This window comes from Cibotium barometz, chromosome 14 (assembly GCF_041138505.1).
Source record: "Cibotium barometz isolate CiBa-2024 chromosome 14, ASM4113850v1, whole genome shotgun sequence".
NCBI lineage: Eukaryota > Viridiplantae > Streptophyta > Polypodiopsida > Cyatheales > Cibotiaceae > Cibotium > Cibotium barometz.
In genome coordinates, this window is record NC_141059.1 from 43,768,366 (window position 1) to 43,912,544 (window position 144,179).

General features: G+C 42.9%; 1 protein-coding gene across 1 annotated transcript; it reads right to left on the bottom strand.

The window, feature by feature from the left end:
* Nucleotides 1-27,997: 27,997 nt before the first annotated feature.
* LOC147632052 (uncharacterized) lies at nt 27,998-106,558 on the bottom strand. The gene is made up of 9 exons (XM_086808632.1): nt 106,372-106,558; nt 106,230-106,304; nt 92,068-92,154; nt 69,526-69,582; nt 69,320-69,416; nt 29,506-29,574; nt 28,596-28,671; nt 28,398-28,488; nt 27,998-28,246 (listed from the first exon to the last, which is right to left on the bottom strand). The coding sequence occupies exons 1-9, from the start codon at nt 106,450-106,452 to the stop codon at nt 28,127-28,129; spliced, it is 753 nt and encodes a 250-aa protein (XP_086664758.1). The 5' UTR covers nt 106,453-106,558; the 3' UTR covers nt 27,998-28,126.
* Nucleotides 106,559-144,179: the final 37,621 nt, after the last annotated feature.

Consider the following 144,179-nt stretch of genomic DNA (forward strand, 5'->3'; position numbering starts at 1 on the left):
TATGGTATGGTAAGCTCGAGAGGGTTGTTGTGGTAGACCGTCTGCAAAACAGGGAAGTAGAGTGAAGGTATGCTGGAATTCAAAAGATATAAAGTATATAAATTCAAGCATGTTAGACCACAATGGATATTGCTATGAGAACTTAGTTTAAGGGTCACATGAATGAGCTAGTGTAGCAAATTAACAGAAGTTTAAAATTATTGAAAGTAAATCAAGAGTTAGCAAGGTGTCAAAGGTTAATCAAGGTTTATAACTGGCCTAAGTTAAGGAAAATAACCAAGCTTAATAAATAAACAAATGACCACACTGTGTCTACTCTAAGAATAAGTTAATACCACGAGCCTAGGGACACAAGAAACATCAGAGTTACAGGAGCCTTTTGCCTTTTTTTTTAAATGCACGTGCCAATTTTTACACACAATGGCGACCTTTCTAAGGCAAAACTAACATCGATCTTGGTACCATGTTTAACACAAGGCATTATCCAGGAATCTATTAGCTCACTTTAGGCAAGGCTACCCCCTACCAACCAAGGCATCGGTCTGGAGTAGAATACTCCTCGCCTACCAAGTATCAATAAGGCGATAGGCCAACATTAAAGCACATCATAGACTTGTATTGCCATTTATTGTAGGCTTTTTTTAAAAAAAATCTAGTTCTTTTGATCTTCGCTCCTGAACTATAATTTGTCTTGCATCCTTTCGACAAAGGGGTAAAAGCTATGTCCTAGAGGTCAACACACACATGGCCAGGTGTCAAACATTAAGATGGTTTGACCCTAGACCTAAGACAATCGTATTCCAAGGTTAACTAAAGACTGCATGCATTCTCAAGAATATATCCAATAAGGTTAAACTCATTAATGATTCACACTAGCACGTCAGGCAACTTCAAAAACTAAGTAGTATATTGACAATTTCCATGTGGTCATGCATTATAGTTCATGCAATTAATTGAACAGTAAAAAATTAAAGAGAGTGGGCATGGAAGAATTACACCTGAAATTGGAGATCTCCTTGATTTGACAAGACAGCTTGCAATTTGATGTAGATATATTTTGATGAACGTTGCGGCAGTCTCAGGACTTGAAAGCGAACCCACCTCAAACTTTTTAACCTGTACAATCAACTAACAAGCACTATACCTCGAGAGGCACATCAGTGTGAAAAATTAAAGACTCATTTAAGGAATCCAAACTAGAAAAAACTTGAAAACACTAACCTACCTACCAGTCACCACACTACTACTGAGGATACGGTAAGAGGATGTTGTAGAGTCCTGGCTCTAGCCCTAAGGCTAAGCCTCTATCCGCATCATCCAAATAAATAAAGTCAACCTCAATAGTGCCATGAGTTTCATCCGTCCATTCATCATTGTCAGATATTTCCTTTTCATTTTCCCATCCACATAAACTCATCAAGAATGTAACCATGCGAGGATAGTCATCTTGTGGAAAAGGAAAGCATTGGGCTACGGAGTAGGGGTCAGTCATGGTCAATAGGCGAACTAGCCATTCTAATTCCTCAACATTTTCCTCTCTGGCTAGTACATCTATATGATCCCATTCAGTTTCAATTACAGGATAGCACATGTGAAATATCTGAGAAAGGTACAGATGATACCTCTCACCAAAGGTGGGAGTGGATGAAGTGTATGATGATCGTGCATCTGCCATATCTGCAAACACAGATATAGCATCAGTAGGTTTATGAGACAGGTCAATCTAGTTCTTGATTGTATATGGATATTTCTCCTCTTTTTGTGCTCTTGCTCTTTTTACTATTTTTTGTTTTTCTTTTCTTTGTTTTTTTTTAAATTTTATTTTTTATGTATGAAGCTATATATATACATCCCCTTGAATTTGGCAATTTCATGGTCAGGGGAGAAGGTTAAGGAGGAAGCATTAGAATGTCGAGCGTTAGTACATGCTCCCCCTTTCCTTGGGTAGATCATATTATTTGCAATGATGTTGCAGCCTCTTGGAACCAATTTGTCTAGCGGGTCATAGGTTGTGATGTGGACAGATAGCTTTTTATGACCCTTGTGGCCACATCCAATTGCAGAGATGGTAGTGTACGCTCCCATTGACGAATGGAGGAAATGGTTTCCGACGATACTATTACAAGGGGAGATGTAGACTCATCGGTTTTTTGTTGGGTGTTGACAAGAGTAGGTGTAGAGCATGTAGAAACTTCTATATGAGTGTGTGCCTGGCATGAGGAGCTAGAAGCTTCATGTGGCTCCCCCCTTCCTGAGCTAGGTGGTAATGATCGATATCGTTTGGGAATCCAAACTAACTCTGGAAGAAGTGGTGCGGAGCACTCTGTTACCTTTCCCTTACCACGGTCTTGAATTGTCATTGGGGTGGCAACAATTGGTTTGCAAGGTTTTACAGGTGATGTAGAGGGATTCAGCTTATGTTTAGAGACCCAAATCTGGTCATTCCCCTCGTAGTACCCTTGGGCTACTAATAAATTTTTAGGGATCCATCGTAATGTTACATTGCCCTTTCTCGAGTGGGTAGCTGTTTTCTTCCTACGAGGCTTCTTGTCTGTACGAGATTGAGCAGGGGAAGTAGCTGTTAACGAAGCTTTTGGGACCCATTTGTATATACGCTTTGGCATAGTAAGCGGAGCTTTAGAGACCACACTGCCTGTTTCCACTCTTGGCATTGAAGCGTTAGAGGGGTGGCAAAAATCAAAGATGGTTTTGCCACTGGACTTTGTGATTTTTCATTATCTAGCATTTGAGTTGATGACTTAGGTGCGAGATTTTGAGCGGTCAGACTGAGTGTTAGTTCTTGCGTTGTGACTCGTCTGGTTGCCCAATCAATATTGCACTTGGTGGCCATCATCCATTTGCACCCTAAGTTTACAGTCCCTTCCATGGTACCAACAGGCATAACCAAAAAGCTTTGAATTATGGTCCCCTTGTCATAAGCAACCGGAGTGTGCAGAATTCCTGAGACAGGGGTTTTCTTCTTGTTGATTCCTTGAACTTGGATAGCGCTCTTGGATAAAGGTGGTTTTCCAAGTTGACACCACACGCCATATGATAGCAAATTGTGTTGAGCTCCTGTATCCAACAATGCATTATACAGCACCTCCCCGTAAGGACTCTGTAACTCAATTGGGTATCTTAGAGGCGGGTCAGATTCCAGTGCATCCTCCTCTGCTTCCTCCAAAAATACTTGCGTAATTCCCAAGTTGGCTTCTCGTTGTCGCCTAGCACGCTGTTGACATTCTTTGGCTTCGACTCTCGCTTGTATCTTTTTAAGCTCAGCTTGTTCTTTAGCTGCCTTCTTTTGATGGATTGATGTAACTCCTCTTGGCTCAGGGGGTCATAGTATCTTTTAAATTTACTCCCATTAAGGAATCCAATGGTTTCAACTCCGTCGAGAGTCTCCACTCTGATGGTACCTTGCGGGGTAATTTCACATACTCTATACGGTCCCTTACCAGCATATTTGAGCTTCTTCTTTTCGTTACGCACTCCATACATCAGGACTTTATCCCCAACCTTGATGTCCTTGTCCTTGAGGTGGTGATCAAACCATTTTTTCCTTCTATCCTTCTCCACAAGGGCATTGTACACAGCCAATTGTCTTTCTTCGTTTAGCCGCTCAAGGATATACAGACGCTCTGCTAAGGGATTACCATCCCAACCCTCTTGAGTAGCAACACGAAGACTAGGAATGATAAATTCCCACGGCATGAGTGCTTCTTGGCCATATACCATTTTGAATGGTGTGCAATTAATAGCCACTTTGTACGCAGTACGATAGGCCCATAAAGCTGTCGTAAGCTTTAGATCCCAATCCGTGCGATGAGCTTCAACTGTCTTTGTCAAAATAGAGATTAAAGTCTTGTTTGTACTCTCGGCTTGGCCATTCGCTTGCGGATAGTAAGGAGTAGATTTACGATGGGATATCATGAAATTTGTTGTGAGCTCCTTAATCACTTCATTTATAAAATGTGTACCATTGTCGCTCACAAGTTCAAAAGGACAACCGAAGCGCGTGATTATATTTTCAAAGAGGAACTTGGCTGTTGTCCTTGCATCTACCTTATGTGTCGCCTTCGCTTTAGCCCATTTGGTCATATAGTTAGTGGCCACAATAATATAGCGAGATTGTGTGTTAAGGGCCGCTGGGCTAATTGGACCTACAAAGTCTAAACCCCACGTTTCAAATGGTTGGTTTACTTTGATCGGATGTAGGGGCATCTGCTGATCTTTCCACTGGGGTTTCTTGTATCTTTGGCATTCATCGCAACCCTTCACAAAGAGTGATGCATCTTGGAACATAGTGGGCCACCAATACCCTGATTGTAAGATCTTTCGCGCAGTTAAGTCTCCTGAGAAGTGACCACCGGCTACACCCATATGTGCCTCTTGCAAAATGTATAGATACTCATCCTCTCGGGCACAACGCCTAAGAACGTCATCCTTTCCTCTTTTATAAAGAGTCCCTGCTATCAGGCAATAGGGTTCGCATTCTTTGATCAGCTTTCGAGCTAGATCTTTACGAAGCTCCTTGGGTGGAAAGCCATTAACCAAAAAGTTAACAATCTTCTCACTCCATTCAGGCATTGTCTCCACCATGAACAGGGAAGTGTCAAGTAAGTCATCATCAACCCCCGTAGGAGCCTCACCATTAGGTATGCAAGACAAATGATCAGCCATAACATGTTTTTTGCCAGGTATCACAACAACAGTGAAATCAAACTCAAGAAGAATCAATAGCCATCGTGTGATTCTTCCTATGGAGCATGGTTTGTTTACCAGATACAACAATGCTTGATGATCCACATAGAAAACAAACTTGGTGGCAAGGAGGTAATAACAAAATTTCCTTACTACATATATCATTGCCAACCCTTCTCACTCCGTAGTGGTGTAGTTCATCTCAGCATCGTTCAACTGGCGACTGGCAAAGCTAATGGGGTAGTCTAGTTTGTGTTCTCCAGGTTGAGTTAACACACACCCAATAGCAAAATTTGATGCATCAATATGCACATGGAAGAGTAAATCCCAGTTAGGCATTCTCAAGATTGGAGCACTCGCCAAGGCCTTCTTTAATAGCTCATAGACACGGTCACATTCTTCGGTCCAAATAAACTCGATGAGAAGCTTATACAATGGTCGAGCTATCTCGGCGAAGAATAGAATAAATCTTCGATAATAACCAACGTGGCCCATAAAGCGTTGGACTCCCTTATAGTTGGTGGGTGGGGGTAATTCCAGAATGACCTTGATTTTACTCTCGTCAGTGGAAATCCCATTTTTGGACACTATATGCCCTAAGATAACTCCGTGTTTAACCCAGAATTGGCATTTGAAAGGATTCAATGAGATGCGATATAATCTACACCTTTCAAATATTTTTCATAAACACATCAAGTGCTCGTCCCAAGAGGAATGAACACAAAGATCATCTAAGAAAGCTTCACAGAAGTCCCTTAGATATTCCTTAAAGGCCGTGTTTATCACAATCGTTGGAATGTTGCAAGTGCATTGGTCAAGCCAAAAGCCATGACGCGAAAGGCAAACACTCCAAACTCCGTGATAAATGCTGTTTTAGCTTGGTCCTCGACTGCAATTGTGATCTGATTGTAACCCGAGTACCCATCTAAAAAGCTATATGCCTCCTTACCTGCCACTCTTTCAAGCACATGTTCAGAATATGGCAAGGGGGGGTAATGATCCCTTCTGGTGGCTGCATTAACCTTTTTGAGATCAACGCACACTCTGAGTTTCCCATTCTTCTTTGGTACGATGACTATCGGAGAAACCCATTCTGAGTGCTCAATAGGGTATATGAATCCACATTTTACAAGCTTTTCAATTTCCTCTTGTACAATCTTTGCGTACTTAGGATTCATTGGGTAGGGACGTTGCTGGACTGGTTTAGCAGTGCTGAGGCAGTGCTAATCATTGGAATCGTGTGTTGCACCACCGAGGGTGGAACACCCTTCATATCATGATATGTCCAAGCAAATATGTCCTTGAATTCTTTAAGAAGCTTTGTAAGTGCAGCTTCTTCCGCCTTGGTGAGGTCTTAAGCAATAAAAATTGGTTTAGACTCCTCACCCGAATCTGCTAAGTCTATCTCCTTAACTACCGCAGGGCCATCGTAGACACCGCTACTCCCATTGGTAGGCATTCGTTGGGCTTTTGTGTAGACCACTTTGCGTTCCCTGTGGTGAATGATTTGAAATGCTCGGGTGCGGGGTGTAAGTCTACTAGTTCTTGTTGGGCCAGGCTTTTTTCTTTGAATTCCGTTTCCTTTTGCTGCTAAGCTAACTCTTGGTTTTGTCGCCTCCTTGCAGTACGACTTAGTTTTGGCTTCTCATCAATTTCTAATTGGGCGACGTCATGAGGTTGCGGAATACACCACATGACACTTTGGAGGTATTGTCCCCAATTATCCGCTAACTTCCGATGAGCATCAATGGCTCCTACATAACTGAGCCATTCTGCAGTGGATCTTTCCTTGTTTATTGCAGTGCGTACATTGGCTCGATAGCGTTGACGCTTATGTCTCGTTTTCTTCTTACCAAGTTTTTGATTTTTGTTTCTATCAGATTCGGACTCACTTGGTCGATCTTCACTTTCGGATGAACTGCAGGAGGTCACTGTCCTAGGCCTTGAGCACCCTGCTTCCACATTTGGGTGAATATTTGATTCATCCCCCCCCATCAGGCTCAGAGGTAGTTTCTTCTTGAGATTCATACTCAGAGTTGCATTGGTCAGAGTCTTCGCTACTTTCAGTGCCAGTGGAGTTTGCCACTTTCTCGCCATCAGGAGTCAAGTGCATAACACCTATCATGTTCATTGGCACTAACAGTGGCATATCTTGCCTCTCAGGTGTTACCCAGCTTGTGCCTCTATTCCCCCATGTGTCTATGGTTGCTGCTAGGTGTACCCAATCCACGTTATCTGACTCAGTCATACCCAGTAGAACATCCATATAAGGAGAATCTTTCCCATCATCCGTCTCTTTTTTGCATGTATAGCAATACCTTAATGGGGCGGAGTGAATAGTGGTATCCGATCGATTATCAATGATAACCTTGCTTCCTAAAGGATGTGCACGACTATTCTCAAGATCAACTCGAATGATAGAGTCCTGGAATTGTAGGTAGACATGGTTTTTCGACCAGTCATGTACCATTTGTGCTTCCCTCATGAAAGGACGTCCTAAGATCATTTGATATGACATAGGATGCTTGGAGAAATCCATTACAATGAAGGTATGTTTTACCTTGTATCCCAGGACCTTGATCTTAAGGTCCCTTAACATTCCAATAGGTTTAGCAATAGTTCCGTTTGCCATTTTAACCACTATGTTTGTGACTTCGAGGTGAGGTCTTCCCATAGATTCCCAACAGTTTTTAGTCACAATGCTCACTCCAGCACCACCATCAAGGATTCCCTTTAGAGTTAATCCCTTGGTAGTAATGGGGAGGGTGGCATTAGATTCGTCACCTTCAAAGTATTGTCCCAACTTGTTCACAGGTATTTCCACGACCGAGTTTTCATCTATGTTGGGTTGTAGATCCCAATGTTCCTCCTCATCTTGAAGCGTGTCGGCTCTATCCATATTTGCAAATTGTGGTAGCCCCGCCTTTAGTTCTCCATTGAGAAATGCCCGAAGAGCTAAGAATAGCTCAGGATCTCCGTATAATTTGGATATGATCGTGGTTCTGATCTCAGAGGACATGAAATCCATTAGCTTGGACACATTCAACGGTACTTTTCGAGACATCGTCCCTTGACTAGGGACTGGTGAAGATGGAATCACTTCCTCTTCGATGGGGTCAGGCATTCCCTCACTAAACATTCTTTCCAGCAAAAAGGGTGTTTGTCCACTTCCTGATGTCCTATCCTCACTTTCTTCCCGAATGATAATGGGTATAGCTAACGGTTTATGATTCTTGTGAGGCTGAACTTGCGTAGGAAACACGGTGTCTGGAATTTTAGCATAAAAGCATTAAAAAGCCACTTCTTTGGCCTTTAATTTGACAGGCATAGAATTTACTTTTTGATTTGAGAATTGCTTCATGAGAAGCATCATTTGAATATAGAATAGGTCATAGGAATGACCATTCTTTGGGGGGAGAGAGATATGCTTAAAAAAATATTTTAATTTAAGCATAAATTTAAACTTTATGTGTTTAGTTACTAAAATTCATTAGAGAGCTTCAATTGCATTAAAGAGCCATTCAATTGAATACTTCTCAAGCTTGAGAGGGATTGAGAAGTGAGAAACATTTAGAGATTAAGAAAAAGACCATAAAATCACACTTTACCTCTTGTTTTGCTTGATTCTTTAGTAATTAGAGAGGCCCCCAACCAATCAATTGGTTTAGTATGTTGATGAAGACTCCAAAGAAGGTTGAAGAGAGAGAGAAGCTCCAATCTCTCCAAATTATAGAGGATTTTTTTAGAGGATTTTAGTATGATACTAGCATGGTATAGTTCACATATGAGAATACAAAAGAATGAGGGTCTATTTATAGGTGAGGGAGGCCTCTAACCAAGTCCAACTAGATTCTAGAATTTTTGAGGTTCAGTTTGGCTGAATTTGGACAAGATTTAGTTTGGCTCCCTTTTGATTTGGTTTGATCCAGGAGAGAGGAGAGATAAAAATATCACAATATTTTTGAGTTAAAAACTCCACCACATGTGTGAAAAAGGTGCCTCCTTAAAGTGCCCGCTTCTCCATACCAAGGTGTCAAAAATGTATCATTATATCCAAAATATCTTATTTTTTTAGTAATATTCATAGTTTTTTACTAATAAACCTTGTACTCAGTCAACTCTTCATCTTATGTGGGCATTTACTCATTTTTGGGTATTTTTCTTTTATAATTGGATTTATCTCCTCCCCACACTTGGATTGTTCCTATTGGCCCATAGGAACCTTAATTGGATCATAATCCACCAAAAATTTCTGAAAATCTAGACCCTTAGGCTAAGGTCCTTTATAAACATTTTCAATTAATTCCAATTGCACATTGGAAAGTTCTTTTTGAATTTTTGTTTTAGGGAAAACCATTTTAGACACTAGGAGGATTTTTATATCCAAAAATATCTCAATTTTGGGTACCTCCCTCCTCTAGACATTTTCTCTCTCCAGGCCAAAACAGGGTAAAATAGAATCTTTCTTTTATTTCAAAGAGCGGAATAATTATAAGATCAGAAGGGGAGGTTCTTACACCTGTACACCTTGAAAGCTTTTGTATCTGGCACACATTTGTTCATTCTAATCTAGTGATTTTGTACCTCAAGCTTCTCTATCTTGTGTGTGTGTGTGTGTGTGTATTATTATAACCCAACCCTAATTCCAACAATAACTTAAGAAAATGAATAAGTGAATATTTATATACATGTAGTATCTTATGCCAATCATGTGTCTTGAGGTCATATAATTGTACCTCCTTTCTTTTTGGTCTTTGTGAAGGCACCCTTCAATGAATGCATTACTCACGTTTTGGTGTACAAAAAGAGAAAATGAATAAGTGAATATTTATATACCTGTAATATCTTATGCCAATCATGTGTCTTGAGGCCATATAATTGTACCTCCTTTCTTTTTGGTCTTTGTGAAGGCACCCTTCAATGAATGCATTACTCACGTTTTGGTGTACAAAAAGAGGCAATCACACTTTTCACCTTATTGTGCTCCTTCTTGGTTAATATCCATGGTGCCTTTGGTAGGGCCATGTTGCCACTCTCACTTTCAATTGGCCATGCACTTTAAAGGCGTCCAATGTTTTGTAAGTCATCCCTTGCACCCTTTGTATCTCTTTTACCAATTAAATGGTCCCAAATATTTGTTGCCACATTCTTGAAGATATGCATGGGATCTAATATTTGTTGCCACATTCTTGAAGATATGCATGGGATCTAATAGATGATTGATCTTCATGTCACACTAATATGGAAGTCAAAAGAAGATTGAGTATCCAGACATCCCATCAGGTGGTGGGTTGGGGGCGCTTCTCCATGCCTCAAACCAATCTCTACCTCTCATCAGAAGTGGTGAGACCTCATGTGGCACATACTTGGGATGCGAAGGAGGGAGAAATTGATGATGTTTGTCAAACGCCACCTTCTTAAGTGTAAAGGGTCTTTTCGAAAGAAGTTATGGTCCTCAAATTGGACATGCATGATGTCCGAAGGTTGCCAAACCTATCTTAAAATTGAGATGATTGAGAGGTAAAGATATAAACTTAAACTTTAAAGTTATCCGGTTCAAGTAGGTACCTAAGCACTCTGAGAACCCAGGATAGTCATGCATCGTCCAAAGAAAAACTACTTTCACCTCCACCTCACGCCTATTTAATAGCCTTGAAACGTCATGTACTTTGATACCTTGCCATAGTGTATTAAGATCCTCAATCAAAGGATCGAGGTACATATCCATGTTTGCCATAGTGTATTAAGCTCCTCAATCAAAGGATCGAGGTACACATCCATGTTTGCCACCTTATACTTGTTTGGTACAAGGAGAGAAAGCATGATCTGACCTTTCTTGATTGCCATCCATGGAGGAAGATTGTAATTCACCAATAAAATAGGCTAAGTAGACCATGATGTGGACTTGAAGCCCAATGGGTTAACACCATCCATGCCCAAGCTAAGACGTAAGTGACATGGCTCATCTTTACACTCTGGCCATTGATGCTCCAAAATTTGCATGCCAATGAATCAACTACGATCCTCATGATGCCACTGGTTGAGCGATGAGTAGCATGCCATGTCATGAGTTTTGCAATCCCCTACATTTGAACATGTTGGATGCGAGGAATGGTAGCGAGTGAAGTGTATCAAAACCTTCTAGGGAACTTTATCTCCTTTGCAAATCATCCCTATGGTGGCTCTCCCCACATTGTAGACATTGTGTTGCATCTTTATTAACCCCTCTAAATAGCATGCAATCATTGGGACATGTGTGTATTTTTGTGTAATCCATACCGAGCATAGAGAGCATTTTACAACACTCATCTTGTGAGATGTGAATGGATGTGATAAGATGTAAATAGGATGCGATAAGATGTGAATGGATGTGATAAGATGTAAATGGGATGCGATAGGATGTGAATGGATGTGAATGGATGTAAATAGGATGTGATAAGATGTGATGTAATGAGAATGGATGTGGATGAGAATGATAAGATGAGAATGAGATGAGAGGATATGTGAAAGGGTGATATGGGAAGTACATGGATGTGGATGTGGATGTGGATGTGGATGTGGATGTGAAAGAATGGATGTGGATGTGTATGTGAAAGAATGGATGTAGTTATATATATGAAAGAATGGATGTGGATGTGTATGTGAAAGAATGGATGTAGTTATATATATGAAAGAAGGGATGTGCATGTGTATGCGAAAGAATGGATGTGGATGTGTATGTGAAAGAATGGATGTGGATGTGGATGAGAATGATAAGATGAGAATGAGATGAGAGGATATGTGAAAGGGTGATATGGGAAGTACATGGATGTGGATGTGGATGTGGATGTCGATGTGTATGTGAAAGAATGGATGTGGATGTGTATGTGTATGTGAAAGAATGGATGTAGTTATATATATGAAAGAAGGGATGTGCATGTGTATGCGAAAGAATGGATGTGGATGTGTATGTGAAAGAATGGATGTGGTTATGTATGTGAAAGAATGGATGTGCATGTGTATGCGAAAGAATGGATGTGGATGTGTATGTGAAAGAATGGATGTGGTTATGTATGTGAAAGAAGGGATGTGCATGTGTATGCGAAAGAATGGATGTGGATGTGTATGTGAAATAATGGATGTGGATGAGTATGTGAAAGAATGGATGTGGATATGTATGTGAAAGAATGGATGTGGATATGTATGTGAAAGAAGGGATGTGTATATGTATACGAAAGAATGGATGTGGATGTGTATGTGAAAGAATGTGATGTGATGTGTATGTGAAAGAATGTGATGTGATGTAAAGGGATGTGGATGTGTATGTGAAAGAATGGATGTGATGTGACATGAATACATCTGGATGTGAAGTGATAGATATGAATGTATGGATAGATGTGGGTAGTCGTACATATGAACGATTGGATGGATGTGGATGAATAAGATGAGATGTGTATGAATGAGACATGATGTGGATAGATGTGATGTGATGTAATGTGGATAGAATGTATGTGAGGGGATGGTGATGAGAATGAATGTGATGGATATGAATGAATGTGATGTGATGGATGTAAATGAATGTGATGGACGTGAATAGATGTGATGTGATGCGAATAGGGAAGTGAATGAATGAGATGTGATGTTATGTGAATCGGGATGTGAATGAATGAGATGTGATGTTATGTATGTGAATGAATGAGATGTGATGTCATGTGAATCGAGATGTGAATGAATAATATGGGATGTGAATGGATGAGAGGTGATGTGATGTGAATCGGGTTGTGAATGAATGAGCTGTGATGTGAAATGGATGTGATGAGATGTGATGTAAATCTTCTGTATATATTTAGACTGTAGCATAACAATGCCATCATTGCGTTGCATAAACTGAATCCCCAAATAGTAATGCAAGGGCCCCAAATCTGACATCTCAAACGATGACTGCAAATCAACCTTAAAGGCCGAAATTTGATCTATATCGGGTCCCGTGAGCAGCATGTCATCAACGTATAAAACGATGACCAAAAATGTGTCCTTACTCCTCTTCACATAGAGAGGGTACTCTCTATTGGACTATTGCAAAAATCATTTTCAACCAAGTATGCATGAATCTTCTTATACCATGCTCTAGGAGCTTGCTTAAGGCCATAAGGAGCCTTTTTCAACCTGCATACTTTAGACTCTTCCCTTTCACATCAAAACCAGGAGGCTGCAATACATACACCTCCTCGTGTAAATCACCATTCAAGAATGCAGTCTTAATGTCCAACTGATGTACATTCCACCCATGATGTGCTGCCAAAGGAATGAGACACCTAATGTAGTCATATGAGATGTGGGTACAAAGGTCTCATCATAATCAATGCCCTTTTGCTACTGGGCATACCCCTTTGCAAACAAGTCTGGCCTTGTAGGCGATCAATGCTACCATTTGCTTTGCGTTTTAACTTGTAAACCCACTTAGTGAGATAGATCTGTCAAATACCAGGTGTCATTCTTGAGTATAGAGTTATACTCATCCTGCATAGCATGCATCCAATGATCATCATCCTGTGCTTCCTTAAAGAAAATAGGTTCCTCCTCATTACATAAAGTAGAAATGAGAACATGATCCACATGAGTAATCTCATGCTGAGAACCTACACGAGTTTTATTAGGTAAAGGAGTTGCCAACTTGCTATCCCTCAATGTTTGCACAAGCCATTTTGGCATACACCTAGATTCTTCTATGGCTTCTCTCTCATCCACTACATCCTCAATAATTGCCTCATCACTTGGACCTACAAAGGCTGAATTTCAACACTTGGTTGAGCATTCAATTGGACCTACAAAGGCTGATTTTGGACCTTTTGTAGGCTGATTTTGGACCTACAAAGGCTGAATTTCAACACTTGGTTGAACATTCAATTGCTCTACATATGGCTTCCCTCCATTAAACAAAGGTAGGAGCGAATCAAACATGTCTTGTGAGTATACATTCTGTTGTTTTTTTATGAAAGCATGGGCTGAACTGAGTTTTCGATAAAAACAACATCTCTACTTACCAAAATCCACTTTGAGGCCGGATGGTAGAGTCTATATTCTTTGCTTTCTGACCTGTATCCCACAAATATGCATTTAACTGCCTTATAATCAAGCTTACTGCATTGTTGCTCAAGCACAAGAGCATAAGCAAGATAACCAAAAACATGTAAAAAATGAGCCACATAAGACTTCCTGCCATGCCAAGCTTCATAAGGAGTTTTAGACTACAATGCCTTGGTAGGGCATTTGTTCAACACATAGTTTGCGCACATAGTTGCCTCTAACCAAAAACCATGAGGTAAATCTTGGGCTTTCACCATACATCTCGTGCCATCTCCATGAGAGACCTGTTCTTCCTCTTAGCCACACCATTTTAATGAGGTGTGTATGGCACTGTACATTGATGCCTTATGTCCTTTTCAACCATATATGCATGAAATTCCTTGGACATATACTCCCCCCCTCGATCTAAATGAAGGGTGCCAACTTTACATTCACATGCATTTCCAGCCATGGATACAAACTGCCTAAAGCATATAAAAACCTCTTACTTCTGCTTTAATGGGTACACCCAACTATATCTGATATATGAAGTAATCATCAATCAAAGTGACGAAGTAGAGATATTCCCCCCAATAGATGGTGTCCTCATAGGACCACATACATCACTATGTATAAGCTATAACTTCTTAACAGCTCTCACATATCAATCCTTTGGAAATGATGTCCGATGCATTTTACGAAGAATACACCCCACATACATGTCTAGCAAGGGTCTCAAGAATTGGTAACTCAAACACCATATCATACCTTTGAAGGCATAACAAACTGCCATAATTCAAATGGCCAAATCGTGTATGCCATAATTTTACATCACTCATAGCACGAATCGTAGAGACTGAGCTAGCATCATGCTGTAACTTCTCAAATACATCCATATTGTATAGGCCATGAAATAAGGTACCTGAGGCAATGTTAGAATAACCATCATTTCGATCCTGAACTCTGAATCTATCATCCACCACAAATTTCACCATCAACAAGCTTGACAAGGCTAAGGCTGAAACTGACAACAAGTTCTTCTTAATGCTTGGCATATATAAAACTTTAGAAAGAGTAAATGTGCCCCCATTTGTAGCAGTGGACCACAACTCTACCAACTCCTTTGATAGGATATGAGGAACCATTTGCACATGTGATGGTTTCTGCACTTGCGACATATTCCAGAGATGAGAATAATTTTTTTTGTGAAGTAATTTGCTTACTAGGACCACTGTCAAAGTACCAAGCATCCGATTCTACCACTGACATGCATACATCATAAACAGAAGGGTCATAACTGCAATGTACAATCCATGCCCAATCATGCAAAACTTGCAGATCCCTTCTTCTCTGCACTTGCTTGATTGCATTAGCCCACAGCCATGCTCGATTCTTTCTTTTTCTCCTTCTCTACTTTTCTTGCACTCATTTAGTACCCTGGTTTCCTGCAATAGTAACACTTTTCCTTCTTTTTAGGCTTATCACCTTCTTTCTCTGCATCCTTACTTGAGGATTCTAATTTTGGCTTATAGCCACCATGGACAAAGCTTTACCTTTACCTTTCTGACTGGCAACAAAAGCTTGGTCACACCAACTCACATCACAAATTTGTTTTGCCTAGATTGCTCTTCTTTCAAGAGTACTAAAACTATCTCATCAAATGTAAGGGCATTTGGATTTTCCTTCATCATGAGTCTAAGGGTGGAGGCAAAACTCTAATAAAAATCTAACAATGCACTGAGAAGTATGGGCACCAATGTACCATCAGGATATATCTCATCCACACTAGCGAGCTGCTCCTTAAAATCTTTGATCTTGGTCAAGAACCTATCGATATTGAGTCTCCCTCATTCATGTGCTCAGAATCCAACTGTTTGCGCAAATATGCAACACGTGCTTCATTGCGCACCTGGTATAATGAAACAAGTGTATCCCATGCATGTTTTAAAGTATTACATGACCGAATATGATGAATAATGCTTCTCTTCACAGAAAGTGCAAGCAATGCATGTGCCTGTGCATCTCTTCCATCCCATCTCGTTTGAGCAATAGTGGGAGGTACTAGTGGTTTATGTGGAGGAGCCACATCTATATCAAGTTCTACTTCAAACGTACCTAGAACACCTGGTTGCACTGGTAGTTGTGAAACGTAACAAGTTTCACTACCACTGACCACATTCCAAAGGCCTTTAGCAATCAGTACATGCCTCATCATAGAGGACCACAATGGGTAGTTAGTCCCATCAAGTTTGTCCTCAGCAGTAGTAGCAGCAGACATGTTAAATGCATCACTACTGCTAGCCATGACTGTCTACCAAATGAAAAATCTTTCAACACACTGCAAGTCTCAGTATTCACTAAATACAACCCCGGATGGCCAACTGACTAAATCACCTGCAAAGTGTATGAAAAATAACACAAAGTAGAGAATAGAGTGTTACTTAGTGAAAGTATGATGGTCGATGTTGTTGAATACACCGTAGATGCTGTTGCACACCAAATCTTTGCCGCTGCAAAGCCCAAACACCCAAAATCGAGCAAAACCAATCCAAAATGATGCCTCTCCAGAACGTCTGCAGAAACCTTGCAGTGCCCGAATCGCACCACGAACCTCAAAAATCTTGTATACTTTATATACATCACACTACAATATATACCTTCTTCTCCTAAGAGGATATCTCAATCGGAGACATAAAAATAGGATCGTGATGAGAAGAGGGAGGCAGGCTACTAGATCAAGTGTCAAGGAAGCTAGCCCTGATACCAATTATTGGAATTAGGGTTAGGGTTGCAAAAATACACACACACAAGATAGAGAAGCTTGAGAGCACACAAAGTGACTAGATTAGAATGAACAAATATGTGCCAGATACAAAAGATAAGTGCACACCCCAAAATGAGTAGATAAGAGGGTGTACATACGCACGGGCAAAAAAACCTCCTAGTGAGGGAAAAAGTGCCCCGACCTAAGTGTGTTCACACACATCACTACCATATAATGCTACATTTATGGTATATAATTTGTAGGCTCGTATACTAACTTTCATTTTTTTCTATACATAGTTTATTCTTCCAATTTCTATAGTTGATTGTGGAGACAAGAAGGTGAGAGAGGCTATTTACAAAATGGGAAGCTTGGTGAGGTATGAATCTTCTCTTCAATTCACTAGCTAAGTTATATTGCATATTTGGTATTCTCATGCGCTCACAAAATATGTATTGGTAAATAGTACGCATGATTGCTATGTATATAGGTATATATCCTTAAAGGAGATAGATCCTACATCCATTGAGATGGCTCGTCTAAATGTTATTGAGGCAGTGTGTATGATCGAGGACAACTTTCCTAGAACAATTCTCACTAGGCAATTGCATCTTGGTGCATTTAGTTGATGAAGTGGCATTGTGTGGTGTTGTTCATGTGTACGATGGATGTTTTTCCTTGAAAGGTTCATGAAAACCTTAAAGGACTTTGTGAGGCAAAGATCAAGGCCAGAAGCAAGCATAGTAGAGGGATGGTCGATGCAAGAGTCTCTTATGTATATCTCAAAACATCTATCTTGCATAGATCCTTCCATGCCATGATTGTGGAGCAATGAGGAGGATGACCGACTAATCACTAATGTGCCTCAGGGAAAAGGAAGGCAAAAAAGACTAGATGAAGAAATATGCCACAAGGTGAATACATTGTACATTCTAAATAGTCCCATCATGGAGAAGTGGATTGGGAGATACAAGGATGCAATCAATAGACAAAAGGATGAGAGAAGAGCTTTCATAAGAGCAAATAGATGCTTGCTATTCCCGCTCAGCTTGGAACCACTACCAAACGTGATCAATATAGAATGGCTTTGTATAGCAATATCGATGGCATTGCAAAATGGAGAGATGATCACAAGAGCATGAGTATGCAAGAGGATGTGACCCTCAGGTAAGTACATTCTTCATCTCTGTGTCTCATGTATATACCTTGTGTAATGCACTATAATACTAAATGTCATGCTTTTGTTTAATGTTAGTACAAACTATATAATGCAATATGGAGTGTGTGGATTCTAAAAGAAACACATTTGATTATGGTGGTGTGATGGAAACTTTTGACCAAGAAATTCAAGCTAGTAGACATGATACCAATGTTATAGGTGACAATCTTGAGTATGGTGGAACTACTGCTGAGATGAAGATATTATTGAGGTTGGATTTAGAGCATTTAGTCTATTTATCTTTGATGTCAAATGGTTCAAGGTGATATATAGCTCGGTTCTCAAGCAACTGTGAAGAAACATCCAAATGGGTACTTTCAAATTGATTCCACCAAGTTTTGGAATGATGAGAATGATACTTTTGTACTACCTCAACACTGTCAATAGGCTAGTAGCCCAACCAATCCCAAATTAAATCTTGATGTGGTATAATAAAACTGTAACCCCTTTGCTTTGTGATATTAGGTTGTGTTTCACGCCGATCAAATTGATACAAAGTGGTATTTTATACAAGTTTCCCCTCGTTCAAGACATATCTTTCAAGATCAAGATGTGGAGGTCAAATCTCTCGATGAGGTGCAAGTACTACCTCAAATCGGCTCATTGGAAGAAGACGATGAATAAAACATTTTGGAGGGGGCCAATCAAGAGCATGAGGAGCATTAATCCAAAGAAGATGGTGAGTCACCTATCAATCATGACAATGCTTCATTGGATCATGATGGTGATATTGATATGGAACCCCATCTTTTCATTAAGCTTCCATTAGATATAGACATTGATGAGCAACACATATGGGTTTATTACAAGATGGGATAAATTCATGATCTTGACATTGTTTCGCTTCTCAAAAGTTTTCAACTATCTTTTTTTTTTGCTTGAAAAGGGTTCTCATGAATGTTTTTTTAAAACTATAAATCATTTTCTGTGTGTATGTGACATGTATAACTTAAATTCAGCATCCAACAACTCTCTGGAATTTTATGCAACAAAAATAGCAACGTAATCTTGCTACTATTTTTGCTGCACAGCAGCAAAAAAAATAGTATAGCAACGAAATTTCATTGCTATAGGCGCTGCTCACATTAGTAGCAAAAAAGCTCTACTATAAGCGCTACTGAAAAGTAAAATTTTACTCCCATAAGTGCTACACACAACAACGAAATTTCGTTATTGGGCAGCGCTATTTCGCTATGGGGAAGCGAGTGGAATTCTCGACATCCCAATAAAATAAACGTTGCTATTCCCCCAATGTGTTGTAGTGTTACTAGCTAGTACCATGGTGGTAGATTACCCAAGGTGAGTTAACATAAATCCCACTACTTACCTATATAGAGCAAGTCTAGGCAAGAATATGATTCAACACCTATACTATTTTGAGAGATCATCATTCTCTCTACCGCAATTCCTACCCTTTTCATCCTTTATACAACTTGTAACCCTCTCATTTAGACAAGACAACCATGTTTACTATGATAGTCCGGCCAACCATCTTTCTACCTTACCTAGTACCGTTGGTGGGTTAAAATAAATCCCATAAAAGGTCAGTTTTTCATTTCGATTTTTAAAGGTTTTGTATGTGCTAAATATATTTATAACAAGAATATGTAATCCTTTTATAGTATTACATTGGTAAAGATTTAATAAAGTCTTGACTTATGGTATCAACACTATGTGGAGTAATAATTAAGACTCTCAACACATTTTTTTCTAATGAAGTTTTGTTTCGCCTAGCAAGTGAATAAAAAGGTCATGACTTTTTCACATGGTGTCAAAATAAAGCCATCCATCCAAATGAAGTCATCCATCCAATCTAACTGTTTACAAAACATCACATTGGCATTGTTAGATATATATTTTTAGAGAGTGAATAAACATATCATAGTATATTAGTAACATGGTTAGATATATATTTTTAAAGAGTGAATAAACATATCATAATATATTAGTAACATGGTTAGATATACATTTTTAAAGAGTGAATAAACATATCATAGTATATTAGTAACATGATTAGTTGTACTACTAGAGTATCATAAGAGCTTCTATAGTCAAAAGAACTCATGTCCCATATCATTTCAATGTCCATTATTAGAGAGAAGTTAAAAAATATTCAATCTAACAAGGCCATGATTGGTCTAAGAAATGGGGGATACAATCTCAAGTGCTGGAAATCATGCTCAAACCTTAATCGGCCCATTTAGAAATGAATAGGATCCACAACACCTCATCCCAATGCAAAAGAGATATTTAGCATGTTGTCTCATCATGCCCTGAAACCAACTCTTCTTCCATGTTATCTTTCATTTACTCTCATTTAGAACATACAACCATGTTTAATATAATAGACCGTCCAACCATCTTCTACCTTACCTAGTACCGTGGTAGATTACCCAACGTGAGTTAATATAAATCCCACTACTTATCTATTCTTCCATGTTATCTTTCATTTACTCTCATTTAGAATATACAACCATGTTTAATATGATAGACCTTCCAACCATCTTTCTACCTTACCTAGTACCGCAGTAGATTACCCAAGGTGAGTTAATATAAATCCCACTACTTACCTATATAAAGCAAGTCTAGGCAAGAATATGATTCACCACCTACTAATTTGAGAGGTCATTGTTCTCTCTACTTCAACTCCTACTCCTTTACATCATTTATACAACTTGTAACACTCTCATTTAGAATATACAACCATGTTTAATATGATAGTCTAGCCAACCATATTTCTACCTTACCTAGTACCGTTGTAAGTTACCCTAGGTGAGTTAAAATAAATCCCACTACTTACCTATAGAGCAATTCTAGACAAGAATATGCTTCTACACCTACTAATTTGAGAGCATTGTTCTCTCTACCTCGATTGCTTCCCCTTTTCATCCTCTCACTTTCTAGCACCATGATCCAATCCAAATGCAATTTCAAAGCCCCCAAAACATTAAAACAAGAAGAAGATAATCTGATCTAGCCATTACTTCAACTTCTATAAGCTCTAGGGCTCAAGGACCTCTTAAGCTTAAAGTTTGGCAACCAATATCTTAAACCTTTCATCATTTGAAGAATTCACCACATAAAGTCTTGAGCTAAGTGGCTTGAGCCTTACATCACTATCTACATTAAAAGATATCAATATATCCTTAAAATATACCAAATTTATGTTTAGGTCACTTAATGAATTATCTTAGGAGATAGAAAAAGAATGGAGGTCTCCTCAATTAGTCCCACAACTTTTAAGTAGACACAAAGTTTAGATGACATTGTCTTGAAAGATATCCCTTACCCACATGGCCAATCTACCACTAAAGGATCTTTTTATTGTGAGCAACTACAAAAGTAATGCCTAATTCACGTCTCCTAAGTAGGCTTGCATCTTCTACATAATCTAGATGTCATGGCTCTAATTTATAACTTCCTTGTATGATCCGTTAGCCTAGTCGTCGTAATTGTCACACTAATTTGTTACACTAACCAAAATGGCATTTTTCTCTAACTAGCCCATATTATAACCCTACAGTACATGTTGTAACATGGAAGGTCCTTTTAGACTAATAAAATTCTTCAGCCATAGTCCCCCATAGAAGTTAACATTGAGAGGGAGCATGGAACTTTGTTTGAAAATCTCATTAAGCTATCCTTGTCAAATGTAGATAGCCCAAAATATAAGTTCCATCTTAAAGATCTTCTAAATTCCCTTATCATACATTCTCATGTACATTGCTTTAGATCTTTCAAAGCCAATAGAGGGAACTAAAATATGAGTCAATTTCATGGGTAAGAGCTCTTTACTACTTTAGAGGAAAAAATCCCTCAATTACTCTAGAGGATCAAATCATTTTAAGAAATGGTAGAAAAGATGCTCTTTTCAAGTCTCAAGCACATGCATAGAGAAATCCATATTCTTATTAATCATAGGGGTTAGGAAAAAAAGAACTTAATTTGAGCGGAGATCTTTTCCCACTTTCCCTTAGCCACAAGTCTAGTCTAATATGTGAGCATCTCTAGCAACTTATAATGCAAAAAAGCTGCATCCCAAAGCCTACCATTTGCATGATCCAAAATGTAACGACCATCATCTACCTAGGAAAAAGAGACTTTTTAATTCAAGTGGGATAATGGACTATTCTCCAATTTATTCCTCCACACAACGGCTATACTAAGACCTTGGGTTAAGTGACTAACCTTCCAAGGAACATAAGGAAGATAGTCTTGCGTATAAGATAAGAGAATAGAATTGATGATTAGTACCTTCAAACAAAAAAAAGGAGGAGGAAGTAATTCTATTTTCTCACTTTCATCTAAATCCTTTTCCCATATCAAATTTTAAGCATCCTTGGTATAAATACCCACCCACAAGATGTCTAAACATTATTGCTCTATTCAACACTTTAGCAGTCCCACTTATGAACATCAAGTGCATCGTGTGTGTGTGTGTGTGTGTGTGTGTGTGTGTGTGTGTGTGTGTGTGTGTGTGGAGGACAAGATATATATATATATATATATATATATATATATTTACACATATGTATGTCTATATGAATGATATGTGTATGTGTGTGTGTGTGTGTGTGTGTCTCTGTATATATATATATATTTATATATATATATATATATACACACACACACACACACACACACACACTTACATACATATATATACATACATGCATACATATGTATATCATACATACACACACACGTGTGTGTACACATACGTACATACATATATGTAAATATATGTATATACATACATACATACATACATGTGTGTGTGTGTGTGTGTACATATATATATATATATATACACACACACACACACACACACACACACACACACACACACACACACACACACATATATACACATATATGTAAACATATGGTCCGATTGAAAATTGGGAATTTCAAACATCAAATTTTCTACGTCACAAATATAGTGTATATGGCCTGTCCTCCCACATTTGAACATGTAGATAGTATGATCATAAAATGCTAAACTTTCTTCTTTTAACTCCAATTACATCCCCCCTTTGCACGCTAGAAAAACATGTACTGGTGATCTTAACTTGATTTGTTGAGTAATTTTTACATGTAATTTCTATTTTAAATAGTTATTGCATGTTTTGAAGGTATGCAAAAAGAGTAGTTTTTTTGTAGCACATCTTTATCAAAAAAATTATTTATTTATACTTGATTAAATGACGTAAGGATAGTTAATTATGAGGACAATGTGGCCGTATAGTCAAACTTCTTTTTTAATGGTTAGAAATTCTAAGATCTTTAGAAGACATTTTTGTGTAATTATGCGATAATTTTGTGAGATATTAGTGCTAAATCATGGTGAATCTATGAAACAAAAATTAATTTAATTTGATTAAGAAAAAAATCATTTATTTCATGTGAAAATATCTCTACTTGAGTAGTTTCTCCCCTTCCAAGCCTAAACCCAAGCCTAACTAGGCTTGGGTTATAACCTAGGTTGCGTAATGTACCAAGCTTAGGTGGAGGCCCCTAAGGTGGCCATACATGTACCCACGAGTCTGACATGTCACCTACAGAGGGCATGCATTCCATGTCAATGTTGTACTATCTCAATGTGCCACTTCATTATGCTGCCTCATCCATTGATGACATAGTGTGCCACCTCATCATTGATGACATGGCATGTCACCTCATTTAATGCCATGTTACATGCATTCACACATCATCAAGGAGGTAGAGTTGCCACCTCACTCTAATTGTCACATCATTAGTCCATGTCATCAAAACATCCACAATATGGACGTATCACATCATCTTTGAGTTGGTTCCATATGTCACACACGTGTATGCCAAGTCAGCAATCTACCTTGCCACATCATTAACTCGAGTTAATATGTCATCATCATCTCATGCATGGGTGCATACATTCATAGTTTCGCGTGCATATAAAACATATATATATCATTTATATTGTGACACGTTTCCCAAGCTTCTATTTCTTTTTTATAGATCTCAATACCATGTAGTATAGACATTTTTCTAGACTATCATTGCATCATTGGCATTCTAGATCCTATTGATGCATCATTGACATTCTAGATCCTCAAAATACTTTTGCAATGGTTTCACTATAAGATAATAAAAAGCAAGTGAACTACTTAAAAATACTTTTGCAATGGTTGCACTATAAGCTAACAAAAAGCAAGTGACTTATTACTTATTGTAATTTACTCACATCAAATATGTACATGAGATGGACAAAATGGATGGATTTGCAGGAGTGTGGTTGTTAAAGGAATCTCATTTGACCATATCACGGATCCCCAAGATATCCACTTTGTCTATTTTTTGAAGAGTTTTTTTGTGAGTAATTTGTCTTGTTTTGGTTAGCCCATCCTCATTTTATATGTGATCTCTCACTTTATATTTTTTAAGAGTCAACCCATCCTATTTTTTGGGTTTGGAGTAAGTTTACTTTATACATTAGATCCTGACTTTGTAATCTTAACACTTTATCTTTTATAAGTCCTTCACCTTAAACATATACATCACGCTTATGTGAAAAACACTATTGTCTATAAGGAGGATGAAAATTTTACAAAGAATAGTTAAATCTAATTCAAAATGATCCAAAATTATCTAAGTTTTGGTATGTTTTAAATGGATTTCTCACTAAACCCATTAAAAACAATCTCAACTAAGCATGGATGAGTTGGCTTTATTAGTAGGCTTGTGCATACTCTTAAGAATGAAAATCTTTAAGGAGGTGTGAGAAAACAACACTAAATTAAGTTATGATTTACACATTTGGGTACAAGTATCAAAAGAAAAAAACCCTTCCAAGCACCATTTTGAGGTATTCTAAATAATTTCAAATTGGGATCATATCGGAGCACCCTTAGTATAAGAAAAATATGTAATGGGCCAAGATCTTAATTTCCATGGATTGTTTTCTCAAAAGCACAATTACGTTAAGAAAAATGGTTAAAACAATCAAAATTAGTACCAAATTAAACTTAAGTTTCTATAAAAGAAGTTAAATAATGTTATATGTATTACAATGGAAAATTTTGTTTTGTGCTTTGAAATAAGAGACCCTTATTTTAGGAAGGACCTTAAAACATTGTCACACAAGTGAGCCAAATGATTTTTAAGGCCCCTCACTCCTAGATGTTTTATGTGCTTAAAAAGTGAGTTAATTCTGAAGGTGAATGCATCTCAAATTAGTAATTTGGGCAAGCTAGCAACCAAAGGGATTCAATGTAGCGGAATACCAACAATGTTCTTTTAATAAAAACCGTCCCATATAGTCTTGTTTTTTTAAATCCATTTTAATGGCTTTCAAAAGAATTTAGTTTCAAAAAAACATCTCTCTGCAACTATAGTATCTCCCAAGGAAATTATTTTTAGATAAATACACTTAATAGGAGATAACAGTTGAAAAACAAAAACCAACTGCCACCCAAAAAAATTTGCAAAAAATAATTTCCATTGGCCATCATTTAGAGGCTTTCTCCAAGCTATAATTGTTGAATTTTTCTTTAAAACCACATTAAATAAATTTTAATACACACTACAAATATAATACAAACTTTTCTTTATATGTTTTGAATCCATCATCATGTAAAGACATTTATTTACATACTTCTCCTCAACGACAAAGTTATATGATGTTTTTACTATTTTTTTTAAATTGTTAAATTTGTTCGTTCACAGTATTTTTTTCCCAAGTTTTTTACCATATGTAGACTCATGCTAGCCAAGTATACCCGAGTAGTTTCATGAAAATTTGAGTTCATTTGTATTTTTTTATTTTTTTCAAAGTGTGTAATATGCCTTGAGCTTCTTTTTTTAGACACTTTCATGGCTCAAATTACAAGACTATTGCTAATTTATATTTGTGGTACATGTGTTAGTCACAAGCCTTAGGTCAAGTTTTCATATGAAGACACGTGTATAAACTTTTTGAAACAAATTTAAGTATCTAGAAGATAGTATCAACCAATACATAGGGTTGGCTTATTTCTTTAGAGTTCATTGAAAAAGTAACATTGTTAATAGTTCTATAAACAAGTACAAAGCCTGCTTATAAAAACTGAGTGCATTGTATGATGATGAAGTGCAATATACTTGTGTAAAATTAGATATCTTTTTCAACCTAGAATGTGATTTTCAAAAGTAACATATCCTTGGGAAGATCATGTTTGTGATTTTTTCTCTTCTAATAATGGTTATCCATATACCATCATGTTCATGCATATAATAAGAAATGAGTGACATTAGTCTAAGAAATTAACATAATAACAAGAAAATAGTAACATTAATGTGAGAAATTAACTTGAGCTTAGTCATTTACAAAATGTTTGATGGATTAAATGGACACCAAAAAAAAAATGTTCATGCATAAAATAAGAAAAGGGTGAAATTATTGTCAAAAGAGTAACACTATTGTGAAAAAAATAACATAAACGTAGTAATTCATAGAATGTTGTAGATTGGATGGACAAGGAGAACATTGTCATGATACATGGCTCTTACACCACACCTCCAAATGCTTCTCAATTGCATAATGGAGCAAACTTTCTCCAAAAAAATTTGACATTGGTTCTTCCCTTCTTATTTTTAAGCAAGCAATTGAAACACTTGTAGTTCAATGTGCATCAAATTAAGAATCCATTTTGTACCAAAGTGGAGTCGCCAAGCTCCTAATTAAAGCCATCAAAAGACTATGTTGATATTTTTGACACTACTATATCCTTGAGGTGATGATCGATCCTCATGAATTCTGAATTTTAGAAATATTTGAAAATTTTTACTAGGAAAAATTAAACAAACTTTTTTTTAAAGGATTTTTGAAATTTATATACAATATTTGGGGGTCGAAGACTTAGTATAGGCCACTCAACGAGTGTCCCCATGGCCATGTTCAAAAATTTGATGCCCCAATTACTGGGCAATAAATGAGTATTATGAGTGACTGTCTCAAGCTATTGCTGGCTTTGTATGGACCTACAATTCAAAAGAACAAGTGCAAGTGTTGTGTGTGGGCATGTGTGTTTTGAGCAGCTCTCTCTCGAATGCATACGTGCAAGTTCGAAATCTTCATCTCGCTCTTGGCAAAGATCATCAAGGCAACCATTCTCTCTCGCCCTCCCTCATCTCAGCCACAGCCATCTTGCCAAGTTTGAATGACTGAAGCACCTTTATGTGCAAGGCACATCCTCCCCCTTCCATTTCTCTTCTTTTTATGTGCAGGGCACATCCTCCATCATGGTCATGGGTCGGCCAGATTCTGAGCCAACAGGTCACATTTGCTGCATTGCGTTGCAGCCTGCTGATGTGCTATACAATCGTTCAGTTAGAAAACTCAGATTTCAACAGCTACCATGTTTGCATCCCTTGCATTCCAAGAGCTGAGGGGGTCATCATCTGCTTCAATCTCCATTCCAACTACTCACGGGTCATCATCTCCTGCATTCCAACTGTTGATGGGTCATCATCCGTTTCACTGCCCTCCCCACGATCATGATGGCCGGGAATGGTGGCCCAAGGTCAGGCCATTCCCACCTAACAGGGCTCCCAACTGCCGCCGGCCGACTGGACCGGTGGAATGTCCTACACATTGCACATTATCATTGTTTTCTTCAACAAGCAACTCATGGCTACTTATTTTCTCGCAAATCATGAAAATTACTCATGGCTACTTAGTTTCTCGCAAATCATGAAAATTAGCATGTTAAACGGCCTTTAAAGCCATACTTTCGCAATAAAAGGTTCTCTATATTCTCATTAATTTGATAAAAATTTGTATTATTATTTATTTCAAAAACTTGAGATCTTACAGTAGACGGTTTTTGTAGTTAAAAAATAAATCATATGATCAAATGTAGTACTAAGTCAAACTTCTTGCAAAACATGAATCACTTTGATTAAATCTTGAATTCAAAACCTGCTGCTTAGTGGTTTATGGAGGAAAATCACTCAGCATTGCATAGTTTGCTTGTGATGTCTGTGAAGTGTTGGCATCTTCATATGCAAGCTTGCCTAACCTTTTCAATGTTGTGGGACTAATCCCACAGCACAAACGAAATAAAGATTTACATATTTTCGTATGCTATGAATGGTTTAATCACCATGTGTACAAATAGTACACCTGCTTGGTTTGATCATCATTTGTCCTGCCTGCACGTATGTGCGCGCATGCATGTGTTGACACACCCCCCTTCTCAAAGAAGAATAAAAACAATAACAACAACAAAAAAAAGGTAGAAGTCTCAACATAGAATCCAAAAATAGAATATACAAATCAAGATGTAGACACAATAATTAGTCCTCTTCAGTCGGTTAACATCTTGATGCACTGATTAGCCCTAATAACATTTGCCTATCTCATGAGAGTATTATTCTCACTGAACCCTTTGCAGCAATCTTTGAACCATCAACTGCTGCTGTGCTGCACTTAAAAACTCTGCATTCATGAGAGCATTTGAAACAAGAATAACCGTTGCCACAGAGGGAGCATTCACCTGAACATATAACATCAAAAACTAGATGAGCTGTAACTTTCTCAGATCCCGCATGCATGTACACATGCACACGCATGCACACTTTTGCAACCACAATGTAACCTAGTGAAAAGCATGATGATACTGGGATAGATACGTCACAAAAATTTACCCAGACTCGCCCATTTAATCCAACAGCAATCTCAAAGGATAACCCTTTGCCGAGCGCCTCAAGAACTGGACACGTTGGCCTGCTTAGTAGCCTGCAGACACAAAGTCTACTTAATTTCAGAAATCTCATTGCAAGCACCAGACATAAAAGATGCTTTCTTGAAGGGACGAAAAGACTGTGACCAGAACTAAAACTTACGCTCGTGCAAGTCCTGTTGAGCAGTGGAAAACAAAGCCACCCTTCAGCTGTCCAAAACCTGATGCTTTACCACTTGCTGCAAAAGTGAGAAGCATTATGAGTATACATGCACACACAAGACAGAGGACAGCGGACTTCAACTGTAAAAAGAGTGAGCTATATGTTGGGTAGTTGCACATCATGTAGCCATGCATGGCCTCCCTCTGCAGCCAAGCCAGCTGCCACATTGTGGATTTTTGTCTTGTGCCAAGTCCAGTGCTTGTCATCGGCTTTGCAATCAGATCTTTGACAGCTCTCCATTTGCTGTGAAACAGCCATACCCTGCTCAAACATGGTCTTCCCTCACAAATGAATGCCTTACAAACATGAGGTAGCTTGCCCCTCGCAAAATAGTGAGGGCAGGCGCATTCAAAATTTTAACTTGTCTGGAAGCTTCAGAACATTTTTTGCATGGCTTTGCTAAATGATCCAGATGCACCCTTCATCCTGTGTAAGAAGCTTTGATGCTACCAGCCAGATCCAACCACTTCAGAATATCACACACACAAGTGTGGCAAGTTGCAACAGTGAAGGGACACATGATGGGTGCAGGCAGCCTCCCATACAGGCTACAGAAGATGGCCCACCCTAAACTTGCTGGATATGTTTAAACAAGGGATGGCAGCCAAGCAAGTCAATCGAGCAGAAAGGCAGGCCAATGGCGAGCATTAACCACAAACCACAAATATTGTTATTTGTGATCCTAACCGTAAACTTCAATAAAATTACTTGAAATTGATGTAGGCAAAAATAAATGCCTAAGTAACTTTAATGAAAAGTTCAACCCCTACAAAGTTAACTTCACAAAAAACAAACATCCAATCTTCCTGACTGAGGCACTAGTCGATACATTACAACGTTGTTCATATACCATCAATACACGAGAGCTCCGGAGACATATCCCGATGTGCTTTAATAACTCGCATGTACAGCACTGAACCTGTTCAACCATAAGGCACTGATCATTGAGCCAATCTTCAACCGTGACCAAGGCAGACAGTACATCCATCAGCATACAAAAAAGTTGCATTTTTCAATTTGAGAAGAGACTGAAGAAAAACTAAGTTGCTTTGCAAAGAGCTGTATTACATGTCATCTTGACTTTAGTCCCAACAAAGATGGGAAAATGCAAGAAAGATGAAAGAAAGTAGGGATGATGCAAAAAAGAGAAAGAAAGAGCTTGGAAAGACATTCATCCCTTGGGGTACGGATACTATCAGGTCAAGTTCGATTTGCCTGCAGCTTCAGACAGAGTCATGCAGCTGAACCCCGTCGCACTGTGTACAGCCAAAGCCTTCTTTGCAAGGTGGCAGCACGGCTTCAACCCGGCATGCAACGGCATCTTTGCCTTTCCTGTGAGAGTCTGCTTTTCCAGCTTCCTAGTGATAGGTAGTGCCCGCCCCGCCGCTTTCGTTCCTGCACGGACGTCTGGGATTCCATCCCTTCGTATCTGCATTGCCTCCCCAAACTCAGTGCCTCACACCATTTTGCTCCCTAGTTGTAGGGGGACCCGATTTTGCAGAGAGTTGAGTACTCTAGCCTGCCAGGCCAATGTTTCATCTGCCGCGCCAGATGGGGCACCTTGCCAGAGTTTGTCCTCGTCGGCAGTTCAACAGGCACAGGAGAGTGGCCGACCGCTAGCCCGAGGCAGAACCACCGGCCGACTTCGAGAGGACAGTAGCGCCGATAGGCACGCTAGGCTAGCAAGATCCAGGAGGATACCATTGTGTCAGAGAACCGTTTCAAGCATCTCAGCAGCCCACCGATGGTGATGGGCCCCATCGAGGAACCCGCCCCCCGCCCTCCCCTTCTGGAGACCAATACCTTGTCGAAATCCCCCTCCAATAGTTGAGTTTCCTGAGAGGGTCGCTGACCCTCCAGAGACAGCAAAGGGCCCAACCTCGCACTACCGCCATTCTCCAACTACACCTCGCCTGGAGCGATAACAGCTAGGAAGTTAAATCAGCTGTTTGATTCATCGTTTTTAGGAGCTGGTACAGATGACCATAGCTGCCTCTCCAGTGCGGGCTCTCTCTCCCCCCCCCCCGAGTGTTGGCGCAGCCAATCGACTATATTTTTTTCCGGTACCTCCCCGTTGAAGGAGCTGGTATGTTTGAGGAGACAATGGCTCCCATTCGCATGTGTTGTGTTATACCACTCAAGACCATCCACCCCAAAGAGTGGCGCAATGATCTTCTCCTTCCCATTGAGTGCAGCACAAGGGGTGAATTGGAGCACAAAGTCAGTGTCCACACCGCTATACAGGAGCAGGCCATAGAGCTTTCGCATCATCTACAAGACCTGCGTATCACTAATGTGCTTACCCACCTCTGGCCTTTGGCTCAGATGGAGTTGGGCGGCTCCAGCCTTAGGGATCAGGCAAGGGAGATGGTGTCCTCCAGCCAGGAGGTGCTGTTTTTTGTGTTTCTTCATGTTTTAGTGGCAGTACCACTTCCCCCCTCCCACAGATACCTGCACTGTGAGACAGGTGGAGTCCAAAGTATGCATACTCTAGGGCTCGAACAGAGTGGATCCACATGGAGGCCAAGTTACATGCCCATCTAGCGCAGTTTCCCCAAGACCGGCAGTGATTACTCTCCATCGAAACCCACACCCAAGACTCTTCGAGTGGAGGGCAATTCCGACAGTTCCGCTTCCCCACCGCTCTTAGTTATGCGGATTGTCTCATGGAACATTCGAGGCCCATAGTGCTTTCAGAGGCATGGTGTCGTTACAGAGGAGCTCCATAGAGCAACAGTTGGTGGACCAGTTGACATTCTCTTCATTCAGGAGCACCATCTTTCAGAGCGACGTACACGCCGCTGCAGGAAGATCTTGCAAGCTAGGAGTCACACCTTCTAGCCCCACTCTTTTGGCCTCTCCGGGGCATAGGGTGGAGTATGCATTTCCGTCAGTGAGCATCTTTTGCCGACAATGGTCGACTCAAGCACCATTGTAACTGGACGAGCTTACTGGGTGACCATCAAGATTGGAGAGGACTGCATGGCCGGGTCCAGAACGCGTTTTTTTTTATATAGGTCATTGCGTTTTTTTTTATATAGGTCATTTAGTACATACGTACGTTTTAGAACATTTTAATCAGCGAAATTTGTAAGCAATTTTAATTCAACCTTAAAATTTGACGTGTTTCGAATGTACATACTCAATTTTTATTATACAAGTGGGCAGCAGGCGCCGGGCTTCAAAATGCCCAAATTTAAGATCCTTTTTTTTACATGTGGGCAGCAGGCTTTTAAACCCCAAATCACACGCTGTAGGTGGGAAACGGATGCTGGGCTTCAAAATCCCCAAATTCAAAATGCTGTTTTTTAAACATGTGGGCAACAGGCTTTCAAACCCCAAATCACACATTGTTTTGTTTTTATATAAGGATCGCACCCCTTTTTTTTAACCCATGAAAAGCTTGGCCACTTGGATAAAAAAGCCCCTTTTTAAAATAAGCAAGACCGCTAGCTGTTTTTTTGAAGATCACACATCCTTTTCATTTAGCCCATGATGGGCTTGAGCCTTGGCCACTTGGTTGTTTTTAAAACATTAAGGATGGCCTAGGCGTATTAAAACAGCATGACGAGCTTGGCCCCAATTAAAATGTGGCCAAGGTTTATGATTAAAAGAAAAAAAAATGCACCTCACGATTGTCACGGTGCTGATTGGGCCACCTAGGTTCTGCATGGTCAACATGACTGGAGTACGAGAAGATGCGCACAAAGATGCTAGATGAGGAGAAGGCCAGGATTGATGTGGCCTTGCCGGCCATACGAGATAATTTGAATAGGTTTGGATGCACTATTTTGTCAGATAGATGGGCTGACATTAGGAGACGCCACATGATTAATATATTGGTATCATCATGCTTGCACACATTTTCTACGTGTTGTGGATACAGGGAAGGCTAGGAAGAGTGTAATTGGTGAATTTATCTACCAGCACATACGACATGCCATTATTGATGCAGGGGCAAAAAATGTAGGACAAGTTGTGACAAATAATGCCTCAAATCAAGAGAATGGGAGAGTTGGTGGAGGCAGAGTTCCCTAGCATTGTTTGGACACCATGTGCTACGCATTGCATAGACTTATTGATGGAAAATGTGAAAAAGTTATTTTGGGTGCAGCTAGTGTTGGCTGATGCAAATCGTGTCACAACCTTCTTCCGTAAGAAGCATAAGGCTTAAGCTCTCTTCCGTAGCAAGAGCCCCAACCTTGACATGGTTCGACTCATAGTTCATATAATACGTTTCATACTACCACACGTCAAGAAAAATAATAGGTATGATAAAGTATGATTCAGCTCCTGGTGGAGTTTCATACGTGCCATAAATTTAAAGCTATATATGCATGTGGGAGTTGAGACTTAAAAATATTGACAATTTGACACTTAAAGTTGAAACTTGAAGGCTAAAACTTGAAAGTTGAAGGCTTCAAACTTGAAAGTACATAGTATATACTATGTACTATATGTACTAGTAAGTATGCGTAATACATTGGTACAGTGTAGGTATTTTTCATAGTATAGTGTCCACTGCCCAAGCTGAGGCCCAGGTTCTTTGCAGCCCAAGCCTAGTACCTATACAGGGTGTGTTGGGGTAAAGGCATTATGCCCACCCTTATAGTGTGTACAAGCCCATAAGTTTTATAGTACATAGTACACTTAGTACATTAAAAGTACTAAGTGCACTATGTGCACTAGAGCAAATATACATGTGTGATAGGGGAGTCACACACTCATACTTTGTGAGTTGACTTATCCCCACATGTCTCTCTCTCTCTCTCTCTCCCTTCTTCTTTGTGTGTGTCTCCCACATGAAACCCTAACTGTTTCAGCTGAGCTTCTTTAGCTCCTTCAACTGGTATCAGAGCTTGATCACCTCCCTCTTCTCACAGTCCCCTGTTGATTACTCTACTGGTTGCTTCCTACTGGCCGTACCATCTGCACGTGATCACCCTGCTGTTGGTCGCACTGTCTATTGTGCGCCTGCTGGTCTTACTTAGCTGGTCGAAGAGCCCTGTCTATTGCTGGTCGTACTGCCCTGGCTGCCCAGCATAGGTAGCCAACAGACCACGCAGCTGAGCCAGGCGTGCCCAACCACAGCGTGGGCTGCTCAGCTGCTGCCCAGCAGCAGCCACGCTGCCCAACCAGGCAGCCAACAGCTGTTGCCCAGCCAGGCGCACCACAGCGCAGCAGCAGCATCATAGCGCAGCCAGCTCCCAGCCTGCACAGCAGCAGCTCTCAGCTCGCACCACCAAGTCCAGCAGCAACTCTCTTCAACAGCCGTAAAGCACACAGCAGCATCCGTACCTACACAGCAACAGCAGCATCAGCACACGAGTCAGCAAATACGACGCCCCCCTTCCTGCAACAGAAATCAAGAAATTCAGTCTGCAAATCGCAAGAAATCAAAAATTTCAGAGGTATTTGCTTCAATTTTGGAATTTGCATGTCCATTTTCATCAAGTAAGAGTTGTAATAGTCCGCGACCAGTGCCTCAAGTCCCTAAAATCATAGTCCTTGACACTCTCTCTCTCTATGTGTCCAAGGCTACTACAAGTGCCTGCGACCTTGACTAAAGTGCTCACACATACATCTACCTACCACATGGCCTACATCATCGGTGGTTCAGAGGTGGTTTTACTTTGTTGGAGGGGCAGGTTACATTGGGTTGTGGGGTACACATATAAATGGAATGTGGAAACCGAGCCCGAAAAAACTTCCCTCACGCGGAAGGCACGGGTGATTCCGCCATGGGAAAATCTTCTAACGGGGGAATTAATCTAACGGGTCAAAGTGTTAACTAGTTAAACTGATCCGACCGAACCTGAAGTCACATGGTCACATCAAGAAGAGACTTGCACTTGGTCCATAGAATCACCGCTTTTTCCTCCTTTAACGAGGTACAGGCTGATTCCCTTGAGCAGGTACAGGTCCTAATGGCTCAGATTTGAGCAAAATTGGCAACACTGGGTGACATTGGTCACATTCCGGGTCAATTGGCAAGAAATTGGGTGTTAACATTTGGGGCTTTTGATGTAATTGTGCCATTGGGCATTCATACATGCTGTATGATGTGAGCAATCTCACATTCGAGGCTAAATTGCAGGAAATTGGAGTGCAAATCAAAGGGCTTTTGTGCCAATTGGGTTGATTTGCATGCAGGCACTGGCATTTGATGCTTTGGGCAATGTGTTGATGCCTGTCAAGCACTCAATGTGCCAGTAAATCAAGGGGCTTTTATGTATTGGATGTATATGTGGCTAGGGGGAAGCATTGTGAAGACTCTGGATGCCGTCATGTGCATTAATGTACCATTCATGATCAGAAATTGATCTTGAATCAAGGGGCTTTTCAAGATTTTGTGCTTGTTGAGCTTGGCAAAGCAGCAGGGAAGACTTTTATGCCTTGAACCCTCAGTAATCCACTTGCAGTCAAGGGGCTTTTGCCCAATTTCTGTCCGGGACTGTTGTATGCAGTGGTGGGGACTGTCAAGGTCTGATTTTCACTCATTTGGACAGCCAGGAGAGCATTTATTGCTACTGTACTTACCGGTACAGATTTGGTACATCATTGGTGAGCACTTAGTACTGTTGTACAGTATTTTGGAAGGGGAACAAAGCACATCTAAGGTGCTGTCATAAATCTGCAGCAACCAGATTTTGGTGATTTTATCACATTCAGTGGGAGGAGAGTTGCATTCGCATATATGCAGTGTCTTAAGACGTCATCTTTTCCTCTCATGTATAGTTGTCCTGAAATGAGTTGGTATGAGTAGTAGGTGCTATTGAACAATAAAAAAACTGCTGAAAATTAACAAGAGTCATCGATTGGAGTCTCGGAGCGTTGATGGATTGCGCGATCCGACTTTGAAATCAGATGATCAAAGAAGTAGAATTGGACAACGATCAAACATGTATAATTGGACAATCAAAGAAGTAGAATCAAACAATCAAACAAGTAGAATTGGACGATCAAAGAAGTAGAATCGGACGATCAAAGAAGTAGAATCGGGTAAGTGGAACTGTATAAATTTTCTCTGAGGAAGATACATACTGAAATTGGGTAAGTGGAACTGTATAAATTTTCTCTGAGGAAGATACATACTGAAATTGTTAAGCTTGACTAACTATTCACCTAGGGTGAAGAGGCTTTTGCCATGAATCCTATATTCCTTTACAAAATTCAAGCTTTCTATAATCATGGAAGATAGTGTATATTTACCTCTATAATAAATTTCTCTTTATCCTCACTCCACCACTTCCGCAGTGGGAGATAAACTTTGGGAGAACAACTGTGAGCACTTTGTGTGCTTTGGTGCAGTGTTTGCACATCTTGCAGGGAGTCAGGCATTGACTGTGTCAAAGGTTGCATATTGCTATGGCAACCACAGGTGAGAGCTCTTCATTGCTTCACATCAAGAAGCTTGAAGACTCACATAATTTTGACATTTGGCAAACCCAGTGCTATAATGTGTTGCTCTAGAAGAAGCAGCACAAGCCCATCAAAGAAAGGGGTGTAATGCCCGCTTCTCTTAATGCTGAAGAATGGGAAGATATGGATGAGCTGGCAAGATCCACCATCATGTTGTCTGTGTCAGACTCTTTACTTTTCAGCATACGTGAAGAGAAGACAGCTTGGGGAATGTGGCAAAGATTGCAGGACTTGTATGCCTAGCAAAGTGCCTCAAGCAAAGTGTATTGGTTGAAGAAACTCATAGGTCTTCAAATGAAGGAAGGGGCTTCTATGACAGCCCATCTAAATGAGTTTAATGGTGTTGTCAGCCAAGTCATCAATCAAAAGTTGGCAGTGGACGATGAGTTCAAAGCCACCTTTCTCTTATGCACTTTGCTAGAGAGTTGGGACACATTCAGGACAGCCACTAGCAATTCAAATGCTATGCTGTCATATGCAGATGTGGAGGGTGCTCTCCTTCAAGAGGAGATGAACAAGAAGAACAACTCTGTTGGAAAGTCCAATGCAATGAATGCACGTGGGAGATCCCAGCAAAGGGGTAAAAGCCAAGAACGGGGAAGGAGCAAGTCCCGCTCCAAAAAGGACTTGGAATGCCATTATTGTGGCAAGAAGGGACATTTCAAAAAGCAATGCTACAAATGGAAGAATGATCAAAAGGAAAAGGGCAAAGGCAAAGACAAAGACAAAGATGAAGCCAAAGGGCAAAAGTGGAGTCAAGATTGAAGAAGTCAATGTGTCACATGCAGGTGACAGTGAGGATGAAGTCCTATTCATGTCTTCACTTGATGCCCATTCACTCCATGCAGGAGATGGTCATGATATGCACTCATGGATCATTGATTCAGGTGCCTCCTTTCATGTCACAGGTTGCAGAGACTTGTTTGTCAGGTATACTGCTGGCAATGAAGGAGTAGTTTATTTGGGTAACAACCATGCATGCCAGATTCTTGGCAGAGGTGATGTGAGGCTTGTGTTTTCAGATGGCTCACAGCTTATGCTCCATGATGTCAGGCATGTTCTTGAGATCAAGAAGAGCCTGCTTTCTACTAGACAGCTTGATGATGCTGGTTATGTTACCACATTTGGTAGTGGAAAGTGGAAGATTAGTAAGGGCTCACTGGTTGTTGCTAGAGGCTCTAAGGTGGACACTCTTTACTTCATGCATGCTAATGTTTGTCACCATGCTAATGTAAATGCAACCGAGCTGCCGGAAATCTCTATGTGGCATAGCCGGTTGGGACACATGAGTGTCAAAGGAATGGAGCAATTGTCTCGTTTTGGTTACTTGCCTTCTCTAAAGTTCTCAAGTTTTCAGTTTTGTGAGCATTGTATATATGGCAGGCAACTCCAGTGCCCCCACAAGAAAGCTCTTGGACAGAAAGATGCTCAGTTAGAGCTTGTGCATACAGATGTATGTGAGATGCCTCAGCTTTCTTTGGGAGGGGCAAAATATTTTGTGTCTTTTATTGATGATGCCACACGCAAGGTGTGGGTTTATCCTCTTCGTTTGAAGAGTGATACATTCTCAGTGTTTAAGAAGTTTGTTGCTCATGTTGAGAATCAAACTGGCAAAACACTGAAAGCTTTGCGTTCCGACAATGGTGGAGAGTATATGTCCAAACAATTTCAGGACTTTTGTGATGCTAAAGGCATCAAGAGGGAGCTCTCTGCTCCTTATGATCCTCCACAAAACGGGACAGCAGAGAGGATGAACAGGACCATTCAGGAGAAGGTCTGTTCTATGTTGTCACATGCTGCGTTACCTCATGGTTTTTGGGTTGAAGTTGTTATGACAGCCGTTCATCTTATAAACAGGTCACCTAACACGAGGCTTGGTGAGAAAGTGCCAGAGGAAGTATGGACAGGGAAGCCTCCGTCCTACAAGCACTTGAGAGTGTTTGGTTGCGTTGCGTACGTGCACATACGCAGGGAAATATGCACCAAACTTGATCCTAAGTCTCACAAATGCATATTCCTAGGATATGGTGACAGAGGTGAAATGGGGTATAGACTTTGGGATCCAGTGAATAGAAAGATTATACGCAGCAATGATGTCATTTTTTATGAAACATGCATGTATAAGGAGCCTGCAAGGCAACAGGAGCCTGGCAGAGTCATCTTTGATGATGATGGACATCATGGACAACAACCAAGGGCTGTAAATCAGTCATTACAGCAACAAAACCAGCCCTTAAATGGACAGCCAGAGATGGCAGAAGATATCTCTATGGATATCCCACAGTTAGAGGAGATACCGGGCATGATCTTTCAACCTTATGGCATGGAACAGGAGCCACCAATAGGTGATATGCAGGCTGGACAGCAACCTGCAAATGATGATCATTGGGTACGGAGGTCCACAAGACCCTACCAACCCCCTAACAGGTTTGTTCCAAGGGTTGACTACTTGATGCTCACTGACTGTGGGGAGCCCTCTTGTTATAAAGAGGCTTTACAAAGGGCAAACAAGGCTCTTTGGGAGCGTGCTATGAAGTCAGAGATGGATTCTCTACACAAAAATGGAACATGGGAGTTGGTGCATTTGCCTACAGGCAAGAAGGTTTTGCCATGCAAGTGGGTTTACAGGCTCAAAGTTACACCTGATGCAAAGCCAAGATACAAAGCCAGGTTAGTGGCTAAGGGCTTCAAGCAGGAATATGGTGTGGACTTTGATGAGATCTTCTCTCCAGTGGTCAAAATGACCACACTTAGAGCTGTATTAGCTTTGGTTGCTCATGATGATCTGGATTTGATTCAGATGGATGTGAAGACTGCTTTTCTTCACGGTGATCTCCATGAGAAGATATATATGCAACAGCCAAAGGGTTATGCAGTGAATGGAAAGGAGAAGCTTGTATGCAAGCTGAAAAAGAGTCTTTATGGGCTCAAACAGGCACCAAGGGAATGGTATCATAAATTTGATACATTCATGAAATCCCAGGATTTCAGGAGGAGTGACATAGATCACTGCTTATACACCAAGAAAGCTTTGGATGGCAGTCTATTGATCCTCATCTTGTATGTTGATGATATGTTGATTGCCGGGAAATCCCGTAAAGAGATGGATGCCTTGAAGAAGAGACTGCATCAGACCTTTGATATGAAGGATTTGGGTGATGTAAATCACATTTTGGGTATGCGGATACTTCAGGACAGAAATCAGCATGTGTTGTATTTGTCTCAGAAGGAATACATTGGCAAAGTTTTGCAGAGGTTCAATATGGAGGGAGGGAAGAAGACTAGTACTCCTTTGCCTCCATATGTGAAACTCAGTGCTATGGACAGCCCACAGTCGGATAGTGACAGGGCTAATATGGCCAAGATTCTGTATGCTTCAGCTTGTGGCAGTCTCATGTATGCCATGGTTGCTACCAGGCCGGACATTGCATTTGCAGTGGGAGTGGTTATTAGATACATGGCCAACCCTGGCAAGAAGCATTGGGAAGCAGTGAAAGGTGTCATGAGATACCTGAAGGGCACACAGGATATGTGCATCTGCTTTGGCAAACAGGATGCATTAGTGCATAGTTACACGGATTCGGATTATGCCGGTCATCCAGATAACCGGAAGTCTACTACCGGTTATGTGTTTATATTCACAGGAGGTGCTGTGTCATGGATATCCAGGATGCAGAAGTGCATTGCCTTATCTACTACAGAGGCCGAGTATATTGCAGCCACAGAGGCTTGCAAGGAGGCATTATGGCTATCTCGGTTAGTGGTTGATTTGGGTTATACAGGGGATATTCCATTGTTGCATTGTGACAGTCAAGAGTGCCATCCAGTTGGCAAAGAACCCTGTCTTTCATGCAAAGACGAAGCATGTGGATGTGAAGTATCACTTCATCAGAGAGGTGATAGAGGACAAGCTGATTCAGCTTGTCAATGATTCATACGGATGACAACCCGGCTGATCTGTTGACAAAGAGTTTGCCTCCAGAGCGGTTTGCTCATTGCAGACACTTGATGGGCATTGGATGAGGCCAGTTTCAGCCTCGATATGGCCTACATGCTGATTTTTTTCTTTGCACTAGAGCAAATATACATGTGTGATAGGGGAGTCACACACTCATACTTTGTGAGTTGACTAATCCCCACATGTCTCTCTCTCTCTCTCTCTCCCTTCTTCTCTGTGTGTGTCTCCCACATGAAACCCTAACTGTTTCAGCTGAACTTCTTTAGCTCCTTCAGGGTGTAGACCAGCCACATGTCACTTTCAGCAAAAAAGCCTCAAACTTTTTTATTAAAAAAAAGAGCAAGAATGATAGGCCAGTTTCATACGCCATTTTACCATATGTTAGCAAACGTTTGTTTCACCAATCATACGAGTATGATACGAACTATGGTTCGACTCTCTAAGACGCACTTTGCTTATGCTTATATAGTCTTAAAGAGATTGCTTAAGCTACAGGTTCCTTTGAGTAGGTATACACAGAGGAGAAGCACACTACTATTAATAAAGAAATGGTGTCATACTTGACAAAGCTGAAAGCTTCATTTACTCGCACCTCATCTACGAAGGAGGAGGAGATGAAATTCCAGTTAATTAGTGGCTTACTTATGGTTACACCACTTCGCACCTACAAAGAGTGTCAATGCGTATTCCCTCTCACGTGATTGCTTTAGCCTTCGTTACAAGACTTGTGTGCATATGTAGCCAAGTTTATGACAAGTTGTCATGTTGCATATATTTAAACTCACATGTACATGAAAATACAAATGGTGTAAGATTGTTCTATTGGCGCATGTGATCGAAATTGAAGTGCTTACTCTTTGATTCATGCGAAGATACGTAATAGACTTAGCACAAGTCATATGGAGCGCTTGGTCTATTGCCAAGCCAATCTTCTTCTTGTGCAAAATCTCAAGAAGTTGGACCATCCTACACAAGTACTTTCTAACTAGCTACGAATCACTCTCCAAATGGAAGTAAAAGTTTGTATGTGCTGAAATTTGAGTATGCCTTGTTCATAGGTGGATCCTCTTGCCTTGGAGCACCTTCCTACCGAAAGTGAACGCTAAGCCACATTGAGAAATAAGGAGGAGATCTTTTGCATGCTACATAGAGAGCTAGAGAGCATAGATCGGAGGGTCACACGGGCTTGTATTAGAGCTTATGACATTCAGCCTATTGGGAGTGCTTCACAGGAGGGCCATGCGTTACAGGCTCATGTTCGAGGTAGACACACTACTAAGCGTGGGACTCGACGTCGACGGGGGCGGCTAGTGTCTGCTAGAGATGAAGCTGAGACGTCCACACGAGTTACAAGCATAGAGAGAATGTCAGTATTTCACCTAAGGATGATCTACATAGAGGCCTAGTATCCATTGCAGAGCCTGGGTACGGTTCTGATGGGAATGTCCTCACCGACAGAGATATCCCTTTACGTTCATTCTCGTCATCTGGCATGGATGTGTAGGATTGATTCTTCATTTGATGCTGTAGGTTGATCGAGGCACTTTTTACTGCAATGGATACTAGGCCTCCATGTAGATCATCCTCATGTAAAATACTGAAATCCTCTCTATGCTCTGTAACTCATGTGAACGTCTCTGCTCCATCTCTAGCACACACTCGCCACCCTCATCAACGTCGAGTCCCACGCTTAGGTACGCATCTACCTCGAACATGAGTCTTTAATGCATGGCCCTCCTGTGAAGCAATTCCAATAGGCTGAATGTCATAAGCTCTAGCACGAGCTCGTGTGACCCTCCGATCTATGCTCTCCAACTCTCTATGTAGCATGCGAAAGATCTGCTCCTCCTCATCTCTCAAAGTGACTTTGCATTCACCTTCGGCAGGATGGTGCTCTAAGGCGATAGGATCCAACTATAAACAATAAATACTTAAATTTCAGCACATACAAACTTTTAATGCCCTTTGGAGAGCGATTCATAGCTAGCTCGTAAGTATTGCCACTCTTTGTAGGTGCAAAATGTTGTACCCATAAGTAAGCCACCAATTAACTGGAAACTCATCTCCTCCTCCTTCGTAGATGAGGTGCGAGTAAATGAAGCTCCCAGCTTTGTCAAGTATGACACCATTTCTTTGTTAATAGTAGTGTGCTCCTCCTCTATGTATACCTACTCTAAGTACTGGTCTCGTAGCATACGAAACTCAGGGTTGCTTACCGCATCTTATTTGCCAGTAGCTTCACCTTTGTGGTTCAAAGGATGAAGCAAAGCAGCTATGCCATGAATAAGGCGGCACATCCATGCCCAAAATGTCTCTAAGATATTAGAGACCTCATTGATTCTAGACATAAATGGAAAACATGAAACATAAGAGACTATAAACAAGACTATCTTTCAAATAATAAAACATACGTCTTATACAGGAAATAAAATATCCTTACTTCTCCTCCTCCACAACTTTCAATTGTTGAATCTCTAGCCGCATCTCTCAAAATTTATGGTAGAGAAGACTCATGGTAGACCCTCCATATCTGTCATACACAAAAGACAATAGAGATGCTTCAAGAGCTTGACGATCTTTTCCATGTCTTCCACAAACTTTCATTCAAGATCGTCCGTTGAATGTATTTTGTTACCTCTATGTTTTACAATCTTTCTTCTCTCCATACCGGATCCACAACACACATTTACAAAGGAACCTATAGCTTAAGAAATCTCTCTAAGACTATATAAGCATAAGCAAAGTGTGTCTTAGAGAGTCAAACCATGTCAAGGTTGGGGCTCTTGCTATGGAAGAGAGCTTAAGTCTTGTGCTTCTTACGGAAGAAGGCTGTGACACGATTTGCATCGACCAACACTGGCTGCACCCAAGAAAACTTTCCCACATCTTGCATCAGTAAGTCCAAGCAATGCGCAACACACGGTGTCCACACAATGCTAGGGGACTCTGCCACCACCAACTCTCCCATTCTCTTTCAATTTGAGGCATGATCTATCACAACCTGTACTACATTTTCTGCTCCCACATCAAATAATGGCCTGGTGTATGTGCTGGTAGATAAATTCACCACTTACACCCTCCCCAGCTTTCCCTACATCCACAACACGTAGAAAATATGTGACCATGCATGGTGACACCGATATATTAATCATGTGGCATCTCCTAATGCCAATCCATCCATATAACAAAATAGTGCATCCAAACCTTTTCCAATTATCTCGTATGGGCAGCAAGGCCACATCAATCCTAGCCTTCTCCTCATCTATTATCTTTGTGCGCATCTTCTCGTACTCCAGTCATGTTGACCAATCATCACATAGACCAACAGATGCAATTACACGTACCATTCTTTTCCACTGCTCTAAGAAATATTGCACTTGATCAAAGTGTGAGCAATCTCTATTTCAGCAACTCTTTGGCGCTCCTTTACCCATGAGGTGAAGAAAACACGAGATGAAAGTGTGGTTGTTTGCGAGGGAGGAGTGTCATGGCCAACATAATTACCTATATTTACACATGTATCTATGTCTGTGTTGCCTTCTACATGAGGCCTCTTTCTATTAGGCTTTCCTCTCGGAGCAGATGTACTAGAAGATGCCGCAGTTGAACAAGTTGAAGAAACACATGGGCGAGAAAGGGGCTTCAAGAGATCCTGGTCATGTGCCGCGATTGCCACATTAGCCTCACGTAATGGTTGAAGATTTTGCTCCTTTCGCACCTTCTCTACAATGTCTCGCGGAACAAACTTGCACACTCCAATCCCACATCTTGGAGCCCCAGCTAGATGATATATGAGACGTGTGCTGGAGCTTGAAACTTCATTGGAACAATGACATTGCCACCTATTTGAGCCATCATCCTGCCAGCCTATTGTGTGAATTTTCCAATATGGGTTTAATATTACTCAAACGGTTCATGACTGCCCATCGGATTCACGGTTAGCAATACTCGTCGAAGATCGATATTGTTTGCTATATAGGGAAAACCTATTTACTAGTTGTAAGATTAATTTCCTATATAGATATTCACATTTCCTATATAGAAATCACTTCATTACTAGATAATCTCCTCTTTGAGAGAGGTATGTACTAAGAATGTTTAATGTGAGTGTGTGTGTGTGTGTGTGTGTGTGTGTGTGTGAGAGAGAGAGAGAGAGAGATAAACAGAGAGAGAAACAGAAAGAGTATCTTCTCCCTCAGCACCCACTTCATGCACTTCTTTATTTTCATCACCCTGTTGTTCTGATATCAGAAAAGCCACATCTGCCCCTTCTCCACTAGAAGCAGTGGTCGATGAATCCATCTCTGATTCAGAAGTAGTGGTGGTAGTTTCCTCTTCACTTGAATCCTGTGGCCTCTCCCACACATCATTCAAAGATCTCCTACTATGCATCTCAAAAGATTTTTTATTACCCTGCTTATTATGCAAAGAAATGGTCCCATACCTCCAGTCTTGTACTGCACCCACCACTCGCAACCAGGGTCGTCCAAGAATAATTGGAAAAGCACCAAGACCCGCAGGCATCACATGAAAATCTATAGTAGCTTTGACATTAAAAGCTTCAATTTCCAACTCCTTTATCATACCAAGACATTTTACCTTTTGATGATTAGCCATCCTGATTCGAAAACCAGAAACCCCAGACACCCTCAAGCCTGATTGCTCCACACATGATTGGGTAATCACACAGATTTGAGCTCCTCCATCTATATAGGCCTGACCAAGGTTCCTGCCATTACTCCACACCTCCACAATAGGGCAAATATCTGGAAGCTCTTCTAAAGATAGTACTTTGACTGACCTCTTCTCTGACTCCTTTTCCATTGGATTCACAAGTCTCTTCCATTGCCTTCTCAATTTTGGCACCACCTCCACCAACTGCCCAAAGGTGATGTTGGCCTTCCTGTTCACCAAATCAGATTTCAAGTCATAGCTGGTTTGCTCATCCCCCAGTGGGAAGTCTGACACCTGGAACCTTCTACGAGGCTTCCGTTTCCTTTTGGCTTTCACATCTTCTCCTTCCTGCTGCTTCCCCTTCTTACGGCTGGGTCCAGCCACCCCTTTTCCTTCTCTTTCATCCGTTGTGCGCTTGCCAACAGGCATCACATCCCCTTCTTCTCTCACCTGAACATTCTCCAGAGTAACAACATTCATGACCTTTGACTTCCCCTTCTCCTCAGCTGTGATTCCACTGGGGCCTGCTTGATCCCTGATATCAATACCATAATCATTTGACCTGTCAGGTAGCTGTGAAGGTAGTGGGTACATATCACCACCCATACGCTGAGGCTTATCACAATCTGTACTCAGATGACCAAGCTCACCACAGTTCCAGCATGTAGGAATGAAACGACGGCCCCTACCGCGACCACGTCCATACCCTGCTTGTCCATCTCCCCCTTCATGATTATTGCCCCGGCCTCTACCACGTCCACCACCTGTACTTCCCATTAAATTTAGACTCAAATTCTTCATAAGATCAACCATCTGTTTCATATCCTGTCGCAATCCCTCATCAGAACCTGCAGGAACCATAGGTACTCCTTGACTAGCTTGTGGCACCATCTGCATAGCTTGGGCTTCAGTGGGCTTCATCCTCTCAATCACTGCATTCATGGGTGTAGCCTCCACTCTACGAATCTCCGGCTGTGCTACAACTGGAATCATCCCCAGCTGATTCATCCGCTGCAGCTTCCAGTCTTTTGATTTAGCAATTTCTACCGCATCCTCATAAGACCTGGGCTTCTTCAATTCCACTTTCCAGCGAATACTCCTCTTAAGCCCGGCTACAAACTTGTTTTTCTTCATCATTTCAGGCGGTACCTGGTCTTCCCCTAAAGCCCTGCATAAAGTTTCCCATAGCAAAGAAAATTTCTTCATATAATCATCTAATGATTCAAACTCATCTTGTGTCAGAGCTTGCACCTCATGCCAAACCTTGTCGGGGTCTTCTACCTTCTTGAACCTGTTGCTAAGTGCTGTCTTTAATCCATTTTCAGTCATATCAAGATGTGGAACAGCAACCCTCAATGACTCCTCATAAGTCCTGTACCAGGTCCTTGCATCCCCTTTCAAACAGATGCTCAGAAGCCGCAACACCTGTACCGACTCATTAATATGGTTGCTTATGCATGCAACCTCCATCCTTTCCAAGAAGTCTGCCACATCCTCATTAGGGCTACCATAAAACTCTGGATAAGACATCATTTTCACCCCCAAACTTCACCTCAGATCCCAAGAAAGCACCTTCCCTGAACTCTCAACTTCTAGGGCACACACCCTGATAACTGAAGGAAATAACAGAGCAATCCTCAGTCAAACTATACCAGAAAGAGCAACTCCTCAGTGGGCGCACCAGAAAGATGTGAGGCAACTCAAGAACACAAGAAGGCCACTATAGCTCGCCGACTCACCACCTTCAGAACACTCACAAGCATAAGGGGCACCACCAGCTTCTCTAGCTGGAAGGATAAATCTCTCTCTCTCTCTCTCTCTCTACCACCAGAGATACCCAAAGAAAGGCAGTTTTAACAGCTCACATATCTCATTATAAAAGCCTTTTATCTGTCAGCAAGGCTAAGCCACTCACATCTCATCAACCCAAACCCTATTATCAATTTACAAGGGGTTACATCACACATATTTTTTATCAAATGAAACTTCAACCACTCATCCTCGCATTCTCCTTTAATCATACACTCACAGCAAACAACTCACACACACACTGTCCACAGCTTGCTCTTGGTCTCACACCAGCAGTTCGACCCAAGACTCTCTTCTTCTCTCTGCATTAACTTCGCTCCAGGGCTCTCCAGTCAGCTCTTCTTGCCGAATCCTCAGAGAGCGGCCATCACTTAGCTTTTTTTCCCCGGGTGACTCCTCTCACCAGCGACCACCCAACCTTGTCTTTTTTTAGACCCACCAGCCAGGCTTGCTTTCACGACTTCGCCCTACACTTCCACTATAGCTGACGACCGGCGCTTCATACACATAAGTCGGCTGTGTCTCTTCCCTTGACGCCAGCCTCTCCTTGCTTCTGGTGTCTGCAGAATCCCAGCAGCATCACCTACCCGTTTTTTTATCTCCACGAGGCAGCCATTTTTTTCCAGGCAGCGCTCCACACTAGCCAGCCTCCCTAGGCAGCGCCTCCACGTTTACCAATTCCCGGCAGTTATTCCTCCACGCATCAGAGCGTCCAGCAGCCCTTCTTCTAACATTAAGGCCACGCTTGTATCCACAGCCAGTCCACCACACTGTAGCGCATGCCCGAGGCCGTCTGCAGCTAGCCCAACAGCCACCGCATCAACTAGGCTCTCTCTTGCCAGCCTCACAACACACCAGTCGGCTACCTCCTCTTGTGTCTCCGCAGCGCTAGAAGGACAGCGTCTGTGCAATCACCCGCCAGGCCTCAACACACTTCACGTACGTCTGCTCTGCCTCCTCTTCTTTTTCCTGACCCCCAGCTCCTACTCCTCGAAGCGGCCCCTTCTCTCACGCCTTCTAGAGGTTGAGGTGGCGGCCCATAAAGATTTCCAAGTGGCCTCCTACAAATTGGCCATGTGCATCATATAATTTTATTTATTTATTACTTCAAAATAATGGCCACCATTTACAATAGCCTCTCCTTCTCCTTGTGCTTCGGGTTATCACACCCAGCCCATAACCTTCCAAAATTATGCGAGAGTTGCCCACAGCCTCATGATCAGCATCATCATACCAAGTCGGCCATTCCAAACCTGAAAGATTCTCAAAATTCAAGCATAAAAGCAATTTATATTTTGCTGGCGTCGCCTGAGGAATTTCAACATTTACAGTCTGAATTGAGCTCTCTCCACCTAAACCAGCATATCTACATTATTTCCACCAGAGGCTCATCAAAACCCATCATTAATATCCTCATGCTCTTCCATCTCTTATTTACACACATCCCAGACACCTTCTTGACGACTAAAAAGCTCATACAAATAAAAACTCAAGTCTCCAGCAGCTGTTCCGAGCTGTTCCGAAGAAAATTGCATGCACTGAATCACTCCAAAGCCATTCCGTCTGTACACTTGCCAGGGCATTCAAGGCAAAGTTTTATTGCACACCACGCATCCCATATGTACACAGACTCAAAACATCTTTACAGAAAAAAAACCCGACACTCGGCAAGCTAATTGTTTGAGGACTCCTTCCCAATGGCGAGCCTTGGAAGGACTTCCTCTTGGCCCAGATTTCAGCCCCCACCCCGAGTCTAGGGGGCCCTTGGCCATAGAGTACCAGATGGATCTTCACAGAGATGCGGACCGGCGGTTTTAGTCCAGCTTTTGAGGACAAATTTACAGCCAATTTACTTCGAGCTTGGGATCACCTCATGCCGGCCCTTAGGCAGATAGCACCAGCAGCCTCAGAAGAGCGGCTTCGGCAGCCATTGGTCTGGAACCCCCTGATCCATTTACCCAATGGGAACATGTTGGGGGGCCGACCTCATGTATCATGGGAGGTCCCTGGGAGATTGGATCGCGCACAGACAGTTAACCCAAATGTGCAGGAGAGAAACCTGACAATCCGGGGTAGAGACAGACTCAGCATCGACATCGACTCAACTATTCCTAAGGAGTGGTTTGACTCCTATCCCAGATCCGACTCCCCTTGTGTGTCTAGGCGTGTTTACCAAGCATGATATTCTTGTGGCAGTCCATGGAGTGGATGAGGGTAGTGGAGTGGATGAGGGTAGTGGTCTGCTCACCTTTTCTATTGGATTCCATGGCAGATTAGAGAGATCCGAGCTCCCCTTAGAGGATTTCAGTGGCTGCACCTTACAGAGGGTGAGAGTGATTGGATTTCAAGCTCGGGAGTGGCACATAGACCCACCACCTGCTAAAGGTGGCCAAGGATAGATTCTGGCGGCTATGGATAAGGGAGTGCCAATCTCTCACGTGCCTTCAGTGGGACCCGGGCGAGTGGACTTGGCATGGACCCACTAATCGGGAGGCCTAACCTGCACCTTATTATCTACAAATTGGAATTTTACTGAAAGCTAAAGGTTCATATTAGCTATATCTGAGCACCTCAAATAAGCCAATGTATGAGCTGAGCACGCTAAAGTTGTACAAACTGCATGTGTGCCCCATCAGCATCTCAAGAAATAGCCATTGCATGTTGCACATGATCAGAATTAGCAGAGGCTAAGTACTGCACGGCAGGCCTGAACAGCTGCCAAAGGTGACGAGGATTGTGCAATAGCTTCTTACGCGACAGTCAAAGTCATATGACTGAACCATCAGCAGCCAGGGTTGCAAGACCTGTAAGGTTGACAATTTTGTAGACCACCAGGGTGTGTGTGAAGAATTTTAGACCACCATAGGAGGTCGAATCATATGGAAATGAATAGGTTTTATAGATACACTAGCTACTTTTTTTTTCCGAGAGAAGATCCTTTCATTAGTTATAAAAAATGCCCGTAGGGCTACAAAAGATCCTCTCCTGCTCACAAGAAAAACAGAGCAGAGAACAAAGCAAGGCAGCCAGGGAGACTCTCCCTAGGTGCTGAAAAGTACAAGTATCAGTACAAAGAACTGAGGCGCTATATCATACAATAGGAGGGAGGAAAAGCCAAACAGGTGGCCTGTAGTGCCAACGGGGGGACCCCGTGTGTAGGGTATAGAAGGGGCCGCTGCGCCAGGTGGTGTGAAAGGCCTGGCGCCACAAGATCGCCTCATCCGAGTCGCCCCGGATGCGATCATACTGTCCTCGCAAGGTGTGGATCAACTCCTGCCAAATCCCCCGAACAGTCTCTGCTGGTGGCTCCAGTCTCCCCTCAAAGGCCCTGAAACACCGGGCCCTCCAGGTGAACCAGATGGTGAGGCTGCTGAGGAGCCCCCATCGTAGATCCCTCTCCTGTGTCCAGCTGGCGGACGAGAAATCCGGTGAAGGAACAAGGCGAGACTGGCCCCTAATGAATCTGATGGCTGGCTATCCTGCTCCGTCTCATAGCCCACAGCAGGCCCTGACGAAGTCGACCAAGCAGCGGCACCCCACGTATACATACCCTCTGGAGAGAGGGGGGCCAGAATACGCAGCATCCGCAGCCAAATCTGCTGCGCCTGAGGGCAGTCCCATAGGCAATGTCTCTGTGTCGCCATAGGGTGGCCGCATCGGACGCAGGCCGCCGGAAGACCGCTGTAGACAAGCCAAGTGCCAACTGCTGAGCCCCTGTGGGCGACCAGCCACTGGAAAGTCGAGATCCTGCGGGCCTGTCGACTAGCCCAGAGCCGGGCCCAAAAATCCTCCAGAAACTCCTGTAAGAGTCCCTGTAGCCGCCAGTGCCCCGCTGCAACTGGAGAGACCATCCTCCTCGCTGTCAAAATATGCCGCCCCAACCAAACAGTATACTGAAAAAAGGTAATCTCTGTGGCCTCAAGGCATGCATAAGGATCATGCCACTCGTACTCACCAGGGTCCCTGTCACAAATCCCTATATTCTAGGGACATGCGGATGCGTGTCAGGCCTAGAAACATGCGGATGCATGTATGTATTATACCTGGGCATGTGTATGGATCATATGAGTGGATGCATATGAGTCCAAGGACATGGCAGGACATTTGTGGACTTTCGGGCGGTGCCCGTGTGGATTCCGGCCATGCACACATGGTGTGTTATGATGGCAGGCGGAATATTTTCAAGTACAAGAAAGATGATAGGTGGTTCTCCAAGTTTACATGTGCACAATGCATAAATGATGCATGCCATAACTTTATTTTACTTTGTGTGACATTGTCTTGCTGCCTGGACAATGCTTGTTATTTTGGCTTGTGAAGTCCGAGGGACCGGGGACGCCCGGGCACCTTGTGGACACGTGTGTGCACTCCTGTTTGGACCTAAAACTGTGGGCTTATGGGTTTTGCAGGTGGTAAGTGAATCCACACTCAATTTACAGCTTATTTCATTTACTACTAAAGTTTATTGGTTTGCAGGTCCACACTCATTAATAAGTGGCCGGACAACTTATAATGCGTTCGCATTTGGTTGGACCAAAATTAATGAAGTCCGGACAGCTTATGGCCATTTCCCATTTGGTTGGACCTAAACTTATACAAACAGGACAAATGGAGCACTATGGGCTGGACACCTACCTGGACACCTTATGGGGACACTTGTCAGCCTGTATGTGTACCCACCAAGCCCCTTAGGTGGCACTGGAGAAAGGCGCCTCCTTCAAGAGGCCTTTTGGGCTATTTTATTCATAACTCAACACATTGGAGAGTTGGTTGAAGCTTTGGGAGTTGCTACAGGGCTGGTTGCTTGCTTCCCGGACTCACACAAGCTTGGATAATGATCCCCACACTCTTCTAAAGGGCTGGTTGGTAAATTTCAGACCTGTAATTTCTGGTTATTGCGAGTTTTGGGCTGTTTACAGGTGTCCAAAGTCAACTTGGACAGTACAGGACAGCTCTAGGGACCTCCACAGGGCTGTAGGATCCTTTACAGGTGAAATTCTCGCGATAGAAAGTTGCTGTTTTGGACTGGTTATTGCACAAAACAGGCCGGACAGCAATAGAATATGTGAGCATGGATGTGTCTCAAGGTTTCCTGGTATAACAGGTGCTTAGGGCAAGCATTGGGGACACTTGCTCGCGGAGAACACAGGTTTCTAGATCAGTTTCTCGCGTGGAAACAGGGCCTAAAGATCCATTTACATCTTGTGCAGGGCGGAGTACCTGTGAGGATTGTGATACTCTTGTGCAGGGCGGATGTACCTGTGAAGAGGCTTGTGCAGGGCGGATGTACCTGTGTGTAGGGCGGATGTACCTACAGATTCTCTTGTTTGAAATGTATTCATTCATGATGTATTTGGAAGAATCAGGAGCAGGCTGGTGGTGAATCACCAGGCACCCGTAATCTTGTACTTTGCAGACTCTTTTGGTAATATAACCTAAAGGGGGGGGGTCAGCCTATCATCGGCCCCTTTATGTGGTGTACTGTCATTTTCAGCTTTGTGGTTATAATACTCAAGTGTTAAGTGCTCAGAATCTTGTTCACATTTATACGATTCCAATACACGCGTCCGCCTCCCGTTACATTGGTATCAGAGCTCAGTTTTTTTCCCCTCATTGGAAAACGGTCTGAGGCTTGGAATCATAAGTGGTGACCTGATTTGAGTATCATGGACAGCCACATTTCTGACAGTGTGGAGAACACACAGGACCGTGAATTTCATGGTACAAGGGATGCAAGAGATGCTGCAGGCAATGATGTCTATGGAGATGCAGGTACTCATGACACTATGGATTCTGATTTGGAATCTTTGAGGCGTCAAGTGCGACGCTATAGGGCTGAAACCGAAGAGCTTAGGTCATTGAAAAATGACCCGGATGTACAAAGGGTGTTGGCTGCGAAGGCAAAGGCTTCGGTCCATGAAGTCACTTTTGAAGCAATTGCAAAGGAAATGGATGTTGAGAAACCCCGAGAGCTTGCACTTGCATACCTAATGGTTAAGGGTGATGTATACACTGAAGCAGATGGTAGTTTGGCTTTCAAGAAGCCACCCCTCATGGCTGCCCGTGGTGATGCACATGATGCACAACAAGCAGAAAGAGCACAGCAAGTGCCAAATGCTGAAAGGACAAGAGTCCCTGGTGCTAGGCTTGATGCAGGTCAAGAGAAGAGTAAGGATGAGGGATCCTCTACTCATTCCCGCTTTACTCCAAGAAGACATATCCGTTCTCGTGTTGAGCTTTCCACTCATTTGGAGAGTGTGACTCGAGAGAACGAAGAGGGATCGTGAATCTTCATCGCGGCATCATCATCATGCAGATGAACAGGATGTACATAGGGATGCATATAGAAGGAATAAGTCTCGAGAGTTCAAGTCCGGTGACAAGGATGTAAAGTTTGAAAACTTTCAGGGACGGATGGACTCTACCAAAGCACTTGCCTTCATTAGACAGTTTGAGATAGCTTTTTGCAATGAAGACTTTTCAGAAAAGTCTATGCTCAGGCATGTGGGAATGCATCTCAAGGATACGGCAAGTGATTGGTGGCTTGCAAAAATACTTGATGGAAGTGCTGCCCCAACTTGGTCTTCTTTCAAAATTCAGTTTTATGATCAATTCTTACCACCAAACTTTGCAAAGGATGTACGCAAGGAGTGGGATTCGCTGTCCCAAGATGAGGGAGAGTCCGTTGCTTCATACATAGCAAAGTTTTGGAAAGTCCTTCTCAAGGTTACTCCCTTCATGAAGATTGGAGAGGACGAGAAGAAGAGAAAGTTTGAATCGGGGCTCCATCACATCATCCAACAAAGCTTGGGAGTGTACCCAAATAAGACCATACAAGAGCTTATACACTCAGCCATGATTGCGGAGAACTTGCACATAAAAGCACCCACAAATAAGCCATTTGCAGGTCAAAACAAGAGCAAATTCAGGGCTGGTTATGACCAGAAAAAGGGTGGACAGCCACCTAAGAATGCTCCCAAAGATGGCCGAGATGCAAAGGATGACTCCGAAAACAAGAAGCCGGGGGGTAAACGCCACAATTTTGGGCTCTCAAAACAGCAATTGGAAGAGTACAGGAAGGCTGGAAAATGCTTTAAGTGTGGCAGTAAAGATCATATATATCCTAAATGCCCACAGAATCCTAAGAATGCTGAGCCTAATGTGGAAAAGCCTCTTGTGAATGTTGTACCCGATGTGCAGGGTAATACAGGACATGAGCCCAAGAGTAGAGTCATATGCAAGGCTTGGGGCAAATTGAAGGATCAGCCCGCTTTGTTTCTTTTTGATGATGCTTCCACAGATAACTTTATATCCGTACATATGGCTGCCGCCATAGGTCTCAATGTGGAAGACATGGGAATGCAAATGAATGCAGATGCCGCCTTTGAGGGCAAACAGGTTGATGTAACTCCGGTCATTGGCAAACTCCGTGTACAAATACAGGACTACCTCGACTATGAGAGCTTTCTAGTGGCTCCTCTTACAGGTTGTGATGTTTTGTTGGGGATGCCCTGGCATCACCGTTTAGAGCCTGTTAAGGCTTACAAAGAGAAGAAAATCAGCTTTGTACATAGAGGCCGTGAGCACTCTATAGACGCTGGTACTACTGGAAGTACCATACCTCTTGTAAGCCATGTACAAATTAATAAGGCAATAAAGAAATCAGCTTGTTCCTACTTGGTTTTTGTACGTGATACCATTGAACATTCTAGTGTTGATGTTAGTGCATTAGATCAAGACAAGCTTAACTTTTTGAATGAGTTCAAAGATTGTTTTGCAAATGCTTTGCCAGCAAGGTTGCCACCAGAGAGGCCGGAAGATCATTGTATAGATCTAATTCCCGGTAGCTCTCCACCTAATAGGCCACCATACAAGGTGAGTGCTAGTCAACAAGAAGAGATTATGGCACAGGTGAATGAACTTTTGGAAAAGGGTTTGATTCGGCCTAGTTCCTCGCCATATTGCTCGCCGGTACTTCTTGTTCAAAAGAAGGATGGTACTTACAGGATGTGCGTTGATTATCGTGCCCTCAATAAGATAACCATCAAGAATCGGTTTCCGATTCCGCGCATTGATGACATCTTGGACAAGCTTGAAGGTTCGGCATGTTTCAGCTGAATAGACCTCAAGAATGGGTATCATCAAGTGAGAGTGGTACCTCAAGATGTTCACAAGACTGCATTTAGAACAGCCTTTGGTCTTTATGAGTTTTTGGTGGTGCCTTTTGGTCTTACAAATGCACCCGCTACCTTCAACAGGATGATGGACAGGGTGTTCAGAAAGCATAGAAAGTTCACAGGTATATTCTTTGATGACATGATTGTATTCTCAAAGAATGAAGCCCAACATCGTGAGCACCTGGCTATTGTGTTTAAAGAGCTTAAGGAAAATCAGCTCTACATAAATGCAAAAAAGAGTGAATTCTTCCTCCCAGAGATTCACTATCTTGGTCACATTGTATCAAAAGATGGTGTACGCATGGATCCCGCAAAGATACAAGCCATGCAAGAATGGCCAGAGCTGAAATCAGTCCATGAAGTGAGGAGCTTCCTTGGTTTATGTGCTTACTACAGGAGGTTCGTCAAGCATTTTGCTTTCATTGCCGCTCCGTTACATGATTTAACGAAGAAGAAAGCAATCTTTAAATGGACACAAGAAGAGAGAGATGCCTTTCAAAAGTTGAAGAGTGCAATCATCTCGGGACCGGTACTCATTATTCCGGATTTGCACAAACCTTTTGTGGTGGAATGTGATGCATGTGGGGACTGCATAGGAGCTGTTTTGAACCAAGAAGGACATGCCATTGCCTATGAGAGCAGACGCTTGCAACATGCAGAGCTTCACTTACAGGTTTATGAGAAGGAATTGTTGGCTGTAATTCATGCCCTTACTATTTGGAAACACTATCTTTTAGGGGCTGATTTTATGGTCAAAACTGATCATCAAAGTTTGAGATACTTTTTGACTCAAAGTAAGCTCTCAGAGAAGCATATGAGATGGGCAAATTTCCTCTCAATGTTTCATTTTCAGATTTTACACACTCCAGGGAAAAAGAATGTGGTGGCAGATGCCTTATCTAGACGACCACAGGTTCATGCTATTACAGTTCCATACCATGAGGACTTATCGGATATGCGTAATACTTATCATATGGATGAGGATTTTGCACATGTATGGGCTGATTTGCAAGAGGGTATTGCTGTCCCATCTTATGTCATAAGAGATGGATATCTCATGATGCAAAATCGTATATGTGTGGTAAAGAACCTTCGCCATAAGGTTATGGATGAGTGCCATGCTCCTCCATATGCAGGTCATAGAGGCATTTTGGCCACAGCACAAGCTTTGGAGAGGTATTTCTTTTGACCACATATTCGCAAGGATATTGAAGCATATGTACGTGAATGTATGGTATGTCAAAAGGTCAAGTTTGACCGATATAAAGCACTTGGATTGCTTCAACCTTTGCCTATACCAAATGAACCATGGGAAAGCATTGCTATGGATTTCATTATAGATTTGCCAAGGACGCCACAGGGAAATGATGCTATTTGGACCATTATTGACAGGTTTAGCAAGCACGCACATTTCATTCCCGTGCGCAAGACAATAAAGCCAGATCATATGGCTAGGATGTTTTTGGCACAGATATTCAAACACCATGGCATGCCTAAATCTACTGTGGGGGATAGAGATCCTAGAACCACAAGCTTATTTTGGCGCGCATAAGCCAGGGGGATGTCACAAATCCCTATATTCTAGGGACATGCGGATGCGTGTCAGGCCTAGAAACACGCGGATGCATGTATGTATTATACCTGGGCATGTGTATGGATCATATGAGTGGATGCATATGAGTCCAAGGACATGGCAGGACATTTGTGGACTTTCGGGCGGTGCCCGTGTGGATTCCGGCCATGCACACATGGTGTGTTATGATGGCAGGCGGAATATTTTCAAGTACAAGAAAGATGATAGGTGGTTCTCCAAGTTTACATGTGCACAATGCATAAATGATGCATGCCATAACTTTATTTTACTTTGTGTGACATTGTCTTGCTGCCTGGACAATGCTTGTTATTTTGGCTTGTGAAGTCCGAGGGACCGGGGACGCCCGGGCACCTTGTGGACACGTGTGTGCACTCCTGTTTGGGCCTAAAACTGTGGGCTTATGGGTTTTGCAAGTGGTAAGTGAATCCACACTCAATTTACAGCTTATTTCATTTACTACTAAAGTTTATTGGTTTGCAGGTCCACACTCATTAATAAGTGGCCGGACAACTTATAATGCGTTCGCATTTGGTTGGACCAAAATTAATGAAGTCCGGACAGCTTATGGCCATTTCCCATTTGGTTGGACCTAAACTTATACAAACAGGACAAATGGAGCACTATGGGCTGGACACCTACCTGGACACCTTATGGGGACACTTGTCAGCCTGTATGTGTACCCACCAAGCCCCTTAGGTGGCACTGGAGAAAGGCGCCTCCTTCAAGAGGCCTTTTGGGCTATTTTATTCATAACTCAACACATTGGAGAGCTGGTTGAAGCTTTGGGAGTTGCTACAGGGCTGGTTGCTTGCTTCCCGGACTCACACAAGCTTGGATAATGATCCCCACACTCTTCTAAAGGGCTGGTTGGTAAATTTCAGACCTGTAATTTCTGGTTATTGCGAGTTTTGGGCTGTTTACAGGTGTCCAAAGTCAACTTGGACAGTACAGGACAGCTCTAGGGACCTCCACAGGGCTGTAGGATCCTTTACAGGTGAAATTCTCGCGATAGAAAGTTGCTGTTTTGGACTGGTTATTGCACAAAACAGGCCGGACAGCAATAGAATATGTGAGCATGGATGTGTCTCAAGGTTTCCTGGTATAACAGGTGCTTAGGGCAAGCATTGGGGACACTTGCTCGCGGAGAACACAGGTTTCTAGATCAGTTTCTCGCGTGGAAACAGGGCCTAAAGATCCATTTACATCTTGTGCAGGGCGGAGTACCTGTGAGGATTGTGATACTCTTGTGCAGGGCGGATGTACCTGTGAAGAGGCTTGTGCAGGGCGGATGTACCTGTGTGTAGGGCGGATGTACCTACAGATTCTCTTGTTTGAAATGTATTCATTCATGATGTATTTGGAAGAATCAGGAGCAGGCTGGTGGTGAATCACCAGGCACCCGTAATCTTGTACTTTGCAGACTCTTTTGGTAATATAACCTAAAGGGGGGGGGTCAGCCTATCATCGGCCCCTTTATGTGGTGTACTGTCATTTTCAGCTTTGTGGTTATAATACTCAAGTGTTAAGTGCTCAGAATCTTGTTCACATTTATACGATTCCAATACACACGTCCGCCTCCCGTTACAATCCCACTGGAGCCGGGCCAAGTAGCGTGCTGCATATGCCCATATGCACCAATTCGGGAGCACATCTGCAGGGTCTGGGTCAATATGCCACTTCCGAGAAGCAGCGGCCACTACCCGTATCCTTTGAAAGGTGCACTCTGCAACCAAAGGCGACTCCACCTCCACTCTCTGAAGTCTGCCCTCATCCTGAATCTCATAGTAAAGGCATCTGCCATCCTTAGTGCAAGCTCTGACAGCAATCAGAATCTCCAACTGTGTAAAGGCTCCCATCCACCGTGGGGCCACTCGCTCGATAGGTGTGAACCACTCCTCTGTGAGTGCCTCCTGAATGTTATCCCTCATAATCAACCCCCCTCTGAAGTGACTCAGCCTCTCCACTTGGATCTCCTCTGGGAGACTGCAGAAGGCCTGCTAGTCTCCAAAGCTACGTGCTGGGCCTGCCGCCAAAGGTCCCCAGGCTAGACGAGGCCGAGAACCCAGCATATGACCCTGCTCTGTGCGAACCGCTGGGCTCCAGATGAGTGGCTGTCTGGCCCGCTCCTCAACACAAGAAGGAGGTCGCTGAGAGAGCCCCGGTCTCAGCAGCTCCCAAGCTCTCAAGATGCTCAAGGCAAATCTGTCCTCCCATCCTCTACTGAGGCCTGTCCTCCTCATCTCTATGAAGATCCATCGAATCTCTGGTGCCCAAGTGCCCCCTGCTGGGGAAGCCCGAGCCTGCAGCCGCTGCAAGAGAAGCTCTTTCCAAGGCTCAGCGCCTGGAAGCAGCCCCCGAACAATAAGCTTCCCCAATAAGGCTCTACTCTAATCGACTGGATCTATAATGCCCAAGCCTCCCTGAGCCAGCGGAAGTGTAATAACTGCCCATGCAACCTTTGCCCGGGCTGGCTGACCGTCCCGCCCAGACCAAAGAAAGTTCCTGATCAGCCTCTGTACCTAGCTGATGCAAGAGCTCGAGAAGATCCAGCAAGGCGTAATGTACCACATGGTCGCTAACAGCACCTGATTTGCCACCACCACCCTCCCAGCCAAGGATAGTCGAGCTGTACTCCAATACAAAAGCTTCTTCCGAATGCTCAGAAGAAGCGGGGCAATCTGCTGCTCAGGTGACAAATCTAGTCCAATTTGGCATCCCAAATACCGCACTGCTGTGCCAGGAGGAATCCATCTAAAACCGGGGTCCGGGCTCCATGCCAGAGTGGGAGCGCTACTAATCCAAAAGGCCACTGTCTTGCGCCAATTGATCAATGCTCCCGAAGCTGCACTAAAAACCTGGAGCGACTGCTCTGCTCGAAGAAGATTGGCCTCCTGGCCATGCAAAAATAAGCCCGTGTCGTCAGCAAACTCAGCATCGAGCAGGTCCTCCCCCCGGACTGGGAGCTAGAGTCCTCTCAAACCAACCTCCTCTGGCGTCAAATACATGCTCATAGCCTCCGCAAAGAAGAGAAAAAGAAAAGGGGCAAGGGGACACCCCTAACGGACTGATCTGGTCAGCTCAAAACTCGGCCCTCGTCCTCCTGCAATCAACACCTGGCTACGAGCTGTGGAATACAGAGCCGCCACCCCTCTAATCCAACCTGGCTCAAAGCCCAGGCGAAGCATAGTGCCCTCTAAGAAACCCCAATCGACTCTATCGTATGCCTTCTCAAAATCGAGAAGCATCACGACCAAGTCCTCACCAAGAAATCTAGCTCGGGCCGTCGCCTCCCAGATACTACGCTCCTTGACGAATCCTGTCTGGGTAGCATGAATCAACTCCCCCAGGAAGGGTTGGATCCTCAAACTCAAGGCCTTTGCTAAGACCTTGTAGACAGTATTGAGGATCGTAATAGGTCTCCAATGCCGAATATCATCTGATACTCCCTCCCCCTTGGGGATAAGAAAGATCAAGCCCTCTGAAAAGCTCTGTGGCATCACCCCAGTGTCCAAAACATACTGAAAGCCCCTGCGGAGGCCTGGCCCCAAAAGGTCCCAATAGCGCATAAAAAAGGCAGGCATTGTGTGTAGTTTTTTGGGAACCTCAAACTCAACTTGTCATGAGTGTTGTTCGTGTTGTGGTAAAGTCATGGGAGCACCCATTGACTCAGTGTGGGCGTCGTGGATGCGGCAATCAGGCTTTGGGCCTTGATGGAAGTGTATATGCAGGGAAAATGATGAAATCCTGGAAGCACAGACTTGTCCGGAGCGTGTTATGCTGGAGATGGTGTCAGCCATTCGATTACTTGAATGTGTGCGCATCCCAAAATAGAGTGGGCACTTGCAGGTCATACTGGAAGGTGTGTGGAAAGCATGGGCAATGAAAGATAAAGGGGCCAGTATTGCCTTGGACATTGGTGTGGAAAGGAAAGGTGGCCATCATTGAAGTTCTAATAAAAATATAATAATATCCACAAGATCAACTTATACAATAGCCACATGGATGTTTGCCCTGCTGCCAACGCATCTTCTGGAAAGTTGGCGAAGCTGGTGAAGCATGGGAGTCGGCCGGGGAGATAGAAAAGGTGTGTCGCCTTGTTGTGTAGGTGGGGGGGGGCTCTTGGGCGCAACAGCAGGTATTGCAGAGGAAGGCGCAGCTGCGCGTATATGCAAAAAGAGACGCCTTTGGGTGTGTGGCCATCGCGTAGAGGTTGGGGGCCCCCTTGTGAAGTGCAGCCACAGACGCGTAAGAAGAGAAGTGGGTTTGTGGTGAAGCTAAGGGTCGACGGGCTGGTGGTTGGCGTGGCTGCCAGCGTAATGGAGAGAAGCTGGTAGAGATGTTGCGACTTTGGAGGGCGCAGCTGCAGGTTCTAGCTGGTGGAAGCCGACGGGCTGGCGAAGTGTGAAGAGTAGCGGAGCCTGGAGCGGACAGAGTCGACGCCTTCTGTGGGCCGCCTTGTGACGACTGGTCGAAGTGCAGCTGGGGCGCAGCACGCAGGCACTGAGGCAAAGGGTGGCCGCCCTGGGGTACGAGAAGTGGTGACGAGCTGGAGGGCCCGAGTCAGTCTGCGAAGAGAGAGGGCCGCCGTTGGATGCGGAGGAGGTTACCTTCGCTTGGGCTAGGTGAAGATGGCGTCTAGGTGACAGGCTGGGGAAGCACTGCAGTGGCAGATAGAGAAGACGAGAAGAGGGAGCCACCTTGGTGCTGTGGCTTGGATTGGATGTTGGGCTGGCTGCAGGTGTTGACAGCGATTGGAGGGATGCTTCTCTGGTGAGGTGTGGTTAGCGACCAGAGAGAGGAAGGTTCAGAGGTGTAGCTGTGGTTTTGCTTTGGGGAACTAGCAGTGTGCTGGTGATGTAGGAGAGAGTGGCCTTCAGCTGAGGTACAATGCAGAGAACGAAGAGGTCGACTGCAGAGAAGCAAAAGAGCGAAGGGATTGGGAGCGACCAGGAGCTGGAGTAGGCTCATTGTGTGAGTGGATGCTTGATAAGGATGATTCTGAGGATATCCTGAATATCCAGCTCCGTAAAGGTGAAGGTCTGTTCGGAAATATAAGTCTTGTTCATGCTCTTTGGTCTGGTATTCTCGTGTGTTTGTATGCGTGTGTGGAAGTGTGGCACTCTATAAAGGCGTAAACAGCTTTACCGCTTCCGTGTCATCACTTTTTGGTGCCTCCACAGAGGAAGAAATTTCCTTCGGTTTGTGAGAGAAGACAGGGGCTGTGTGAAGAAAGATTTGGAAATGGCTCAGGATTTTCCGGAGTATTGGGGATTGCCACAGGAGAGTGCAAACAGGTTTCTGGAGAAGATGGAGTTTACACCCTTGATGAAAGACAGGACAACCCCGGAGATCCTTTCTCAGATTTTGACTTATTGCTTGCAGGGTGATGCAAAAGCATGGCTACGGATGTTTGTGACTACACACAGGAATGTTCATCAGCAGGATCCTGAGTACCGTGTAGTCAGAGCTGCATTTTTGGCACAGTTTGTCCATGTGAAGAGTCCGAATGAAGTGTGGAAGGAGTTGTATAACATTCAGCAGAAGGATAATCAGGATGTGAATCAGTATTTGATTGAGTTTGGTAGACTGTGGAGTCTATGGTGTGAGGCTCTGATTCCTGAAGTACCCCCGCAGATGATAAAGAGAGAACGGTTTGTGGCTGGTCTGGAGCCAATCTTGCGTCTGAAGGTGGAGCTGAAGAACCTGGATAGCTTTGAGGAGGCTGTCAGAGTTGCTCGAGAGAAAGAGTGAAAGGTGAAGCGTCTGAGGCAGTTGGGAATGCAGGAAGAGCCAAGGAGATTTGTGAAGGTGCCAGGGATTGAGGGTATGCATCCTGGAAGAAAAGCTGCTGTTGTTCCTAAACAGGAGGATTCTTTGAAGAGGGAGGTTCATGACGCAGTGGAGCTCATGAAGTCTTTAAGCGTGAATTGGATAGAGTCTACAGGAAGAGGAAGAGGCATAGGTGTTATGGGAAGGAAGACTGATGCGTCATCTGGTTCTAAAGGAAATTCAGCAGATATTGGAAGAGGGAGAGGGTATCCGAGTGATGTGCAATGCTGGAATTATGGTGAGTGGAGTCATATCAGTCCGCAATGTGAGAGACCAGCCAAAGCTAATGGTGGCATATATCAATTGTCTTTGGGAATGAGTGATAGGGTGATTGGCCCTAGTATACAAATAAAGGATGCAATTCAGCCTAATGTTCATGAAGTCCATAAGGTCACATTTGCAGAGCAGGATATGGGACAGATTAACCTGTTGGAAATGAAGAAGGATGAGGTTTCTGGAATCAGCCCTAAAGAGCTTTCGGAAGGTGAGGAGAAGAAGGATGAGGTTATTGATGATGCTGCAGATTGTGAAAGTGATGTTAAAGCTGAGGAGCCTGATCTGTTTGAGTATGGATATGGCTTGGATGATCTCTTTGATTCAGAAATGAGTTATGACTTGCAGGTGCCTGTACTTCAGCCAGTCAAGGTAGAGTGTGATGATCAAGGTGTTACTAATGAAGATACTATGGATGGAGTATGTATGGATGATCCGGGTGATGAGTTGGATATTGCAACTTGTGAGAGTGTGGATGATGAGCTGGACTGTGTTCTTGATAATGCACAGGATGATCTGTTGGAATTGGTTTCCTTGGAGAAGGAAACAAATGCTTGCATACCAGTTGTGCAGGAAGGGAGTGATGGTGTGACTGATGATGAGCTAGATGCTACTTTGGATGATGATGTGATAGATTTCGCAGGTGCGGTTGCTGATCATAAGGTGTGTGTTCCTTGTCATGCCCAAGAGAATGAGTCGGTTGTCACCGGTGGTGAGAATGCATGTGAGGCTATTGTTGTTGGTCAGGGGGACCAAGATGCTTTGCCTGGCAGTTTGGGGAGCTTAGACTTGGTAGAGATGCCTGTGCAAGATGTGGAGAATCTTGAAGGATCACCAATGGTCTTGAAGCTGGAGAAACTGCAAGAAAGTGACAATGATGAGTCTACAGTGCATGAAGTTGCTGTGTTTGGTGTTGATGGGCTGAAGGGAAATGGGTTTATGGTGGACACACCACATGTTGATGCTCAGCATATGGATGAGTGGTTTGGCTATAGTCTTGGTCTGGCAGTTTGCCCAAAGGGAGAGTTGGAAGCCAATGATGCAGGTTGCAAATTGGATGACCATGAGGTGGGAGTTGAAGACCAGATGTTTGTTAAATCGGTATATGATTATGAGTGGGACTCAGATGTGTCAGGGGGGAGTAGAGGTGAAGAATGGATGTTTCCATCACAAAACTGTGTGAGCTGGTATGGAGGAGGAAGTGCAACAGTAGATGGTGATGAGGCCATATATAAAGAACCCAGGGGGTTGCTGGAAATGGAAGATCATGACACGGTATATCAATGATTGTTTGATAGAGGAAAATGCTTGAAGGATTGGAAGGTAGATGCACCGAGATTTCTGTTTGATCCAGGGGGATAAATGGTTTCTGTTTGTGCAGCTGCTGGACATAAATGTCTCAGCAGAAGTAAGGGGGTTGCTAAATATATGTGTAGTTTTTTGGGAACCTCAAACTCAACTTGTACATGTGTACATGAGTGTTGTTCGTGTTGTGGTAAAGTCATGGGAGCACCCATTGACTCAGTGTGGGCGTCGTGGATGCGGCAATCAGGCTTTGGGCCTTGATGGAAGTGTATATGCAGGGAAAATGATGAAATCCTGGAAGCACAGACTTGTCCGGAGCGTGTTATGCTGGAGATGGTGTCAGCCATTCGATTACTTGAATGTGTGCGCATCCCAAAATAGAGTGGGCACTTGCAGGTCATACTGGAAGGTGTGTGGAAAGCATGGGCAATGAAAGATAAAGGGGCCAGTATTGCCTTGGACATTGGTGTGGAAAGGAAAGGTGGCCATCATTGAAGTTCTAATAAAAATATAATAATATCCACAAGATCAACTTATACAATAGCCACATGGATGTTTGCCCTGCTGCCAACGCATCTTCTGGAAAGTTGGCGAAGCTGGTGAAGCATGGGAGTCGGCCGGGGAGATAGAAAAGGTGTGTCGCCTTGTTGTGTAGGTGGGGGGGGGCTCTTGGGCGCAACAGCAGGTATTGCAGAGGAAGGCGCAGCTGCGCGTATATGCAGAGAGAGACGCCTTTGGGTGTGTGGCCATCGCGTAGAGGTTGGGGGCCCCCTTGTGAAGTGCAGCCACAGACGCGTAAGAAGAGAAGTGGGTTTGTGGTGAAGCTAAGGGTCGACGGGCTGGTGGTTGGCGTGGCTGCCAGCGTAATGGAGAGAAGCTGGTAGAGCTGTTGCGACTTTGGAGGGCGCACTGCAGGTTCTAGCTGGTGGAAGCCGACGGGCTGGCGAAGTGTGAAGAGTAGCGGAGCCTGGAGCGGACAGAGTCGACGCCTTCTGTGGGCCGCCTTGTGACGACTGGTCGAAGTGCAGCTGGGGCGCAGCACGCAGGCACTGAGGCAAAGGGTGGCCGCCCTGGGGTACGAGAAGTGGTGACGAGCTGGAGGGCTCGGGTCAGTCTGCAAAGAGAGAGGGCCGTCGTTGGATGCGGAGGAGGTTACCTTCGCTTGGGCTAGGTGAAGATGGCGTCTAGGTGACAAGCTGGGGAAGCACTGCAGTGGCAGATAGAGAAGACGAGAAGAGGGAGCCACCTTGGTGCTGTGGCTTGGACTGGATGTTGGGCTGGCTGCAGGTGTTGACAGCGATTGGAGGGATGCTTCTCTGGTGAGGTGTGGTTAGCGACCAGAGAGAGGAAGGTTCAGAGGTGTAGCTGTGGTTTTGCTTTGGGGAACTGGCAGTGTGCTGGTGATGTAGGAGAGAGTGGCCTTCAGCTGAGGTGCAGTGCAGAGAACGAAGAGGTCGGCTGCAGAGAAGCAAAAGAGCGAAGGGATTGGGAGCGACCAGGAGCTGGAGTAGGCTGATTGTGTGAGTGGATGCTTGATAAGGATGATTCTGAGGATATCCTGAATATCCAGCTCTGTAAAGGTGAAGGTCTGTTCTGAAATATAAGTCTTGTTCATGCTCTTTGGTCTGGTATTCTGGTGTGTTTGTATGCGTGTGTGGAAGTGTGGCACTCTATAAAGGCGTAAACAGCTTTACCGCTTTCGTGTCATCAGCGTCAGTCCGTCCTCCCCTGGGCAACTATGGCGCGGCAGGACCCTCAAGGCCTCAGCAAGCTCAACCTCTGAAAGAGGCGCACCAAGAACTGTACGCATACGATCTGTGACCCTCCTCTGCACATGGGCCCACACAGTCTAGCATCCCGAGCCTCAGTGGCTGGCTCCGCTGAAAGCAGGTCTCTATAGAGCCCAGTGGCAATGGCTCTGATCTCCCCGGGCTCAGTAGCTACCGATCCGTCCGGCCTCCCAAGCTGACGGACTCCTGCTTGAGCATGGCGGGGTCCAGTAATCTCAAAAAACTCCCCAGTCACTCTATCACCAAGCTGCGTCCACTGAGAGCCCTGGCGACGATAGTAAAACTCATGTCTCTGCTCCTCTACTTCTCTAACCTCCTGGCGTGCCTGGCTCAGCTGGGACGCCACCCACTCACATGCAGGCTGCTGCTCCTGAAGGCGCTGAAGCGAAGCAAGGCTGCGTCTCAGCTGATGCTCCCGCTCGCGAATCTCTCCCAGCCGTGTCAAAGCTGCAGCGTGCAGAAAAGAGCTAAGCTCGATGAGTCCCTGGGCACACTGGCCTGCTGCATCCTGGTCAGAGCACTGACTATCATGCCAGATCCTCTCAATGTCCTCAGCGAGACTAGGATCTGTAAGTACCCTCTCTGGGATCCTCAACTCCAAGCTGGGCTCCCATGTCCGCTCCTCAAGTGTCAAAATAACTGGCGCATGATCTGAAAATGAGGTGCCAACAAGAATGCCAACGGAGCCCCCTCGCTCCCCTAACCAGTCGCCCACATAAAAGCGATCAATCCGTGATAGATTAGTCCCTCCCTGCCGGCGATCCGACCGAGAGAAACTAAGACTGTCCTGAGAGCGGGAGAAGGCCCCATGCTGCCATGCATCAGTGATCCTCAGTGACATGCAAAATCGCTCCCAAGCTGCAAGCTCCGTACCGTGCACTGTAACATGACTGCCTCCCACCCTATCGGCCGGGTCCTCAAGCATGTTGAAGTCTCCCCCGACACACCAATGTGCGGCCTCTGGCAATGCATCTGTAACCTGGGTCCAGAACTCTGCTCTGGCACTAGCATGGTTGGGCGCATAGACGTTGAGCACGCCCAATAGCTCATCATGCATCCTCAGAATGACATACTGTGCTCTACCAGGCACAATGATCCCTCTATCCACAATGGCCTACCGCCATACATCTGCAATGACCATGCATACTCCTCCCTCTCGTCCACCCAAAGGACCAAACCCTGCAGACCAAAAGGTGTCCCATCTACCAGGCATCACCAAACCATATCTCCGGATCCTGCACTCACCCAAGTGGTGCTCCTGCATCATCAAAATATCAATGCTACCACCAACCAGGCATCTCTGAAGCTCCTGCCTCAAGCAACCACGATAGCGTATATAATGTGCTCCGCCAAGGCCCTGTACATTCCATGAGATGATCCTCATGGATGACCTGCTCAGGTGGATGCTGTCTCAGCCGTACGGCGGGCCTTCGCAAGCGGCTTGGATGGAGAGTAGTCCCCATCCGAGCGGCTGCGAATCTGCCCACCCGGTGTACTGCAAGAATCACGGATCAGGCGCCAATGGCTGTGTCCCATGGCGACTGCCTCCCGCTCAGACAGAGCAACCTCGTGTATACATACATATCCAAGGTCGCGTGCTAAGTCTGCCACTATGCGAACGACCAAATGACGAATCCCTGAGGCATCCACACTCCCAGGATCCAAGAAAAAATAAGCCAACTCCCATAGTCGGCCTATCACATCTGTCACCTCCAGATCGCTCACATGGTGAGAAAACTCAACTGCCTGAGTCTTCAAAGTGCTAAGAGCGAGCTCCAGAGTCCACTCCCGGTCGCATGGGCCACAGAGGGGGAACGAGAAGGCCACCGCTGAATCAAGTGCCTCCTCCCCGCGGGCCGGAGGAATCACTACATGAACTCTGATGGGTACTGGCTCATGGGGGCCCTCTGCTCCAAAAAGCCGTGTGGAGTAATCAAAAGCCTCCGAGCGCTGTCTAGTGCCGAGGCGACTCAGCCGATTGCGGATAGATGATATCCGTGAAGCCTGAATCGGCATGGTAAGTCTCCTCTGCGGTGCTCGAGCAAGGTCGGTGCTCAGAGCCCTCCGGACTGCAGGTGAACGCCAGGGGACTGCCAGGGCCTCCCGGGGAGCTGAGGCGGGCCGGGGGGGGGGGGGGGGGGAGGAGGGGGGGTGGAGAAGGAGCCGCTGCCGAAACCGGAACGGGAACAGGAGGAGGCAAAGGTGGAAGCGAGGCGGTAGGGGGGGACGGGGGCACGGGGGGGGGGGGGGGGGGGGTGAAGGAGGGCGTACTGGCATCTCCTGGTCCTCAGTCGTCGCAGGGGTCTCCTCCTGGAGGGGAGCAAAACTGTTCCTCACGGGAACCCAGTGATGCTGAGACTGTGGCTGCTGCTGCAACGGTCTCTGGGCGTGCTGCTGTGGCTGTCTCCCTCGACGGCACCCCTGTCCAGGCTGCCACTCCGAGGTCTCTGTGGCCTGAGAAGGTGTCCCGGAGGCTGCCTGTCGAGCCGCATCTGTGGTGGGCGGGCCATCAGGGGCCTGCTGCTGCGGTGAAGGTCGGGGTCTCCTGCGAGGGCAGGCCTTGGCCAGATGACCGACCTGCCTGCAATCAAGCACTGGTTCGGGAGCCCCGAGAACTCCACTCTCTGATCAATCCATCCCCCCCCATCCTAGGTAGCTGAATGACCTTCGGAAGGGAGGAGATGTCAGACACCAAAACTCTGACCGAAGGTAGCCCAGCTGCTCTGGCCACCACTGAAGCTGCTGTGGGGCCAGTCTCTAGCACCGAACCCACCAATGCTCCTAGCCTAGAAAGGAGCGGAAGGTACTCCCGACGGAGTCCAGGGAAGCAAACTGTAACATGGAAAGGACGCTCTCCCTGCTCGGCCGCTGCTGGGTCAAAGCCATGCTGCCAAGGTCTGAAGAAAGCCCGAGCACCCCTGATGTCAAAGGGACTCATGGCTAGGACCGTGGCCACGCTCTGGGCTGTCTCGAACTCGATCTGGTAATGTCCACGGCCCAGTAGCTGAACGTCCAGGATCTTGCCCACATCTGCAAGAAGGCGGGCCTGGAGAAGATCCCAGATCTCCCCTCTGCGAGGGCGAGTGCCGACTATACGGCAGATGGTGGAATGAGCCTGGAGGCGTTCCACCTCTGCGGCGGCGAGGCTCGCTTCCTCTTCTGGCGAAAGAGAAAGCCTAATGGGGTGTCCTCAGGGGCGGGCGAGGGGGCTGCGGGGGAGTCCCTCTGAGGCGGGGCGGGAGGAGCCTCCATCAGTGTCTGAAGCTATGTCGAAGGCGGAGCGAATGCGGAGAGTCCTGCAAGAACCGAGTTGCACACAAAGGACGGAGGGGGAAGGCGGAAGGCAAAAAGGAAGAAAACCCCAGGGGGGACGGAAAAATCAAAAAAGGGAAAAAAAAAGGGGGGGGGGGGGGGGGGGGGGGGGGGAGGACAAAAAGCCCCTAGGGGGGAGGCAGCAGCAGAGCGAAGAAGGGGGGGCGGGGGGAAGAAGAGGCGACGGCGGCTAAAGGGGGGGCGGGGCGCTGAAGACAGACGGGGGGCGCGAAGGAGAGGAGCTGGAGCAGGGGACGGCGGCGCAGCAGCGCTGGGGCGCGCAGAACAGCCAGGCGGGGGAGGGGGGGCAAACGCGAGGGCAGGCGCGCGGGGGGGGGGGGGAGCGAGCGCTGGTCTTTTTTTGATACACTAGCTACTAGCCTACAGGACATCCATGTAACACTCAAAGCAGTGCTGGTTCATATCTTGATAATTGTTTTCTTAGTAACCTTGATCCAATAAAACCAGAACAACAAAAATATGAACATTGATCTAAGAGCCAGCTTTTTATAGTCCAATACCTGCCTGAAGGTTTGGTGTATTGCGTCTAGTTGCACCTTCAAACGCAAAAATAGAAAGAGATGCTAATGTTGGACCTCCAATATCAACTGTGTAACTCTGTTGTCACCGCCATAACCTGAGTTTACTTAATTCCACCTTTTCAACTCCTTTCACAACAAGCCATTTCACATATAAATCGAAAAATTCCTAAACTTGATTCCTTTACCTCAGAACGCCGATCCACAACGAGACCGATCACCACATCTTCTCCGCTAGGCAAATACTGCATTTGAAATAAAATGGTTAAGCATAGTTGACGAAGAAGGACATTAGCCTAGATCTCTGTATTGATGTGAGAGCAATGCTCCAAAATACAAATGAATGTTTTCCAACTAACTGTAAGCCTAGGCCAAAAGAGGGCCAATTGCCTATGAAGCCCAAGTTGATGAAACGCTTAAGCTTCTCCCAAACGTTGGTTGAATACTTTTGTAACCCGCCTTCAAACGCACACTTATGAGCACTCACACTGCTTGACTTCTGAAGAATGAAGGCAAATGATTGATGACTGAGGCACTTTTGCTCCGCAATATGATGGTCAGCATGTTGCCCAACACTAAGGCCTGGCCCCCTCTTGAGATATCTTTATTATCCAAGGAGTCTCTCAAAGTACAAGAAAGAGGGTGCCTTTTCTGGTCTCACCAGATTTCCAATATACAGCAAATGATTGATGACTGAGGCACTTTTGCTCCGCAATATGATGGTCAGCATGTTGGCCAACACTAAGGCCTGGCCCCCTCTTGAGATATCTTTATTATCCAAGGAGTCTCTCAAAGTACAAGAAAGAGGATGCCTTTTCTGGTCTCACCAGATTTCCAATATACAGCAAAGAGGAAAACAAGAAATGAAAATGCCAACCTCCATGGGAATATCCCTAACTTGATGTCCGGAACACTCCCAAAGAGTCCTAGTTCCAACAAGGAACCTTTAGCAGCGCTAAGACCCAATATCAGAGAGCATGGGCCTTCCCAGCTAGCAATCCTCTTCCCTGGAGTCTTTCTCTACCTGCGTTGTAGACGTTCCAGCAACGAGTCTTCTAAGCCCACACATGGCAGTACCAACGATTCCGGTTCAGCCCTCTAACGCTACAAGAAAATCCAAACTCGCAAGACACCGAAGGACAAGATTCAAAACCCACAAGGACTCAAGAAGATAATTTATCATGCCCTTAGAAGGAGATGCCGCCTCTAGAGAGATCTCTCACCAAGATTAAATCCATTCAGCTAGTAGATAAGACCATACAAAAAGCAGAGCTGTGACTAAAAGGTAAGTACGCAACCGGTAGCCAGGTCCATCTTCACCCAAGGTCCTTTGGCACTAAGAGTGGAAGTAACAGTGGAGACCAAAGCAGAAGCTCAAGTACTTGATACCACCAATGAAGAGATCCATGAAGAGGACCCCCTTCATCAACACTTTGTTTGATCTTTGTTTTCATACAACCATTGTACTTGGAAATCTGATGGACTTGAGATCACCCTGGTCATACACAGACTTGTACTATAAAACTCCTTTTTGGTAATAAAATACCTAAAAGGGAAGGAGGGAGGAGGAGGGCCATCCTCGTTGCTCAATGTACTTTTGATGATCGTTATATTTTGTGGCATTTCTTTTGTGGTCTATTGTATTATTATATACCTAGATGAATCCAGGAACATACCCAAATTCACCTTTTAGGAACGTGCATGTTATATACTCATGGTAGTCAACCCACAAGACTATATAACTATCAACTCCATTATGCATAGTATGGACTAGATACTACGACATCCCCACTAACGTCATCAGTGCCCAATAGTGGGTGTAGAACTCTGTATCGAGATATGCTCTCACACACGCACTCCACACACACACACACACACACACACACACACACATAAGAGCATATATTCACACAAAGCCCTTCGTATTGAGTTTCTATCAAACCTATGGAGATGCAGGGCAGACTCAGCCATAATGAAGCCTAGCACTAAGGGAAGTAGCAAATAGAAAGAATTAGTGCAACAAATAAGTAGTTAATAGGGCAAATGCACCGCTAAAGATAGAAAGAATAAGCACAATATCAACTGGCCGCAACTTGGACGAAAACTTCGCTAACACGGCTGAATTTTATACCTAGATGAATCCAAGAACATACCCAAATTCACCTTTTAGGAACGTGCATGTTATATACTCATGGTAGTCAACCCACAAGACTATATAACTATCAACTCCATTATGCATAGTATGGACTAGATACTACGACATCCCCACTAAAGTCATCAGTGCCCAATAGTGGGTGTAGAACTCTGTATCAAGATATGCTCTCACACACGCACTCCACACACACACACGTGTTAAGATATGCATTTGCCCTATCGACTACTTATTTGCTGTACTAATTTGCTACCAAAGCAAGGTCTATGGCATGAAAATTTGTACTTCACGTATGCTTTTGTTCATGAAGATCTAAGGGCTCATTAATAAGTTTCACCAAGCTTCCCAAAAGCATTGGATCAAAGTTGATCCTGAATGAATACCAAAATTGTGCACACAATCTACTTACATCATTTTGTATTGATTAAATGAACTAAAGATATAATGAGCCAAGCCTATGACACTCATAGTAAAAATTCAAAAAATCAAAGCATGTTTACTCTGCTCTAAATATTAGCATCCCATCAAGTGTGCAACAAGGTTGCTTGTGGTCATCACCCTAAGTGTGCCCACTGTTTTCTCACCATGCCATTGTTTGCCACCTTGCCAAAGTCACCTTATTGTAATTCATGCATGACCAATCCAATACCCAAACTCCTAAGGGGGGCACTTGTGAAGATGAAATCTATGCACAGGTGACTTCCATCAAATCATCAATGCATCAATAGTTGACCAAATCTTTCATATATATGCTACATGTGAAGAAACACACATTCTCACATGTACTATTTGTTAGCATATTCATCCCCATATTCTGGCCATGTATTATGTCCACATTTGATCCCTTTTATGGCCCTTGGTTGTGAGCTGGCGACCCCTATTTTCCTGGTATTTTTCCCAAGTCGGGTGACTCATCTCCTGTCGGCCAGCTCCTATTTGTCCAATCAGCCACTCTCTTGTTCCAGTCGGCCAGCCCTCATGACCTATATAAATGTGGGCTAGCCTCTTCACTTTTCAGTAGTTTGGTCATCTTTTGTATCCCTCACTTATGAGACCTTTTATGTCTCTTGCTCGGGATTGCTTTCATTGCAGTATATTCAACTTTGTTGCTTAATCTCTCTCTCTCTCTCTTACACATCTCAGATCAGCACTCTCTAGTGCTTATCTTGCTTCCGCTCTATGCACTCTTTCATGGTATCATCGCTCAGTATGGTACAAGATGGAGCTAGCTAGGTTGCATATCATGATTGTATACTCCATGCATATAGCTTTGCATTCTCCTAGTAGTAGAGCTCCATCCCCTCCCCCACTCATTGTACTTATTGCACACCCAGATTCAGCTTTTTAGTTCAGTACTTTTTCATTTTGTTGGGATGACAGAGGATACCCCACACAGGTACACTGATTTGTCTCATAGGCCGAGTTCGGTCTTTTGGAAGACGTTAATAAAATCTTTCTTTCTTTCTTTCTTTCTAGGTTCAGAGTTTACTCTGCTGCCCCAGTTTCTGCCCTGTTTTCAGCACCTTCTCTTCTGCGTTTTTTCTCAGTTCTGCTGCTGGTCGGTCTGTCCTCTTCCAAGCGCTTCAGCACTGCAGATTTGTGGTCAATCTTCATCAGATTTGACCCCTGGGACTCCTGTACAGCGGTCGGCCTGCTCTGTTTCAGGGCAGCAGCACTGTTTGTAGCAGTCCGTTTGCTGATTTGAGGTTGTGTGGCATCCGACACCTGTGGAGGACACTTCCTTCTTCTGAGGTGTGCGTTTTTTCTTTTGAGATTGAGCCCGAGTTTTTAGTGACGGCTGCCCTAACTACTCTTCATATGTTCTCTGAATATTCAAAGTTGGATGGCTCCAACTATACTCTATGGAAGGTGAGGGTGAAATCAGCCTTATGTGGAGTGGATCTCTAGGACTGGCTTGTTACAATTGCCAATGCCACCCCTCCCACCCTTTCTACCGTTGGTGTGACTCAGGCACAGATTGATGTTTGGCAGGTTAATGATCGTCGTGTTTTCTCCTTTCTGATGTTAAATTGTCAAGATTCTGTTCTCTCTCATGTGCATACATCAGATGCTGCACATGAAGTTTGGAAGGCATTTGTAGATCTTTATGAGATTAAGTCTCCGGGTCAGATTTTGGCTTTGGAAAAGCAACTTATGAATTTGTCAATTTCTGCCTTTCCATCTTTATCTGCTTTCATCTCGAAAATGAAAGATCTCCGGGACAAGCTTGCTCTATGTAGCAAGGATATCTCTACACAGGATATGGCTATTCGGCTCCTCTCCAAGCTTCCAGAGAGGTTTGATGCTTTCTTTCAGCCTCTTGTTTCTTCTCCTCGTCATGTTCCAATCACTTGGGAGGAAATTCTCCCCTCCATTATGTAGATTGAGTCTCCCTTTGAGGAGCGGACTGGCACCGCTGGTGGTTCTGATGGAGCTTTATCTACTCGAGATAAAGGGAAGAATCGACATAAGAAAGGGAAAGGGGGTTCGGACAAGAACTCCAAGAATAACGACAAAGACAAAAATAAATCTTTTAAAAACAAGGGCGTGGAGTGTCACTACTATGGCAAGAAGGGTCACAAACAACCCCAATGTTACAAAAAGAAGCGGGATGAAGAAGCCAAGGACTCTCTACCGCTATAGCGGTGTCTTGGACCAAGAAGGATGATGGTATTCTTCTATTAGCTGGTGCTCATCATGTACAAGCTCTTGTGACTTCTCAATCGTGGTCTTGGATTGTGGATAGCAGTGCTACTGCTCACATGACACCTCATCGGGATTGGTTCGAGGACTTTACTGCCAAGACACGCAATATCACTTTGGGTGATTCTTCTTCCATGCCAGTTCATGGACGTGGCACCATCCCCATCTTCCGCTCCTCCGAGGACAAGAGGTACTTCCCTAACGTTCTATACATTCCAAATTTGGCATTTAACCTTTTGTCAGTGAGTGCTCTTACTACTCAGGGTGTGGCGGTGATCTTCTCTCGTTACGAGATTACTACTCGTGATAAGGAGACTGGTAACAGGTTGGCTCAAAGAATCCAGGATAGTGGCTTGTACAAGTTGACCGCTTTGCTCTCTACTAGTTCTTCTTCATCTCTTTGGCATGCCCGGTTTGGCCATTTGAGCTATCATCTTCTACAGCGAGCTTCGAAGGATGGGTTGGTTGAGGGTTTACCGACCATCAAGGCTCCATCTTCTATTTGTTCCTATTGTTTACAAGGGAAGCAACACCGAGCCGCCTTTCTGCAGGAGGCGACACACAAATCTTCGACATCACTTGCTCTTGAGCCTTGTTCATGCAAACTTATGTGGTCCTATTAGTGTTGTACATGCTCGTGATGGTGGATGACTACTCCATATTTACTTGGGTTTTCTTTTTGAAGTCCAAGGATGAGGCTTTTCAGCACTTTTGTGATTAGAGGGTTGAGGTGGAAAAAGAGACCGGATCTTTGGTCAAGGTTCTCAGGACCGACAGAGGGGGTGTCATCTCCTGTCTGTACAGTGAGGGCCATTGTTGTGGGTATGCCCGCCTAGGAGCCTTTCCTCTTTTTTCCCATTTTTTCATATTTCTCCCTATTTTTTTGGTTGTGGGAACTGTATTTCTTTGGCCGACTGCACTTGTCCTGGCCGACTGGATTTTTTTCTAGCCGACTGCATCTTCTTCAATCGTGGACATCTCAGGCTACCTGTCGGCTATTTTGACCAGGCCGACTAGTACTGGAGGGTGGTCACCCTTGCTCCCACACCTATTTTAGTACCGGATCTTGTGTATATAGCAAAGTTTATACAGCTTCTCTCTCTCTACACTTCTGCGTTTTGTCTCCACAGCACTAGTCTCATTTTTTCGCTATGCATTCCCACATGGCATCAGAGCCCCAGCTCCCTTGAAGCTTGGAGACAGTGGGGGAGCTTGAGGGTTTGCTGTTTTTTGCTACTGATTGGAGATTTCGTGAGCTATTCGGGACTTGGAGATCGCGTAGAAGGCGGGCATCACCGTTGGACAGCCACCTTGCATATTATTTGCTGCCTCTTCTTCATTTTTTATTTCCCACCCACCCTCCCTTCACAAGACCTTGTGAACCCTTGAGATGGCTGATTTGCTTGAGATGGCTGAGAAGCACGTGAAGATTCCCACTCTCCCCACATTCTCGGTGGATCGACAATTGGGCGGGACCAACTACGGCATCTGGAAGGTAATGATGGAGTCTGTCTTGGAATCTTATGACTTGGCTGATTTCATTGTGGTTGGTGTTCCATGAGAACGGGGAGCTTTTACCCTCTACTCGGAAAGAACAGGAGACTCAGGCACAATTGTGGGAACGTGTCAATGCCTATAACATACCCATTGTAAATAACAATGTACTTGCTTCAGAGTTGAAAAATATAACTTAGTTTGTCATTTTTACGATCAGAAAACTTCTATTTTTGAAAAATGAGCCATTTTTGCTTAGAAATTTGTAATTTTGAATCCAAATTTGGAATCTACACGAAATTTTACGCTTAAAATAGTTTTTTCTGAACAAAAAACGGGTACCCGGAATGGGTTTAATTAAGCTTTTAAGCCTTTAATCTGCGAACTTCCGACCTAAAATAGTAACTATCCAGGCGTCTAATCAACGAACGGAACACGCCCCCATGGTCACGGGGCAAGGCCGGACATTTTCGTCGAAAAAAATTTTTGACCCCCCCGGGACGACGGCGGGCGACCGGCGTGGGTCCCACCACAGGCGCCGCCCGTGAAACGACCGACAATCCATCCGGGACACCCAAGTGTGTACACGACCTAGACGCACCCTCCAGCACACCCCTACACGTACCCCCTCCTCCCAGAACCCTCTATCCACAGGTGTCGCGCTCTCTCTCTTGGGGACACCTCCACCCCATGTGTCACACACTCTCTCTCTTCGAGACACCTCCACCCCCAGGTGTCTCACGCCCACACTCTCTCCCGGACACCTACACCACCCAGGTGTCGCCTTCCCGCACCCGGACGTCCATCCTCCAGCACCTATAAAAGGACCCTCCCAGCCCCCTTCTCCGAATAAGCCCCAGCAAGGCCCTAGGCACAAGCCCTCCGTCAAGCTCTAGGGCATGTCCTACACTCTTCTCCCCCCCCCCCGCCCGCCCCCGTGTGAATAGAATTAAAGTGTATCCCTTGCCTTACTCTCCCTAGGCCTCCCTAACCATGCACTCTTCCCTAGGCCTCCCTAGGCGTACACTCTTCTCAAGAGCTCTCCAAGTTAAGGACACCTCTCAATCCCCCCCCCCATATGCGGCGACTTAAACTTAGGCTAAGAGGTCTTTCCTACCCATAAGCCCAACAAGCTTTTCCTACCCCAAACGGACTCCGTTTTCGAATCCGTTTGAACCAGTAGAATTCTCTCTTTTCTCTCCAAGTTCCCAACCTCTTATATTCACCCCGTTCTCTCTCTATCCTCTTAAAACTCTAGTGCTCCTATGGCGCCGAAACGCCGCCGAAATGAAGAACCACGCGCTGCCCAAGGAGGGAATGAAGCAAATCGCGTCCCTGCAACAATCGACTTTGCCCCTCTTGAAGCGAATAGGCACGAAAACGATAACCAGGTTGGTCATTTAACAAGTTTAAGTAAAATTCTCTCTTATGAAGCTTAATGCAAAGATTCAAAATAATAGGAAAGGAACCAAGGTTAAACCCCTAGTATAGATGGCCTAAAGTACCTTATGGTTACTCTTAAGTAAAGTTATAAGAAAATAATCTTGCTTTTGAATCATTATCTTTCCGAAACGATGGTTTTTGTTAATGTGTGAATTCATTGAATAAAGGCTATGTCTCTTTTTATTGGATATACTACTGGTTTATTGCTAACATGCAGGTACAGCTTCTCCCCCCCTTAGCTAACTCCGTGCTTGCCTGTGTAGCCGGGCGGAGGATATAGCGAGGCCGGGAGTCGGCCCAGGGCAATCCCCTCCTATGCCACTGGGAATTGGATTTCACCACCAGGGTGATGTATATATGCTGCCTAGTTCTATGGGTCCAGGCTAGTGCGGTGACTTAACCCCCACCTCATGAGGAGACGTCCCCTCCGAAGGGCGAGAGGGTTTGGTACAAGCGGCGGTACCTGAGGGGGTGACAGGACGGCTTGGCCCTCATCGGCTGGCTGACGACGAGAGGGAGACGGTCCGTGAGGTTTACCGAGCTGGTTGAGGCAGGAAGATCGAATTCTAGATCATCGATGTGGTTGTGGTTGTGGTTGTGGTTGTGGTTGTGATTGGATTGTGGTTATGGTTATGGTTATGGTTTGGACATGGAAGTTTGGATTGGAATATCGGCCCGGTTCCAGGGTCTTTGTAAATGTTTTTCACTGTAAGTATGTTTGTTGATTTCAATGTTGTGCTGCTAAGGAAGATTTCTTTTAAGGAATCAAGTGTAATTAATTAACAAAGGAATTTGTTTTTAAGTGTTTCACAGTGTGGTAGGACTTAATTAGAAAACAATTGAACAGGTGAGTGTGTGGAAAGTGGGAGAATGGATGCCCTGACGGTACCATTCTAAGGATGGGTGGACCCGATCAGTCGCGTAGCTTTCTACTAGTCGTAATTTACGATACTTAGGGAATAGTAGAGTCCCGAACAAGACTTGTTTAAGAGGACCGAGCCAGCGGCCGTGCCTCATGAAATACGGGGAGAAAAAGGCGTTGGCTTCCTTGAACCAAGTCTGGGTCTTGTTCCATCTCCACGCACATTCCGTGCTGGGGATTAGAATTTCCTTTAGGATGACTATGCTTCCCCTGCGAGATAGAGTTAGGTCCCTCCGTTTGCTCGTAACCTCGTATTTCTACGAGATCGAGGTGTCGTCAATCGGAAAATAACACGAGACTTAACCGCCTATCAAAAGGATTCCCCCGCCCTACGGGTAGGGGTCTTTACACGTGGTATCAGAGCAGGTTTAGACTTGGGAGATTTCATATTGTATTCTCTTGTTGCTCTAGGAATTCTTGTTAAACTAATCTAGTTACGGCTGGACACAGGAGGACGAGATGGATCCCTATTCTCGCTTCCTGGTATTCCAATGCATGTTCATGACTGCTTGTCGCTCTTCCGAATTTGAGTTGCGTGACACTATGATGCACATTGTAGACAAGCTAACCCTTCCTCATTACACTCGCATCGAAAGGGGATGGAACAGAGCTGAGCATTGGCATCGTCGATCTACCTATTTCATCATTCGAGCTTGAGCACGTCGGCAATCTCACCGACGACTTGAGGCGGATCCGATATGCCGAGATGTTGCAGATGGTTCGCCTGTTCTGGTAAATTGACACTCCTCGTAACACCTATGTCACTATCGATGGGAATCGCATGTTGCAGAATCGATGGGTTTATGATAGTGTGACTCAAGTTGTATCCCCTGATAAAGTAGCCGTTACCCGTCTTTCTAGACGTGGTTTACCTCCCTTACCAGAGACTTATCGAGTTCTTGAAACCATGGGAGAACCCCCCTACTTTTTCAATGCTACCACCGCAGATCTTTATTAGGTTCCCTAGAGGACTACCATGTAAATAAATAAGATTGGATTTAGTCCAATCCTTGTAAATGGCTTGGTTCACTTGTAAATATTAAAGCTTGGAATAAAAGGTTTTGATTTTCACACTCATTGTCTTATGTGTATTAAACCGCCTAAGTGACATGATTCTAAATTTAGCTTCATATTGATAACCAGGATCGTCAACTTCTTGCTCCCAATGCATTATATACAGATATACAGGAGAAGAAGCTTCTCCTCAAACAAATGCAACCTCCCTCATTTAATGGGACAGGTTCAAAGATCGAAAGAGATGCAGAAGTTTGGATAGAAGCCATGGACGATTACTTTTCGGCTGCTAGTACAGGAATTAGGAATCAATCCATGCTTGCCAGATTCCGTCTTACCGGGGACGCCAAACTTTGGTGGAAGCAATGGTGCCGAGATAAGGGCGTCACTGAAGATACCCAAGCCTGGAGTGACATTAAGCAAGCTGTGAAGAACCGTTATCTTCCCCCATCTCATGAATCTATTAAGATGAATGAGTTCTTCAACCTCAAGCAGCTTAGCTTAACCTTGGAGGAATACTACTCAAAATTTGTCACACTTGGCAAATATGCTCCACCTATGTCGATCACTCAACAAGTGGCCCGATTTTGCCAAGGGCTGAATGAACCTTTGGATTCTCGCCTTGAAGCAATGAGGCCAACTACCTTGCAAGATGCTCTTACCCGAGCCAAACCTCTGGCTAAAGAAGTAAAGAGTGGTCAAGCAAAGAGGAGAGTCTATCCTGAGTCTAACCCAAGGGGGCGCCTTCAGAGGAATTACCAATCGAATTTCCGCCACAACACTATTGGTCAGTACCCCAATAATTTTATCCCCCGCAGTTATGCTAATTCCACTTCAGAATCCTATGGGGACCAAAGGTGCTTTTATTGCAATGAAGTTGGCCACTTCCGGAATGAATGCCCCAAACTTGCAAGACCCTCTCTCAATCCTAGTGTCATTGCTGCTCCACAAGGCGGCCGGGTAGTTCAAGGTCGTGGGATTCCTAATAACCGCCAGGCTGGACGAGGTAGTGGTGGACGTGGTAGAGGTCGTGGAGTGATTGCCCGTGTCTGCTCTATGATTGGTGAACCGACTTTAGAGATGGAAGAAGAAGAGCAAGCCACCATTCATGCAGCTGTAGAACATCAAGGACCTAATCAGCAGTTTTCTGTTATTCAAGCTCCGGCTACTTATCAAGGTAGATCTTTCCAGCTCTTGATTGATTGTTGTAGTACGCATTCATTTCTTTCTCCAAAATGCTTGCGTAAGTTACAGTTAGATCAAAAACCAACCCAAGCAATGATTGTTGAGTTACCTAGTGGAAAAGAAGAAGTATCCCGACATTGTGTGGGAGATCTTGAATTTGAATTGGGTGGTGAATCAACCCATGGGTATTTCAGAAGCTTACCATTAGGGATTTATGATGGAATCCTTGGTAATTGCAAACAATGTTGACATTCACTGTGCTGAAGGAAGCATCACCTTTAAGAATAGTCAAGGACAGGTAGTAACAGGTAAACCCAAATTTCATTTGGTCAAAGCTAATCGCCTTCTTAAGGGAGTGCGCAAGGGCCAACAGATCTTCCTTGTCAAACTCAACAAGGTAGAAAAAAGCAACCCAGATTTAGAACCCTCTTGGCTCCAGGAGTTTTCAGATATCTTTCCAGAGGAACTTACAAAACTACCCCCATCTCGAGAAGTAGATCATGGGATTGAGTTAATCGGGCTGAATCAGTTTCAAGGAGACCTTACAAAATGTCTCTTCCTGAAGCCATAGAGCTCAAGGAACAACTTAGGCAGCTCATTGAGCAAGGATTCATTCGCCCTAGTAATTCCCCATGGGGAGCGCCTGTTCTTTTCCAGAGAAAGAAGGATGGCACGCTTCGTCTTTGTATTGACTACCGAGGCCTAAACAAGGTCACTGTCAAAAACAAATACCCCATTCCTTGCATCGACGAACTTCTTGACAGACTTTATGGATCCAAAGTTTTCTCCAAGATGGATTTAAGGTCTGGCTACTATCAAATTAGGATCAAGGAATCAGATATCTCCAAAACCGCTTTCAATACCCGCTATGGCCACTATGAATTTACAGTCATGCCATTCGGATTAACCAATGCTCCCGCCACCTTCAACCGCCTAATGCTGAATGCCTCTACTTCATGCATAGGTTATGTATTCCCAAAGATCTTGCACTGAAGAAGATGATCTTGTATGAAGCTCATGATAGCCCCGTATAGCAAGACACCCAGGTTATGCAAAAACCTTGAATGCCTTGAGGAGAAGTTACTTTTGGCCTGGAATGAAGAGAGATATCCTTCAATACATCAGACAATGCCTTTCATGTCAAAGGATTAAAGCTGAAAGAATCAAAATGCCCGGGAAACTCTAACCTCTGGACATTCCTCAGATGAAGTGGGAATATATCAATATGGATTTTGTCACAAGTCTTCCCGCAACATAGGGAGGATATGATTCTATTTTAGTAGTTGTGGATATGCTTACCAAAGTGACCCATATTATCCCAGTAAAGAAGACATTTAAATCTTCTGATATTGCCCGCCTTTTCATCAAGGAAATCTTTAGGCTTCATGGATTGCCAAAAAGAATAGTCAGTGACCGGGACTCTGACTTCACGTCAAAGTTCTGGACATCATTATTCCAGGCTATTGGAACACAACTTTGTTTCAGTACAGCTTACCACCCAGAAACAGATGGTCAAACTGAGAGAGTTAATCAAGTTATATAGAAGACATCCTGAGAGCCTATTGTGGGCGTGAACCAAAGAAGTGGATTCAGTATCTCCCTCTAGTGGAATTCTCTTACAATACATCCTATCACCAAAGCATAGGGATGTCACCATTCAAAGCTCTTTATGGTCAGGAATGTTTCTCTTAAATTTCTCTGACCCCACACTAAAGGTTGAAGCCTCTAGGATGATGCTTGAAGAAATGGAAGAACAAACCAAAGCTATTCGTAAGGATATTAAAGCCGCCCAGGATCGACAGAAGCATTATGCTGATACCAAAAGATCTGAAAGAATTTTCCAGCAAGGAGACAAAGTTTTTCTTCGAGTGCGGCCAAAGAGAAGTTCTTTATCTCTTGGAAAATTTAGGAAGCTGAGTCCAAGGTATTGTGGGCCTTATGAAGTCATCAAATGTTTGGGAAAACATGCCTACAAACTTCGCCTCCCGACCCACCTCAAAATCCATGATGTATTCCATGTAAGCTTACTAAAGCCATATGTGCCTCATCCTGATCATGTTCTTGATGATGAACAAGTTGTAATGCCAACTCAAGGAGTCCTTGAAATGAGACCTAATAGAATCATCGACTCTAGAGAAAGAGTGCTTCGCAATAGAATCCTTAGGGAACATTTAGTGGAATGGAAAGATTACCCTGAGGAGGATGCCACTTGGGAGGAAGAGTCAACCCTCAAAAAGAATTACCCAGAGTTCGTGCCGAGATGCGGACATCTCGAGTTCTTTTAGTAGGGATTACCCGAGCCAAACCTCTGGCTAAAGAAGTAAAGAGTGGTCAAGCAAAGAGGAGAGTCTATCCTGAGTCTAACCCAAGGGGGCGCCTTCAGAGGAATTACCAATCGAATTTCCGCCACAACACTATTGGTCAGTACCCCAATAATTTTATCCCCCGCAGTTATGCTAATTCCACATCAGAATCCTATGGAGACCAAAGGTGCTTTTATTGCAATGAAGTTGGCCTCATTGCTTCAAGGCGAGAATCCAAAGGTTCATTCAACCCTTGGCAAAATCGGGCCACTTGTTGAGTGATCGACATAGGTGGAGCATATTTGCCAAGTGTGACAAATTTTGAGTAGTATTCCTCCAAGGTTAAGCTAACCTGCTTGAGGCTGAAGAACTCATTCATCTTAATAGATTCATGAGATGGGGGAAGATAACGGTTCTTCACAGCTTGCTTAATGTCACTCCAGGTTTGGGTATCTTCAGTGACGCCCTTATCTCGGCACCATTGCTTCCACCAAAGTTTGGCGTCCCCGGTAAGACGGAATCTGGTAAGCATGGATTGATTCCTAATTCCTGTACCAGCAGCCGAAAAGTAATCGTCCATGACTTCTATCCAAACTTCTGTATCCCTTTCAATCTTTGAACCAGAACCATTAAATGAGGGAGATTGCATTTGTTTGAGGAGAAGCTTCTTCTCCTGTATATCTGTATATAATGCATAGGGAGCAAGAAGTTGACGATCCTGGTTATCAATATGAAGCTAAATTTAGAATCATGTCACTTAGGCGGTTTAATACACATAAGACAATGAGTGTGAAAATCAAAACCTTTTATTCCAAGCTTTAATATTTACAAGTGAACCAAGCCATTTACAAGGATTGGACTAAATCCAATCTTATTTATTTACATGGTAGTCCTCTAGGGAACCTAATAAAGATCTGCGGTGGTAGCATTGAAAAAGTAGAGGGGTTCTCCCATGGTTTCAAGAACTCGATAAGTCTCTGGTAGGGGAGGTAAACCACGTCTAGAAAGACGGGTAACGGCTACTCTATCAGGGGATACAACTTGAGTCACACTATCATAAACCCATCGATTATGCAACATGCGATTCCCATCGATAGTGACATAGGTGTCACGAGGAGTGCCAATAAACCAGAATAGGCGAACCATCCGCAACATCTCAGCATATCGGATCCACCTCAAGTCGTTGGTGAGATTGCCGACGTGCTCAGCTCGAATGATGAAATAGGTAGATCGACGATGCCAATGCTCAACTCTGTTCCATCCCCTTTCGATGCGAGTGTAATGAGGAAGGGTTAGCTTGTCTACAATGTGCATCATAGTGTCACGGAACTCAAATTCGGAAGAGCGACAAGCAGTCATGAACATGCATTGGAATACTAGGAAGCGAGAATAGGGATCCATCTCGTCCTCCTGTGTCCAGCCGTAACTAGATTAGTTTAACAAGAATTCCTAGAGCAACAAGAGAATACAATATAAAATCTCCCAAGTCTAAACCTGCTCTGATACCACGTGTAAAGACCCCTACCCGTAGGACGAGGGAATCCTTTTGATAGGCGGTTAAGTCTCGTGTTATTTTCCGATTGACGACACCTCGATCTCATAGAAATACGAGGTTACGAGCAAACGGAGGGACCTAACTCTATCTCGCAGCGGAAGCATAGTCATCCTAAAGGAAATTCTAATACCCAGCATGGAATGTGCGTGGAGATGGAACAAGACCCACACTTGGTTCAAGGAAGCCAACGCCTTTTTCCCCCCGTATTTCATGAGGCACGGCCGCTGGCTCGGTCCCCTAAAACAAGTCTTGTTCAGGACTCTACTATTCCCTAAGTATCGTAAGTTACGACTAGTAGAAAGCTACCCGACTGATCAGGTCCACCCATCCTTAGAATGGTACCGTCAGGGCATCCATTCTCCCACTTTCCACACACTCACCCGTTCAATTGTTTTCTAATTAAGTCCTACCACACTGTGAAACACTTAAAAACAAATTCCTTTGTTAATTAATTACACTTGATTCCTCAAAAGAAATCTTTCTTAGCACAACATTGAAATCAACAAACATACTTACAGTGAAAAATATTTACAAAGACCCTGGAACCGGGCCGATATTCCAATCCAAACTTCCATGTCCAAACCATAACCATAACCATAACCACAATCCAATCACAACCACAACCACAACCACAACCACAACCACAACCACAACCATGATCTAGAATTCGATCTTCCTGCCTCAACCAGCTCGGTAAACCTCACGGACCGTCTCCCCTCGTCGTCTGCCAGCCGATGAGGGCCAAGCCGTCCTGTCACTCCCTCAGGTACTGCCGCTTGTACCAAACCCTCTCGCCCTTCGGAGGGGACGTCTCCTCATGAGGTGGGGGTTAAGTCACCGCACTAGCCTGGACCCACAGAACTAGGCAGCATATATACATCACCCTGGTGGTGAAATCCAATTCCCAGTGGCATAGGAGGGGATTGCCCTGGGCCGACTCCCGGCCTCGCTATATCCTCCGCCCGGCTACACAGGCAAGCACGGAGTTAGCTAAGGGGGGGAGAAGCTGTACCTGCATGTTAGCAATAAACCAGTAGTATATCCAATAAAAAGAGACATAGCCTTTATTCAATGAATTCACACATTAACAAAAACCATCGTTTCGGAAAGACAATGATTCAAAAGCAAGATTATTTTCTTATAACTTTACTTAAGAGTAACCATAAGGTACTTTAGGCCATCTATACTAGGGGTTTAACCTTGGTTCCTTTCCTATTATTTCGAATCTTTGCATTAAGCTTCATAAGAGAGAATTTTACTTAAACTTGTTAAATGACCAACCTGGTTATCGTTTTCGTGCCTATTCGCTTCAAGAGGGGCGAAGTCGATTGTTGCCGGGACGCGATTTGCTTCATTCCCTCCTTGGGCAGCGCGTGGTTCTTCATTTCGGCGGCGTTTCGGCGCCATAGGAGCACTAGAGTTTTAAGAGGATAGAGAGAGAACGGGGTAAATATAAGAGGTTGGGAACTTGGAGAGAAAAGAGAGAATTCTACTGGTTCAAACGGATTCGAAAACGGAGTCCGTTTGGGGTAGGAAAAGCTTGTTGGGCTTATGGGTAGGAAAGACCTCTTAGCCTAAGTTTAAGTCGCCGCATATGGGGGGGGGGGGGAATTGAGAGGTGTCCTTAACTTGGAGAGCTCTTGAGAAGAGTGTACGCCTAGGGAGGCCTAGAGAAGAGTGCATGGTTAGGGAGGCCTAGGGAGAGTAAGGCAAGGGACACACTTTAATTCTATTCACACGAGGGGGGGGGGGGGGGGGGGGGAGAAGAGTGTAGGACATGTCCTAGAGCTTGAGGGAGCGCTTGCGCCTAGGGCCTTGCTGGGGGCTTATTCGGAGAAGGGGGCTGGGAGGGTCCTTTTATAGGTGCTGGAGGGTGGACGTCCGGGTGCGAGAAGGCGACACCTGGGTGGTGTAGTTGTCCGGGAGAGAGTGTGGGCGCGAGAGACCTGGGGGTGGAGGTGTCTCGAAGAGAGAGAGAGTGTGACACATGGGGGTGGAGGTGTCCCCAAGAGAGAGAGAGCGCGACACCTGTGGATAGAGGGTTCTGGGAGGAGGGGGTACGTGTAGGGGTGTGCTGGAGGGTGCGTCTAGGTCGTGTACACACTTGGGTGTCCCGGGTGGATTGTCGATCGTTTCACGGGCGGCGCCCGTGGTGGAGCCCACGCCGGCCGCTCGCCGTCGTCCCGGGGGAGGTCAAAAAAAAATTTTGACGAAAATGTCCAGCCTTGCCCCGTGACCATGGGGGCGTGTTCCGTTCGTTGATTAGACGCCTGGATAGTTACTATTTTAGGTCGGAAGTTCGCAGATTAAAGGCTTAAAAGCTTAATTAAACCCATTCCGGATACCCGTTTTTTGTTCAGAAAAAACTATTTTAAGCGTAAAATTATGCGTAGATTCCAAATTTGGATTCAAAATTACAAATTTCTAAGCAAAAATGGCTAATTTTCCAAAAATAGAAGTTTTCTGATCGTAAAAATGATAAACTAAGTTATATTTTTCAACTCTGAAGCAAGTACATTGTTATTTACAATGGGTATGTTATATTTTTCAACTCTGAAGCAAGTACATTGTTATTTACAATGGGTATGTTACAATGCCCGTGTGCGTTCTTTCATCTTCCTTAATTGTACACTAGAGGTGATTAATCATATCAAACATATGACGCTAGCCAGAGGGATTTGGCAACATTTGGCTTCTCTGTATAACAGGGTATCACCCATGAACGGATTTCCTTGGAAGTGCGGATACGGGTGATGTATCCTGCGAAGTCTTCGAGGATGCGGGAGCACATCAACAAGTTGCAGGCTCTTCAGCAGGAGATTCTTCAAGCTAGGAAGGAGAACTTTGCTGTCTCATTTGACCTCTCAGTATTCAGCTTTTTACTAGGCTCGGCACCATCACCTGGGAGGAGCTTGTGCCTATGGTCTCAGACCAGGAAGAGCGTTTTACGAAACCTCCACAAGACGGAGGCTCTGAGGCCTTGACTAGCCAGCGGTCGAAAGGCCACGATAAGGGCAAAGGGAAGTCTTCACAAGAGAAGTCTTCAAAGCAAAAGCCCGACTTGGATCGTGACGCCTTGAAGGCAAAGAGGACCCGGTAACAATTGTGGCAAGAAAGGCCACTACTGGAGGAAATGTCCTAAGCAGAACACCAAGAAGGGTGCAAATTCCTCAGCAGTAACCGTGAAGACTCCAGCTTTTTGTGCACTTGGAGATTATGGACACAGATGCTTCATCTTCTTCGAGCACGGAGGCGGTTGGACTCACCGCTAGGGACACTCGGGACTGGATTCTAGACACTGGTGCTTCCAGGCACATGACTCCTTCCCGAGAGTTATTACAAGATCTTCGAAGGCACGCAAGTCACATCCTGATTGGTGAAAAGTCCACTATTCCTATTCACAGTGAGAGTAGGTTAGAGATCGTTCCCAATGACAGAGGGGGGAAGCATTCCTCCCAGGTTCTTTATGTCCCATCCCTTGGTTTTCATCTGTTGTCAGTGCATGAAGTTTTTAGGACTGGCGTACAAGTGGAGTTTGATGAGCATTTTGTTGCTCTACGGGACAAAGTAACACGCCAAATTGTATGGGAAGGCGGAGTGGAGAATGGGATCTACAAACTCTCAGCACTCTCTCTTACAGGTTCTCAGTTAGGTGATTTGTGGCAGTCACGTCATGACCACGTGAATGTGGACACTGTACACTTGGCTTTCTGGGACCAGACGGTGGATGGCTTGCAAGATGTTGGCAGCAGTAGGCAGGGACATTCCAGTTCTTGCATTGGTCAGTTAGAGGAACCTTTACAGGTGACCTATGCTTTGATGTCTCGTATCATTCGCGACAAAGAGCCTACTGCAGTTGAGGAAGCTCTTTCCCAAGGGACTTGTAGGAAAGCCATGCAAGTGGCAGATGGTGACTTGCAGGAGGAGGTGTCTGTTGAGCACCCTCCAAGCTCTGAGGTTCCGAGTTCAAAGGGGTGGTTTACAGGTTTCGGAAGGCCTTGTATGGTCTTCAGCAAGTTCCCAGGACTTGGCATACCAAAGTTAGAGTTGATGATCCTTGTAAGCAGGTTGATGCCTCCTTGTATGAGAAGCGGTTTGGTTCATTGATTTGGTTGTTGAACACCATATTGGACTTGAGCTTTCTCGTGGGGCTGTTGAGCTCATTCACGCACACGCCTTTGAAAACTCATTAGGACGCAGGATTGCGGATCTTGTGGAATCTGAAAGGTACGAAAGATCTTAGACTCTTCTATGACACTAGAGGGGGAACGACGGATGGAGTCCGACTCAAAGGTTGGAGTGACTCAGACTGGGGAGGAGATCCAGACACGAGGAGATCTACATCACGCTACGGATTTACCCTTGGTTCAGGAGCTATTTCATGGAACAGCAAGAGGCATCCAACTATTGCCTTGTCATCAACAGAGGCAGAGTACCGGGCTGCTTGTGGTGCTGCTTGCGAGCTTGTGTGGCTGCAAAGGTTATTTGCCCGTCCAGGAGCCTTTTCTATTTTTCCCCATTTTTCCATATTTCTCCCTATTTTTCTGGTCGTGGGGGCTGTATTTCTCTAGCTAACTGCACTTGTCCTGGCCGACTGGATTTTTTGCTGGCCGACTGCATCTTCTTCAGTCGTGGACATCTCAGGCTGCCTGTCGGACCTAGCCGACCAGTAGTGGAGGGTGGTATAAATATCACCCTTGCCCCCACACCTATTTTAGTATCGGATCTAGTGTATATAGCTCAGTTTATACACCTTCTCTCTCTACACTTCTGCGCTTTGTTCTCCACATCACTTGTCTCATTTTTCGCTGTCCATTTCGACAGAGTTTACATCCGAGGAGTTTCAGCAATATTGCAAGGATCATGGCATTCGGAGACAGCTTACTACAGCATATACTCCATCACAGAATGGAGTTGTAGAGAGGAAGAATAGGACTATCATGGAGATCGCCTGTGCTATGCTTGAGCATTCTTCTTTACCTCGACGTTTCTGGGCTAAGGTGGCTTCTATTGCCGTCTATATTCAGAACAGCTCTCCTACTACTGCTCTTCCAGATAAAACTCCATGAGGCTTTCCATAGTGAGAAGCCCTCTGTTGGTCATTTGCGGGAATTTGGTTGTTCGACATACGTACATGTGCCTAAGAAGCATCGCTCAAAGTTGGACTCCAAGTCTCAGCACACAACTTTTCTCGAATACAGTTCTGTGTCCAAGGCACATTGTCTATATGATCAACAGGCCGGCAAAGTTGTTGTGAGCCGTGATGTGGTGTTCGACGACACTCCTGCATCTTCTAAGGGGGGTGGTGAGCTCCTTCTTCCTCCGCCTCCTTCGCTGCCGCCGCCGCCTCCGGCTGTGGATTCTCAATCAGATGATGATGATGACTCCTCTGCTGCTCCTCCAACGAGTTCAAGCAGATCGGTGCCTGGATGGTATTTTCAGGCAGTTCGTGATTTTGGAGCTTCCTTATGCTCCTCCGCCTGGTTCTCTCAGGTGATCTTCCAGAGTTTCAAGGAAACAAATTCATGAGGGCAACGTGTTTGTTTACTATACTCTTATGTCTTCTATTATTCATGGTCCTTCTGATCCCACTTCTGTGGACGAGGCTCTTTCACATGAGCCTTGGCGTCATGCTATGCAGGCAGAGCTAGATGCTATTAAACGGAATGGCACTTGGATTTTGGTGCCTAGGCCACAGCAGGGTAAGGTGATTGGTGTGCAGTGGATCTTCAAAACGAAGTACCAAGCTGATGGCAGCTATGCTTAGCGCCCCGGAGTCGACTTCGATGAGACCTTCGCTCCGACGGCCCGGATGACTACCATTCGCACCGTTCTTGCTCTTGCAAGACATCATAAATGGCCCGTATTCTAGATGGACGTCAAGTCGGCTTTCCTGAATGGAGAGCTTACACAGGAAGTGTATGTCGATCAACCGCCGGGATTTGAGGTTCCAGGCACACAAGATCAGGTGTACTAGCTGAAGAAAGCTTTGTATGGTCTCAAGCACGCTCCGCGAACTTGATACCAGCAGCGGGTTGATGAGTTCTTTCAGAAGCTTGGCCTGCGCCGTTCTCATGCAGATTCGAACCTTTATATCCTCCTTAAAGAGGCGGTTAGTTCTTATTATTGTGGTCTATGTTGATGACCTTATCTTTACAGGTTCTTATTCTCTGAGGATCTGTTCAGTCATGGATGCTTTGGAGAGAGAGTTTGAGATGGCAAATGTTGGCCTTTTGCATTATTTTCTTGGCTTTGAGATTTGGCTGACCCTAAGGGTATTTCTTCTCTCAGCAGAAGTACACAAGAAGAGATTCTTGACAGATTTTTTTTTTTCAGAAAGGAGACTTCTATTAAGTATGAAAAAATTTTACAAAATGGAGATTTCACACCAAGAAAGGTGGAGATCTCAACCAATCAGGAGCCCTGTGCTGCCAATAGGGTCCCGAATGAGAGGACGTGAAAAAGATACCAATGTCCCACTCTCTCATAAACTGGCCTTCTCTCAGCAGAAGTACACACCGGAGATTCTTGACAGATTTCAAATGACTGGATATAGACCAGTATCTTCTCCTATGGATACTAGTGAGAAGCTTTCTCTTCTTGATGCTTCTCCACGGATTGATCAGGGACAGTATCAAGTTCTCGTCAGCTCTTTGGTATGGTTGATCTACTCCCAATTGGACATTTGTTTCGCAGTCAGCTTATTGAGTTCTTTCACATCCAAACCCCGTCAGCAGCATTGGCGGTGTGCTCTCAGGGTTCTTCGGTACTTGCGTGGTACTTTGGACTTTGGCATCTTCTATGGCCAAGGGTGCACTCTTCTTGGATGGTCTAATTTAGATTGGGCTGGAGATCCAGATACTCAGCATTCGACCACTGGTTGTGTTTTTTCACTTGGGTCAGGAGCCATTTCATGGAGCAATAAAAAGAAGCCTACTATAGCGCTTTCGTCTACAGAGGCGGAGTATCGTGCTATTTGTTATGCTGCATGTGAGGCAATTTGGTTGCAGAGGGAGCACTTGGCTTTCCTCCTACTGGACCTACTCTTCTTTGGTGTGACAATCAGAGTTGCTGGTGCTGAGAGGTGGTGTTAGCATATTCATCCCCATATTCTGCCCATGTTTTATGTCCACATTTGATCCCTTTTATGGCCCTTGGTTGTGGGCTGGCCACCCCTATTTTTCCATATCTTCCTAGTATTTTTCCCAGGTCAGGTGACTCATCTCCTGTCGGCCAGCTCCTATTTGTCCAATCGGCCACTTCTCTTATTCCAGTCGGCCAGCCCTCGTGACCTATATATAGGTGGGCTAGCCTCTTCACTTTTCAGTAGTTTGGTCATCTTTTATATCCCTCACTTATGAGACCTTTTATGTCTCTTGCTCGGGATTGCTTTCATTGCAGTATATTCAACTTTGTTGTTTCATATCTCTCTCTCTCTTGCACATCTCAGATCAGCACACTCCAATGCTTATCTTGATTCCGCTCTGTGCATGTACTATTTAGGGTAACAACCCCTAAATAGTACATGTACTATTCAGTCTTCAATGTCATAACCAAGCCAGCAGACCACATTTTTTCCATACAAAGCACCGAAATTTAGAGGCACCCAAATTCAAGAAGTAGTGGAGCTTGAACTCAAGATCTCTTGGTTAGGAGTCCGATGCTTAAACCCACTGCACCAGCCCTCTAGTTTAAATAGCTTGAGTAAATTATTTTTCTATTGACTTACACTACAGCCTTAAAATTGCTGGCCCCAGCAGATTAGCCAGCTTGACTCCTACTTTGGAGCACTATTCGTCTGCTATTACATTTTTTTGAGAATGCTTGATAGCCACCCATAACAAAGTACCACTGGGACTTCATAGATCTATGACCTTAATTTGCAGCATTGTAAACAACCAAGTCAATAGCAAAAATCAAGCAGCTAACCAAGTCAACAGCAAAAATCAAGCAGCTTACACGTTTTTGAGAACCTTCCACCCAGAACTTGTTTGGCTTTGTAAATTTGAGCCTTCCAGCCTTTGTTGCCAATACATGGTCCTTATCCTGAAAGTAGTCCACATTTAATTGCATAATAAAAAACAAAAACTTCTACACATTGCCGAGGCAATATATTGCATTTTTTGTTTTGTTTCAAGCCCACGCTCCCTTCTAAGCAGCATGGTTCAATGGCCACTTGAGAAAGGGTCCACAAACAATATATTACATCTTTCAAAAGGAACATTTTATGCACATTAGAGAGGCGGCACGGAAGGTAAACGCAAAAAAAAAAATGGCATACACTATCTTAAAACAAAGTGCCATAACTTAAAAATGTGAAAGGAGAGAGAGAGCTATTTATGTCTACAAAAGACCTGAAGCTGCATAGCTCATGCCGCCAAATAAAGGACACCCCAAACTGACAAGGCTGGGTCAACTGAGAACTCAGGAGTATGCCAAGTATCCACCTTTTTACAACAGAGCTTTTTTGACAAGCAGATTGGACTCTTTGCTTCTAGTACTATCATCCTCTTTTGCACTGGTAAGGTCTCTAACAGGACCGACCTTGTGGCCTGGATTGAGAAGGAACTATTGAATGTTAAATCTGTTGCTCAGATTTTCTCTTGGTAGGGACTTCTACGATGTGCTGTTTCATGAATCCCAATGGGTCCCTAAACTGATCGCAAAAGCTCCTATGTTCATGACAGATAACTTCATCCATGTTCTTCATGGGATCCCCTGTAACATCAATAACAGTATGGCAGAAGCTTGCCAAGTACAAGTAGAGTTCCTTGATCGATCCCCATGGCTATGGCTTACACTTCGGGACCTTTCTAGGCAGGTATGTAGACCCTCATATGTTCCTACTGATCCATCCTTGGGAAAAGCTGCTAATAAGGTTTGTCTTTCTCGGAATGCTTTCAAAGAGACCCCCAAATCCATGCTGGTGAGCTTGGGATTCACAAGTAATATGGAGATCAAGTTACCATTTGGGGCTTTTGTTGGGGAACTGCTACCAATGTGAGAGATTTGGCCATTTTAAGAAAAAGTAAAGACATGGAGGGGGGCTCTAATAGCACGGGAGATAGAAAATTCCTGGTGCATGAATCAAACGACCCATCTAACAAGCACATCGGCATGAAAGTTCTTATTATTCTACTGCCTCACCTTGTCGATCTCGTCCATGTCATCCTTAATTTCACTGGGCGTGATCTCTTTTATCACCATGCCCACACTCAGAATGTTACTGTTCTGAGGTGCTACGTAAAATGTTTCCTTCTCCTTGACAACACAGAGGATCTCGGTCCACTTCCGGGGCTGATGATGAGCAGCAATTCCAATGGGAGCAGGAAAGCGGTTGATGTACCTTAAGTGAGCAAGGCGTACTAGCGAGACATCTTTGTCATCTGTGGGGGCGTCTGCGCTATGTGACCGTATGGATGGTCAACTCTCATAGTTGACTTTCAATAAAAGTCGAAACAGAGAGGTATTAGGGTGCTCAAAGTGGTCATCCAGGGTGATAGAAGTGTTCATCTCATCAAAGTAAACGCCGCAAACTACAGAAATCCAAATTTGGTTGCCGTTTGCTATATTAACCACTTGGTAGCATGGGGAACTGGGGAAGGTCATCGAGATCTTAAGCACACAAGTGCTCGTGGGGGAAATTCCAGGAGAATGAAGACTCAAGGGGAAAACAGAAGATGGTCTTACCACGGACAAGACTGGGAAAAAGTAAAGACATGCAAGAGGGCTCTAACAGGAGATGGAAAATGGAAGGGGAAACTCCAGGAGAATAAAGACTCAACCGTACCTCTCTTGACTTACCCAAATCTCATCCAAAAGACCATAGAATTGAGATAATTCCCGATAGCTCACCTCCATGTAAAGCTCCTTATCAAGTCAACATGCTTGAGAAAAAAGACATCCAAAGACAAGTTGAAGAACTATTAGAGAAAAATTTGATTAGACCCAGTAGTTCTCCATTTGGTGCTCCAATTCTTCTTGTTAAAAAGAAGAATGGAACATATCGATTATCATGCACTTAACAAGATTATTGTCAAGAATCAACATCCGATACCTCAGTGGATGACTTGCTAGATAAGCTTAAGGGAGCCCAAGTCTTTAGTAAGGTTGACCTTATCATCAAATTCAAATGGACGAAGGAGATATCTTCAAGACTGCCTTTAGAACCCAAACTGATCATTAAGAGTTTTTAGTCATGCCATTCAGTTTGACTAATGCTTTGGCTACTGTCAATAGAGAGATGAATAGAATATTCTTGAAATATCAAAATTTTATTGTAGTGTTTTTCAAAGATATCTTAGTTTTTTGTAAGAATCACTTTGGGCTATATGAGTTCTTGGTCATGCCCTTTGGTTTGACAAAGGCTCCCGCCACCTTTAACAGGATAATGGACAGGATTTTCCGACCTAATAGAGCGTTTGATGACATGATTGTGCATTCACGCTCAGAGGAGGAACATAGGGAGCATTTGGCCATAGTGTTTGAAAAACTCCGAAAGCATAGGTTGGTCATAAATGGCAAGAAGAGTGAGTTCTTCTTGGAAAGAAATACACTTCTTGGGACACATCGTGTCTAAAGACAGAGTCCGTATGGATACTTCGAAAGTAGAAGCAATTCTCAATTGGCCAGATTTTTGGGATTGTGTTCCTATTACGGGCAGTACATACGGTATTTTGTTGAGATTGCTTCGCCCCTTCATGCTTTAACAAAGAAGGGAACTCCGTTTCGATGGGCTGATCGGGAAATTGCAGCCTTTAAAAAGCTTAAAGAAAAGCTTACTTCGGATCCCGTATTGGTACTACCGGATCTCCAAAAAGCTTTTGTTGTCCAGTGTGATGCATGTGGGAACAGCATTGGGACAGTTCTCATGCAGGAAGGACATGTGATAGCCTATGAGAGTTGTATAATACAGAATGCCGAGAAGCATTTACAGGTCTATGAGAAAGAGATGTTGGCTGTAATTCATGCTCTTTCTACATGGAAACACTATTTGCTTGGGGCTGATTTCACTGTGCAGACAGATCATTAGACCTTACGTTATTTCCTCACGCAAACTAAACTTTCTGAGACGCATATGAGATGGGCCAACTTTAAGTCTATGTTCCACTTTCAGATTGTACATGTGGAAGGCAAAAAGAATGTTGTGGCAGATGCTTTGTTACGCAAGCCACGGGTCTCAGCAGTTTCACTTGCTTATCATCATGAGCTTGATGAGATGAAAGAGCAGTATGCCCAAGATGAGGATTTTGGTAGGGTCTATGATCAGCTGTCTAAGGGTCCGCAGCATGATCATTATACTCTCAGGGATGGCTTCTTGTTGATGCATGGTAGACTGTGTGTTACTAGGCAATTACGGCTCAAGGTTATGATTGAAAGTCATGCTCCACCGTATGCAGGTCATAAGGGCATTGAGGCCATGGTAAAGGCCGTTGAGGCTTTCTTTTATTGGCCGACCTCGAGAAGGGATGTTGATGCTTTTGTTAGGCAATGCATCATATGTTAAAAGGTGAAGTTTGACCGTTAGAAGATGAAAGAGTGCACAGAGGGAAGCAAAGGGGCACTAGAGTGTGCTGAATAGAGAGTGCAAGAGAGAGAGATATGGAGCAACTATGCTGAATATATTGAAGCAAAACAGTCCCAAGCAAGAGACACAGATAGTCTCGTAAGTGAGGGAGCAAAATATGTACAAGACTGAATGAAAAGTGAGAGGCCAGGCCCACATATTTATAGGTGAGGAGAGTTGGCCGACTAGAGCTGAATAAGCTGGCCGACTGGAGCAGAGGAGCTGGCCGATTGGGAAAATACCAAACGGGCTGGGGAAAATTCCAGAAAAATATGTAAAATAGGGATGGCCAGCCCACAATCAAGGGCCATGCAAAAGGGACCAAAAGGACACCAGAAATGGGCAAAAACTGGGGATGAATGTGCTAACACCCGCTCTCAGCACTAGATGTTGAACAAACTCCGAGAAGCCGAAGAAGTCGTCCTCTGTCAAAGACAAAAGAATGCAGCAACAACAGGTACCAGGAGAACTTGGAGTTCGCTTATAACAACACCATCCATACCTCAACGGGCAAGGCGCCTTTTGATATTGTGGAAGGAGGGAAGAAGGTACCACCCATTTTGCACACAAAGGATAAGATCTTTCAGGCTGACCAGTATATGGAGAACATGGATGAAGCTTATAGGAGAGTTAAGTTGGCACTCCAAAAAACTCAACAAAAGCAAAAGAAGGCAACAAACCGTCACAGGCGTTCATTAGAGTTTACATTGGGTGACTAGGTTCTTTTGCGATTTGAGAAAGCTAGGCTCAAAAAGATGAAGGATAAAGAGCGCCTATTCCCTAAATTGAGCATGCGCTATTATGGACCTTTTCAGGCATTGGAAAAGATCGGTGAGATAGCCTATCCTTTGAAGCTACCGGATCACTAGAGGATTCACAATGCATTTCGTGTGAGTCTACTTAGACCTTTCCATGGGGATGTGCCTAAGGATGTATCAGATGAGGCTCAACTGGAAGTGGAGGAACTTGATGAGGTTCTTATTCCCGAGCAGATACTCGCGCATAAGGAAAGAAAGATACGAGGTAAAGTTTCTTGTCGCTATCTTGTGAAGTTCAAGAACTATTCACCGATGGATGCGAAGTGGGAGGAGGGTGACTTAGCACATTCACCTCAAGTATTGCAGCTTTATCTTGATGCCTTTGAGTTGGAGCCAACTCTTGCTACGGCTCATTCAAGTTCAGCAGAGCATAGGTCTGGAGCATTGCCTGATGCTCAAGAGGGGGGTAGCACCTCCGCTCCCTTCATACAGGCTCAGATGTCATCTAGAGGTTGGTGCATCTTTTGTCTCACCCGAAGGTACTGACAGCTGATAGTACATCTACTTATGGGACTTCTATGATATATGTGTACTAGTCACATTGGATGTTGTGGTTGTGTATGGTTCACAGTGGTATACAACTTGGACTATTACTACACCATTGGTTTGCAGTGAATGTTGCTACATATACATGGCACAGAGAGATTGGGACGTTGATCTTGCCATATTGTACTTTTCACTTTTAGTTGGATCACATGGCTGATATCTTACTGTATTGGGCAGCCTTCATTATCAGTGTGGTTCCACTTTGGATGTCTTGTTGTATCACCAGAATGCAATCGAGGGCACTTGCCATTTTTCAAGAGGGGGGTATGTCAGGACCCTATGAATTTGTGCAACATAAGTGTGAGCATGGTAGCAAGATATATGTTTAAGGTTCATACTTGGGGACAAAAGGGAACTAAGGTTTATAACCCCATGTGTGGAGGGGACAAAAAGGAACAAAGGTTCAAAGGTTTATAACCTTTATAAAAAGCCTTAGGCTATTTTGGGGACCTACGTTTTTTTTTTGGTCAGCACCCTCTCTCTCTCTCTCTCGCTTTTTGGAAGGAGGGCTGGCGGGCTGCGCTGGAACATACACAGGCGCAGCAGAATCTCTCACGCTGGCTTTTTGGAGGAGAGGCTGGCTGTCGGGCTGCGCTACAGAAAACACAGGCGTAGACTGAATCTCTTTCTCTCTCGTGGCTTTTGGAAGGAGGCTGGCTGGATGCTGTGCTACAGTATATACAGGCGCAGCTGAATCTCTCTCTCTCTCTTGCTTTTGAGGGCTGGCTGTCGGGCTGCGCTGCAGTACACGCAAGCGTACAGCCATATTCTTGTGTGCATCCCGCAGGCAGAGCTGGACATAGAGGCATGGACTGCAGCAGGGAGTGCAGGGCTGGACAGCAGGTTCACCCACAAGTTGGAGACGTCCAGTCAGAGTACTCACCATGGAGGACATTGAGGATATCCGCCATCGACCGATGAGAGACTTCTTTGGATAGTGATGTGTATGATGCTTACCTTTGTTGCTGGGGTTTTCCTCCCAGATGTTATCCATTAGGAGCTCCTAGTACCGTACTTTTCCTCATAGTTATTTCAGTTTCAGTTAGTTGTTTTTAGCTTTTCTTACACAGACATTGTATCAGATCCACCAATTGTTGTAACCTTTTTGGTCTCATAGGTCATTTTGGCCTTTTGAAGACGTTAATATATCATTTCATTTCATTTCTCTCTCTCTCACGTGGAAACAGGTGCTGGTTTGCTGGCGGCTGCAAGAAAAGAGGGCAGGACAGAACAGAGCTTTTCTCACGCCTCCTCTCTCTTGTGAAAAGTGACACAAGGACTAAGTTTCTCTCTCTCTTTGTGAGCAGGTGGGACTGCAGGAAGTGTCAAACTAAGTCAGGGCAAGTTTTTGGACTGATTTGGAAGAGTCTGTGGACTGTTTCATGGCTGAGTTTGTGGCTATGTGCATGGGTCAGTTAGATGCATATTCAAGGCCTCATGGATGCACTGTCTTGGCAGATTAGAGGAGATAACAGTGTGGTGTTTTTGGGACACAAAGCTGTGTGTAACCTCTATGCTAAGAGGTCCAGAGGATTGGCAAATTGGACATGCAAACATACAAGCCATGAATGGCCATGTACTCATTTAAACTACTCATTTAAACTTTTCCATTGAATTTGAATAAAGAAATACCGAAAGGGGTGCCAAGCTTTGGGGCCACCAGGTGTCGTTCTTCTTTTTCGTGTTGGAGCACTCTAGTTCCCATATATTTGTTTTATCTGCTGCACTACATTTGGTTTGGGTGACTGCTAGTCTACCGCACTTTGGTTTCTACTAGAGGCCGGTTTCATTAATAATACCAAGTGTATTAGCTATTTATGACCAGACACTTATTTATAGCAGGAGTAACCACTATAGAAGTGAGACTTGGGTTATTATTGTTCACAGAGAGTTATTCACGTTGTGGTCTATGATGGACCAAGATTACCGTTAGGAACATGATTGGATTCGACGGAGCACGGACGGTCATGCCAAAGGCTTCACCAGCCGTTTATTGAGTGCTGACTCGCACGGTTCGTGGGATTGGAACCTTAGCCTCTGGCTCGGGGAGGCTTGGGGGAGGTTCGGGGACACGAACCTACCGTTGGGTGGTGAGCTAGCCTACACCCCTCTTGGGGGGTTTGTACTAATCACTCGTGTTCTGCGTTTAGGAGATCCGTGGGGTTGTAACACTAGAGGCAAGAAAAATCTTCTCCCTTGTCTCCACCAGCATTTTTCTACAAACTCATTTGTTCCCTTTGAGCAATGGAGCCAGTGCCCACCCTCTCTCCAAAAGTTCAATTGGCAGACTAAGAAAGCTGATGCTTTGGAGGTGGATGAAGATGATCCTTCTAACAATGAGATGGTGCATGTGACTCTGCCTGAGAATTTGGTATAAGTAGTCAGTTGTTCTTCATGGATGGTATCTCCTCAAATGTCAAAGGATTGAAAGATAGGGTTAAAAGAGAGGCCTTTTGCAATCATGCTACACACAGAAGATGCATGGTGTGGGCCATACAAGAGCATAACCTGTTTGGGAAAGGGGTCAAGAGAAAAAATCCATGAAATAGTGGTTGATATACTATGGAGGTATGGAGACGAGGTATAGTAGGATTGTTAGGCCTAGGATAAGGGATAGGGATGTGGACTAACCAGGTTAGCGTTAGGGCTTAGCTCGGGCATGGAGACATGGAGAGTTCACACATGGGCTAAGGGATCTAGCAAAATGAGATTAGATTGGCTAAGAGCTTATAATTGATAGCCAGCAAGGTAGAGAGACAAATTCAAGAGGATGATGCTTCTTGTCTCTTAAGCACATGGGGAAGGAGAAAACATCAGGTTGGGATGGACTAACAGTTCGATTCTTTATTGAGTATTGGCCTGAGCTCAAGGAACATGTGACCTTATAATCAACAAAGCATTTAGCTGTGGGGAATTGCAGCACAAGATCAAGGAGGGACTTATCAAGTTGGTGCCCAAACAAGTAGCCTGTGTGAACTTTTCACATTGAAGACCTATAACTATGCTCGTAGTCATTTTTTAGATATTAGCTAAGGTGGTAGCTATTAGACTATCTTCTTTACTTCACAAGGATGTGGCCAAGAATCAGCATGTATTCATTCAAGGGAGATCCATACTCGACAATATATACAATGTCCTGCTTGGCAAGGAGTTAGTACAACCCACTAATCAAAAATGTATAATGTTGCAACTTGATCTAGAGAAATCTTATGATAAAGTACATAGGTCATTTTTTAGTAGGGGCCTCTCCAAGATGGGGTTAGATAATAGCCTCAATCATTTATGTGCTATGCTTTGGAGCTGAATCTAGTCTTCTTCTCAATGGTTTTTCTAATAGGCAAATTTATTAAAAAAAGATATGTTAGGCGAGGGTGTCCACTAGCCCCTCTCCTCTTTGTTGTCATCACCCATCCTCTAATAAGAGCCTTAGAACTTGCCTACGGAGGGACACATTACTAGTGTGACTCAATTCTCCTCAGCAAAGAGCTTGTGATCCAGTGCTTCGCAAATGACTCAATTCTCTTCCTCCAGGTTGATGATAAAAATCTACGAATCATTCAATGTTTTGTAGATGCCTCTGGCTCTGCAATTTGAGGAAATCCAAGATTATTAACCTCACTGAAGTTGATTCTTTTGACATCTCTAGACGGGGATGCCAAGTTGTGAACAAAGGCACTGCACTTTATTACTTTTTTTTGTAGGCTTACATTCAGTACAACACTCCCTTCATGGACTTCAGAAAGTGCCATTGGATAGAGAGGAGTTCATGGACTTCAGAAAGTGCCATTGGATAGAGAGGAGTTCATCAAATAACGGTCATTTTCAATATTGAAAGACGAGCTACAAATCTTCTTACTTTGACTCTTGAGAAGGTAGAGGAACAAAGGATTAATTTTCAAGGAGAGATCACCATATCTTCAAGGAGGACTTGGGCTGATGGAGCTCCTCTCACCAAACCCAAAACCTCTAGCTTGTTTTTGAAGATGATCAGCGGGGATAATGTTGTGTCACATGCACTCTGCACTCAGTGCATGGTGACAAGATGGCTCATCATCAGAAGTGCAACATTTGTACAGTTTTAGAACCCAGTAGGATGATAATTGTCGTACGCCGTGACCCCATTTTACATCCTCAGTCCAGGATAAGTCAGGCACGAGCTACGTAGGTCATTCCTCACCCTTAGTGGGTCAGTCAGTCAGTCAAGTCCCTTAACCCACTTGGAGAGAATCATTCATGCATGTAGAGTCAGTAGAAGCCTTAGGGTTTGCATCAGAAAGCACTCTGCATCTTGCATAATATACATACATATGCCTGTGCATCATTTAGAACATCCCCAAAGCCTTAGAGAATTTACTGGGATTTATCTGGTATTTTTCCCATATTTATTAGTATTTATTTATCATTATTTGCATTATTGGGCATTTATAAATATTAATTTTATTAAATGACCAACCCCCCAGTTAGTATAAATAGGCTTGCCTAGAGCCACTTTTGCTCATTCAGTCTTCATTGTGCTAAGAGCTCTCCTCTCTCTTGCTTTCAGCCCAAGACTAATCCAGCCCTAGTGCCCATAAGCTTTCTTCTCCAGCCCTTGAGAACCATAGCTTCAGTCCAGCCCTAGGCGCCTGCTATCAGCCTCCAATCAGCCTGTTTTCAGCACCAAAGCAGCCCTGATTCAGCCCTTACAGTCCCCCAGATTCAGCCCACAGTTCATCCTCAGTTCAAACGCCAGAATCAGCCCGTATTCACCTGCGTTTTTGCACAGCCGTACAGCAGCAGTGCTGCGTTTTCTGTCCAGCAGCCTCAGTACCTTGCAGCTTCTGTCCAGCAGCCCCAAGACACCTGCGTTTCAGTCCACAGCCTTCTCTAGATACCTGCGTTTCTGTCCACAGCAGAATCCAGCCCTGAAGCAACAGTCTACAGCAGTTTCCAGCCTTGAAACAGTTGTTTGCATCAGTGTCCAGCATTCTCTGCATCATCAACACATTCAGCAGTCATCTGGTGAAGGTAACTCAGCATTCATATGTGTTTTCAGCATTCTAACAGTGTGTAGAACAGTCCACCTTCTTCTTCTTTGAGCCTCAGGTGTGCAGCCCTTCCTCATGCCCTTGGGAGGAGTGCATAGGCTCAAGATCAAGTCATTGAGGTGTTTCTACAGCAGTGTACAGATCAGCCATACTCCGATCCTCCGAGATCTTGCGTTTGGCTTATCTACAGTCCAAAGTCATTCTCTCTAAAGTAATAAAGCAAATACTATCTCGTTATCGGGATAGGGGGCCCTTCAGTGGGTAATTCGGGACCCCATCTGGTGTACAGTGTTCATATCTCTCTCTCATCTCTTTAAAGTTTGAAGTAAATGAAATGGATTGCTAAACTCACGAAACTCAGGATACAGAAGACGGTGTGAGCATATTGTGTGACAGGATCAACCAATACAAAGACTTCCGCTGCATATCACATGTTGAAAGGTACCTGAATAAGCTACCGAACTTGAAGGGGGCAGATGAGGTCTGGTTGGCCAGATGCAAAAAAATCTGGGAAATCAAACTTCCTCTAAGAATGAAAACCTTCCTGTGGAAGGTCTTACTTGGGACCTTACCCTTGGATGTTAAAACAGTTAAAGAGGCACACGATCTCTGGCATGAGATGTAGGAATAGACTTGCGGATACCTGGCATCTTTTTTTAAGTTGTCCTGCTATTAGAAGTCTATGGACTCAGGAATGAGTTAGTTTTTTAAGATTCTAACAAACAATGTGTTGAGTTTCACCATATTAAGCAGAAGTGTATAGCTAATGTACAGGTGGTCCTCCTCCAAATTTGAAATATTGTTGGAAAAGCTTTAAGTGCTGCTCCTTTGTAAAAATGTGTGACATTCAAGATATTGTTTTGGTAGGCCCACCCTCTTTCTATATCAGTAGCAGAGTTAGACTTTGGAAGAACCCACTAGTGATAGTGGGTGTATTAGTGGAAGATTCTCCCAACCACATTCCTTTGCAGGACAGATAGCCAGCTCATTCTTCCTTTATAGGAGTCTGTAAAGCTTTGGGGTTACATATCTCTTGGCATTACTGAGTGTTCCCTTCCTGGATCACTACTGTCTAGTTTTGGGGGTCAAGGTGCAATGAACTTAAAAGTAATTAAGCTGAATATGTAGTGTGCCATTGTTGGGGTCCCTTGGTATTTTGTATATTATGTATCTTTGCTGCTATAGCAATACAGTAAGCTCAGATAGCTTCTTGTTGAAGCTCTTATGTCTTTTAGTAAAAAGCCATTTTCGCCCCCCAAAAAAAAGTGAAAGGAATTTTTGAAAGCAATGCCTTTCGAATCTAGACCATTTATATGCTAGGATTCTGTAAGAGTTCATGTGCCTCAACTTAGTGACTGACGGAGTTCTTTAGACTATAGTATGGTTGTTGGCTCACGACATTATGACTTGGATGATTCCATTTAATGCAGCTCACAAGCATCCATGTTGACATTGAAAGACAAAAATATTGAGGAAGAAAATCTTACTGACCGATCAAAGGGTCACTTGACTTTTGGCCATAGACTAGAGCCACATGGACTGTTGCATGGCATTGCATGCTGATGTGGCACACTAATATGACATGCATTACAGAACATGCTCATTGAATACATGACTGACTGAGAGTACTTAATACCTAACACTCAACGCGGCTCATATATGACATGATCACCATTAGCAGCACAAGCTCTCCGCATGACATGCCTGATTATGGACACACATTGCACATCACTGGTTGCACAAATCTCTCGGCTCTAAGGCCATAGCAACCTAAAAATGTAAGAAAAGACATGGATGACACTAAGATAACAAGACATAAAAGTGGATTTATGCCTCCTGGGACCTTCTTGATGGCCTAAATCTGACTGCTCAAGGTAGAGAGAGAGCAAGGTAAAGATTTAAGAAAGCGACACTACTAGAAGGGTTGGAGACAAGTCATGAAGGCCTATCTACCTGGACTGCACAGAATTGAAGAAAAAATGCAAGACTTTGACCAGAAAACACGAGCAAGGTAAACACTTACTGTACTCTACTATGCTGAGCAAAAGCTTTATTTACAATGTCTGCCAAACTGGCTCAAGAATGACAACTAAGAGAAAATCATGGAGACTATTTTCCTCAGAACCTACATTGCAGCAGAGCCCATCTAAAGCACAAATGCTGGCTGAGGAGGGAAGAGGAAGCTTGCTGACAAAAGATTGGGGATGTTGCTACACACCAGGCTGTTCACGAGCTGAGGAAGAGAAGTTGGGTGGTGGGCTGTGGGCTCAAATTGCGAGAACAAGGAAAGAAGGGTAGTTGGGAGCCCCTTGCAGTGTGCACAGGCAGGCCAGCCCCCCCATGGCTGGCTGGCCTGGTTGTGGGCTGGTCGATCACCGACTAGGTTGGGCTGCACACACCAGCCTGGCCAGCCCATTCAGGCTCGACCTGTTCACACCAGGCCAGCCACACTGCCTAACTGTCCACAGCTAGCCCATGCCAGTCAAGTCCGCCCACCCACCGCTACTGCTGCAACGGGCACATGTTTCGGGATGGTATTAACAGTAAGCAAGATTAACAGCACATAATCATGACATAAGCAACAACCACAACAAAATAACAATTTGCACAATACACCAAAGAAGGGGCCGAAGATGGGCCGACCACCCCCCCCCCCCAAGGATTTTATTCCAAAAGGGATCTACTTCCAAGTACAAGATCAGGTGTGCCCGGGGATTCACCAACGGTCTACACATGATTGCTCCAAGTACATTCAAATGAATATAGGGTCAACAAAGATACGACACATGTACTTCCACCCAATGTCACGTGCTCTGCATACGCCGTGTCACAAATACTTATCCCTTGCTAAAAGTTCTCAACAGATCACATGCCCTGCATGTGAAACCTCTCAAATATCCTCTGTCCTGCCTTGCAGAAAGATCTCCAACAGGTGCTTTTCGTTTAGGCTCACACGAGCTCCCAGGCCCATCCGTCCAGCTCACATGAACTCACAAGCACTTCCGCCTGCTCACGTGAATTCACAGACACGTCTTTCTCCAACAGGTGCTTTTCGTTTCGGCTCACACGAGCTCCCAGGCCTGCCCATCCAGCTCACATGAACTCACGGGCACTTCCGCCTGCTCACGTGAACTCACAGGCACGTCTTTCCTGCTCACGTCGTGAACTCACCTGCACGACAAAGCAAACAAGAAGCCCCAAGTGATTCCAAATCACCCAGCCAAAGATACCCTTGTCCTTCAGGAGCATCTACATTCATCGCATCATGCCCACTGCACTTGTTCTGCTATGGAATGGGTGTTGAGTGGAGAGTTCTTGTCAAGGTCAATATTAAGCTCAAGTGGCTGGCTTCTGTCATGTGGGAACTCAAGGTTATGAGTGTGTATTCTTTGCAAGCTAGAAAGGACAAGGGACCCTGCAGGGAAGGTAGTGTGCTGCTCACCATGAAGACCCTTAGGTAATAATATCCCCATTCTATATAAGTGCTTCCATAGCTAACCAGCCTAGGAAGTCCTAATCAAGATACCCGAGCTATGAAACAAATCATGTGTGATTTCGGTTTGTCTTTCTGACCAAAATCTTTTGTACCGCCACCCGTCCTTGGATTGGAGTCTATCATCTGCTTGCCCCCATTAAAATTTATTCTCACGATACGAATCAAGAAACTGAGTTGTTGCTCCCACTGCTTTTTGCAACCCCCTTAGTCTTTTGACCATGTATGTTGGATTTGTTTGGACTTTCCCTATATCATCCCCGACCTTAAAATTCAGGTCTTATAAAACTTGAAAACGTGTAACCATGGATGACTTTGTAGTCAAATTATAATAGAATTACTCCAACCAATCTAGCAGTGGAGAGAGGTCACAATCCCACCGCTCGGCTAACAAATGCATGGCATTCTCTGACTCTATTACCAAATATATTTACAGCTATACCGCATGCACAAGTAAGCATGTGCAGCTGTATGATTCATATCTATTTTGAAAAGACAATCATATATATGTATGTACAAGTGTGTGTATGTGAAGTAAAATAGGTGGAATACATAGTTCCATATAATCACTCAGCATGCAGCAAACATATTTCGTGAAGGTGTCTATGTATGTAAGCATGCCTATGTGCACACACGTGTGTGTGTGTGTGTGTGTGTCAACGCTACAATACCTGACGGAGACCTCCACCCAAGCGTAAGGTTGCAACGCTTAACTTCGACAGGTCCAGCACTATGTCCCCAGGCGCCTGCATTTTCTCAAATTAGATTACCCGTTTTGTTTTCTTCAGAAAAAATCGAGTTATAAAAACATACCACAATTTGGTTCACGAAAGGCGATGCCGCAACGCCTGGTGCAGCTCCAGGTTTAGCCCCCTCCTGTGTTTCGAGTTCCATTTCTTATGTCAAAACCTTGAGCTTCTGTGAGTAACTTACTGCAATAATTTTAATTTCAACCTCTCTTTTTTTTCTTTTTTTTTGCCTAACTAAGATCTGTTTTTTTAAGGACCAATTGTTTTGATGGTGTATATATATATTGAGGCTTTTTTTATGGTGTATTAATTAATGGCCGTGTATTGGTGGTGACTTAATTAATGCCTGCTATGCTATACAGAGGCATTAATTAATACACCTTTGAACCTTGCCTCTCACCCTCCTACGCTACGGCTAAGAGCCTGAGAGCCTCCTCCGTCTTCTTTCCCACCTGCCCAGCATCGAAGATCGCCCCTCTCCCCTTGAAATTCATAAGCACCAAGAACTAGGTAATTATAGTATGTTTTTAATTTAGTATGTTAGGTAATTATAGTATGTTTTTAAGTTTGGTATCTTTTCTTTTCTAAAAATATACTGTAATTAAAACATACTATTTAAATTTTTAAACATACTATTTTTGAACCTTATAATTTACAAGCTTAAAATAATTATTTTAAGTATTCAAAAGTTTATTTAATTAATAACCATTCAAAAAAATGTTTTGGGTGCATACTAACCATTCAAAAAAATGTTTAGTATGCACCCAAAACATTTTTTTGAATGGTTAGTATGCACCCAAAACATTTTTTTGAATGGTTATTAATTAAATAAACTTTTGAATACTTAAAATAATTATTTTAAGCTTGTAAATTATAAGGTTCAGGTGGGCGTTGACATCTCCCCTGCACAACAGTTTGCTCCAGTGCTCTTAAGCATTAAAAGCAAACTTCATCACTGGAGGTCGACTTGGCCTCTAGAGCTTTGGTGGTTAACCAAGTTTTACTAGCCACAGCTTGGTTTATCGCTTCGTGCTAGATTTTTCATAAGGGCTGCATTGGCCAGCTTCATCGCCTTATTCAGAACTTTTTTTGGTCAGGGCTTGATGGAAATGCACACACTAGGGCCAGAGTTGTTTGGGAAATCATTATCAAACCACCTGAGCAGGAAGGGGGATTGAATATCATTGACCCTGAGGTGCAATGTAAGGCTTTGCTTTGTAAGCTTGTTGTTACGGGCTTTCTTCCAAGCACTGGGCACCCTTATGCATGATGATGATAGGGTTTATTTGTTTTTGAGAGTTTTGCTTGAGAAATTTAAAGTCTTTTAAGTATATTTTATATGGTCTTGATACATCAAAGATGAAATACTATTGGGTTAAGTAAGTATTGAAAACATACAAATATTGTTGCAATTTGTTAATTTTCTAGAATCTTATATTTTCAAGAGAAATTAAACAACTCAATAATCCTATATGGCCTTGACACATCAAGGATGAAATATGGTTAGTTTAAGTATTGAAAGCATACAAATATAGTTGTAATCTAGAATCCTATATTTTCAAGAAAATTTAATCATACTCAATAAACCTACAGGGTACCATCATGCTCATGTATGTCCATACACATTTCGGTGCACCTGGTCAATCAATCAAGAATCCCCTTTGCTCCAACCATAAGAGGATTAATTTTGTACCTCCCTGAAGTCCCCCTCCAGCCCTCTCCATGGCTATCAATCTTGGTGGTCCTATGTTTGGTCATAGTGGAGGAGGTCAAGTCCAAACCCCTCGCCTGGTCATAGTGGAGGAGGTCAAGCCAACTCTTTGGGTCCAAACCCCTCTCCATAGTGCCAAGGCAGGTCAATGTCCAATGTCAAGGTGCCCACTTTCAAAGGTTATGTATGCTACATAGAATATCTCTATGACCATGTGTGGCATTTCCTAGCTATGTGCAAGAGCTCAGGTCTGAACCAAGAAGATGCCTGCATGGTGCTTTTCCCATGACCTTGGAAGGCTCTTCAAATAAGTGGCTTAGCCAGTTCCCAACATATCTTTTGGCATACTAGATCACTTTATGGGGCTCCTTTCTCCATACCTTCAACCCGGCAATTATGAAGGCTCTATAGATAAGTGATTCGGCAGGTAGTTCCCAATAGATCATTTTGTGGACTAGACCATTTTACGGGACTCCTCTCTTTGTACCTTCCAACCCAGCTACTATGAAGAGTGCATTCTCTAAGAGATGGGAAAATTCCAACTGTTGCCTGGAGAGAGCATGGCGAATATCATGACATGGACTATAGTGTTGGTGGCTCAACTACTACTGGCCTATCTGGGTGCTTTCACGGTTCGCTAGTGGGGGTGGTGTAGGCTTTGCCTCGGACCACTTAGCAAAATATCCAAAGAGTAGGAGGTTACCTCTTAACTGGAAAATGCACGTCTCATAACTGAACAAGAGGTAGTCTCCACATATAGGCACCATATGATCTAGTGGCTTAGTTGAGGAAAGCGCTTTGGATCAACTTAAGAAAGAAATTAAAGACAAATCCTAGCAAGAGGTCAAGAAGGGCCTCTAGTGTGTACTATGCCAATCTCTTGGGGGACACACTAATTATTAGGAGTGTCCCAATAGGAAGTATGAAGATAAGCATTGTTATTATATGAAGCGGTTCCATTAGTGTCATCAACAACAATAACAATTCCTTACTCCAAACCCTCAGATTGCTCCTATTGGCCACCATGCCCAATGGATCTCTCCCACCACACTACCATATCAACCTGTTGCTCCCCCCCACCTTCCCTCAATGAGAAACCACTCTTCAGCCCACCTATCTTCTCGTTCCCACCCTCATGACCCCCTTTTACTCATTTTCTTAAAACCTAGTTAGTGGGAACAAGTGCTTGAAGAAAATGAGTAAAATTGGGTCATGAGGGTGGCCTAACCTAGTTAGTGGGATCAAGTGTTTGAAGAAAATGAGTAAAAGGGAGTCATAAGGGTGGGAAATGGGCCTAACCTGGTTAGTGGGAACAAGGTCCAAAGGACCTTAAGTTTTTTAACCTTTGATCTGAGGCTTTCCCAAAGCCTGCAAGAGTAGTTCCACTACATACATACTATATACTACACTTAGAGTATAAGTGATAACTAAATTTGGTAGAAATGGCCCCAACCTTTGTCTTGGATTTCAAACTTAGTAAAGGGATGGGAAGACTTGGAGGAAATGGGCAAGTGAAAGTGCTTCATTGACTTTCTTATGCGCAACAATTCAGTGCAATCAAAAGTGACAATGATGGGATATTTGCATGATGAACACATTGATTCTTATGCTTATGATTGAGCATTTTGGAATGGCCAATTGGACATTGTGAAGGCCTATTATATGCCGAAATTAGCACTTTACATTGGGATTTGACTTTGGCAAATTTTTATGGTTTTACTCACAGTAGGAATTATAAATGCTTAATTGAGTCAGAAACTACTTTGGATTGAAGTCAAATTGAACATATAAGCTTGTTCCTTATATAAATAGCTTTCCAAAAAACTAAAGCACACTCCTTTTGGTGACCCGAGCAAGGAGATATAACCAATTTTCGGTTCGGGTACCTTTTGGATAGATTTTGAGCTGTACTAATCCAACTTCACCATCGCCGCATTCCCCATCATCTAAATAGCTTAGCCGCCAAGTTTCATGCAATTTGGAGCATTGGTGTGTGTTCGTGGGGCTAAAAACACGCTATTCAATGCCAAAAAAAACACAGAGTAAACGGAGCTAGTTTTGACATTGTTGGCATTTTCTTGAAGCCTATCTCTTAAGCTTTACAACAAGCTATTGGGTGCAAATTTCGGAGGTCATTTAGTTAGTCAATTATGCAATTTATTCTTGCAAATATGCTAAGAGGAATACTCCACAAGAACTCGGAGATTCTTCAACAAGAGATGGTGGGACAATGACAGTGGGGAGTACATAGATGATGTGGAGCTTGGGCAACATGTCAAAATTGATGAAGAGAATGATGGCACTGATGATAAGTTTGTAAATAAAGGTCACATGCATACTAATGTGGGCAATACAAGGCATTCAAATGATGGGAATTCTAAAGGGTTGCGAAATGCAAGTGGTGGTCCTACCAATGATATACAAATGATCATGCTAATGATGGGATCCATGATGGATTCTATGATGGAGAATTTCAATCAACAACAATACCAACTTCAAGCTCAACTTCTTGAGGGCTTCAAGAGTGAGATGTAAGCTTGAGGAGTGAATTTAATAATGGAGGTAGGCCACAATCAAGTCAAGATGCTAGGGTGCCAACATGCCAAGGTACTACTCCTTTGCAAGGCTCATATAAGGAGAGAGTTTCCCATGAATTTGGAATGCACCAACCCAAGCAAAACATGGGAGATTATGCTAGGCCATCAAAAAGCTTAGTGTTTGGAGACATGGATGAGGTTGATTATGGCAATAAAGAAAATCAGCCACATGGGTTGTCATCCATGGGAAATTTGCATTACCAAATGCATCCATCTCTAGGTTATGCTAAGGGCAAAGGCAATGCTTTTAGTTCTTCTTGCTTTGATGGCAATTGGAATCACAAAGGGAATTTCTCAAGGTTACATAGGGATGATGTACATGATGATAGATTACACAAGGACAATGTGCATGATAGGAGGGATAAGTTCACAGGAGTAAATGACAAAAATGTTTTGGTAAAGTTCAAAGGAGAAACCACCTCAAATGAGGAGTTTGAAGAGGGTGAATAAATTGGACTTCTACTTAAAATGAATCAAGAAGTGAGAAACTCAAGATTATGACATTACAACTTGGAATGCTTTCAATATATATGCAAGAACCTACAATCTCAAGGTTATGACATCACAACTTGGAATGCTTTCAAAGATGAAATGAGAGAAGCTTTTGTCTATCAATTACATAAGGACAAGTTGGTGTGTGATTTGGAGGATTTGGAACAAAGGCAAAGTAGTGTCAAGGATTACAGCCACAAATTTTTGAAACTCATGTTACATGTGGATGGGTTTAGTGAGAATTCCAAGATTATTAAGTACATCAAAGAGCTGAGATAGAACATTGGGGGTGATGTGAAAGCACAAAGGCCAAATACTCTCAAAGAGGCCATGTTGTTGGCAAAAATATATGAGGAGAAGTATGCACATAAATGGTCAAATAGAGGTAGTTATAAGATTGATTTGCTCTCTAATACTTATAGGAAGTCTAGGAGCAATGCAAGCTCTCTACTCCTACCATACCCAAGTTTCCTATGCCTATGGTAGTGGTGGGAAGTCACATTTCATATTTGTAGCACTTCTCATAAGTCTTCTAGTGGTGATGGAAATCCTTTGGCGCTAACAATATCAACTTTTTTTAAGAGGACCGTATTAATAAGTTGAGGAGCAAAGGGCTATGCTATAAGTGTGGTGAAAAATGGCACAAAGATCATGCCAAGTCTTGTAAAGCGAGGAATGTAACTCTTAATACGGTGCTTTCTGAAGTGATTGTGAGGAGAACATTAAAAAGAAAGGGTATCTCTTTGATTGTTGAGCCTTTATGGAAGATGATCATGATCATGAGCCGGATGAGGAGTTTCCATTTGATCCTAGTTGTACCTTATTTAGGCTATGTGATTATGAAGATAATTTACCCACACCTATGTGTACTTGGATGATCGATACATAGATCCCACTTCATGTATCTTATCTCATGATTCATATGCTGGATGCAATGGTGCACACACCTTAAGACTAAAGGCATTCATCAATGGAAGAGTGACCCATGTATTGGTTGATAGTGGGAGTACACATAGTTTTGTTAATTAAAAAATCTATGTGTAGTCTCAAATTACAATCCACTTCTTTGGCAAATTTTCATGAGGTTCAAGTGGCAAATGGGCCTAGAATGGATTGCACAATGGTGTGTTGCAATGTGGACTTGGATCTCTCATAAGAGTACACATGTAAAGCTGATTTATTTAGTACTTGGCATAGGCCCTAATGACATCATTTTGGGTTAAGATTTACTCTCTACACTTAGTGCTATTACCATGGATTTTCAGTAAGTTTATATGGATTTTATACATATTAGTGGTAACATTGTGATGAAACCATGTGTCAAAATTGAGCTTAATCAATGGGACTCAACTCAAGAGAGAACTCAAGAAAATGGGGTATGTCTATGTATTATAGCTTTGCAAGGATGAGAACAATGTAGAAGAGATCAAAGATACACATGAGGGAATGGATAAATTGTTGAAGGAATATGTGGATGTATTTGAAATGCCCAAGTTTTTGCCAACTAAAAAGGATATTGATCATGGGTAGAGCTTGAGCCTAATGCTAGGCCGGTCAACAAGCCTCCATATAGATTGTCAAAGGTAGAGCAAGATGAGGTGGCAAAAAGCAAGTCCAAGAATTAATGGACTTGGGTTGGGTAGAGCCAAGTCAATCTCCTTTTTCTTCTCCCAATACTTTTGGTGAAGAAGAAGGATGGTACCTTTTGAATGTGCATTGATTCTAGAGACTTGAATTAAGATCTCTATCAAGAATCATTATCCAATGCTAAGGATAGATGATCTCTTAGATGAGTTCAGAGCTGGGGAAAGATTCTTCACCAAGATTGACTTAAGGTTTGGTTATCATAAAATAAGGATGAAGAGTGGTGATGAGTATAAAATGGCATTTAGGACCTAGAGGGGTCTCTATCACGTTATGGTTATGTTGTTTGGGTTCTACAATGCACCCCTACCACTTTTCAAGCCTTGATGAACAAGGTGCTTCAAACTTTCCTCTTTAAGTTTGTTTTGGTCTTCTTGGCGACATATTGGTGTATAGCAAGAGTGAGAGGATGACTTGGTTCATGTATGCATGGTTTTTGATGCAATGAGAGTCAACCAATTGTATGCCAAAGAGAAAATGTACATTCATGGCAAGTAAAGTAGAGTACCTTGGTCACATTGTGGGCAAAGATGGTATAAGGGTGGATCCAAAGAAGGTGGAATCTGTGAAGAATGGGCCAAATCCTACCAATATCACACAATTGAGGTGATTCCTACGCCTGACATTCTTCTAAAGAAGGTTTATTGAGAAGTATGCGCTCACATTGCAGCTCCATTGATGGATAAGATTAAGTGTGGATCTTTCTTTTGGGATACTACAACCCATAAGAGCTTTGAAGAGCTAAAAGGTATGCTAGCTTCCATTCATATCTTGGTATGCTCGGACTTCACCAAGCCTTTTACTATAAGGGCGGATGCACGTGGAAGAGGCATTGGTGCCATGTTGTATCAAGATCATGGAGTGATTGCATTTGAAAGCCGCAAACTTAGAGAAGTGATCATAGGGTTCTCAAGTATTTCTTGTCCGAACCCAGGGGTGGCCCATTCACTCTCAAGAATGTGGACATGCTCATTGGCCTCACAGAAGTTCATAAGGATTGGATTGTGGATATCCAAGAAGTGTATATGCTAGATGAAGAGGGCATCACATATGGTATATAAGTTATAACATGGTATATTTGATGATTTACCTCATTTTTTATTACATAATATGGGCTCTTATACTTCAAGGAGAGAGTGTATCTTGTACCTCATTCAATAGTCAAGCAAAAAGTCTTCGTTGAAATGAATTCTTCTCCCATGGCGGGACATTTGGGTCTGTTTAAGACCTATGATGCAATAAGAAAGAGTTTTCATTGAAAAGTCCTATGACGAGATGTTCGTGAGTTTGTCTCCACGTGTATGCCTTATCAACTCAACAAGGACCCCACATATAAACCTAATGGTTTACTTTAAACCCTACCTATTCCGGAGGATAAGTGGATGCATGTTACAATAGATTTCTTTACCAGACTTCCTCTTACTAAGAGAGGGTGGGATAGTGTTTATGTGGTGGTTGTGATCACTTAACAAAAATTGCCCATTTTATGCCTACACAAAGGTGAAACACACCATTTTGTGCCTACAAAGGTGAAATATTAGGCATCTATGGTTGTACACCAATTCATGGAGTTCTTGTTCAAGTTGCATGGTATGCCGCAACAAAAAGTGAGTGATCGGGATGTGGAATTCATAGGCACTTTTTGGTGTACACTATTTGAGAGAATGGGTACTCAATTGACTCCTAGTATAGCCTACCATTAGAAAACCAATTGTGGTCAAAGGAAAAGGGTTAACAAATGGCTTTAGTATTAAGGCATTATTGTTATTATGAGACTCAACATGCATGGAATGACTGGTTGAACTTGGTGGAGTTTGCCTACAATAGCACATATCATGTGAGCATTGGTATATCGCCTTTAAAGGATATGCATGGCTATAAGGTGCATGTACCTACTTTGGCATTTAATCAAGAGAATGTGAACCCTCATGCCTAGGATAAAGTGGAAAGAATGCGAGTCCTTTTGCAAACATGCAAAGATAATATCAAGAAGTCTAAAGGAAAGATGAAGCATTATAAAGATGCACACAGAAAACCATTGGAGTTCCAAGAGGGTGATTATGTGTTCTTGAGGATACCCAAGATGAGGTATGGTTCTCTCAAGGGAAATACAATGTCTAAAAAGTTCTTGTTGAACCTTTGGGGCTGGCAAGGGGTGCACTTTGCTAGGAGACCAACTAATCCCCCTTAAATGTAAGCTTACCTATGTGAAGTTGGGTGCTATATGCATTGATCGCTACCATGAATTTCTATGCTAGTTGATGTGAATTTTTTGCTTACGTGGGCTTATGTGGGCTGCTTACATGGTTTTTTGGTTTGCCATCATGCATTGTTTTTTGTCATGGACTACTTGGGCTGGTTACGTGGGTTGCTTGCTTGTTGTCATGGATTGCTTGGCTACTTACATGGAGTGGTTAGCTAGTCCATGGCTAGTGCAAATGCTTTTGAGCCTTCTTGGGAGTGTGTAACAGTCTAGTGCTCAATAAAAATGTTTCTTTTAAAGGTCCATTAGTATTTCACCAGAAACCTTATTAAACCAGTCTCTTCCATTGAGCCTCAATGTAATGGCATGCCCGTATTCCTACTTCCTTACTGTGTCAACTTGATTAAAATGCGAACCCATGACTTGAGCTAGACTTCTGGCTATGAGAAATTTAGAGTGTCACTTCTCTAGACCAAATATCGAGCAATGCTTAACTCTGAGGTGACTTTTACCTAAATCTCCCATGAGGTTGAGGTCCCTCGTAGTGATTAATCTTAAAATCACTTTGGTAAAATTGTAACTATAAAATTGTCTCCTTTTTTAATTAAACTTTTAGGAAGTTTTTGGCTTGAAACACCCTAACATATGTGAATTCGTTTGTAAATTTAAAAGCTGAAACTTTTATTCTATCTAGTATACTTTGAAAAATCTTCAAAGTGTATCTTTATTAAAATTCAGAAATTAAAACTTGTAGATAAGTAGGCATGTTGGGTGCACCTTTTATAATTTAAAGTTTATCTCATTTCCCTAGTACCCTTAATGTCTACTAATTGTAATTTAAGAAAGTATAATAATAAGCATAAATAAAAGTTCAAATTCCATTACTTTATGAAACTCAAAGTACAAGACATATACATAGGCCCTTGAGCTTATCTTCCAACTTGACCACATAACTCATTATCCTCAACCATCCTTCAATGAAGCCCTTCATGAGGCCCGTGACATCATCTTCTTCCTACATTACTACATACATCTTCTACATCATTGTGTACATCTCTTTTGGAATGCATCCTCTGTATCATTGCATATGCAAGAACAGAGAAAAGAGTCATAGCATGGAGTACACATATATACACCATCTCATGAGGGATAAGGTCACCATAGAAGCTTGCTTGAGCAAGATACTTGATTTGTCATAGTTGGGTAATTACAAACAAGCCTAAAATTGACTTATATACTATGTTCACACTCACTTATACCTTGGACTCCACACTTGATCATGTTGCCATATATATAGGTAGTGATGTGTGTGAACACACTTAGGACCGCCGGGGCACTTTTTCCCTCTTTAGGAGGTTTTTTCCCCCCAGCTTGTATATACGGCCATCATTCTAGGGCTAACTTATCTTTTGTACATTGACACAATCTAATACACTTTGTGTTGTGTGCATTCTTGCTTCTTCTTCTCCAAGCTTTGTGTGCTTTCCTGCAACCCTAATTCCAACAATTGGTATCAGAGCAGGCATCGGCTCCCAGGGCTACGCTGCCGGCACCCTCCGACTCATGTTCTCCGATTGAGGTGAGCTTTCACGAGCGCTTGCAGGTCCCTAAACTCTGCAAATATACTCGTAGGGCTTTGTGTTCTCAAAAATCGCATCTGAGGTCGTTTCGGGCTCCATTTTTGCATTTCAGGTTCTGCACAGGTGTTTTCAGAAATTTCGACAGTGCAGTTTTCTGCAAAACAGGCATACGTGTTCTATTGTGGACCGTGCTACATAGCACGAGTTGTTTTCTGTTTAGTCTTTGCTTCATTACAGGTAGCTTTTGCATGAGTTTCAGTCAGTGGCCATGGCTGATAACAGCAATGATGCATTTCGCATGTTGTCTGCTGAAGACAAACTGGATGGAGACAGCAACTACCCACTTTGGGCATACATGATGCAGCATGTTTTGGTTGCAAAAGGAGTGTGGAACATTGTCCAGGGTATGGATGTACGTCCAAGTTCTGTGGATGTAGGATCTGTTGATGTTGTAGGTTCTAGCAGCTCTACTGTTGCTACTGTTTTACCCACTGCTGAACAAGCTCGTTGGGATGGTACATATGCGCAGGCTCATGCCTTGATTGCACTTTCTGTCAAACGTAACATCACCCCACATATTCGTTCAGCTAAAAGAGCAAAATAGGCTTGGGATATTCTAGCTGGTTTGTATGCAGGTCGTAACAAGGCAAAAATCTCTTACCTGCGTAAAGAGCTAGAATCGAAGATTATGCAGGAAGATGATGACATGAATGTTTTTCTTGCTGAGATTAAAGATCTCAAGGAATAGTTGATTTCTACAAGTGAGATTATTCCTGATCATTCTCTTATGCAGAGACTGTTCTTGATGCTTTACTTGAGTCATATCAGACTTTTGGTTCCACGTGGAGACTTGTCACTGAGGACAGACCGGATGTTGTCAAGTATGATACTTTAGTCAACAAGCTCTTGCAAGAAGCGCAGTCCAGGCAAAACAGGGCTAGGCAGCGTGTAGTTGATCAGGCATTTATTGTTGCTGCCCAGCAGAGAAGGAGTGGTAAGGCAGCCCCTTCCACTATTTCTTCTCCTATTAATAGGTCTGCAACTTCTTCTCCTTCCACAAGTAATAAGTCTGAGAAGGCTCTTGATAAAGGCAAGAAAAAGATCAGGTGCAACTATTGTAAGGCAAATGATCATGTCATTAAGAATTGCCGTAAGCTAAAGGCTAAAGAGGCAAAGAAGAAAGAGTCAAATGCAGCCACAATAGCGGATGCTTCTACAAATGCAGATTCTGCAAATGTTGTGCAGGATACAGAATGGGCGTTTAGCGTGTATTGCCAGTATGACCCATCTGTACATGATGCATGTTTGGCAGTTTCTGTTGACTCTCATGTATGGTATTTTGACAGTGGTGCTACAAAGCACATTACCTCGCATCGTGATATGTTCACTTCTCTTGAGGCTATCCCTAATGGGGGAACACTGTCACATGTGCCAATAATGCTTCTTACCCAATGAAGGGCATTGGTAAAATTATGCTTACTGCTGCAAATGGCAGCGCTTTCACACTTTCAGATGCTTTGTATGTGCCAGGGATAAAGAAGAATCTATTGTCTATCTCTGCGCTTGCTAGACTTGGACTTGTAGTCAAATTTGTGGATGACAGATGTACTGTTCATGATTTGACTTCTGGTGATACGATTATTGTATCTGGCACCTTGTTTCGTGGGCTGTATAGGATCAATTCTTATGACAAGTGTGTGGAAGATTCAGCAAATGCAGTTTTTGATGAAAAGGCAGTTTCAGATGCAAAACTATGGCATGCTCGTTTTGGTCATCTAAACTTTGCTAGTTTGCTGCGTTTGCAGAAATTTGATATAGTTGCTTCATTGCCCCCTCTTGAGGCACCATTGAAACATGTTTGTGAAGGCTGTATTTTGGGCAAAATGCAGCGTTCTGCGTTTCCAAAGGATGGTTCTATGCGGGCCACTCGCAAATTGCAACTTGTACATAGTGATGTATGTGGGCCTATGCAAACTCCGTCATTTGGTAAACACTTGTACTTCGTGACTTTCATTGATGATTACTCAAGGCATGCATGGGTATATCCACTGAAGGCAAAGTCCGAAGTGTTTTTGTGCTTCAAACAGTTTTTGCTTATGGTTGAAAATGTATCCAATTGTAATGTGGGCACCCTCCGTTCTGATCGAGGGGGGGAGTACATGTCTAAAGAGTTTGATGCATTTCTAGCTAGTCGTGGGATAAAACACCAATGTACAGTGCCGTATACCCCTCAGCCAGCAAAATGGTGTTGCTGAGAGAAAAAACAGGTCACTTATGGAGATGGCACGATGTATGGTCAAGAGCCAAGCTTTGCCACATGCATTTTGGCTTGAGGCTGTCATGTGTGCTGCATATGTACTCAATAGGTGTCCCACGAAGGCCTTGCAGTCTATTACTCCATACGAAGCTTGGCATGGCAGGAAGCCTTCTATTAGTCACTTGCGTGTCTTTGGTTGCTTGGCCTATGCTTTAGTGCCTGTGCAACAACGCAAAAAATTGGATGATAAGGCTGTCAAATGCATTTTTGTTGGTTACAGTGCTGAGAGCAAGGGTTACAGATTGTATCATCCGCAGTCAAAGCGTATCTTTAGTAGTCGAGATGTTGTTTTTGTGGAAGATGCTGTACAGCCTTTGTTATCATGTACCAAAGAGACAGGTGTGAGCTCACAGGATGTATTTGATACGCTGTTGCCTCTGTTTACAGGTGGGAATTCAAATGTAAGTCCTAATGAGGCAAATATTCTGCCTATGCAGATTTCAAACGACATCATAGATCAGCCTATTTCTGATGCAGATTTACAGGATGTAATCTATGAAGATAGAGCTGAAAATGAGTAGGCTAGAGGTATGCCTAAATGGCTGGTGCAAACCTTGCGTGATAGTAAAATTGATGCACCTATGTCTAGTCGTACTCGTTTAGGTTTTCAGCATGCCTCTTATGCATCAGATTGTTATGCTTTGGCTGTGTCTAGTATGTGTGAAGAGGAAGAACCTCTTTCATTTGATGAGGCACAAAAATCAGAAAATTGGTTGGCTGCAATGCAAAGTGAATATGATGCTATAATGAAGAATGGTACATGGTCTTTGTGTGATTTGCCTATTGGTAAAAAGGCCATTGGATGTAAGTGGGTTTTAAAGTTGAAACGAAAGCCAGATGGCAGTGTTGATCGCTATAAAGCTAGACTTGTTGCAAAGGGTTATGCTCAAGAAAAGGGCATTGATTTTAATGAGACCTTTGCTCCCACTTGTCGTATGACTACCATTCCTAGCATTTGTGCATTGGCAGCTCATAATGGTTGGAATGTACATCAGTTGGACATAAAGACTACGTTATTGAATGGAGATTTGCATGAGGAGGTGTATGTAATGCAGCCTCGTGGTTTTATTCAAAGAGGGCAGGAAAACAAAGTGTGCAGGTTAAAAAAGGCTTTATATGGTTTAAAGCAAGCTCCACGAGCTTGGTATGAAAAGATACATGCATATTTGACTGCACATAATTTTCAGAATAGTCCAACAGAAAGCACTTTGTATGTTAAACGTGTGGATGATGTACATCTAGTCATCGCTCTCTATGTCGATGACATGCTGCTCATAGGACCAAATGAGAGTCATATTGCTGATTTTAAGGCTGATTTGAATGCCTCTTTTGAAATGTCAGATTTGGGGCATTTGCATCATTATTTGGGGATACAATTTAAGCAGTGTGATGGAGGTATTGCTTTGTGTCAGACAAAGTATATTGAGACATTGTTTCGGAGATTTGGCCTTGAAGACTGCAAGCCTATTGCTACTCCAATGGAGACAGGTTTGAAGTTGAGTCTTCATGATGCTGGAGATCACTTTGATGTCACACTCTATCAGACAGCTGTTGGTTGCCTCATTTATGTATGCATTACGAGGCCGGACATTCAGTTTGCAGTCTCACAGGTGAGTAGGTTTATGCATAGCCCAGGGTCTCAGCATTGGAAGGCAGTTAAACGCATCTTTCGCTACTTGAGTGGCACCATACATCTTGGGTTGTTTTATCCCAAGGGAGGATCGTTGCTGCCGCCAGATTTGCATGCTTTTTCGAACTCAGATTGGGCTGGTTGCTATGACACAAGGGTGTCCACAAGTGGTTTTTGTTTCATGCTCGGTAGCTCATGCATATCTTGGTTGAGCAAGAAGCAACCTACTGTGGCCACTTATAGTTGTGAAGCTCAGTACAGAGGGCAGCTTTTACAGCTACGGTTGAGTGTGTGTGGCTCAGACAGCTTATGGCTGACTTGGGTGTTGGACAGGAGTCTGCCGCCACCTCTATCTTCATTGACAGTCAGAGCGCATTGGCAGTTGCGAGATACCCAGTTTTTCATGCTCGCACAAACCACATTGAGGTGCATTATCACTATGTCAGGGAGAGACTCTCAGCAGGAGAGATCAGCTTGGCCTATGTGCCAACACAAGACAACCTCGTCGATCTTTTCACAAAGGCGCTTCCTCGTGAGAAGTTCGAAGCTTTCCGCAAAGCTTTGGGCTTGCTCCCCTTTGTGGATTGATCTACTTCGGGCATGGCACTCCCCTATACATGAGTGCCAGCTCTCGTTCACACCATCACTCCCAGGGGGGATTTGTTGCCATATATATAGGCAGTGATGTGTGTGAACACACTTAGGACCGCCGGGGCACTTTTTCCCTCTTTAGGAGGTTTTTTCCCCCGGCTTGTATATATGCCCATCATTCTAGGGCTAACTTATCTTTTGTACATTGACACAATCTAATACACTTTGTGTTGTGTGCATTCTTGCTTCTTCTTCTCCAAGCTTTGTGTGCTTTCCTGCAACCCTAATTCCAACAGATCATGCCCATGGTCCCATTAACTATCTTATTTAGCCAATATATACATGGCCTAATTATATGACCAAGTATTTGAACCCGCTTCATTATAAACCATCCCCACTCAAGAATGATTTGGTCCTCAAAACCAAAATAATTGCCAATACCACTATCATGAGTGAAGAGGTTCAAATCTGTAATTTTGGGTCAAGAGAGTATTCTTGAGCATAAAGGTTCCCAAATCCACATGTCATGCCCTCAAATAGTTCTCTAAACCATAGCACATGATAGTACTAGGTTTCCAAGAAGTGCATATACCAATTAGATGTAAAATCGGCTCTTTCAACCTTATAACAATGAATAACAAAATTTTATAGCAAGTGAATTCCCTATTATTCCACTTATACAACCCCATCAAATACATTTAAAAGAGCTTTATATCCTTCCAACACGGAACAGGGTTTCCGAGTTACTTCATCTTGAGGTAATCCTTTCCATTTGATAAGATATTCTTGTAAAGCTCGATTGCAAAAAGCACCTTCTCTCTCATACCCAATACTATTATTCCAACAAGTACAACCCCATCAAATACATCAAAAAGAGCTTCATAGCCCTCCAACATGGAATAAGGTTGCCAAGTTACTTCATCTTGAGGTAATCCTTTCCATTTGATAAGATATTCTTATAAAGCTCGATTACAAAAGGCACCTTCTCTCTCATACCTAATACTTTATTTGACACATACTGAATGATTCCATCCTCATTCATGGGAGGTAATTCATCCTAGGCTTGAACTTTCGACCTAATATAAGCTTTCAAATGAAAGATACATGAAAGACATTATGTATCCTTATGGTAGTAGGTAGTAGCAATTGATATGCCACCTCTCCAAATCTTCTCAAAATCTAGTAAGGGCCATAAGAAAGCTTAGTGCTTTTTCGGCAAGAGAACTAAGTGCTAGCATGTTATAAAAAACTTCAAAAGAAGTGGCTCAAGGAAAATTGCATTAGGTGGTGAGGGTAAAGGCATATGGATGGGATGCTAGTTTGACACCTGGTTCCAATGTACACACTTTTATCATGTGTGCAAAAAAGAATTAAGGCCCCAATTGAAAATGAATCTAGACAATTAGTGAGATGGTGGGGTCGTACCCCTCCCCCAAATCTACCCTCGGCTACTTTTCATTTCATCCTCGTTAATGAACTAATCCAATTATCTATGGCCATTGGTAAACCAAGCCTTTGACACATGTTTTGCAGATTTTTGAACGTTTTTCCAAGGTTAAAAATATTTATCCCCATCATCATAAAAAATGGTTGATTTCTGACAATCATCATGCATGTTTTGGGGGATTTTGGACGATTAAAGATATTTATCCCTATCATCAACAATGAAGGATGATTTTTTTATGACCCCATCAAAATGGCGTACACTTAACCCATCAAAATGATTATTTTATGAACCCATCAAAATGCCGTAAACTTAAACAGAGAGATATATATATAATATGTCCATTGCCCATAGTTGTGGGTGGATAATATAAGGAGTATTCTCTAGAATCATTAATAGGCAGTCCACATTCTTATTCACCCTTTTGCAACTTGCAACTAGTGTTAAGGAAACCATATTTCTGGAGGTATACTTGAACTTTTTAATTCTTCAACTATATCTTGATTTAAACTAGTATGCACATGCAATGATGCACACATTTGAAAATGTTATGTCTAAGCAGTAAAACTACATTAGGTAAAATAGAGCACCAACCACCCTAGGCAGTCACAATTCCAATATTTTCAATGTAAACTCATAATAAATGAGAGATGAGAAATACTCAGAACTGAAATAATCAACTTATATAAATGAGAGAGGAGAAATACTCAGAACTGAAATAATCAACTTATATAAAAATATGATATTACAATCATAAAGCCATGAGGCCTACCTAGAAGATTGTTTGTTGACAAAATGATTATTATTTTTTGCAAAAAAGAAATGTCGATAAATAAGAAACACTTAAAGTATAATTAAACTATCAAAGAGAGGTAGAGACTTAGTGTATACAAATACAAGATGTCCATGCCATATGAGAGAAATATTGCACATAGAACAAGTTCTACATGCCATATAAGAGAAATATTGCACATAGAGCACAGACACATGAGAATGGATTGGGTGAGGCTCAAGCTAGAGTACTAGGATCACATTGAGAAAAAATGGATTTGGCCAATGCTCTACGAACTAGTAAGTGTGTCCCAGGCATGCTAAGGGCATACTATTGGGTTACAAGAGCTACTGCCATTATCTTATATCAAGGAGTCAATCTAGATACACGAAAAGGTCATACATTCAAGATATGAAGCAATGGTGTCCAAATCTACAACTTGGACGGGTGCCCGTAATGGTCATATGGAATACTTATGGCGATTTCCGCTTCAAGAGCATGTGGTAGTAAGTTAGGATGAAGTCCCAAGTAATGTAGTTCATGGATATATTATGAGAGTAGTCATTGTAATAGTATTAGTCCTCGTAATAGCATTAGGCCTCTTATGAGCCTAAAGAGCCCGGCAGGCCGCAGTTTAAGTGTGAGCATTTATGGCCATGTATATAAGTGAATATCTCTCATAATACAGGGAACTCTCCCATTGTGCAATAGAGTCTTGCTCTTTCTAATCCTCTTGCTAATATCTCTCTAATCCATGCTAGTGAGTGTTATGGCTCACCCTAACCCTCCTTGAACCACATCCAAAAAGAGATTACCTGGTGAACTGCAACTGTCGTGAGGATCTTTCCAATGGCTAAGCTCGTAACCCTTGAGGTCTCCAAGCTCTACAACTCCTTGAGAAGCAATTCCACCGCATCTCCTGTGAGCGTTGTCACACCCCGCATTGCACTACGAGTCCTTGTCCCTCCTATCACCTCACTTCACTCACACACATTCACTAGCATGCATTAGGGAGAGAGATTAGCAAGAGTAAGACTCAATTGCACAATGGGAGAGTATGTTGTATTATGAGAGAAATTCACTTATATACATGGCCATAAGTGTTTACACTCATTTAAACTATGGCCAGCCGGGCACTTTAGGCTCATAAGAGGCCTAGTGCTATTACAATGACTACTCTCATAGTATATCCATGAAGTACATCACTTAGGACTTCATCCTAACTTGCTACCACACGCTCTTGAAGTGGGAATCACCATAAATACTCCGTCACACCATTACGGGCGCTCATCCAAGTTGTAGCTTTGGACACTATTGCTTCATATCTTGAATGTATGACCCGTTGGTGTATCTACCGTAATATAACATAAGTACTAAAGTACTATGTACATGCGGTCCATAATCTTAACGCGCTAAGTGAGTAAGCTAGCAAGATAAGTATGTCATAACTCAATGGTGGACCCTAATCTATGTGAGCCTCTTTTGTTTTTTCTTTTCTTTTCTTTTCTTTTTTCTTTATTTTTTGGCTCACTTTGTTTTTGGAAATCATTGGCAAGGTTACATGTGATTTTTGCTAGTGGGGACACTAAGAGATGTTAATAATAGGAGAGAAGAGAGAGAAGAATCCGAAGGAATGTAGACTTAATCATCAGAATGAGATGGTGATTCTCAGTTCCTCATTTGATTCATTGAAGTGACATTCATCATTTGAAGTAATTGGCTTGTGATGATGTCCCTTTATATGGAAGGATTCTTGTCAAATGTTTTTGAGTAGGACCTGATCATGTCTTCTTTTGCCCATGTGCTTTTCATGTTTTTATGCATATTTAAGTGCTCTTAGAAGTAGATTTTCATAAAGTACTAGAATTAAGTCATATAGACTCTTATTGAACTGCTCTGTGTTGAAGTAACCACTTGTTGGTGAGGATTGAAAGAATTACGTCGACTTGCGAGGCTAATATAGGTATCTTCACTAAGGATTGAAGATCATTGATTTGTGAAGATGGTTGCATCGTTTGGAGAGGTTTTTAATTTAAAGGAAAATTCTAGGTGATGGGTTGTACCATTGACCAGGCTTTTGCCCACCATGGCCCCCCCATCCAAAGATGTACCTAGAAGTTGTCGATGGTGAGGCTTTGGTGCAAATGTTCTCCAGTGCATATGTATGGATATGTACTCATGGAGCAGCTGCTACATTAATTTAGCCAAAAAAATAGTAAGCAATAAGCTTAACCAATATATAGTGGCTATTGTGTGATATGGCTTAATCCGTGATGAGGCTTAAATCGTGAAAGTGCAGGTTCTTAAGCCGTGAGATGGAACTTCTTGAATTGTAATTTCGTGAGATGGAATTCCATGAATTTGCATATTTTGACCCTTTTTATTTTATTTTATGAGTCATCTATGTCATGATTTGCAAGCAATAGCTTCTTATGCGCTTATTTCTTACTTCTAGAGGGGTGACAAGAGCATTGTTATTTTGTTATTAATGTTCTAAGTCTCCGTATTGCTTCTTGAATTTGTTGCTGAAATGATGTTGAGGCAGTAGGGAAGATGATGATTATTTGCTTGAACAGACAAGCTCTTGTGTTGGTGCTGAATGTATGAGAGTGGTTGAGGGATTTGCTTGCTGTTACTTGGGTCTCCATTCTTGTCGAACTATAGGTGAAGTTGTTGGGGTTGAAGTCGGTGGTAAGGTTTTCTTCACATTGTTCGATTTTGGAAACCATATGATGGAATTACCATCATAGTATCCTTGTTGTTGAAGTACATGCACAAGCACCCATCTTTGATGAACACTGTAATTTGGTGGCCGATGTGCTTGGTGTTGAGGCTTTCTTCTTTGTGTAAGCTTAGGGGACTTTGTGATGTGCTTGGGGACCCAAGCTTTGGTATTTCTTTGGTAGTACCCTTGTGCTTGCAGCAGTGTTTTTGGTACCCACACTTGTTGCATTGGTGGAGTTCTTTGAGGAACTCGCATAGGCTTTTGTGGGGACGGTGTTGTGGAGTACTCTTCTTCTTCCTTGGCTTTCGAGTGCTGCATTGAGAAAGAGGTTTTGACTGTCGAGGCACCCAAATTTGACTGGCATCCTCATAGTAGCCTTAAGCTACAAGTAGCTATTTCTCCACCCACATTTTGATACTATTAAGATATTGTGATTGTGGGAGTCTTGGTGGAGTTTTCTTTAGGGTTGACGTGGAAGGTTTGGGGCCCTCCTTGACTTTGGCTGGTGCTGAGGCTGCAAGTTTGAGACTCATGGTCATTGTTGATGATGATGAGGTTAGAGTCTCTTGTGGAGTGGCTGTCGATGATGAGGCCTTTGAGCATGTGGTTATCTCCTGTGAGATCAAGTTTGTCAATGAAGATGCATAGGATCTGGGGACTTTCCTTTGAGTTCCTTGTCAGAGATAGATGGTTTGGTTGTGGAAACTTTTTTAGGAATAGATATTGATTGCGAGGTTTTGGCATCGAACTTCGTAGGGTAAGGATAGGATTGAAGGAGTTGATGCTTTATCGAAGTCGGTCGTTGACGCAGATGGTAGGTCCTTGTGTTGAGTGGCTTTTATGGAAGAGGCTTGTATTCGTTTGCATTCAGCATCATATAAATCCATTAAAGTTGGATCCTCTTTCTTGCAGTATGGTATTGTCAACTTTTTGTCCTTGACCATCATGATGACTTTATCGCTAGCAAAGCACAGTGGTGCTTGGGCAGCAAAACAGTCCATTTATGTCCCAAGATTAAATATACTTCCAACACATAACCACAAAAAACTTGCAAGTAAGGGAGTTAGTGTCAATATACATTGTATGTTCAAAGTACCCCAAACATGGCATGTTCAAGTCTTATGTAAAGGTAATCCTTTTAGGATGTGCCATGAGTGTTGGTTGACCTAACAAATCCCATAGCTTGAGGGTCATGAGATTGTGTTCTCGTGTTGGATAAAGCTATGCTTGAGCTGTGGTGATTTTATTTGCAATTTCTAGTCCAACCAAAATCCTAGGGATCTCTTCAGTAAGATATGTTGGAAGTTCCAGCTCCTGCAAGGTTTCTTCCTCCCGTAATAACAATTATACATTGCCTGTAGGAGTGTTCAAGGTGACTGTTTGCATGGATTCCTCTAGTAAATACAACGATTCACTCATCCAAGTTTTGCTAAGGATGACATCATACTCAAAAGAATCTAGGATTACATGGAATATAAATTCCATATCGCCACCATCGATTGTATGAGTAGTGTATCTAAAGTAACCTGGAACTTCAATGTTTTGTCCATTGGCTCCTCTTGTTGCAAGACTATTGCTTGTAGGAATGAGTTTAGGTAGTCCCAATGAAACCCAAGTGTCTATTGTCACAATGTTATAACTAGTTCGAGGGCTAACCAATGCACGTTTGCGCTTAACATCATTGCCTGTAGGGAAATCCAACCATACCATGATAGAATCTTTCAAAGGAACCATGGATGTTTTGGTTATTATTTCAACTTCAGATCCTATTTCTGTTTCATATTCCCATTCACTTTCATCCTCTATTTGGGTCTCAGCTTTTTCAAGAGTACCCAATGCGTACATTGGCACACTTGTGGCCCTCTGACAATTCTTAATGAGGGCTGTTTGGAAACTTGCAAATCCTCACAGTCATGTTTTATGTAGTTCGTTATGTCCTTGTATAACTCAGGTTGAGGCATTAAAGGTGCAAGTGTTGATGTGATGTTGGCTTTATTATGAGAGAAGAGCATTCCACCAAATGAGGTTTTGAGAGACTGTTTTAATCTTGTAAGGGAATTATCGAATTCCTCACGTGCTTTCTCAAGCCTATAGTTCGTACAGTCTGTTTCAAATGACTCTTCTCTATAGAGAGTATGTCTTCCTCTTGAAAGGGAAAGTGGTACTCCTCCAGGCTTTGTATCTTGGTTTCTTTTTAGGTTTGGCATTATGAGGTTCAATCACAACCGATGACTCTGTAAGACATTTAACCAAACTAAGGATGCTCTCCTGAGCTTGCTTTTTGCATTCCCACATATGTCACGTGATCATTATTATCCATTTGGGATGGTTGGGTGGGTTCTAGTTTCTTGATTGGTCTATGTGGTGCACTGAGTAAAGAGTAAGAACTTGCTTCATCCTCACTTAGTGGTGATGTACTAGAACTTGTTTCATTCTTTGACTTTCTTTGGTTTGTCAGTTTTTCATTATGTTTACCCATACGACGAGATCAAATTTTCTTTTGGGTTGTTGTATTCTGTGTCGTACATATGGGTGTTGAGGTTTGTGTGGTGGTCTTTGATATGGATGCTTCTGCATCTTGTATAGCTTTCGACCCTTTTGGGATCATGTCCTCTTTTGGGTCTTTATCCTTTGCAGGCTCCTTTTCCCTATCTTTAAACTCAACCTTGGTTTTGATAGTTTTTTGTCCCTTGTTTTTCTTGGGTTTAAAAGGTTTTGTTTTCTCTTTTGGATTATGTTTTAAAGCATGTTCTTCTACCCATGTTAAGGTGTTGTCTTTTACATTCCTTTTAACTGTTTCTCGTGCCTTGGCTTGTAAGCGTGTAAGCACATTCAAGGGTACCATGGCCAGATGCCCGTTTTATACACTTAAGATGTTAAGAGTTGTATTTTGTGAGAGAAGTTGCATTGAGGTAACTCGTCTTGGGTAATCTTGGAACATGTGATCAATGCCACTTGTTCACACATTGGTCGCAAGGTGTCAGTGACTATGGGCATGGAAGTATTCGAAACTGTGTAGTTTGCCACCTTGTGAGGTCCATGATAATAGAAACACTCAAGTGTTCGATTGACTGCCTCCTGAGCAGTTTCTACCCTTTGGATTGTTTTTGTTTGGTGCACGGGAGATGGCCATAAGTGTTCACACTCACTTAAACTATGGCCGGCCGGGCACTTTAGGCTCATAAGAGGCCTAATGTTTACAATGACTACTCTCATAATATATCCATGAAGTACATCACTTAGGACTTCATCCTAACTTGCTACCACATGCTTTTGAAGTACATCACTTAGGACTTCATTCTAACTTGCTACCACACGCTTTTGAAGTGGGAATCGCCATAAATACTCCATCACACCATTACGGGCGCCCGTCTAGGTTGTAGCTTTGGATACTATTGCTTCATATCTTGAATGTATGACCCTTTGGTGTATCTACCGTGACTCCTTGATGTAAGATAATGGTAGTACATCTTGTTAATCCTAGAATTGGATTAACAGTGAGTGTGTGTGAGTAAAGTGAGGTGAGAGGAGGGACGAGTACACGTAGTGCAACGCGACGATGTGGACAACGCTCACGGGAGGCATGGTGGAATTGCTTCTCAAGGAGTTGTAGAGGTTAGAGACCTCAAGGGTTACGAGCTTGACCATTGAAAAGATCCTCATGATACTTGCGGTTCACGAGGTAATCTTCTTGTTGGATGTGTTTCAAGGGGGTTTGCGTGAGCCATAACATTTTTTGGCGTCGCTGCCAGGAATCATCCCTTGGCTTTTTCCATACTTTTTCTTTAATCTACAGATTACTCATTGCCCATTGTCTTGATTAGTGGTTTTCCATGAAAAAGATGTGGTTTTGATGGATATTTGTGTATGATTTGGTGAAGAATAGCTCTCTTTTTTGTTTTGTAAAGAAGGCTTTTTTCCTTAATTTTTAGCTTAAATCATTGTTTTTGTTGTTGTTTAATTTAGTTCTTAATATTCATGGGGCTTGCACATAGAGTTTATTAGGCTTTTTTTGCTTCCATTGCATAAAAAAATGCAATAGAATGCAATTTTTAGTGATTTTTTAGCTCTCCTTAGAGTTAAACATAGAGAAATCATTAATTTTGGTTTGATTTGTGTGTTTTTTTGTTTGATTTGTATGCATTAGAGTGTTAGCAAGTATTAGGAGTAGCTTAATAGTTTGATAAATTTCACAAAAACTCTTGAAATCGACTGATCTCTTTAATTGACTAGTTTTTGTCATTAAGGGGTGATTAATCCAGTTCAATAAGCAAAAAAACTAGAAAATGTATTTTTTGGGATCAAAATTGATCATGTAAGAGGTCAAAATTAGTGCTCTTAAGTGTTTTGAGAGCATCTAGATGCATTAAAACACCTAGTTGCATCAATTTCTTCGTAAATTGGAGGAATTTCTCTCACTTTTGCTTAATTCTACATAAGAGAAGAGATTAAAATCAAGAGTTTAATTAATCTCTAATAATGGATTAATTTACACATTAGTTGATGCACATAGCTAAGTAATTCCATGCACTATCCAATGATGTGCTCAATGGTGTAAATTAATTAGTGATTAGTGGTTAATTAGAGTTCTTAATTAGTTTAAAAGGAAAAAATATTAGTGGAAGGATTAATCTTTGATTTATTAGTGATTAGTGGTTAATTAGAGCTCTTAATTAGTTTAAAAGGGAAAAATATTAGTGGCAGGATTAATCTTTGATTAATTCTTAAGTACTATTTTCCATAACTCATTAAGGCTAATGAGCATTAAATGAAAACATGCCAATGAGTTGTCAATTTGTCCATTTTGGGGGTCATTTATGAAGGGTGTAAGGGGGTGTCATAAAAGTGTTGACTTTTTTATTCTCACTTAACTCTTTGGAAAATGCTGATATCTCCTCATTTAAATTCAAAAAATATTCCCTCCACACAAGGAATCTCAAATTTTCCACTAGACTCTGAAAAGAAAAATCTGTGAACCACCTAATTCACGTCGTGAACTGTGACCTCCTAGTTCACGTCGTGAACCAGGCCCTACTAGTTCACACCTTTTAAAAAAAAATCCTGTGAACTACCTAGTTCATGACGTGAACTGCATCTAGATCATATCGTAAAATAAGTTCAGTTCACGTCGTGAACCAGCAGCGAAAAAAAAGTTAATTTAATTTTTAGTGTGAAGTCCATTTTATGTCATGAAACACCTACTAGTTCACGTCGTGAAAGAGGGTCCGTTGAAAAAAACAACAACAACAATAATAATAAAATTAAATTTCATAAGTCCATGAAGTCTGTTTCACGTTATGAACACCTGTTTCATGCTTGCGCCAAATTTTTTTTAATTAAGTCCGTGAAGTTTGGTAATCAAGCCCACTAAAAAAAGGCATGAATTTCATTTCACGTTGTGAAAACCTATTGTTTCACAGTCATGAAACAGGTCCGTGGGTTTTTAAAAAAAAGTCTAGAAAATAGCCCTGTTTAGAGGCTCATCTCCTAAATCGTAAGTCCGATAAATGCGTTCTAGTGCTCATTGAAAAGCTGGCATGGAGCTATTCAAAATTGGTCTTCAACGTTCGATGGCAAAATCAATCGTTTTTTTTTGCCTTTGACCACAGTAGCCTCAAAATTCAACCCAAAAATCGAGGCAAAAAACAGGCCTTAAAGGACTAAAAATTGCCCAAAATAGCTCGAAAAAGATCACATACCATATTTAGGTTACTTTTTGAGTGTCTAAACAACCAAATCATGAAAAATTTAGATAGACAAAGTTGTAGGACTACAACTCTCTCATAAACAGTTTTTTCAAATTCCTTTTAGAACACCTTAAAAAACAGGTTGCGAAATCAAAAAAATCTTTCTGGAATTTTTTTTATCTTGAGACTGATGGAAAATAGATTTTGAGACCTCTTCCATCTGGGATGCTACCAGCATGCACTTTTTTCAGAAAAGTTCATCCTAAGGGCGTTCACGTGCGCTTTTGAGACCTTAGCTTCCATCTGGGGGGACACCGGTGGCACGCTATTTTTTTGGAAAAAATATCTCTAAGGTCGTTCACGTGTGCTTAGCACCTAAGCATATTAAGGTAAACATATACCCATTTAAGCCAGCAAAGGGTGCACCAGGCCTTATGAGGCTGTAGGTGAGAAGGAAGAGGTAGTGGTGGGTGAGAAGGAAGTAGTGGTGTTGGAGGGTGGTGGGGCGGTGGAGGTGGAATAAAAGAAGTGGAGGGCGATCCAGCATCAGCAAGCTAGAAATCCAAGAAGTAAAGGGAGTGGAGGTGGTGTTAGAAGTGGAGAAGACACCAAAGGTAGCTAGAGGAGTCCCTACGGGAGAGGGCGGTGCTTGTTGCAATTGTTGGGCTACCAACAACTAAGGTGGGGTGAGGATGAGACTGAGGAGAATAGGGGTGTTTTAGTACCCCTGAAGATGGTGTCAAACACAATGTGTGGAGGGACTAGCATTAGTTGCACCGAGGAGTGTTGAGTGGAGAAGGCAGGTGAGGAAGCATGCCCTTATGGTATTGTGCCTGGAAGGGCCTACGCTTGGTGTGGATGTTTTTGTCACAAGATTCTTGTCAAATGTTGTTGAGTAGGACATGTTCCTGTATGCTTCTTCCCATGTGTTTTTTATATTTAAGTGCTCTATGAAGCAGGAAACATGAAGTGCGTGAAATGAGTCAAATAGACTCTTATTAAGCTACTGTTGCTTTTTGTAGAAGTAGCCTCTTGTATGTGAGGCTGGCATGAAATAATTACAATGAATTACATGGCTGATATAGACGTCTTAACTAAAGATTAGAGATTAATGTGTTGTGAAGATTTAAGTTTTCATTTGGAGAGGTTTGCAATTTGAAGAAAAATTCCAAGCGATGGATTGTACCATTGACTAGGCTGTCGCCCACCATGGTCCCCCCCATCCAGAATAGCAAGCTATAAGCTTAACAAAAATGTATTGGCTTGACGATAGTTGGGAGTTTCTTGTGATATTCTACCATTTTTAGGTGGGCCATTTTTGTGACTCCTTTGTGTTTTGTTTTTTTATCTTTTGCTACCACCTTACGAGCAACCGGTTCTTGTGGCTACTTCCCTTTTTGAGAGAATAGGTTCTTATGTCTACTGCGTAGCTTCTGCACTCATGCTTCTCATCCAAAGGGGTGAGAAGAGCATTGTGAGTTTGTCCTTGAAGCGCTCATAAGTTTTCATTGCAGATGTGGGGATTAATTCTTGAATTTGTGGCTCAAGTGTTGTCGAGGCGGTAGGTATAGCTTCTAGTTGGTTGCCACTAGTGTTGATTGAACACGCAAGCTCTTGTGTATGTGTTGTATACACGAGAGAGGTTGAGTGTCTTACTTGGTGTTTCTTGGGCCTCCATTCTTGTCGAACTTTAGGTGAAGTTGATGGGGTTGAAGGTGTTGGAGCATTCTTCCCTTTATTCGATCTTGGCAACCATATGATAGAATTTCCATCATAGTAGTCTTGTTTATGAAGCACGTGCATAGGCACCCATCTTTGATGAACATTATGAATTGGTGGCTAATGCTTTTGGTGCTGAGGTTCCTTTCTTTGTGCAGGCTTAGGAGACTTTTTGATGTGCTTGGGAATCCAAGCTTTGGTAGTATCCTTGTGCTTGCAGTAATCTTTTTGGTACCCACACTTGTATAGTTGTTGGAGTTCTTTAAGAGACTCACATAGGCTTTTCTGCACGATGTTCTGTACTTTTATTCTTCCTTGGCCTTTGAGTGTTATATAGTTTTGTATAGTTGTTGGAGTTCTTTAAGAGACTCACATAGGCTTTTCTGCACGATGTTGTGTACTTTTATTCTTCCTTGGCCTTTGAGTGTTGCATTGAGGAAGAGGCTTTGATGAGATCGATGCACCCAAATTGGATTGGCGCCTTCGTAGTAGTCTTGAGATACAAGTAGCTGCTTTTCCACCCACATTTTGATACCATTAAGATACCTTGATTTTGGTTATTGTTGGTGGAGTTTTCCTTTTGGTTGAAGTGGAAGGTTTGGGGCCCTCCTTCACATTGGTTGGCCTTGAGGTTGCGAGAGTGAGAATCATGGGTGTTGTTGATGATGAGGCTTGAGTCTCTTGCTGCAAGTGGCCTTGAGATACAAGTAGCTGCTTTTCCACCCACATTTTGATACCATTAAGATACCTTGATTTTGGTTATCGTTGGTGGAGTTTTCCTTTTGGTTGAAGTGGAAGGTTTGGGGCCCTCCTTCACATTGGTTGGCGTTGAGGTTGCGAGAGTTAGAATCATGGGTGTTGTTGATGATGAGGCTTGAGTCTCTTGCTGCTGCTGCGGAGTGGCTTTCAATGATGAGGCTTTTGAGCATGCAGCCTTTTCCTTTGGTGAGGGTGGTGGATGAAGAGGTGGGGGCTCTGGGGCTTTTCCCTTGAGGTCCTTTTTAGAGATAGGTGGTTGCACTTGGAGGACTTCTTTAGGAATAGCTATTGTTGATGGCGAGGTTTTGGCATTGAACTTCATTGGTGAGGATGGAGTTGAAGGGGTAGAGGCTTTATTGGAGTTGGTCATTAATCCAAATGGAAGGTCTTTGTGTATAGAGGGGCTTCCGATGAAGAGGCTTGTAGCTTTTTGCGTTTAGCATCATAGAAATCCATTAGGGTTGGATCCTCTTTCTTGCAGTATGGTATTGTCAATTTTGTGTCGTTGACCATCATGATGACCTTATCACTAGCAAAGCACGATGGTGCTTAGGCAGTAATAGTCCATTTATGCTCCAATATCAAATCTGCTTCCAGCACATACTCAACCGTGCAAAAATTTTACTCGTAAGGGGATTAGATTCTATACACATTGGTTGTTCAAAGTACCCTAATCATGGCATGTTCACGTCTTGTGTGAATGAAATTTTATCAGGATGAGTCGTGAAGTGTTGATTGACTTAACAAATCCCATAACTGGAGTGTCATGAGATTGTGCTCTCGTTATGGATAAAGCTGTGCTTGGATTGTGGTGATTTTATTGGAAAGATCCAATCCAACCATAACTCTTGGGATATTCTGAGTAAGATATGTCAGAAGTTCCAGCTCCTCGAATGTCTCTTTCTCCCATAGCAATTCCACAATGCTTGTAGGAGTGTTCAAGGTGACTGTTTACATGGATTCATTAATTGAATACCACGAGTCATTTACCCAAGTGCCACCCAAAATGACATCATACTCAAGGGGATCTGGGGTAACATGGAATCTAAATTCCACTTTTCCACTGATTGTTTGAGTAGCATAGCTAAAGTAACCTGAAACTGCAATGTTTTGTTCATTGGCACCTCTTTGCAAGACGATTGTCTTTAGGGAGGATTTTAGGTTGTCCTAATGACACTCAAGTGTCTATTATTGTCATGATGTTATGACTAGCTTGAGGGCTAATCAATGCGCATTTACGCTTAACATCATTCCCATAGGGAAATCTAACCATACCCTAATAGAATCTTCAAGAGGAACCATGTGTTTCAGTTTTTGTTTTAGCTTCAGATCCCGTTTCAATTTCATATTCCCATTCGCTTTCATCCTCTTCTTGGCTCTCAGCTTTTTCAAGAGTGCCCAATGTGTACAATGGCACACTCGGTCCTTTGACAACTATAACTGAGGTCTATTTGGAAACTTGCGAATCCTTACACTCCTATTCTATGTAGCTCTTGATATCTTAGTATAACTCATGTTTAGCCTTTAAAGGTGCAAGGGCTGAAGCTACGCTAGGTTCACCACTAAAGAAGAGCACTCCTTGAATTCAAGATTTAAGAGATTGTGTAAATTTTGTAAGGGATTCATCGAATTCCTCGCATGCTTTTTTAACTGCAGTATTCATGCAATCTTCATCTGATGACCCTTCTTGGCTTAATGAGTTCATCTCTGTAGAGAGTACGTCTTCCTCTTGAAAGAGGAAGCGATACTTCTCCAATTTTTGAGTTTTGGTTATTTTTTTAGGTTTGACATTGCGAGGTTCAATCTGGTGATCTTGTATAACACTCAACAATGCTAAGCATGCTCTCCTGAGCTTACCTTTTGCGTTCTGCATATGGCATGTGATCATGATTATTAATTTAGGGTGGTTAGGCGGGTTCTAATTTTTTGATTGGTCTATAAGGTACACATGGTGACAAGTCAAAACTTGTGTTGTCCTCACTAAGTGACGTACTAAAGCTTGTTTCATCTTTTGACTTTCTTTGGATCGTTAGTTTTTCATTATGTTTTCCCATGCGACGAGAATAAAGTTTCTTTTTTGCTTTTTTGTTCTCTGTCTTACTCGTGGGTTTTGTGGTTTGAGTGGTAGCCTTTGAGGTGGATGCTTCTGCATCATATGTAGCTTTTGGCTCTTTTGGGGTTAAGATCGCCACAGGCTCCTTTCTCTTGTCCTATATTTCAACCTTAGTTTCGACAGTTTGTTGGCCCTTGTTTTTCTTGGGTTTAGAAGGTTTTACTTCCTCTCTTAGTTTCTATTTTAAAACATGCTCTTCTACCCATTTCAATGTGTGTTCTTTTGCATTCTTTTTTATTGTTTCTCATGCCTGAGCTTGCAAGCATGTAAGCACATTCAAGGGTACCCTGGACAATTGCCCGTTTTGCACACTCAAAATGTTAAGAGTTATATTCTGCGAGACAAGTTGCATTGAAGCAACTACCTATGTGATCGATGCCACATCATTCACATATGGGTTGTTGCAAATTGTTAGTGACTATAGGCATGGAAGTATTCCAAATTGGGCTGTCTGCCACTTTGTGTGGTCCCCCCGATAATAGAAGCACTGCAGTGTTCGTTGAAGTGTTTCTTGAGTAGTTTTGTTCCTTTGAACTATTTTTGGTTGATACATGGAAGATTGAGGTTTTAAGGTAACTGTAGGTGAATTGGAACATTGGGGTGTGTTGTGACCAAAGGTTTTACAATATATGCAATATAAAAAGATAGACCTATTGTATGCACATTGGGGATTGGGATGGATGTAGTGATGGCAATGAACACAAGGCATTTCACCCATCACTTTGATAGGCATTAAGGATGTTTGTTTTTGAGGGAGCTCATCCTCTATCTGACAGCTGGGTTCAAGTCTTTGAAGCAAGGGTGCATAGAATTAAGGGAATGACAATTCCAAGATCAATTTTTCTTTAGCCTTTGCTTCACTTGGTTTAAATAAGGAACATCTCATATCATGATCATTCTCTATCATGTTGTCAATTCCGAGATCAATTTTTCTTTAGCCTTTGCTTCACTTGGTTTAGATAAGGAGCATCTCATATCATGATCATTCTCTATCATGTTGTCATCTAAACGTATTGCTTCTTTAAAACATTGATCGAATGTTTCCAGATTAGATACAATGATCAAGTTGTGTAAGTTGTTTTGTTTTATGCGCATCATTAAACATCTCTTCAATTGAGCATCGTTTAGTTTCTCCCATGGCTCACATCGTGAGTCCAAGATTTTTATCCGAAGGATTAAATCTCTAATGGTTTCCTTTTGTTTTCGCTCAATCGAATAGAGTTCTCTTGTCGCACTCCACCGATCACCTTATCTTGAAAAGCCATGGATAAAGGCTATTTTCATGGTCCTGAAGTTTATCTTAATCACATAAACATCAATGTGATAAACCATCGACTAGCCTTCCCACCTAAGCAAAGGTTCAATGCATGTATCTTAGTGGGGTAATTTGGATTTCCGAAGGCTTCACATCTCTGTTCAAACATTTGCATTGAATAGGATCACTTGTCCCATCATATTTGCCCATGATTTTGGAAATCTTTACAGCCGTGTTTTTGTATGAGTCATTGAGGCCATGTGTGGGTGCTAATGTGGTTAGGACCTCATTTAATCCTTGGACAACCCCCCTTCCTAGATTAGTCAATATGTCCAAGGTGTGGGCATCTTCGAGTTACAAAGGGTACCTAGCATGTCTAAATGTTTAGGATTTGTGGTAGTGCTAGGCAAAGGACCAAATCCCGGAGAGACTGATGTGACAGGGGATATAAAACCCAATGACACGCTTATTATCAGCATGGCAAATGGTATTGGAAGGTGCATTTAGGGCATGGATCTCATGGCTCGAAGATTGCAGCCATTGGGTTTAGTCTAGTTGTGAGCCCACGTAATCCTTCTATTGTTGCCATCTCTTGACATTGCCAATTGTTCCTTAATTGGCAAGCACACATGGTTTTTTTTTTGCTTTTCAGGTTTTCTTATAGCCAGCCCCCTCACCACCACACATTGCCTACCCCCACCTTGAGGCTTTGGTCATTTTCACCCTCTCCCAACCATCCTACAACATTCAGCTCACCCATGGCCTCTTAACTATTTGTAAGCCCCCCTCTTGTTCATCCCCTCTCCCCCACATTCTCTATTCAGCCTGTCTCCCCTCCTTCCTCCTCAAGATCCCCATATCGTGGAAACTACTTGATTGCATCAATTCTGTTCATCATCGATGCAAATCCCAACCCCCTACGGGGACAGCCTTCCCTTCACTCGGCTTCTTCATACTCTTCCTCGACCAATTTGTGCTCAATACTTGGTTCACGCATTGGATGAGATCTCTCCGGAGATCAAGACACACTTTGAGTACGTCACTAATTACTTCTTGCTGCTCTCCTAGGAATTGTACCGCTTGCAACAACAGTGTGCCCATGATTAGGCCATGTCCACCTTTGTCTAGGAGCATCATGCCACCTCCCTCATCTCACTACCCTTAAACTAGAAATCACCAAGGCAAGATATTCCAAGAGCCACCTAATAGCAGGTCACCACACTGTAAGAACAACTCTCCCTCTCCCTCCGAGGTGTGCAGACCATTGAGATTGCCCTCCTCCAACAGATTACAAAGTTGCATACTGAGCTCACACTGTCATGGCACCACGTCTCCTCCCTTGAGGCCGATGTTGCTATTGATATTCCCACCCTTTGCATCCAAGCGGCCCAATTTAATACAGTTCGACATATTCTATACTCTTGGTGGCATATTCACCCTTCTGTCCCTCTCACTAGGTGCCACTTTGAGTGGCAATACCACCTTCCAAGGTTTACCCCCTGCTCATCACTTCGGTTCATGTGTCCCCCCTCCCCTCTACAGGGCTCTATGCAATCATCTCGTCACTCTTGAGTATTTAGTTTTGTTTTTTGGAATAATTTTTTCATTGTACATACCATCATTATATGCAGATTTCTTTTTCATATTTAATTCATATTTCTTTTTACATTATGTACTGAATAATTGCTTGAGGTGGAAGAGTGCATGTGAATTGACTATCCTCTCCTTGACCATCTCTTCTCGATTGCATTCATTGAGACAATGAATCCATTAGTAGTGGGCGACCTCTAGTTGTAGCTGGTCAAATTGCGCAATTAGATGTCCAATGGACAAGTGCAGGCTGTCCAACTGACAAGTGCTAGTTGACAAGTGCCAGCCGGATGTCTAGTTGACAAGTGCAGGCCGTCCAGCTAACAAATGCCAGTTCACAAGTGCTAGTTGACAAGTGCCAGCTTACAAGTGCCAGCCATCCAACTTACAAGTGCTAGTTGTGACAAAGTGGACAAGTGCCAGCCATCTAGCTAACAAGTGCTAGCCATCCACTTATCTTAACAAGTGATAAGTGACACTCCACAATGGTGATTCATTGATGAAAGTACCCACCTACAACAAACCTCTTCGTGAGCCATGTATGATCCATGACATTTACCAGGTCCCCAGCTCTTGCCTTGGAGGGTCGCCACTTGCACACCATCAACTAGCACGTTTCTAACATTGGCAAGGAGTGGCAGGTTGAATCGCTGCATTCTTAATGTTGGCAATCAATGGCATGTTGCACTAGTGTGTCTCTAATATTGGTAGGTTGCACAAGGAATCCCTTCATGTTCATGCAAGCACTTCATGGCACAAATGGTGCACTACCCAAACATGCATCTACTTGCATAGTGGTTGAACCACTTCTATAAATGAGAAACCTTAGGACTTCCAAGGAGGAAGGAATCACCCAATCAATCAATCAATCAGTTTAGTAAATGAATGCAATTGTTCTTGATCTTTGTGGACTGTGTGTTTCCCTCTTTTCTGCTGTCTTGCCAATTGCCTGTTGTCAGTATCTCTTGCGTGCACATTGGGCATAATGTCTTCCTAGTGTGTGTGAGTGCATAGTGGAGTGGGATATTCTAGTTGCACAACACCAACTCCTAGAGGCATACTACTAGAGAGTGAACCCGTGACATAGTTAGTGTCACAAAACCCTAGTGTGCTAGGTAGTAAAGTCCACAAAAACATCCAATTTGGTATTTTAAAAAAACCCCAAAAAAGAGTTTATTTTCTTCCTCTTCCTCTCCTTCTTCTTCCTCCCCTTCTTGCTCTTCCTCTTCCTCTTCATCTCCTTCTTCTTCCTCCCCTTCTTCCTCTTTCTCTTCCTCCATCAACATGGCCTCGTCTCCTTCATCCTTTGCTTCAACATGGTCTTGTAAATAAGCCAAGGGGCTAAAGCATCCTCTTTCTCCTTCTCTTCAAATTTAAGAGGCTCTATAAGCTCAATATTATATAGGGTAGTTACAAAATTTGCAGGGGTTGATACATCATCCTTATTACCCAAAATTTGGCTTCTTGTAGTAACAAAGTAAAGGTGACTTCCCATTATAAGAACTTGGTTCCTATATTTACAAATCCTTTTGACAAAAGGCTGCTTTCGTCAAACCATCATTAGGACAATCTTCGTATCAGCCCAAGGAGGTAGGGATGTGCATTATAGGAGCTTCTCCTAGTAGCCATGAAAGTGCTCAAGAAATATTGAAGAGAGAGAGAGAGAGAGAGAGAGAGAGAGAGAGAGAGAGAGAGAGAGAGAGAGAGAGGATAAATTACAAGTTGTGATGGTTGGGTGATTGGAATAATAGTGCATACCTTATGAAGTTCTAAGGTTGTGCCATGACACCTTAGCAAACTAAAATTTAAACATTTTGCTATCCATTTAATTTTCACAAAGACACAACATTTATTGCTTGTATAAGATACACTCAAGCTTGTTTTAAATACATTAGTTAATTTTAGTGCTAACATGGTTGATTTGATTAATGTATCTCTAAGGGTTTGCCTAAGGTGACTGTCATGGGACCTTTTGTACTTCTTGAAGAAATAATTCAAAACTCACATATACATGAAAGATTAAAGCATAGACTTGGATCAAATTGATATGATTGAGTGTAGCATAGTATAAAACAAGAGAAATAGTGCAATATCACCATCAACACACTATTGGGTGTAATCTCCCCCCTTGTGCATGTAGCTCCACCTTCCACGACATGAGTATTTTAAGAATTGTATTCAATAAATAGCCCAACTAGCTAATTATAGTTGTGTGTACAGAATTGGGCTTGTTTTTCCACTTTTTACAAAAACATCTCGAATACTAGAGCTTGTTCACACAATAAGTGTAAATATCAAAACTCTTCTAACATACGCTACGCATAAGTGTGCATAATTAATTTGTACAATCATTTGGCACGTGGCCAACAAAATACAAAATAATAATATTCTAAGATGATATAGACAAGATCCTCCATGTGCGACATGCGCACTACTCACATCACCTATCTCACAAACGTAAACACATTAGTTGTTTCAATTAATTATCCTTCTCTACACTTAATCCCAATATGAAACGTTGACAAGCACAAACACAACATTCACTTACCACTTGTTTCACTACGTTGAGAGTATCATATATGCATCATCTAGAGAGGCGAGTATTGCCCCTTGTTACACTACAATTAGCATGGCATACCATTTGTTACACTTCAATTAGCATGGCACATCAATTTGTATAAACCACCTGTTACGCTTCAACCATGTGCAATTGTCTAGCATAGTCCACTTGTTTCACTTTGACCATAATACCGTTGTCAAGCATGGCACTACTTGTTACACCTCAACAACATACACCCGTCAAGCATGGTCTCAAGCTATACTAATAACACTAAGTAGGTCACCTACGATACCAATTCACTAGGATGGCACATTAGCATCCATGCGTCCCCGTATGGCTAAAGGGTGGACATTATGTAACATCCCTCCTACTTGGATAAGCAACTCATCTCAATTGTGTATTTGCTTATTACGAGCAAAAGAGATCAATTGTTGTATAATATGTAAATTTGAGTATCTTCTCTAATTATATGACAGATAGACACTGTATCAAGGACTTTTATATGTAATAAATTCTAGTGTCCCATACCACCAAAAATTATCCCACACAAATCTAGAGATAAGTATGCATCAAAATCCTTACACATGATTAATCTTGTGTTCCATACCACAAAACTAATACATAGTGAAATTTTTTAAAAGTATAGTTCAATATGGAAGGGCTAGTTCCTCCAAAAAGTTCTACTTTCAATGCATAAGAACTCTTTTTGAAATTTATAAAAAGTTTGAAATAAAATTATTATAAAAATAATTAAATGAAATAAATATGCTACCTCAATAGTCTGAGAAGTCATCGTGGTATTATTCTTTTTCATCATCATTGATCATATTGAGTCCAAGTGAAATAAACTTTGACGTGTGTGGTCAATTATATGCGATATGTCCAATCTCATTACATCTGTAACATTTCTTTGAAGCATGTTTATTAGCCTTTTGTGAATCATCTACCTTGGTGTTAATAAGTGTGTTATTGTCATTAAGATATGTATTAAATAATTTTGGAAAGGCTTTAGGCTTCAAAAAAATTGATGTTGAGGTTTGGGGAGTCACAGCTTCCTTGGAAAAACCATTTTTTCTTTTCACAATTCAAGGCTAACAAAATAGCCGAGCTAAGAGAATGCGGTCGAAACATATTCACCATTGACTAAATTGTAGGTTTCAAACCTGCTATAAACTTCCTTCTTTAGTCCTTGGTGCGAACCTTCTCAATTACCTGTATTTGTAACAAACCTATCCACATAAGCTGATATATTCTATATGTCAAGCTATTGAATATAGACCATCATTGTCAAGCTATAGTTTTGTATTGTGAAAGTAGAAAATCTTTCTTGAAAAGTAAAGCTTTATCGCTAATCTTCTTTTTCTTTTATAGACTCTTGAGCTCTACGAGTAGCTTTGTACGGTTCTCTGAATTTGGTCACCATCGGAGTTTGAAGGTGTGGCATTAACATGTCTTTGCCTCTTTTTGCGGGATAACCTGTCTTCTAGATCCATCCTCAACTTCTTCTCAATAAGAATCTGATTTTGAAGTGAGCTCTTGAATGGAGAATTCATAATGAAAGAGACATGTGGAAATCTAAATGTTGTAAAATTTAGATATAGAAGTGAAAATTTACTGAAATAATAATACTTAGCTCATTTGATGCGGATTGAGATAAGATGTCACTGATGTGCTTGAATTTGAGAAGTTGAAAATATATCTTAAGTAGAGGTCGTATATCGAAAGATAAATGGCAAAAATAATTTGTTGATGTTGAAATAATCAACAAATAACCATGGGTCGAGAAATCTTCAAAAGCTCGAGAATATTGCCCAAGAAACACATCCACCAATGTAGAAGATAACTCCTTATGCCAAAATAAATCCTTGAAGTAAGTCTTCAAAAGAGTTGAAAAATGTCAAAGAAGATAACCCTGTTGTCCACTTGATGAATTTTGTGTTTGTAAGGCTCCCTCTCTTTATCTCTTTTAGAAACCAATGAAGGTTGTAAAGGTTAAGGGATTGAAGGAAAAATAGAACCTCTTAAAGCTTGAAATAGATAAGGACTTTTGAAGGTTATAAGCCTTTAAAGGGTTATGTAATAGGTAAGATAAGCTTTTAAAGCTTATAATATTTAGAAGATTTTAAAGCTTATATTAGTAAGCTTTTTTAAAAATTGAAAATTAGCTTTTAACAAAGTACTCCATGATGGTAGCCAAAAGTGCGTAGTATCAAAAGGAGGGTAAATGACCAGCTCTCTTTTTTAAAAAAAGATATGAAGCTTTATAAACTTATGGTATGAAGCTTTGCTTTAAAAAAAAAAAATAAATGAAGCGACAATCTCAATGAATATACCCACTGGCTATGCATTTAAGAAGAAAAGCAAATTCAGCTTGGAAACTTGTTTTTGCCTGCTTTGCCATGGTTTGATGGAGAGGAAAAAGATCCGTTGTGCCTGTCTTCGATGAATCACCTCGATGAATCACCGCTGCCCATGGATGAAGA

What these genes read in the sequence shown, in the direction of transcription:
- LOC147632052 (XM_086808632.1), bottom strand. Translation starts at nt 106,452, where the DNA reads ATGGAACTCGAAACACAGGAGGGGGCTAAACCTGGAGCTGCACCAGGC. An exon ending in GGAGCTCTCGTGTATTGATG is followed by an intron (nt 28,672 to 29,505) that starts GTATATGAACAA and finishes TCACTTTTGCAG; the next exon opens with CAAGTGGTAAAGCATCAGGT. An exon ending in GATTAAATGGGCGAGTCTGG is followed by an intron (nt 28,247 to 28,397) that starts GTAAATTTTTGT and finishes TTATATGTTCAG; the next exon opens with GTGAATGCTCCCTCTGTGGC.